Source organism: Bidens hawaiensis, unplaced genomic scaffold (genome assembly GCF_021521415.1).
Source record: "Bidens hawaiensis isolate Kalapana, Puna unplaced genomic scaffold, B.hawaiensis_p1.1 tig00020769_1, whole genome shotgun sequence".
Classification (NCBI taxonomy): domain Eukaryota; kingdom Viridiplantae; phylum Streptophyta; class Magnoliopsida; order Asterales; family Asteraceae; genus Bidens; species Bidens hawaiensis.
Window position 1 is genome coordinate 144,514 of NW_027505018.1, and position 144,179 is coordinate 288,692.

General features: G+C 37.4%; 6 protein-coding genes, 1 long non-coding RNA gene and 2 pseudogenes across 10 annotated transcripts; 7 read left to right on the top strand and 2 right to left on the bottom strand.

Annotated features, from left to right (window-relative positions):
- The first annotated feature begins 17,542 nt into the window (after window positions 1–17,542).
- On the top strand, window positions 17,543–18,908 carry LOC143609914 (U-box domain-containing protein 26 pseudogene; annotated as a pseudogene).
- Window positions 18,909–47,622: 28,714 nt separating this feature from the next.
- On the top strand, window positions 47,623–50,733 carry LOC143609928 (uncharacterized). Of its 3 annotated transcripts, XM_077084546.1 has the most exons (7): window positions 47,623–47,797; window positions 48,319–48,993; window positions 49,072–49,241; window positions 49,374–49,424; window positions 49,861–49,956; window positions 50,054–50,197; window positions 50,298–50,733. In XM_077084546.1, the coding sequence occupies exons 2-7, from the start codon at window positions 48,375–48,377 to the stop codon at window positions 50,427–50,429; spliced, it is 1,212 nt and encodes a 403-aa protein (XP_076940661.1). In that variant the 5' UTR covers window positions 47,623–47,797; window positions 48,319–48,374; the 3' UTR covers window positions 50,430–50,733. The 3 variants fall into 3 exon arrangements, with proteins under 3 accessions (XP_076940661.1, XP_076940660.1, XP_076940659.1); XM_077084545.1 differs by having other exon boundaries at window positions 48,308–49,241; window positions 50,298–50,730; XM_077084544.1 differs by having other exon boundaries at window positions 48,319–49,241; window positions 50,298–50,730.
- A 13,103-nt stretch (window positions 50,734–63,836) lies between these two features.
- Window positions 63,837–65,399, top strand: LOC143609915 (caffeoyl-CoA O-methyltransferase 1). Its single transcript, XM_077084535.1, has 5 exons — window positions 63,837–64,020; window positions 64,118–64,197; window positions 64,497–64,641; window positions 64,744–64,875; window positions 64,956–65,399. The coding sequence occupies exons 1-5, from the start codon at window positions 63,913–63,915 to the stop codon at window positions 65,247–65,249; spliced, it is 759 nt and encodes a 252-aa protein (XP_076940650.1). The 5' UTR covers window positions 63,837–63,912; the 3' UTR covers window positions 65,250–65,399.
- A 3,577-nt stretch (window positions 65,400–68,976) lies between these two features.
- Window positions 68,977–69,586, top strand: LOC143609913 (small ribosomal subunit protein uS9-like). Its single transcript, XM_077084534.1, has one exon. The coding sequence runs from the start codon at window positions 69,030–69,032 to the stop codon at window positions 69,465–69,467; it is 438 nt and encodes a 145-aa protein (XP_076940649.1). The 5' UTR covers window positions 68,977–69,029; the 3' UTR covers window positions 69,468–69,586.
- Window positions 69,587–77,289: 7,703 nt separating this feature from the next.
- LOC143609920 (wax ester synthase/diacylglycerol acyltransferase 11-like) lies at window positions 77,290–80,995 on the top strand. Its single transcript, XM_077084538.1, has 6 exons — window positions 77,290–78,218; window positions 78,971–79,043; window positions 79,128–79,195; window positions 79,508–79,717; window positions 80,162–80,299; window positions 80,593–80,995. The coding sequence occupies exons 1-6, from the start codon at window positions 77,493–77,495 to the stop codon at window positions 80,746–80,748; spliced, it is 1,371 nt and encodes a 456-aa protein (XP_076940653.1). The 5' UTR covers window positions 77,290–77,492; the 3' UTR covers window positions 80,749–80,995.
- A 3,711-nt stretch (window positions 80,996–84,706) lies between these two features.
- On the top strand, window positions 84,707–95,025 carry LOC143609934 (wax ester synthase/diacylglycerol acyltransferase 6-like; annotated as a pseudogene). Its single transcript, XR_013149500.1, has 8 exons — window positions 84,707–84,711; window positions 85,344–85,860; window positions 86,130–86,342; window positions 93,741–93,819; window positions 93,901–93,962; window positions 94,243–94,455; window positions 94,528–94,664; window positions 94,790–95,025. The product of XR_013149500.1 is annotated as a wax ester synthase/diacylglycerol acyltransferase 6-like (transcript).
- Window positions 95,026–97,514: 2,489 nt separating this feature from the next.
- On the bottom strand, window positions 97,515–101,488 carry LOC143609926 (polyadenylate-binding protein 2-like). Its single transcript, XM_077084543.1, has 8 exons — window positions 100,935–101,488; window positions 100,079–100,197; window positions 99,336–99,992; window positions 99,161–99,238; window positions 98,976–99,065; window positions 98,292–98,429; window positions 97,873–98,202; window positions 97,515–97,802 (listed from the first exon to the last, which is right to left on the bottom strand). Exons 1-8 carry the CDS (start codon window positions 101,188–101,190, stop codon window positions 97,566–97,568), a joined length of 1,905 nt encoding a protein of 634 aa, XP_076940658.1. The 5' UTR covers window positions 101,191–101,488; the 3' UTR covers window positions 97,515–97,565.
- A 16,275-nt stretch (window positions 101,489–117,763) lies between these two features.
- Window positions 117,764–119,287, top strand: LOC143609931 (scopoletin glucosyltransferase-like). Its single transcript, XM_077084547.1, has 2 exons — window positions 117,764–118,716; window positions 118,801–119,287. The coding sequence occupies exons 1-2, from the start codon at window positions 117,779–117,781 to the stop codon at window positions 119,285–119,287; spliced, it is 1,425 nt and encodes a 474-aa protein (XP_076940662.1). The 5' UTR covers window positions 117,764–117,778.
- Window positions 119,288–124,815: 5,528 nt separating this feature from the next.
- LOC143609927 (uncharacterized) lies at window positions 124,816–126,733 on the bottom strand. The gene is made up of 3 exons (XR_013149498.1): window positions 126,684–126,733; window positions 126,016–126,339; window positions 124,816–125,270 (listed from the first exon to the last, which is right to left on the bottom strand). It is a non-coding gene; the product is annotated as an uncharacterized LOC143609927 (long non-coding RNA).
- Window positions 126,734–144,179: the final 17,446 nt, after the last annotated feature.

Sequence of the window (144,179 nt, forward strand, 5' to 3'; positions counted from 1 at the left end):
AGTGATGAATCGGGCAGGGGTATTCCCTTAAGAACAAATTCAAATTGGCATGACACATTTTTTTTAAATAAAAGTAATAACGGCTTAGATAATAGATACTAAACAAAAAATTTTGTATTTAGTTAAACTTCATATATTTTTTCTATTTTGTAGAAAGTTAGATAGATTTTTTATAAAATCATTGGGCAATAAAATCATATTTATTTTCAAAAGGCCGAATAGGTTAAAAGTTAAATAAAATTGGGCTTCTCAATAGTGTTGTTTTATATGTTCTACATGTAACACACACATACAAAATAAATAAATAAATGAGGTCAGTTAGGCCCCAACCCTCCCTTCCTCTGACAACGAAAATTGTGGGTTTCTATTGATACAAATGTGATAAATACCATGTGACAATTGTTGGTTTACTAGAAAACTTGTTAACATGTAAAACACTCATTATAACGCTATCATTTACGTACTATTATTACTGGCGGACTTCATCACTCAGTAAACACTGACATATTAACGACATAATTTGTTATCAGTAGTACTCCTTTGTTTAGTAACAATTGTAGGGCTATTCACGAATTAAACCACGCCAACTTAAGGTTCGCTCGCGCTTGGGTTAGTGTATAAACAACCTAGCCGAGATGATTCAATTTGTAAATGAACCTAACCATGCTTGACTTGTTTGTAAAGGGTTGTTTTGTAAATGATCCGAGTTTGAGTATATTTTCCGAATGAGTTTCGAGTAAACTTCAAGCTATATGAACATCCTTAAGTGGTTGCCGTGAGAAGTACTTTCTTTTACACTGCATTCTCGGGTTTAAAATATAAGGAGAAAAAATGATAAGATTGGATAGAGGAAGAAAGGAAAAGAAATTATATACTTAAAAGACATTCTCGAGTTAAAATAAAAGAAAAGAAAAGAAAGTGTTTATTATACTTGAGTTAGATTGGAAGGAAAAGATAGGAAAAAAATTTGTAACCTTACAATTATGTCCTCATAGCAACATGAAAAAGAGAATTAAAATAGGTTAAATTGGTAATATGGTATTGTGATATAAATTTTACTTCACAATTCGACCATATTTGGCAGGACACTTTTGAAGGAAAAAATGCTTAACTTTTCATTTCATTTCTTTCTTTTCTTTTAATGAAAAAACTCAAGAATTAAAAAAAAAACTTTTCTTATATATTTTTTTCTAATCTCTTAAATAAAAAACTAAAAAATTGCAGTGTTAAAGTTGAGATAATTTGAATGTTTGTGATGATATAAGGGTATTGTTTTTAAGAGGCTATGTTGCTACCTAACGTAGGTACTATGGAATGTTGAAAAATTCGCTATGAGATACCGACACGTTTACTTCTTTTCATTATTTGTTTTAAATTAAATTTAAATCGGAACATATATACAAAGTATAATAACCTGTGTATTTAGTTCTTTTTAACAGTATATGTAACATATTATTAGAGAAAAACAAATTATATGCTACATGAAATTTGAATAGTAAAAGAAAATCATATTGATAACTACATTCTTTCGATGCCTGAAGAGGTAGGTCCCAGCAGAGCCCAGTTGGACCCGCAAGACTCACCTCAAACAGGGACGTCTGCGTAGTTGGACCCGCAAGACTCACCTTCAAGAAGGACGTTTGCGCAAAGACTAAACTCGCAAGACTCACCTTGAAGAGGGACGTCTGCGCAAAAACCAACTGGATCCGCAGGACCCACCATGCTCAGAGACGTGACGTCCTTACGCGCAGTACGCAAGCTGTTCCCGTAGGAAAAGCCTCCCAATGGTCGACGTACTCCGCCTGTTCCCGCAGCAACGGATACTAGCCATCAGGGAAGGCTACCCGCGCAGCAAGGCTACACGCACAAGGCACTAACTCTTAAATAATTCAGTAATGTCACCTGAAGAAGGAGTGAGCAAGCCGGGAATACTCCCTCACAAAGCCGGGAAAACTCCCGCCCAAATGATCCAGTCCGTACGATACTGGAGGACCTTTTGTACTGTACCTGCCAAGGTATAGTACAAAAGATCTGACCAAAGCAGCGACAGCTCGCTGACAACAGTACGACGAGCAGCACGCTCTACTACTTTGTCACTATCAGCCGCTGCCTACTCACCAACCCCTGTCGGGGCACGTCCATAGCCTGCAGTTGGTGGAAAAGGAATAGTACACAGCCGGCCTGGTCACTATTAGCCGCTGCCTACCCACCAACCATCAGCATGGCACGTGCGTAGCCCACAGTTGGTAGAACAGGAATACTATTCAGCCGGCTGTAGCTGCTTGGAAACCTACCTTCGGCTATAAATACTCCAACACCTTGGAACGGTATCATTATCTTATATCTTCATATATTATCTGATATCTGCTCTAGCTATTTCTCTTAATATACACTTATATTCAAGAGCAATCTAGTCTGATTCTCACGCCGGAGGGTGGTCACAAGGAGGTACCCCCCCTTCCCAGTGACGAGCTCACGGTGTCTGTTTTGCAGGTCATCAGAAGAACAACCATCTTTGCCGGACCTAACCCTCGTGGGAAACATCTATTTAACCCCCAGATTATCCGTAATCTGCCCGGGGTCACTTAATGTTTCTTCATTGGCGCCATCCGTGCATAAAAGCTAGAACTAATTCTTTTTCAGTTTTTTCAAAACTTCTGGAAAGATGGTTAAGGTTACTCCGGTGCCAAGGCCAGCGAGTGACCAAGAAACCCCGGTAACCACAACCCCAGCTACTGGGGGAACACCGGTGAGTACACACATTTTACGAACACTACCCCGGTTACCCAAGCCGGGGCAAGTGCAGTAAATTTTACGAACACTACCCCGGTTACCCGAGCCGGGGCAAGTGCAGTAAACAATCTTTCACTGGGATTCACCGATACCCAGTTGGAGAGACAACAGACGAGGCTCCCCCGCCAAACACTCGATCAAGTTAAAGCGTGGGCCGAAGCACGTCAGAAGGAATTCCAAGCTGAGTTGGATGAACGCTTGCGTTCACTCCAACAGGCTGACGAATTCGGAAGCACTCAACAGCTCAACATGAGCAGTGAGTGCAAGTACTCGGACGATGATCGGGAAGAATCCGACACCGACGCAAACCCTCGCCATAGGGCGAAAGGGAAGCGTAAGGAAACGAACTTCCAACCGAGAAGGAATTTTGGAGAAATCTTCAAACCAAAAAACGCGGGTGGAAACCTACGTGACTTCTCAAAAACCTTCAGACCAACTGTTGCAAATGCGGGAACGTCCAAGTTTGCAAGGGACATTGCGGAAGCGATCGCCCCGAAAAGTGCCAAGCAGATGCCCAATATCGGCACTTATGATGGCATATCCGACCCAGACGATCATTTGAACAGATTCATAGCGGGGGCAACCGTCAGCAACTGGACGGAACCCACGTGGTGTTATATGTTCCAGATGACACTGGTTGGAGCGGCTAGAGCGTGGTTCGACCGTCTACCGGTCCACCACATCTACGATTGGGCAGACTTTCAGCAGAAGTTCAGCCAACACTTCAGTCAACAAAGAAAGTACACTGAAGAGCAATGGACAATCCTCAACTGCATCCGAGAGGAAGACGAGTCTTTGCTAGACTTCATCACGCGCTTCAATTCAAAGAAGCTAAGTCTGGGCGCTATTAGCGAAGATCTTGTTTGCGCCGCCTTCATCCAGGGCGCGAAAGACCCAGAGCTCATCCGCACCTTGACGGGTAAAGATGGCATGCCATCCACGTGGGATGCCATCATGACAGCAGCTAAACGCTTCGCAGAAACGGAAAAGCAACTGGGTAGAGATCTTCCCCAGAGCACAAACCTCTACACACAGAAAACAAGAGAAAACAACATCCTTACCGCCCGACTAAACAAAAAGAGGAAGCTAGGCATTTGGCAGTCAAGGGTAAACTTTGACACCTCGTCCGGCTCGCACCCTCGGTTAGGCGGAAAGGATAACATGCAGTCGTCGAACCGGAACTCCAGATGGACGCCACTCACCAAAAGCGTCACCGAGATTTTCGACACCGAGAGGCTTCCATGGCCAAAGGCTCCAATTATCCGACAGCGTCCAAACGCTGATCAAAGCAAATTCTGTGACTTCCACAGGACAAAAGGCCACACCACCGACGAATGCATAGACTTGAAGGACATCATCGAGACATTCGTCAGAGATGGAGAATTCGCACACCTCGTGGCGTAAAGGATGCTGAGCAGGCCAACGCGTGTAGAACCCCAGTTGGGGAAAACACGGATAAAACTGCAGCTTCAATGTTGGAGACTACATACTGCGTAAACAACGAGATTCCGAACCAGGTGAATATCGGCTCGAAAGGCTCGATGACACCCCCATCCCAAGAACATGGGAGTTCAATTACACAGGTTGCATGTAGATCAATTCCAAACTTGTAAAGAAAAGGCCCATAGCCACTTCTAATGGAAATGATTCTCCTTATCACATTGACGCTGATGGTCTTACATTTATACTTATGAACTTTCCACGCTGATATGCCGGTATTCACCGCATAAATAAGTGTGAAAAGAAGTCGTTGCGTGTAGAAGGCGGCAAAACCCGCATAAACACAAAAAACGGCAAAAATTTCTAAGAGATGAGGACAACCTTCACGCAGGTCAGTTATAGGTAAAGTTTAGTCATCCCACTAAATGAAAGTGACGGTCCTACCCGCACAATCATGATAGAGGAAACTAAACATTAACTTATTGACAACCGCGCGTCGAAAGGTTTAACTTATTCAAAACACTGATATGCCGGTATTCACCGCATAAATAAGTGTGAAAAGAAGTCGTTGCGTGTGGAAGGCGGCAAAACCCGCATAAACACAAAAAACGGCAAAAATTTCTAAGAGATGAGGACAACCTTCACGGAGGTCAGTTATAGGTAAAGTTTAGTCATCCCACTAAATGAAAGTGACGGTCCTACCCGCACAATCATGAGAGGAAACTGAACATTAACCTATTGACAACCGCGCGTCGAAAGGTTTAACTTATTCAAAACACTTAGAAAATCTCTAAGGAAAAGATGAAGAAAACCTCCACGCAGGTCAGATGTAGGTAAAGTTTAGCCATTCTACTAAGTGAAAGTGATGGTCTTACCCGCACAATCACGAAAGAGGAAGCAAAACTTTAACTTATTATCCGCCACGTTGAAAGGATAACTTATCCAAAATACTCAAGAAATTGCTAAGTTAAACCAAAATATGCGTGAAACAAAACATATAAGGTTTACAACGCAAGGCATTAACAAATGATTTATATTCCATCAAGATTCAAGTATTACAAGAATGGTTGGGCACATACCCGCATACAAGAATATAAATCTATACAAAAAAAATCTATCGTAAAGGTGGGAAGGGATCTCAAGGTTCAAACTTCAGGACCACTCCCTCCAAACCCACTCGTACCCGCACCATCAGTTGGCTGTGGCGGTTCAAGGAAAGTCTTGAGGATAGTTAGCCCATCATCAGCGGCAGCAACTTCGTTCACCTTCTCCACCACTGGATGCGGGAAGGCAGCATACTGGTTCACTGCTTGGTCATAAGCAGCTTCAGTATCTACATCGTACAGAGGGTAGTTGGAAGGCGGAATGCCTTGTTCAACAAACCCTAGACCAAGCAGGAAGCCAGCCTTTTCCCCATCCTCATGAGAAGCGTTGAGGGCTGCGCTCATAGCATCGTCATATGATGTGTCCGTGAAGACCCGATGCACAACCTACAAAACAAAAATACCAAGTATCAAAACCTTTTCTAAGTACAAAGAAAAGCGTAAAGACGTTATGAAGCTAAGCTTACCTGCGACAACGCTTTTCGTAGAAGCCATTCCTTGGTAACCAGAGCCTCCTGGACGGCAGCTTGAGCTTGGTTACGGGCGCGTTCGGCTTCACTTTTGTTAAGGTTGGCAACCAACACTTCCTTAGCAGCAGCCTCTTCAACGCCCTTTAGCTTACGCTCAGTATGGTCAAGCATACCCCTCTGGTCCAAGATCTCTTGAAGCTTCTTGGCGTCTTCCATGGCCAAGGCGTCATGAGCCTGCTGGAGCCTCTCTAGTTTGGCTTTGAGCTCCTCATTCTCGGCGCGCAGAGGCTCCGCAACAGCTTCAGCCTTGGTGGCCCTCTCGGTTGCATTTCGCGCAGTTTCCTTAGCCAACCGAAGCTGTTCGTTAACAGCTTGGGTAGCCTTGGAACGGGCCTCGAGACGGGCCTGAACTTCAACCTCAAGGGCCTTGAAGGCCTTCTCCTTCCCCGCAGCAACGGCGGAGAGTCTCCTTTTCTCCTCCCGGATAGCCCGCGCCTGAGCTACTTCTTGGATACGAGCCGCCTTTAACTTGTCGTTTTCACGACAAAGCAGCTCGACGCGCGGCTGCATCCGGGCAAGGAGAATTCGAAGCTCGTTTATCAGCCTACCCTCCTGGTAGCTTGACATAGCTTCTCCAAATGCACCACTGGGGGCGGCGTGGCGCGCCCACTCGACGCAGTCCACAGCCGTCCGAAGGGTGGTTCCCCGGCGGATGTTCCACCGCGGAACATACACCTCATTCGGATCCGACACTGCAAAAACAAAAAACAGTTAGGAAAAGATGATATAAAAAAAACAAAGAAGCCAAAATAACCCTACGCACCTGTAGGGTCGACAACAGGCCGGTAGCCGCCAAACCCATCACCCGAACCTAACGGATATCCATCCAAGAGGTCAGGCAGATGGGAAGGGGGCAGAGATTGGCTAGAAGCCCCAAACATACCTGCTGAACCGGCCGGGGGTGAGGTAGTCGCCGGTGCCGGAGGCACGGTTGAAGCCGCCGCGGTAGAGATTACCGGTGGTGAACTCACTGGAGGTGAACTCACAACCGTGGCCGCCGCTGCGGAGAAACCCGCAGAAAAACTCACCGCCGGATCAGTGAAGGACGCAGTGAATATGGCACTGACAGCCGGCGGCGACGACGTCACAATTGGAACAGTTGCCTCAACCGGGTGAGCAACTGAACCAACACTTGAAACAGGCGCAGCTGCCTGGGTCATCGCCTCGGGTAGGTTGACCAAACCTACCTTCATGGGTCCAGAAACGCTCCTCCCCGCTACGTTCTGGAATGCGGTAGCATCCACGCCTGCAAGAAGACAAGATATATAAGTATAATAGCGGAAAGATATGCAGTTAAAGTAAATAAAGTTTATACTTACGAGTCCTCTTGAGCTTGAAGGTGCGAACAGGCGGGGACGAACCCGATGGAGCCGGCCTCTTCACGCCGGTCACCGTCGTCGTACGGGGCTGTTCGGAGGTGACAGCTGTCTCAACCTCCGGAACAGTGGTCTCAACACCACCAGGGTTCCCCGACGCCTCCTCGCTCTCGGTCTCCGACTCAGATCGGTTCCCCTGATCGGCGGTGGAGGCAACCTTCGCCTTGCCCTTCCCGCCAGCAGCCTTCTTCTTCCTCACGAAGAAAGGACCATCCGCGGATTCCTCATCAGAAGATGACATAATTAGAGGAATTCCAGCAGAGGTTTGAGCATTGAGAGGGCGAGGGTTAAATACCTCCTTACCTGGCCGCGTTTCGTGGCCTGGCAGGTAGGCCTCCACAAACCGATTCGCCGTTTGCTCGAGGATGGGCAACTCGTTCTCATCAAGAGCACGAGTACCCATCCGAGCGGGACCACCAGCCTCCCGCGGATGCAGGAGTGATTGCAAGTTATTCCCCTCTGAAATAAAAAGAAACAGTTAGAAGAAAAACCCTAAATCAGCAAAGACGGAGCATACCGTAAGGGATAGAGTTCAAACCGTATTCGAGGACGATGGGAATCTGAGGCGCCTCTGCCCCAGCATCCTTCCATACCCGGCCCATCCCGAGCATCACCATCCCAGACTCCGCGAAGCGGTAAACCGGAGTCTGGATCCGGGAAATCTTGGAGAATCATTCCGCCTCCTGGTAGTTGGAGGCGTGAAGGCTGGGGAGTGCTCTCCCGTTCTTGAATGTCATCGCAATAGGGACGACACGGGCAGAGATGTAAAAGAACTCCCGCTTCCAAGACCGAAGACTGCGCTCGGTAGCACAGATCTTCAAACCCTTGATCCGGGTGACCAAGGTGTACCAGCCCTGGATGCACCTCCAGGAGTAGAAGGTCATCAGGCGGTCGACGTGGGGCTCCACACCAAGAATGAGGCACACCCATTCAAAATGACGGATCTTGGCGATCGCCATTGGATGTACCTCCGTCAGGTGCACACCGTGTCTCTCCAAAACACGGTATACAAACTTCGTCAATGGGAACCTGAGATTTCCATAGACGAAGAACGCAGCATATACCCCTATCTTGCCTTTGGGGGCATCGTACACCGTCTGATGAGGCCCAGGAAACTCAGGCTCGAAAGGCTCGAGCATGAACTTCCTGACGATGTACTGATAAGCGTCGACGGAAAGAGCACACTGGCACTCACCAGCAGTACTCTTGTCATCCTTGTCCGACGTGGACGAAGGATTCTCGAGGTATACATCGGACTCCTCGACAGTAACCTCAGGATCATGAGTAGAAGACATGTTTTGGATGTAAAGAACGATTTCAGGAGAATACTCGACAGAAAAGTTAGAGTATTCGCCGGAAATCGTTTAGAAGAAGAGAAGTGAAACTGTGAGTTGAGATGCATCATCTCCTCCCTTTATATACTCATCGCAATGAATGCGATGAATTTAATGCGGAAGAGAGAGGAAAACGCAGGTGCAATGAAACTATGACACGTGGAAAAAGCAAGCTGGCAACAGCTGTTGACAGGACGTGCGCCGTAAACTTCGCACCCACGCGCCCGAAAACTCGCGCCCACGCGCCTGAAAAAGCGTCTGGAATGACCATATACTGTCACGTCGCCATAACTTCCTGCACGTCCTAAAACTGTCAGAAGAAACCGTCGGACGACGTTTCAACAGTTTGGACTGTTCTTATCCTTTCACCAACTCTTCGAATTTCAAAAAGATTTAAAAAGATTCAAAAGTAAGACTACACCCCCTTACCTTGGTAACCAAGTAACCGTAAGACAGGTGCGGGTACAGTGTCAAGGCAAAACCCTTCACATACTTAGCACCTGCAGGGAATTGAAGCCAAGAATACCTCGGCAACCAAGTAACTATAAGACGGGTGCGGGTACAGTGTTAAGGTAAAACCCTTCACATACTTAGCACCAGCAGGGAATTGAAGCCAGGAATACCTTGGAAGTAAAGTAACTATAAGACGAGTGCGGGTACAGTGTCAAGGCGAAACCCTTCACATACGACATTCTCTTCGGGAGAGATGGGATGGCAAGATTTAATGCCGTGGTGTCTTCGGTCCATGGCATGATGGGATGGCCAACAGCTGAGGGTGTCGCGATGATCACGGGTATTGCCCAGGTATGTATCGCATCTGTCTCATCCAAACCTAAACCAAAGATGGCTAAACCAACAAGCTCTGAGCCAGAAGAATGGGCCTTCAATGGCAAATACCCTGACCAGGCCGTTACCATTGGCCCAACAATCACTAATCCCACACGCACCTTACTCAAACGCTTATTGCAAAGAAATGTTGACATCTTCGCGTGGACACAGGCTGACATGACTGGTGTACCCCGAAGTAAGGCGGAGCATAAGCTCAAGTGTGACCCGGCTTTTACGCCGGTCATACAAAAGCGTCGCGTAATGGGTGCGGAACAGGCTAACGCGTGTAGAACCCAAGTCAAGGAACTCCTTGACGCAGGTATCGTACGCGTTAGTAAATATCAAACATGGGTTGCAAATCCCGTCATGGTACCGAAGTCAAACAAACAATGGCGCATGTGCATAGACTTTAAAGACCTAAACAAAGCATGCCCCAAAGATTGTTACCCGCTACTCGAAATTGACCTTAAGGTAGATTCATTAGCACCGTTTCGCCTTAAATGCTTCCTTGATGCGTATAAAGGGTACCATCAAATCCACATGGCTGTTAACGATCAGGACAAAACCGCATTTCGGACGCCCGATGGCACATTCTGTTACCAAATGATGCCATTCGGACTTAAGAATGCCGGGTCCACATACCAACGCCTGATGGACAAAGAGTTTCACGCCCAAATTGGGAGGAACTTGGAAGTTTACATGGATGACTTGGTCATCAAAAGCCTTGGGCCAGAAGCGATGTTGAAAGACATCGAAGAAACTTTCAACACGCTCAGAAATATAAACATGAAACTCAACCCGAGCAAGTGTTCCTTTGGGATGGAAGAAGGGAAGTTCTTAGGAGTCATCGTTACTAAAGATGGCTTCAGAGCGAACCCTGAAAAGGTCGAAGCCATTATGAAAATGGAATCACCTACTACCATCAAACAAGCTCAGACATTGAATGGACGACTAGTCGCACTTAACCGCTTTTTGGCAAACCATGCGGATAGGTCGTTCCCATTCGTGTCAACATTAAGAAATTGTTTGAAGAAAACGCACTTCCGCTGGACACCAGAAGCGGAAGCAGCTTTTCAGGAGATTCGGTCACGCTTGATCGAACTCCCAACGCTCACAGCACCAGAAGCGGGGGAGGAATTAATTCTCTACCTCTCCGCCACAGACAGAGCAACCGGGGCAGTCTTACTAGTAGAACGAAAAGGCATCCAGATGCCTATCTACTATGTTAGCCGCGTCATGACAGACGTAGAAACCCGGTACTCTACCCTGGAAAAATTAGTCTTAGCGCTTGTACAGGATTCACGCAGGCTAAGACGATATTTCCAATGTCACCCAATCACCATTCTCACAAACTTCAAACTTGCAAACGTTCTAGGCAAACCCGAGTTGTCGGGACGCCTAGCCAAATGGGCAATTGAGTTGGGGGAATACGCGATAAAGTACAAGCCAAGACCAGCCATAAAAGGCCAGGTCTTGGCCGATTTTATTGCAGAAGTCCCCGCATCGCGGGAAAAAGAGTGCCAGGAAGAGGCTCAACCCTCTCCAGCACAAGACATTAATGATGTCTGGCGACTCTATACTGATGGAGCAGCCAACAACGAAGGTTCAGGTGCAGGGTTGAAACTAACTAACCCGGCAGGCCAAGAATACACCTACGCCATTCGGCTTGATTTCCCAAGCACGAATAACGAAGCGGAATACGAAGCATTCTTGGCCGGGTTAAGAATTGCGCGTAAGATGGGGATGAAAAACTTGGAAGCCCACGTGGATTCCATGCTAGTAGCCAACCAGATTAACGGAACGTACACGGCCGTAAACGACACAATGGCCCTGTACCTCGCACAAGCAAAAGCCCTTATGCGCGATTTTAACGATTGCAAAGTTATGCACATCAAGCGAAGCGAAAACAAATCCGCGGATGCGTTAAGCAAGCTTGCATCGTTAGCCTTCACCCACTTGGGGAAGGACATCCGCATTGAACTTCTTGGAGCACCATCAGTCCCGCATAAGGAAATTTGTGTCATCCTAACCGGCACGGAAACATGGATGACACCAATCATAAATTACCTTGCAGCGGGTATATTACCAGAATCGAAGACACAGGCAAGAAAGATACGCTGTAAATCACTGAACTATCAACTTGTTGATGACATACTTTACATGCGTAATTTTCTTGGCCCACTCCTCAGATGCGTTGACAACCAAGATGCCGACTACCTCCTAAGGGAAGTACTTGAAGGCATCTGTGGAGTACACGCAGGTCCACGCGCAGTTGTAGCTAAGCTAAACAACGCAGGATACTTTTGGCCGGGGATGCACACGGATGCGCTGGCCTACATCAGAAAATGTAGGTCCTGCCAGCTTTACGCACCCAACACGCATCGCCCGATGAACGAACTTGTTCCAGTCACTTCGTCGTGGCCATTCCAGAAGTGGGCCATCGATGTGACAGGCCCATTTCCCACAGCAGCAGGGAACGTTCAGTTCCTAGTGGTAGCCATCGACTACTTCACCAAGTGGATAGAAGCAAAACCCCTAGCCCAAACAACCGCAAAACATATCAAAAAATTTATTTGGGAATTTATTATTTGTCGTTTTGGACTTCCACAGAATTTGGTGAGCGATAACGGCACCAACTTTGCTGACCAGAAGCTGCAAAAGTGGCTGAAAGAACTTCAAATCATTCACACCTTTACCTCAGTGGCACACCCGCAGGGTAATGGTGAGGTGGAAAGAGCAAACAAGAGGATCGTCGACGGCATAAAGAAAAGACTCTTGGAGCATAGATCCGGCTGGGTGGACGAAGTTCCACATGTCCTTTGGGCGAACAGAACGCTAAAAAGGCAAGCACGGGCGAAACCCCGTTCAGCCTCACCTATGGCACTGAAGCCATGGTCCCGGTCGAAATTGGTCTACCCTCACCAAGAGTCATAACTCAACCAGAAGACAATGATGCGGAAAGACGGTTAGACCTTATGCTAACCGAAGAACGCAGAGACTTAGCCGCAGCGCGTGAAGAGAACTACAAGCGACAAATGCGAAAGTACTACAACACGCGGGTAAAACTCTGCAACTTCAATGTCGGAGACTACATACTGCGTAACAACGAGGCTTCGAACCAAGAGCGCCCAGGAAAGCTGGCCCCGATCTGGGAAGGGCCATACATCATTAAAAAGGTTTTGGGAAAGGGCGCATACCGGCTCGTAAGGCTCGATGGCACTCCCATCCCAAGAATATGGAATGGAGCTCAATTACGCAAATGTTACATGTAAATCAATTCCAAACTTGTAAAGAAAAGGCCTAGAGCCACTTCTAATGGAAATGATTCTCCTTTATCACATTGTGTTGATGGCCTTACCTTTATACTTATGAACTGACCACACTGATATGCCGGTATTCACCGCATAAATAAGTGTGGGAGGAAGTAAGTCGTTGCGTGTGGAAAGCGGCACAACCCGCATAAACACAAAAACAGTAAATATTTCTAAGGATGAGGAAAACCTTCACGCAGGTCAGGTATAGGTAAAGTTTGGTCATCCTACTAAGTGAAAGTGACGGGTGTACCCGCACAATCATGATAGAGGAAACAGAACATTAACCTATTATCCAACACGCGTCGAAAGGTTAACTTATTCAAAACACTTAGAAAATTGCTAAGTTAAACTAAAATATGCATGAGCAAATCATATAAGGTTTACAGGGCAAGGCGTTAACAAAATATTTATATTCACAATAAAAATTCAAACATTACAAGAATGGCTAGGTATCTACCCGCCTACAAAATTACGAATCTATCCTAACGGACCCGCAAGACACACCTTAAAGAGGTACGTCTGAGCAAGGACTAACTGGTTCCGCAGGACCCACCATGCTCAGAGAGAAGACCTTACACGCAGTAAGCCAGCTGTTCCCGCAGGAAAGCCTACCTTGGTACAGTACCCTGCCTGTTCCCGCAGCTATGGGTACAAGCCAAGAAGGAAGGCTACCCGCACTAACAGTAAGGCTACACGCATAAGGCACTAACTCTTATACTTCAGCAGTGTCACCTGAAGAAGGAATGAGCAGGGCGAGAATATTCCCGCCCAAAAGAGCCAGTCTGTACGCTTCTAGAAGATCTTTTGTACTATACCTGCCAAGGTATGGACAAAATAGACAAGATTTGACAAAAGCAGCCCATGAATCAATCACAGGGTGACAGCTCACCGACAATAGTACGAGGAGGAGCACGCTCCAGTACAAAATGTCACTATCAGCCGCTGCCTATCCACCAACTCCCATCGTGGCACGTACATAGCCCGTAGTTGGTGGAAAAGGAATATTATACAGCTGGCCGTACCTGCTTGGAAACCTACCTTCGGCTATAAATACTCCAACACCTTGGAACGGTATCATCATCTTATCTTCTCTAGCTATTTCTCTCTATATACACTTATATTCAGAGCAATCTAGTCTGATTCTCACGCCGGAGGGTGGTCACAAGGAGGAACCCCCCCTTCTCAGTGACGAGCTCACGGTGTCTGTTTTGCAGGTCTAGAAGAATAACCATCTTTGCCGGACCTAACCCTCGTGGGAAACATCTACTTAACCCTAAGATTATCCTTAATCTGCCGGGGTCATTTAGTGTTTCTTCAATTTGACTTGAGAAAATTATGATTTGGTAACGATGCTCTTATGTCTTTGTATATGTGTCGTGGATCTTACTTTGTTGGATTATGATTTATGGACGTATCTATTGACTGGAAGTTAGATACAAAGTGAGTTTGGGTGTTTACTATTAGATACTTCAAAAGATACAAAATGTATTTAGAGTTAACAAAAATAAATATAAAGTAGGGTTGTGGTGTGTACTTACTAAGCATCGTCTGGCCATAAAATCTAAAAGACTATAATTAAAGTTGACATGCTATAGGTTTAGTGGAATATATTATGTGGTACAAGAATTTTCATGTTAACATGTACTAAGGCTATTGTGTGACATGAAAAGCGATCATGTAGATACGTATTGGTAAAGTAGCAGTGCTCGCTTAGCCATAGGCAAACCACGGAGAGGGCTACGTCAGAGTTGACCGTTAACCAAAGAAATTGTGAAATGCATAATATTTGTAACTCATTCACTTAATCAGTGATAGTCGACACCAACTATTAGGTCTTAATTTGGCGCATGTGGGTAACCTCTTTCACGTCATTTAAATATCCAAAATAAAATGAAACAATATGAAATATGCAAAGATAAAGAAAAAGATGAGATGAGTAAAGTCTGAAGACATGGGAAGGGAAAGAATATGATGAAAGTTGCTAAGGTGTTTGCAAGTTTATTGTATATGTTAAATGTATGATATATTGTTTATATCATAAGTATAATAACCATGGTTAAGCTTGACTTTTGTAGCTAACACTTGATGTACTTAGACAACATCAGCTTTTTGCATGTAAAGAGAAATAAAGTGAGATATAATAAGAGAAACTAGTCAAATTACATGGGCCTGTTCACTCCCTCTTTAGTCTTTAGAAAAGATATGTAAAAAAAAGGTATTTTATTGAATAATAGAGAAAGTGGTTCTTGGTACTTTTACATGATTATGTCTTCCCGTAAAAGCAAATCAATTAGTGATTAGATTCCAATAAAAAGCATAAATTTGATTATTCCAAACTGTAATGCCGGAGAAAGAAACACCCATTTGTTGTATACAAAAAGTTTTGACCATACCCACTCTATCACTAGCAAGGGTGCATGTGGTTTCTTTTGATTAGTTTATATATTCACAAATAAATTAATATATTATTTTAACCTTTTTTCTAGATGAAATGTCTGGTTGTAAAATAAATTTTAAGTTTTTTTTTATTTTTCTTGATAAGGGCCACTAATTAAAAGAAAAATTAGTAATCATGAGAATAAGTTAACAGAAAAACTAAAAAAAATACAATACAATGTTGAAGGTTGATTGTAATAAATAGTTGAGTTGTAAAGAACATTTATTTGTTTATTATATTTGAAACTGATAACTAGACTTTTATCATTATAACTCTGTTAGACTGGCTTCTATTTAACTTGCACTACATCCATATGAGGGTTGCGTTGTCCTTTTCACTTTTCAACTTTTTGTATTGATAAGTTTCTTCCCGGACTAGGTCAAAGTTGTTTGGACTTCGCGGACAAATCTTAATACATGACGATTATTTTACATTCTACAAAAAGACGTAGTTGAATTTCCTTAACAAACTATCATACTCTATTTGGCCGTAAAGTTCCCCTAGGAATCAAATTGTTGTTTCAATGGTGCGGTTGATCAACCTACGTGTCTTGATCAATGGACATTCCATAGGTATAGTAACAACTCGTTCAAATTATTTGAAAGTGCCAAAGTGGTCCTTACTCTTCAAATAGTGTATATTATCAAATAAATGTCCAAATTGTAGCCCCCATTTCACAAGACGTGTGTGTTAGAATACATTGAATATTTGAATTGAATGTATGGTTGGTACAGTGTCATTTCACCCCATTTGATCGTGTTCAGATCAATTTCTCCCACTGAATGACATTAGTACGTCCGCCTAATTGACAACTTAACGAGTTGAGGTTTACTAGTGTCTTGAAGTTCAGCCGAACATTGGCCGCACAAAGTTTATATTTTTTCTTTAGAGTTATTTTCTAAAACATAATTTCTAATTTTCTAGTTTTCAAATTTACATTGTATCTGGTTATTTGAACTTTGGAGTAGTACTTGCCTACTTGGATACTTTGAAGTGAATAAAGTATTATTATTATTATTATTATTATTATTATTATTATTATTATTATTTTTGTGTGAAAGGAAAGGAGTGATTATTGTTTGTTTTAAGTACCAAACACATTGACCCACAATCTAGCTGTACGAGTCCAAAGGTGTTGCCGGTTGACCACCGACAAGCTCGGCCGTCTCTTAATTGGATATGTGGCCAGATGAGTCACTGCCCCACGCGTGCTTCTCGTACTAAACGACATCGTACCATTTACACACAAATCCTCACAGGGAATTACAGATTCTTGAATTGCGCGTCCTCAAATCCGGATGCTTTTCACTTCTCACATCTATCTATGTTTATTTTAACCAAATCACATTTCATCCCACTTTTTAATCTCAATTTTCTAACATTATACAAATATGATACAGAATTTGCATGTCTGGATTTAACTTAGATGGATTTGAATAAGTTTTAGATTGAAGTCATTAACATGCTTAGTTAAATTGGCTATGTTCAAGTCAACTTAGCAGGTTTAAGGGCTAACTGATTGATAAAATTTTAAAATAGTAGATTAAATGTGGGTCAAGTTTTAGGTTTTTCTTGTCATAATAACGAAAAAAGAGTTGTTCAAACTGTGTGTTTTTGGGTTTGATTATCGGTGTTTGATTTTCAACATCTCATTTGCTTTTATTAAAAAATAAAATGTTTTATGATAGTAAATCTACTACTCAAGGTATTTTTTTCTTAAAGTTTTAAAATTAATAAATAAACTAGCATGAGATTTTATAGTTTATTATAGTTGTTTCATACCTATTTTTTTCTTGGTAAACTATCGTTTTCAAAGTATTAGCATGCACCAAAAAAAGAGATATTATGTTAAACATGTTGTTTTGGTGCAAATTTAAAAGCTTATGTTTCTTTCGAAATTTACATGTCTTTTATGACTTTCAGGTTCGTGTCATGTTTAACCCGCCAACCCCAAACACGACCCATTTATTTAAACTAAAAGTATAAGATCTACTAATAGTCGAATACCACAATACAAAAGAAGAAGGACTATAATGCAAAGAAAATTCCATCCAGCCCAGCCAACCAACCAACAAGCAAGTGGTCCCCACACAACTATACGAACAGACTAGCACCTTTGACCACACCCCACCACCATTCAACAACTCAGGTTTAATTCAATTCAATAAACACACACACATGCCCTCACACGTGTGTAGATATAGATAGATTGAAACAACTTGTAACATAAAAAGGGCCACACATCTTCTTCTCCCATATCAACAAAACAAAACTCTCTATTCATTTCATCCCTAATTCTGTATGTATAGATTATTATAATATTATATAGATACAGATAACTGAATCCATATTATTATTAACCACCTAACAATAACAATAACAATAACAAACATGCCTGGAACCTTACAGCCATTAGACGTCGGAGTCCAGATCCCGTACCATTTCAGATGCCCGGTCTCTCTCGAGCTCATGACGGATCCAGTCATCATAACCACCGGTCAAACATACGACCGGTCAAGCATCGAGTCATGGATAGCCACCGGAAACACAACCTGTCCAGTCACACGTCTTCCTCTAACCGACTTCACACTCATCCCTAACCACACACTCCGTCGTCTAATCCAGGACTGGTGCGTTGCCAACAGATCCTACGGCGTTGAACGGATTCCAACGCCGAAGCAACCGGCTGATCCGGTCATCGTCCAGTCGTTGCTTAAACAAGCCTCAACGCCGTCAAACTCACGCCAGGTGAAGCTATCAGCGGTTAGAAGGATTAGAGGACTTGTACGTGACTCCGAGAAGAATCGGTTAGTTGTTAAAACGCAAAACGCGTGTGAGATTTTACTCGAGGTCTTGTTTTCCGAAACGAGTCGTAACTCGTCCGAGTTGATTCACGAGTTGCTCGTGATTCTCTCGCTTTTACCGCTTACCGAAACCGAGTGTGTGATAATATCTTCTGTACCAGATCAAATTTCGTATTTAATATTTTTATTATCTCATTCATCAATTGACGTCAGAGTCAACACAGCGGCTTTACTTGAAAACGTCATCGCCGGAACAAGCTCGCCGGAGCTTCGATCGGAAATCAGTTCTCATGACTCAATATTCGACGGAGTAATCGGAATATTAGATTATCCGTTAACATATCCGAGAGCTTTAAAAGTCGGAATCAAAGCTTTATTCGCTTTATGCATCGTGAAGCAACACCGTCACAAAGCCGTTGAAGCCGGAGCGGTGGAGGCGTTAATTGACAGGCTACCGGATTTCGAAAAATGCGACGCCGAGAGAGCGTTGGCCACGGTGGAGTTACTATGCCGGATTCCGTCAGGATGCGCGGCGTTTGCGTCTCACGCGCTCACAGTTCCGTTGCTAGTGAAGGTAATTTTGAAAATCTCCGACCGTGCGACGGAGTACGCTGCCGGAGCGCTGCTGTCGTTGTGTTCCGCCGTTGAACGGTTGCAGGTTGAGGCGGTGGCTGCCGGTGTTTTGACGCAGTTGTTGTTGCTTGTACAGAGCGATTGTACGGAACGCGCTAAGCGGAAAGCACAAATGTTGTTGAAACTTTTGAAAAACTTGTGGCCGGAAAACTCCGGGGTGAATTCAGAGTATTTCCCGTGCAGCGACGTCGTTCCGTTTTGAATATTTTAAATTTTAAATTGTTTATTTTCATGATTTTTGTCTACTCTTTTAGTTAATAGGAAAAAAAAGGAATTTGTCAAAGAACACCAAGGTTCTATAAGGTGTGTGTAGAATACAAGTAGTTTTTTTTTTTTTTTTTTGGTTTTTTGTAAATTTGATTTTGATAGAAGTTGAACATGAATTAAGTGAAAAAAAATTACAAATGTTATTGGTTTCTATTCTATTCCAATATTGTGTTCCATATGTCTTGTTAGAATGCATGTGAATGGTGTGAGAGATTATACAGAATCATTAATTTATTTATTGTTTAATCTATGATGTGATTTTCTAAAAGTTAATTACCTATATGGTTCTTGTGGTTTAGATAAATTAGCAGATTTTGATTGTTAAACTTTTGAAAAGTTGCATGTTTGAGGTTGTTTTGTAACGGGTTTATGGATTAATACGTACCAATAAACTTTTTGGTTAATCTAGATTGGAGGTGGGTAAATAAACCGGTTAACCGAATCGAAACCGAACCCGTTTGAAACCAATTATGTAGAAATCAGTTTGGAACCGATTGAAACCATTGGTTTGTAATTTTCTCCACAAAAACCGGTTAACCGAACCAAAACCGAGCAAAACTCGTTCAAAACCGATTGTATATAGTCAAGAAACCGGTTTCAACTCGAACCAAAACCTGTCATAAACCGGTTTTAACTTTTGTTGACTAAACCGAACCGGTTTCAATCCAAACCAATTTTAAGTATTAAAACGATTTATGCACCTCTCATCGAGATAACGAAATGGCCAAAATGCTTTTGAACATTAAAAACAAAGAAGTTAAAATATCTTACTTACTCATTTATATATATTATAATTATAAATACTATACAAATGTATACAAACACAAAAAAGAATACAAATAAAACTAAATGGGACCCACACACGTCATCGAATTTCGAATTTGTGATTTTTTTATTTGATTTGAATTACGAGTTTTTCGAGCCTAATTTAGATATTGAACACCCCATTAAGAATTTACAAGATAATTCATTAACCAAAAGAAATTGAAGTTTCTAGTCCAACATCTTTAGCTAGACATACAAATTTGCTCATATACTAGATTCAAGCAATAACCTTACTCAAAGATAAAGACTCATGTTGGAGTCTTAATCAGATAACTATTTGCTCAAGTTGAAGATCACCCTTTGTTGCTACACTAAGGAATCTAATATGACAACTTTTGTTGATAGCTATTCAGACTTTATTATGGTTGTGTTCCCATGATATTTAACAAAACCACGTAATAACAAATTTTAAGTTTGAAACTTTGAATCAGAACTATAAACTTTAGTTCACTTCAAAACCTTATATTCTGCATTAACATTTCATATTATCCCAATACAATGAATTCCGGTATTATGATGAATCAAGAAACTAACCTATTACGAACATGTTGAAATATGTTTGTTGTTCGGGCTCATTAGTCGAGCGTGGTTCTTCGTGTTCTTGCAACGACGTTATGTGCTATTGAGCAACGTTTGTCCTTCGTTCTTATGTGCTTAAACTTGAGATCCTATTAAGTATTAAGAATTTAACTAAATGGAGATTAATCACATTAACATATAAAAAAAGCCCTTAATTTAAAGAAAATGAGAGTGGTAAAAGTAAAGCTTGTATATTATCTTTATTCATATAATTTAAAGAAAATTCTGATGTTTTCGTCAATTTCGCACTCCATCTGATCTCTTAAAAGTGGGAAAAGATACAAGGAGTGGATATCCGCTCTCTGTCATCACTAATTCACTATCCACTTCAGATATCTATTCCTTATATTTTTATTTAACTTAAGAAATAGAAAATTAATAATAAAAAGTAAATATTATTTAATTGAATATAGCTAGATATTGAGAACCGTGTGAGGATATCTTTTTGTTAATAAACAATTTTTTTAAAATTTAAACATTTCATCTCACAACTCAAATAAGAACTTGCTGAGTTCATTTATAGAGTAATGTTATCTTACAATCTCATTTATGTTTGAATTATACGATTATCTTCTACCTTTTACCAAAGGACATGACTTGTAGCCTAGCTGCTAGGGTGTGTGAAAAGATATATCTATCTATATGATTCGGGGTTTAATCTCATCATAGATAAAGTGATGATTTAAAAGTATGTTTAAAGAATGTATGAGTAGATGGTCTAAAAATTTGCTTCACTTTTCAATGTTCTATGACATGTGATAAGCTTACTAGGAAAATGAAACTTGTAAAACAAAAATGACAAGCTTTTGTGAAATTTTCGTCACACATATAACTTTATATAGGTTTTATAGAATTTGAATAGGCCGGGGCATTTTTGTAAATTAGGTTAAGATCGCTTTCAAGTTGAAATATCTCAATGATACTTACCAAATGTTCAATCGTATAACTCAAAGAAAAAATAAGAACGGACACATAAGTTATGTTCTAAAAACTTGTATAGAAAATAGACAAAATACTTTCCTTATATAGGGAAAATAACCATCACAACGTTTTAGTTGATTGTAGGGATTGCAAATAAATTGCCCGATCCCGACGGGTATTACCCGAAACCTGAAATAAATGGGCCGGGTTTGGGATTATATGATACCTAGCTCGATGAATTAAAAACGCATACCTGTTTACCCCAACCATATTATAAAATAATTATAAGGATATGTATTTTTGGTTTCGACCTAAAATAAAAATAAGTTAAAAAGAGTGGTTATAAAGTGGAAGTTGGTCTACCAAAAGTGGAAAAGAAGAGTGTGGAAGTGTTGAATGACACGAGCAATTAACAACCTTTGACCAAAATAGTGTTGAAAATTGATGATAGTGGGTGAGTGATGAAGAAGCATGCCCGTCAGAAAAGACAGAAAAAGTATGTGTGGGTTGGGGAATAATGTTGTGGCCACAAAGAATTTTCCATAATACCCATTGTCCCCACTGTCCAACACCCATGAGATCACATGTAATTGCCTTTCATTTATTTTATTGCATTATTAAATCTTTATTAGATTTTTATGCCATTACAATTATAAAATAGTCAAAATGTATGAAAATTAGTTTAGTATAAGAAATTTGATTGATAGTTTTGTTGCAACACAATTTTCTCCTACTATTCGTTTCAATATCATTTCTTTTTCTTGTATGGACTTTGATCTTTTCTACATCTTTTTTAATTGACATGATCACCATCCGTCAATCTCCTTTCCATCAGCTGCAACTTGGTTAACATTTTCACAAGTAGTTAGTCCCATCTTGAGTTGTTTCATTTGATCTTTATTATAAGTGGCTTATCATCCCTTTAAATTAACACACAAAACACACAACATTGATATTATTAATTCAAACATATTTGAATTAACCCAATCCACATTTTATGCCTTAATATATGCATCCATTATTCATATTTATCATACATTTAATTTTCTTATTTTTCTAATAAACCACTGGCGAGCTTCCCACCAACCATTATCGAAACTTTTTCTACGGCCAAAGTGAATATTATGGATGTGTTTTGAGGATGAGAAGAGAGTCAAAGTGAGTGACTTTATTATAATTATCTTTAAAAATGGGAAATTGGTATGTATTCTAAAAGAAGCTTCTGTCGGTATCTGCCGGATTTTAAGTAGCACAGGTTACGTACAATATTTAGTCAAAGTTTTTCTCACTTATAACTTTTTGAAAACAAAAATGGTAACCGAAAAACTCATGTATATGTATAATGCATACACTAGTGGTAGACCTTGAAACCGTTTTCATATGGGTCGGAAATTGTTATGGGTCAACTGCCTCTTGTTAAGTATTGAGTTTTTCGTTTATAGTGTATATTAAAATGTCTTTTCCTCTGTAGCTTCTCCACCTGGCATCTCATGCTTCCACTTCCATGTCTCATGCCTCCAACGCCTTGCGTTTCTATTTTAAGTGAGTCTACGCCTGTTTTTCACGGTCTATGATGAAAAGTTAAGTTAATTATAAATATAAATATAAATGTAAGAGAAACTAAAAAACACTTGGAAATTTCTTTAAATACTATACATACTACAATTTAAGATAGAGAGGTTTCTTCTTGAGAGACCCCAACTCCAAAAAAACGTACAAGAAAATCAGAAAAAAGAACAAGATACACAAAAGAACTAATAACGATCAACATCAAAACATGGTGGATACAATCATGTAAACCTACTAATGCATTAATAAATGTCACATTTCAAATTGACGCCACAACTAATTGAGGATGACTCAAGAATCACGAAGGTTATATGTGATAAGAGACACATCTTCTTAGGACTGTGAGTCATATGTGTAGTCAAGTATTCATTGTATCACATACATCATCTTGTGAACCATGTTCAAAAGCCACGTATAGAGCGTATGTGGTTGTCCACAAATTGTTTGTACTTCTTAAACCTTCACAAAAATACTTGATAAGGGACTAGAAAATATTGCTAAATGCTTAGACCAAAAACACTAATCAGCAGGTCCAATAGTAAACTGAGAATACTGGCAGGAATTGGGCCCATATGCGTAAGGTGTTAACTTTTAGGGCTGGAACACATTTTAATAGGAGCAAATTGAATTAGACGAATAGGGTATCTGGGTATGGATCTATCTAGGGCTGTCAAGCCAAGCCGAACCGAGCGAAACCCTGCTCGTTGCTTGGCTTGTTTACAACCAAACCGAACGGCTGAAATTCGAACCAAGCGAAAACCGAAACGAGCCAAAATCGAATCGAGCATTTTTCGATCAAACATCGAGCGATTTCGAGCATTATTTATTTCTTTTTCATTTGAAAATTTTCAGTAAGAAACAAATTTGAAGGTTGTAAATAATATATTTTAGAAATCAATTAGTAGTTTTTAGACAATGTGTAATATATTGTAAATTTTTATTAAAAATAAGTTTGAAGTGAGATATAATAATTATGTAAACAAACTTCTAGTATTCTAAAAACTTGAAACGAACAAATAAAACTATAAAATTGACGGAATATGAAAAAATTTAAGGGGTAAAAATAATTGTAAGCTTATATTTATGTGTTTTGTCTATATATTTATATATTTGTTCATATATAATTATATATAAAATAAATTAAAAATATTCGAGCCGACCGAAACGAGCATACCTTTGCTCGTTGCTTGGTTCATTTACAAACTGAACCGAGCAGAGCGGATCGTTTTCAATCGAGCGAAAAAAAAACGAGCGAGCATTTTCTGAGAGAGCGGCGGGCAAGTTTGAGCGACGAGTGGTTTGGAGTTTGGACAGCCTTGATCATCTTTGTTTTCGTCGTTGGGCTGTTTCCTTGTCCAATATGAGAAGTTGGTGTGATGATAATAGATGTTTGGTTGGACTGGGCTTTGGCATGCCGAATTTATTGGGCCTGTGAAGTTTGGATTATGTATCTATGTTGAATTCTTGGTATTGGATTGGGGTGAAGAATAAGATGAGAAGTAGGCCTATATTGAACTTTGGTTGGGCCGGTGTGAGGTGTTAACTGTTAAGCACAGGTGCTGTAAGGTGTTCATCGGATCATATAACGGATTATTTGGTTTGGAATTTTCAGATTTGAAAATTTTTGGACCTTGTCCAAAACCAACCTGATATGAATTAGGATATTCATATCCGATCAGAATTCAATTCAGATCAGACTCTAAAAAAATTCGAATAGGAAATAAAGAATAATCCAAAATAAACCGAATAATGGTTTATTGGTTTCTAATATTTGGTTCCTAACATGTTAATAGTTTAGAATCACAATAAAGATAAAAACAAATAACACAAAGTAGTTTGGAACACAAATTCAAAGTTCAAACCTCAAACAATAGTTATATAAAACCGAAAAATATCAATAAAAACATTATATTTAATCAGATTAAACATAAATTCTAATATTCCGAACAATCCAAAATTTTAAAACTCCATATATGAATCCGAATTAGTTATTAGGATATTCATGATCGACCCGATCTGTTATCCAAATAAAAATTCGATTTAGTTTATTACGATTTTAGTTTGGACTCTATTTTTTTTTCAAATTTCGATTTTCCTTAACACCACTAGAGGTGCAAATCTTAACATGTTAAGCTAACATAAACTTAAATTGGTTATTAACTTGTATTGTAGAAACCGGTTTCAAAGTGACATTCACTATAGGTTAGGGACCAGATAAGCATTTTTGAACACGAATCGATTAATCACAACTGATTATTAGTCAAACCCAATCTGTGACACTCGTCAATTTCAGGTTAACTCCGTTAATCCAAACTCCGTCAATTCAAACTTAAGATCACTTGACCTATAACGCACATCTCATTACATTTAAACTAGGGTTTTAAATGACGCTTGACAATTACTACATGTGTAGTCTTTCGGGATTGCACCGAAACGCAAACGAGTTGACGCAACATTGGTCAATAAACGAAAAACATCCAAACAATAATTATTTGATAATTATGTGTTAGGCTTACGTGCTATTTGATAATATTGTATAAAACATTAACTCAAGATGCAAACAAGTTACTTATGCTAGAAAAGTAATAATTAGAAGTTGAGGGGCCTTGGTGTAACATATTATTAATAATAATAATACAAAACCCTAACCTCTTCCCTCTCCCTCACAACCGATCGGCCCCCCCTCCCCTTGCTCCCTTGGCTGCCGTCAACATACACACAAGGATTTTTCAAGTTTGTTGAAGAATTAAGGTGCTAGGAAGGTATAAACAACTATTCTATGCATTCTATATGGTTAATTTTGATTTTGAATGGGTTAATCCAAAACCCTAAGTCACGAAATTGATGAGTAAGATGAACTAGGGTTTGATTTTACGCTTCCGCACTTATTTACACTTAAATGTTTTCGTGGTTTGAAAACTTTACTTATGGTTTGATTATAACTAATGATTCTGATCCTGTTAGTTCACACCCTCTGACGGTAAAACTCCGTTAGTGGATTTTGAGGGTGTGACAGATTGGTGGCAAGGCAAATGATAAATAGTTAGCTTCGGTGTCGAACACTTAGTAATACTTGATTTATAGGCTAGCTACCTATAGATATATAATTGATTTAACACTATCTGGTAATGCAAACGCAAAACGCAAAACGCAAACGCTTTATTTTATATAAACTTGTGAACTCACCAACCTCGTGTTGACACTTTTAGTATGTTATTCTCAGGTAGCCGAGGCGGGCGCGCGGTATAGGATCATGCATCATTGAACTCTATCGTTTTTGCAAACTTATTTTTAAACTGTTATTAATTGGGTTTTAAGTCGTCCTGCGTGACGCAACACTTTGTTTATGATTTTACGCTTCCGCACTTATTTACACTTAAATGTTTTTGTGGTTTGAAAACTTTACTTATGGTTTGATTATAACTAATGATTTCGATCCCGTTAGTTCACACCCTCTGACGGTAAAACTCCGTTAGTGGATTTTGAGGGTGTGACAGATTGGTATCAGAGCCATTGGTTATAGCGAACTAAAAATTGCATGCATACTAGACTATAACCGCAACGACCCATTAGTTATAATTATACGCACTGCATATATATTTTGCTTAGTCTCTCGTTATCTTATCTCTTTACCTCATTCACTCATACGCGCGCATACACGACTTACCTGTAGGGATGTCGACGCCACCATCATCATCATCCGACCAGATGACTCATGCTCATGGAAAGGAACCGCAGCTACCTACCTCATCGCCACCTCGAGTAGTCCCGGAACTAGAAGCCCCTGCACCGAAGAGGTATCGCCTGTCTGGAGGCATGTACGACGACGACGTTAGCTGGGATTGGTACCCGAGTCTGATCAGGCGTATGGTTTATCGCGAACAAGTTCCCCCACTACCTCACTCGAGTCGTCCTGCTTACCCCAACACCCTACCACCCATAACCGAACCTATGGAGCGTGTTCTCGCAGCTGTTGTTTCCTGTTTAGAGCGTGACTTGGGTTTTATGCGCTCGGCGAGAGCGAACGTTTCCGGATTGATAAGAGATGGAACCGAGGCTAGGGAGGAAATTTCCCGCCTGACAACGGCTATGAAGGAAATGCAGGATGCTAATGATCAGCAGATGAAGATTATGAGAAAAATGCAAGCAGAGATGATCGACTTGCAAGAGCAACTTCTTGTGGCGAGAACCCGGACAGAGATAGCTCTAGAGCGTTATGATGTATTACAGACGCAAATTGCTCAGAATGCAGCAGAACCTGAGGAGGAACCCGAGGAAGATCCCGAGGGAGATCCCGAGGAGGAACCCGAAGAGGAACCGGAGGAAGAACCGGCTGAGCCAGAGGCACACTCAGAGGTGTCCTCAGACGATGACATCTAAGGATGATAACACCTAGATGGAGGGGTTGTCTCCATCCAAACTATTATTTTCTATGATTTTAAGGATTGGCTTTGTAGCGGATACAATGGTTTTAATCATGAATTATTATTTGGATTATTATATGGTTGTGATGTGATGTTTACTTCTTTTATATTTCTTTCTTACCTTTCTTTTTATTACTTGTATGGTGTGTTGCATATGAAACCGAGAATTCATGTCTAACATTTTATGCTGTGATTCTAGGAAATGGCTGGAAGAAACCCTGGACACGGTCGCGGTAACATCAACTTAACCGCAGCGGAACTCCAAACCCTATTGAATGACCAATCGGCGGCGGCTCTAGCCGCACATGTTCAGAATCAAGCCGGAGGTCCAGCTGGAACGTGTACTTTCAAGAACTATCTGGATTGCAAGCCCAATTCGTTTAAGGGCACTGAGGGAGCCATAGGTTTCCTGCGTTGGGCTGAGAAGGCCGAATCAGCTTTTGAGATGTGTAACTGTCCACCCGCCAGTAGGGTCAAATTTGCTGCTGGAACACTGGAAGATTCTGCTCTCACTTGGTGGAACTCCAATGAGCAAATTCTTGGATTGGAATTGGCGAACGCTATGAACTGGGAAGAGTTCAAGAATATGATGCGGGAAGATTATTGTCCTAGAGAGGAGATCGCGAAGTTGGAATCTGAATTTTGGCCGTTGAAAATGGTGGGTTCCGAGATTGAAGCTTACACCACCCGTTCTCATGAGCTAGCAGTGATGTGTCCACGGATGGTAGACCCGCCAAGTAAGAGGATCGAGATGTATATCGATGGGTTGATACCACAAATTCAGGGTATGGTGACGTCTTTTAAACCGGCTACAATTCAACAAGCGATCTGGTTAGCTCACAAACTGACGGATCAGGCAGTGACCCAAGGTGCGTTACCACCTAGAGGTTCAACCTCTGAAACCCGTGATAACCCGAGCACTGACAACAACAACAACCCGAGCAATGGAAAGAGGAAATTCGACAACACCAGGTCCTCATCCTCGAACCTCCCACAGCAACAACACTACCGCAAGCCCGAACTCACTCGGAGCTTCAATAATCAGGGTCCCAACAATAACAACAACGGTGGCGGGCAGGGTTCGAGCGGCTATGCTGGGAAACACCCGAAATGCAACAAATGCAACTATCACCATGCTGGGCCATGCGACCGTATCAAATGTCTGAGATGCGGAAAAATGGGTCATCAGGCCAAAGAATGTAGGGGAGACCTAGCGGCAAAGGGTGCTCCTAAACCACCTATGGCGACTAAATGGTGTTTCAAGTTTGGTCAAGAGGGTCATTTCAAGAAGGATTGCCCCAAACTAAAGCAGAATGAGAAAAATGGAGGTAGCAGCGGTGGCGGAAGCAGTGGTAAAGGAAGAGCTTTCGTCATTGGGTCGGGCCAGGCCCGCAGCGATCCATATGTGGTGACCGGTAAGTTTCCTGTGAAAGACTGCTTTGCTTCTGTTTTGTTTGACACTGGATCTGATAGGAGTTTTGTATCGAAAGCCTTTAGTAAACTCTTAGACTTAACTCCAACCCCGTTAGATGCTAAGTTTCCTGTTGAATTAGCTGACGGTAAGTCTATAGAAACAACTCATGTACTAGCGGGATGTAAGTTGAGATTGTCAGGTCATACCTTCGATATCGACCTTATACCCTTTACACTTGGTAGTGTTTCGATGTCGTTGTCGGCATGGACTGGCTATCCGAGAACCGAGCTGAGATTATATGTCACGACAAGATAGTTCACATCACTACCCCTTCCGGCGAGATCATTTCGATCCAGGGCGAGAAGAGCGGCATGACCACCAGCATCATCACCCTCATGAAGGCGCACAAATATTTACGAAAGGGTCATCCAGCAATTTTAGCCCATATTGTCGAGAAACCCGCAGAGGAGAAGCGAATCGAAGGCATACCGATTGTGCGAGATTTTTCGGAAGTCTTCCCGGAGGATTTGCCTGGACTCCCTCCTATTCGACAAGTCGAGTTCCAAATCGAATTGACCCCCGGTGCAGCACCCATAGCACGAGCCCCATATCGGCTTGCACCGGCGGAGCTTCAGGAGTTGTCCACTCAATTGCAAGATTTTTTGGATAAAAGTTTTATCCAACCTAGCTCATCACCATGGGGAGCCCCTGTCTTATTTGTTCGAAAGAAGGACGGGACTTTCCGCATGTGCATCGACTACCGAGAGCTGAACAAGGTGACGATCAAGAACCGTTATCCCTTACCCCGAATTGATGATCTGTTCGACCAGCTGCAAGGATCGAGTTACTACTCGAAGATCGATCTGAGATCTGGTTACCATCAATTAAGAGTGCGCGAAGAAGATATTTCAAAGACGGCTTTCAGAACTTGGTATGGTCACTACGAGTTTTCGGTTATGCCTTTTGGCTTAACCAACGCACCAGCCGCATTTATGGATCTCATGAATCGAGTATGCAAGGCGTACCTCGACAAGTTTGTGATTGTTTTTATTGATGATATCCTCGTCTACTCCAAGAACAAGGCCGGCCACGAAGAACCCCTGAGATTGATTTTAGAACTACTGAAGAAGGAATAACTGTACGCTAAACTCTCGAAATGCGAATTTTGGCTTCGCGAGGTTCACTTCTTAGGACATGTGATCAATGAGAATGGTATCCATGTCGATCCCGGTAAGGTAGAGGCCATCAAAAACTGGGAAGCACCTAAGACTCCGACTGAGGTGCGACAATTCCTAGGACTGGCTGGCTACTACCGACGTTTTATCGAGAGATTTTCAAAGATTTCTCAACCCCTCACCGCTTTGACTCACAAGGGTACTAAGTACAATTGGGGAGACGCATAAGAATCCGCTTTCCAACTGTTGAAAACCAAACTCTGTAGCGCCCCAATCCTAGCCCTTCCCGAGGGAACAGAAAATTTTGAGGTACATTGTGACGCATCGATACAAGGTCTCGGTTGCGTGCTGATGCAACTCGAGAAGGTTATAGCCTATGCCTCTCGACAACTACGGATTCACGAGAAGAACTACACGACCCATGACTTGGAACTCGGAGCTGTGGTGTTTGCTCTTAAGATATGGAGGCATTACTTGTACGGTACCAAGTTTACCATTTACACCGACCACAAGAGTCTCCAACATATCTACGATCAGAAGGAGCTGAACATGCGACAGCGTCGTTGGGTCGAGCTGCTTAAGGATTATGATTGTGCAATCAAGTACCACCCTGGCAAGGCTAATGTAGTGGCCGACGCTCTCAGCAGAAAAGAAACTGATAAACCTGGGCGAGTGCGAGCATTACAACTCACGATTCACACCAACTTACCCGATCAGATTCGCGAGGCAACTCGGAGCCTTGAAAGATGATAATCTCCCATCAGAACTCATGCGGGGCATGAACAAGCAACTTGAAACCAAATCGGACGGGGTCCGATATTCGAGAACCGGATTTGGGTCCCACGATACGGAGAGTTGAGAACTCTAGTGATGGACGAAGCACACAAGTCACGATATTCCATCCACCCTGGCTCAGATAAAATGTACCATGACCTGAAGGCACTTTACAGGTGGCCGAACATGAAAGCCGACATTGCCACCTACGTGAGCAAATGCTTGACTTGTGCAAGAGTCAAAATAGAATATCAGAAACCATCTGGTCTGCTACAGCAACCGGAACTTCCAACGTGGAAATGGGAACACATTTCAATGGATTTCATCACGGGATTACCCAAAACACCGATGGGATGCGACACCATCTGGGTGATCGTTGACCGGTTGACTAAGTCTGCGCACTTCTTAGCAATCAAAGAATCGGGCAAAATGGAAATACTGACTCGCATCTACATGAAAGAAGTAGTGTCTAGACACGGAGTGCCTGTCTCAATCATATCTGATCGAGATTCCCGTTTCACTTCGCACTTCTGGAAGTCACTACAGAGTGCACTAGGCACCCGCCTTGATATGAGCACAGCATACCATCCTCAGACGGATGGGCAAAGTGAGCGCACCATTCAGACCTTGGAGGACATGTTGCGTGCATGCGTGTTGGATTTCGGAAAAAGTTGGGAACCTCACTTACCTTTGGTAGAGTTTTCGTATAATAACAGCTACCACGCAAGCATTAAAGCAGCGCCGTTTGAAGCGTTGTACGGACGAAAGTGTCGATCACCTCTCTGCTGGGCAGAGGTGGGTGATAGCCAAATCACTGGTCCAGAATTAGTACTTGAAACCTCTGAAAAAATTGTTCAAATCCGCAACCGCATGGCAGCAGCACGAGATTGCCAAAAGAGTTACGCCGACAAGCGCCGAAAACCCCTTGAATTTCAAGTGAACGACCAAGTGTTACTCAAAGTCTCACCTTGGAAAGGTGTGGTTCGCTTCGGGAAGCGAAACAAACTCAATCCACGATACGTTGGCCCTTACCGGATAACTGAGCGCATTGGTCTGGTGGCGTACCGACTGGATCTACCAATTGAACTCAGTAGCGTACACAATGTATTCCACGTATCCAATTTGAAGAAATGCCTTTCCGATGAAACCCAAGCAGTCCATTTGGACGAATTGCAAGTTGATGAACAGCTACGCTTCATTGAAGAACCAGTCGAAAATTTTGGATTGGGAAACCAAAACACTCAAGCACAGCAAAATTTCAATCGTAAGGTTCGTTGGAACTCGAGACGTGGACCGGAGTTCACGTGGGAACGCGAGGATCAAATGATGAAAAAGTATCCTCACCTTTTTGAAGGGTTGACCAAACACCGAAAACCGCGAAACCCGTCAAACCATCAGAATCACCAGAGATATGAATTAAATTTCGGGACGAAATTTCTTACTACTAGCGGATGATATGACAAACTGAAAATTTTTCTTGCTTTTTCAGACACCCATCGCGACTTGACTCAAATTTTCGGGACGAAAATTCTTTCAACATGGGAATGATGTGACACTCGTCAATTTAAGGTTAACTCCGTTAATCCAAACTCCGTCAATTCAAACTTAAGATCACTTGACCTATAACGCACATCTCATTACATTTAAACTAGGGTTTTAAATGACGCTTGACAATTACTACATGTATAGTCTTTCGGGATTGCACCGAAACGCAAACGAGTTGACGCAAACCATTGGTGAATAAATGAAAAACATCCAAACAATAATTATTTGATAATTATGTGTTAGGCTTACGTGCTATTTGATAATATTGTATAAAACATTAACTCAAGATGCAAACAAGTTACTTATGCTAGAAAAGTAATAATTAGAAGTTGAGGGGCCTTAGTGTAACATATTATTATTAATAATAATACAAAACCCTAACCTCTTCCCTCTCCCTCACAACCGATCGCCCCTCCCCCCCCCCCCCCTTGCTCCCTTGGCTGCCGTCAACATACACACACATACACACAAGGATTTTTCAAGTTTGTTGAAGAATTAAGGTGCTAGGAAGGTATAAACAACTATTCTATGCATTATATATGGTTAATTTTGATTTTGAATGGGTTAATCCAAAACCCTAAGTCACGAAATTGATGAGTAAGATGAACTAGGGTTTGATTTTATGCTTGATGATGACTGCTAATGAAATTGATAACTAGTTGTGTTATTGTTGTTTGATAATCACTTGTTCTTTGATTTAAACTTTCAAGAAAAACCATAACTATGTATGTAATGTGAGATTGATATACATGATTGGTATATATGTTGTCTAGAGTGTTATATGTATGGATTATGGTTCATAGATTGTTATTATGTTGAGTTTTGATGTAAACTGGTACTGGACAGATTATTAAGTTTATGTTTAGACGACTGTAACTGAATGTTAATATGGTAATTGGTCGAAATTCTTAACACTACAGTGTACTAGGTTGAGTCTAGTTTCTATAAAGTCTAAGTTTGTAATTTTTGGACGTGTAAAAGTTAACTTTTATTATTTTACAAAACTGAAGTGCAAATCTGAATTGTGAGACCTGCTGTTAGGCTATTTTGTAATTATCATATCTCATGAACCACAAGATCAAATGGGTTGGTTCCACTTCTGAAGGTTAACATGTTGAGTTAAGAACCTAACCCAATTGGTCTTGCATTAATTGGATTTTTCATTTAACGGGAATAACAAATAACATTCTGTTGCGCTTGATTTTGACTGCTGTGAGTTTACTGTAATGTTTTGATCATTGTGAGTAAACTATGTGGAATAAAAATACAATAAAAATAGTTCTGGAAACCTAACTCATGTATGCTTTTGTGACTCTTTTTGGTGAATTATTTGATATGTTTTGATCTATTGAATATAGTAATCTTTCAAGTAGGATTCTGTCTTGATAAAACTAGCTGCTGAACTATGTGAAAATACATGAAACGTGCTTGTTGCTAGATAATTGCTATGTTTTTTACTAAATTGCCCTTGTGGGGAATAATTGCTAGTAGTACACTGTTAATACTTGACACGTAAGTAGTTGTTCACACATGTAACGTATCACCAATGTGTTTGTTGAGACACACACAATTCACAAACGAAACACGAAACGTATCTTATGCATAGGTGTTATGTGCCGAGTCTAGAGACTCGATAGTAGTTCCAACACTTAGAAAATCTCATTTGTTGTTTTAGAACGCTAGTGAGGATTTTCTGTGACGCGCATCACTTGGGTGACTTGTTTTTGAATTCTTCGCAAACAGTGAGTTTCACGTTCCCCTTTTAACTCTTTTAAACGCTTTTCACTTGGGGGAGAATACATACTCCAAAACGCTTTAGATTTTGTTATTTAGTTATATATCACTTGTAAAGGCTAAGTGGCAAACGAAACAACAAAAGTCCTTCATAACATCGAACCGTTTAGTATTGGATAATAGCGAGTCACTGTTGAGTAGTACTACTGGGTTTGACAAACCCCACCCAACGCTAAACTCGACTGGAGGTCGAGTGGGTGTAATCTTGGCTAACACATTACCATGGTCGGGATAGACCTGGTGGCAAGGCAAATGATAAACAGTCAGCTTCGGTGTCGAACACTTAGTAATACTTGCTTTATAGGCTAGCTACCTATAGATATATAATTGATTTAACACTATCTGGTAACGCAAACGCAAAACGCAAAACGTAAACGCAAACGCTTTATTTTATATAAACTTGTGAACTCACCAACCTCGTGTTGACACTTTTAGTATGTTATTCTCAGGTAGCCGAGGCGGGCGCGCGGTATAGGATCATGCATCATTGAACTCTATCGTTTTTGCAAACTTATTTTTAAACTGTTATTAATTGGGTTTTAAGTCGTCCTGCGTGACGCAACACTTTGTTTATGATTTTATGCTTCCGCACTTATTTACACTTAAATGTTTTCGTGGTTTGAAAACTTTACTTATGGTTTGATTATAACTAATGATTCCTATCCTGTTAGTTCACACCCTCTGACGGTAAAACTTCGTTAGTGGATTTTGAGGGTGTGACACAATCAAAATAGGTTATTAGTCATAATGGGTTACGGTTAGTAACCAGTTTTTGGGCTTGAAAACACTAACCTGTCTAACCAGTTTCAGTTATTATTTAACCGGTTGACCTATACCGAAACAATGTATTCTTCATCCTCAAGTGCAAAGTAAGCTAGGTAAGTAATTTTGTTTCCCTAAAACTTGTGTGTTGATAGATTTAATTTACGTTCTTGATGAAAAATGAGAATTTGTTTATATGGGCGGTTATAGACTAAAATAAGTGGGAAATGGGGTTAGAACTCACAAAACCCATAGAAGGTTAGGCACTAAAATGTATATTTCGGGTTTTGAGTAAAAATGTGTATGTTGGGTTAAAACTTAAAAGCATCTTCTATGAATAAAGTTAATTGTTGGTTAGGTTATTGATGAACATATATGCCTGCCTAAACATTATGCTTCATTATACTTTCTATTTACGCTCATACACGCATGTAAACAGTGTCGTGATTATAGTTCGATGAGAAAATCAAAGCACTTGTGACATGATGATTTTGTTGAGTATAACACACTAGAGTTGGTAAGGTAACTTAACATACAAACTTTGGTCATGGCTTATGGAATGAGATTATTTGTCATTGTTATTAAGATTCGGTGCATGATAACGCGGTGTCATGTAGCCAAACCACATTACCCAAAAATCCATCAAAATTTTGGTTAGCGTAAGTCGAAAGACTCGATAACCCTAATTTTAAAAGAAGAAACGGGTTACTATCACATACGAAGAAACTTTGGATAGCAATACCAATCAAAATCTAATTCAAAATATCTTCACTCGCTTTTCTTTACCAAAAAATAAGGTGTAACGATATTATGTTCTTACATAACTAATTAGGCTTCATTGCTTTAAAATTTATGATATTCTAATTAAGAGTACCCCATTAAACAGTAAGATTCAATCAATGCACACCTTTGTCGGACGGAATCCACCATTACCTTTTCAAAGACGTAAATTGGAAAGGTTTATTCTTTTCAACACGGTCATAACATACTGGAAAGACTGGTGTAATTTATTATTTACAGTGTTTTGTTCTCTGTTTTGTTCTCTGGCTCTAGCTTGTTACTAGTTTGCTTTGTTAATACAATTTGCAATTCCGGAAATAAAACATTATGGATTTAAGAGAAGACCATAGCTGGCCCAAGAACCTGAATTCAACGATCTTCTTAATGTATAAACCAGGCATTTACAATTTGTGGCACGAATTGATGATAATATTGAAAACAAACAAATAATAAAGTAGATGATCTCTCTAATATCAAGCTCATAAAAATGTCAAATAGATCAAATTACAAGGAATCTAAATCAAAACTAGATCACAAGTTCACAACCACAACATGTAAGTTCATTTTCACCTTTTTACCCAAATGATCCTAAAAACATAATAAGAATATTTGAAAGATAAAAACTAGATTATAACTATGAAAGAGTTGTTAAATCATCTTGATGGGAGTGAACATTGCGATTTAGTTACCATTCCTACCAGATATACAATTACAGAAACTAGGTTGATTTTTTGTAATTAAATGGAATCATAACAAAAAGCGTTGCAATATTAGTTGTCCAAGATTTAATCAACAATGAGATCTTAATTATAACGAGACGCGCTACCTGGTTGCTAAATCAGAATCCACAAGTGTTGTACTTGTTTATGCGTGTACTAAACACTTCAAACTATTTATGTATATCACCTTCGAGTTTTGAGGACTTTGCAAAACCAACTCATGATAACAAACTTAAGAACACAATATATGATCTAAAACAAATTCCTAGAGCAACAGAAAACATAAGGTTCTTTTGATTAAAAAAAAAGACTGCAGGAAATTAAACACAAATATAATCTGAAATAGGAAAGCATTCAAAGCTTAATAAATTATAAGTCACTAAATAAGATACCATAAAATCATCAAGCATGTGAATCCTGTACTTTATGTGATTATTTCTGTCCAAGGCCACCATGATTCACACCTTCATGATCAATTTAATTCATCAATGCAACCAACTGCATCATCTCGGCCACCGCTTCCTTGTACATCTCTTCATACGGAAACCCATTAGCTAGCTCAGGAGGAACATTGGCCTAGTTAACAACATACAAAGAAGCAAAAACTCGAGTTAAAATCATATAAAAGAACGCGACGTGTAAAAGTAACAAAAAATTATAATTTTAGCATTCATAAAAAATTGTAACTAATACTAGAAAAAAGATTTTTTTAACGGCGGATATATAAAACAAAAGAATTCGGCAAGGAGCCGAAACAAGACAAACAAATTACATCAAGAGAATAGGGTTTTTTAATCACGAAGGGTGGAGGTGGATGTAGCTCTCCTTGAGCGTGTCTTCACTCTTCCTATTACGACTGTTAAAAACATTCCTCATAGTTGTCGTATGGCTTTTTCCCAAGCCTTAGTGGGTGCTCTGGGTAAGGTGGCGGCTATGCCAGAGTCTGTTGAGGCGTGGGTGAAACTGTTGTTGTTACCACGTTGCACCTTACGAGTTTTCAGACCTTCTAATCGTCAGCAACGCAGGTCTGGCAATAGAAAGTCTGAGCAATGCCGAATTATTCAACGGTCGCTATCCGCTTGGGGTGACCGTGACGGTTTCTTTGAGCTCCTTATATCGCTTTTTAACCAACCCCTAGGAGATGCCCCGGGTGGTGATGCGTTTGTACCCGAGTCTGACAACGCCGGGTTGGGCGCCAATGTTAAACAATGTTTGCGAAAAGTTGCGGACGGGCATTTCACTGCTGCGGTCAAGGTATTATGCTCTTCAGGGGTTGCACCTTTCGGTAAGGATACTTTGAACGCTTTGTTGTCTAAGCATCCCATCATGGCACCTCCGATTATGCCTGCTTCCTTGCTTTATGAGTCTCCCCTTGTCGTGGACGTTGATAGTGTGCTTGGGTGCATTAAGTCTTTCCCTAAAGGGACTTCGTGTGGGCGGGACGGTTTGCGAGCCCAACACATTTTAGATGCGTTATGCGGAGAGGGGTCTCCGATTGCGGATGGTTTGCTCAAGGCTATCTCTGCGGTGGTTAATTTATTTTTGGGGGGAAGGTGTCCTAAGGTGTTGGCAGAGTTTGTTGCGTCTGCCCCACTTACGCCGTTGCTTAAACCGGACAATGGGATTAGACCTATTGCCGTTGGGGCCATTTGGAGGCGGTTGGTCTCTAAGGTGGCTATGAGGGGTGTCGGGAAGGAGATGGTTAAATACCTCGGTGACTTTCAATTTGGGATGGGAGTCCCCAGTGGGGCAGAGGCCGTGCTTCATAGCGCGAACAGGTTTCTAAATCAGTTTCATTCGGATGGGTCATTGGCTATGCTTACTGTTGATTTCTCCAATGCCTTCAACTTAGTAGATAGGACGACCCTTCTACATGAGGTTCGGAGTCGATGTCCTTCCATTTCTCTTTGGGTGGATTTTTTATATGGGCAGTCGGCTAGGTTATATGTGGGTGATACTTTCATTAAATCCACCACTGGGGTTCAACAGGGGGACCCTCTTGGGCCTCTCCTTTTTGCCTTAGCTTTGCACCCACTTGTTCACCAAATCAGAGATCGGTGCAAGCTTCTCTTTCATGCTTGGTACTTGGATGATGGCACGATTATCGGGGATACTAGAGAGGTAGCCAAAGCATTAGATATTATCAGGTCTGAGGGGCCTCGTTTGGGTCTTGAATTAAACGTTAAGAAAACAGAGTTATTTTGGCCAACATGCAATGGGGTGAAGGCACAGGAGGGGTTGTTCCCTTGCGGGATTGGAAGGCCGGTGCTTGGCGTGAAACTCCTTGGTGGTGCTGTAAGCCAGGATGCGGGGTTTATCAGCAGTTTGGCTATGAAAATGGCATCTAGCGCTGTGGAACTGATGAGCTGTCTCCCAAGACTTCGGGATCCTCAATGCGAGCTTCTTTTGCTTCGCTCATGTATGGGAGTCGCCAAGCTTTTGTTCGGTTTGAGAACATGCCAACCTATGTATGTGGGGGAAGCTGTTTCTATATTTGACAATGGTCTTCGAAGGGCGATTGAGGACATCGTGGTTTGTGTAGGTCCGTTCTTTGGGGATCTCCAATGGAGGTTGGCATCACTTCCGATCCGTTATGGGGGGTTGGGTCTCTGTTCGGCCGAGGATGTATCTACATATGCTTTTGTGGCTTCGAGAGCACAGTCGTGGTGTTTGCAAGACCATATTCTTCGGGGTTGTGATATTTATGGGTTGGACTCTGATTATGGGTGTGCGATGGATCGTTTACGTACTTCACTTCCAGATTTTGATCTTAGCGGGTTCTCTAATAAGGACACCGCCCCCCTAAAGCCCAACATGTTGTGGCGAGTGCCTTATTTAGTGGAATCGTCAAGAGTTTAGAAGTGAAGTTTGATCTATCCCCTCGCCAAAAGGCGGTGTTTGAATGCCTTCGGGCTCCTCGGGCTCAGGATTTTCTAACGGCCATCCCCATTGAAGGATTAGGCCAACGTATGTCGGGTTGGAGTATCGGGCTATCCTTAAGTACCGGTTAATGATCCCTATGTTCCCGACGGATGAACCTTGCCCAATTTGTCGTAAGGTCGGTTTGGATTCTTTTGGTGACCATGCGGTGCATTGCAAAGAATTGTCTGGCTTTAAATACAGACATGATCTGGTTAGGGATGTTCTGTGTGATGTTCTTAAACGGGCAGGGATTTCTGCTAAAAAGGAGGCCCCTGTTAACTTTCTCACGGATCCTATTGAAGGGAGGTCTACTTTACGACCAGCTGATATTCTTGTGTTTGGGTGGGCAGGGGGGAAACACGCCTGTGTGGATCTTACAGGAGGGTCTCCTTTTGTTGGGCTAAGGGACCGTGGGTTTGTTGTGGGTCAGGCTGCGTTGAAGGCTGAATCGGGCAAAGTTGTTAAACACGAGAAAGCTTGTTTAGATAATCAACATGTCTTTCTACCATTTGCCTTTGATACATTTGGTTTTCTGGCTCCAGAGGCTGTGAAATTTTTGAGTAGGGTTCAGCGCGTCGTACACGGAACCTCTTCAGCTTCTAGGTCCCAAAGCTTCGTTTTTAGGAGGATTGGCTTTGCTGTTCAAAGGGGGGTTGCGGCGCAACTTGTTGCCCGTTTGCCTGCCACTTTATTGTAATCGTTTTATAGTAAATTATATAAAACTTCGATAGTAATTAATTAAAATGAGTATATGTAAATTTTTATTTTTTATTTGTAAATTCACACGTTATTTAAAAGATAATAAACTATACTTTACATTTAAAAGAACAAAATTAAATAACTTTTACTGTGTGTGTGTGTGTTTTTTTTTCGGTAAGGATAATCAAGTATCAACCGTAAAAAGAGGTGTAATTATTTTCATGTATCACTGTCACTACAACTTTGGGATTTTTATTTTTTTCATTTCTGGAGTAAATTTATTGTTTGAATTTGAGGATATAACACTATAATAAAATAATATATAAAAATATATTTTTGATGATTAAGAGAAAATCAGTATTAATAAATTTAGGACCAATTAATCACATGAAAATGCATACTTTTTTTTCTTTCTTTTCAGCCATTTTTTGCGAATAAGTTTGTTGTTCTACAAATGATAAAAAACATGTAACTTTTGCAAATCTTGTTCAATCTTAAGACAAATCAGAAACCAAAGATCAACAAAAACTGAAACAAATAAAAGACTTTGATCATATGAATTTAGGTTTGTACCTTAGTTGTGAGATGAGGGAGCAAGGCTAGTAGTTCCTGATATAGTTTTGCTTCAATGTCTCGTCTTTTCTTCTCTACTACTATTCGTTCGGCAGGATCAACTCTTTTTCTTTTTTGAACTTTAATCCCTTTTCCATTTTTTTCCTGAGTAGTGTGATCACCATCGTCAATTTCCATTTCAACAGCGTTAGATGCGACAACTTGGTTAACATTTTCACCAGTTGCTAGTCCCACCTCGAGTTGTTTCGTCGGATCTTCATTGCATGTGTTTGAATCAAGTGGCTTATCATCGCCTATAAGCTTTTCTTCACTTTCATGTCCTAACATTTTGTCACCAAAGATCTCATTTGGTGTAAACCATGGGAGAATATCCAACCAACCATTGTCGAAACTTATTTCTCTGGCCATGGTGAATATTGTAGATGTGCTAGAGGAAGAGAAGAGAGACGAAGTAAGTGAGTTGATTATAAATATTCATGAAATGAAAAATTGGTATGTATTTGAGGAGCTTGAAAAAAAGACAGCTATTGGTATCTTGAGGATTTTAGGTGGCACAAGTCACGTAGAGTATTTAGTCAAAATTTTGTTTTTTTTCTCACTTAGATTTTAAAAAATGTATAATATTGTATACACGAGTATTGTACCTTGGAACTTTTTTCATACGGTTGAAAACATATATATGTATACTATATATAAAGCATGAGTGAGGGACCTCTTAATTTTTAAGAGATACCAAACTTATTGCTTTTAGTACAAGCTACAATGCATACAATTAAGACATTTTAAGGGCAATTTTGTCTTTTGACAATTTTGTCTTTTAGCAAAAGTAAAATCATGTTACGGTTGATTTTTAAGTTATTTGAAATTAACTACAAGTTTGGTCCTTTAACTTTAGACACATTTTGTTAACTTATATAGTAGTTACATTTATAACCCTTATTTTAAACCAACTACCCCGACGACGTTTAAACGTTTATAACTTTTTAATACGCTAATATTTTTTCAAAAACATTACACCATAAAAACGAGTATTTTATTATCTTTAATTTGAGTATGATATTGCTATACTTTTTCTATTTTAAAATTTAACGTGTTACGTGATTACCATTAATGACCGCAAATGAATCGGGCGGGTTCTGGTCATGGGTCTACAAGGTTAGGGTTGGAATGAGTCAATACAAAGAGGTTAATTTGGTTTGGGTCGGGACGGGTTTGGGTTGAAAGGGGTCAAGTCATACGAATTTCGGGTTAGAACAATGTCAAACGGAACTGGTTGCGGGTCAAGACGAGTTCAATGCAGCGTTAAGTGCGCACCGACATCTGATTGCACGCGTACAATCGTTGTGTGACGTGCTTACTAATACCGGTTAAGATTCCAATGCCGCAATACGAACATACTATCTTCGGGTTACGCGCATACAATTGTGAAGTCACACACATACAGAAACGGTAACGTCGGTTATGCATCCGATGACATGTTTGCATGCATACCGCGCCGCATCGCGCGGGCACGTAGCTAGTGTATATATGTATGTCACTTAATAATTAGAAGAACTTGTTTTATTTGTAAGTTCTAGTGTTAATTGCTATCATTGGGTTATTTCATTAGCACACTGGAAATATTTTGTGAACAAATGTCATCTATTTAATTACAGGAATTGAGATATCTTTTTTCCATGTTTTTGTATTTATAACGACTCCAACAATTATTATTATTATTATTTTGTATTTTATAACTCAATATAACACTATATTAAATAATATAACATTGTAATAATACATGTAACATCAAATTGGTAAAATAAAAAAACACAAAATTAGTTGGGCAAAAAAAATATGTGGGGTCACGTAATTTATTAATTCTGCAAGATGTAATAAGACGTATTTACTTAATTTTTGAAAATTAAACATATATTAGTTGTCACTATTTGTTTACTTATAGCCCGTAGTTTAGTACTTTAGTGCATGTAAGACGGGAGTATAGTCAAACTCAAACTTCACTTTTCTAAATTTAGTTCCACAAAAAGATACTTTATAGTTTCTGTAAATGTGTGTTTTGTGATGCTCGTTTACCTAAAGTTCCATCAATTAGTTTTGAAATTGTTTGTGCGCTATGACGGGTTTAGTATTTGTAATATACCCGATTACACGATAATAATGACCCATTTATCTAATTGTATATCCGATGTATCCAACATAGCTTTTTTTATACTGTATATATATATATATATATATGTACGAAAACATAAAAATCCTACGTGTCGCGATGTGATCGCTCTCCCTTTTTTTGGAGTCACCAGATTTGCTTGATTTTAAAATGGAGGTTTCTCATGCATTTGACCCGAATTCACGGGTATGGATCTCACCAAACCCAGATATTTCTTAAACGGGTTATAACATCTCATTAAATTAAAACCTAATCTTACCAAATATTTGACATAAAAATCATATAAAGTAGGGATATACTAAAAATTAATATTTGATTTATTTAAAAAAAGATATATCTTATTTATAATTAAAAAACCAATTTTATTGTAAAAAAAATAAACGGATCTTCGGTCTCATCAAACTCATATAGCTTTTAAACCGGGTTATAACATCTCATTTACTTGTGAAACAGTTTATCATCAAACCATAATTATATTATTAACTTTTATATAATAAAAAATAAAAATTCAAAAAATAAATAAATATTAGAAACAAATAATATAAAACAACCCCGTAATACGGGGGATAAAAACTAGTATATATAAATATATTATTTGCTGGAACCCGAAACCTGTTTATGACAATTATTTTATACATTTTATGTTTATGATAGTCACTGTTACTAATTGATTAATTATATTTTGTCAAACCCTGATAAAAACCTGATGGGTTTGGGCCGGGTATATTCAACAGGTATTTTGTCTGAACCCGATAGGAAACCCTAAACCCGATGGATAATAAACCGATTAAAACACGACGGACTTGGGACGAGTTTCAGACGGACTTTAATAATCGGGTATAAGTTTGAGAATGCCAAAACCCAACCTATTGTTATCCCAATTTTCATTTCATTCATCTTTCACCACATTTTCTCAACAACGTCACTTGACAATTACCACCAGCTGACCACCATCGCTTGACCACCATCATCTAACCGCCATCGTCGTCGCCTCGCCTACCACCATCGGCGCATCGTCACCATCTGACCGTCAGCGCCATCGCCACTACTACAATTGTCACAACCACCTGATCACCACCACACCACTGTAGCCAATGCTCTACCATTTTCGGCGCCAACGCCACCATCACCACCACTATTGTCGCTATTGCAAATTTATTTTGCTAATTTTTTCATTTTGAATTAGAAATATTTTTATTATATCTATTTCATTAAATTTTTCTTTTCTCTTTTTTTTTCCAACCAAACAACACAAAGTAGTGACTCATTTCATTCCATATGTTAACAAAACAAGATAAAGGAATAGTAATGATCCAGTATTTATTGTAAGTTAATTTGGACCAACTCTACGTAACTTAAGTTGTGTTTGTTTTGTTAAAAGGGTTTGCGCAAGCTCTTATGACTGCACCGCGCAGACAACGCACATATATTATCATTTGCAGACTGTTTGTTTTTTCGAACGTTTCATTAAAAAACGTGTGCGCAAACTCTTTTTGGTTCAGACTTCGCTCATCCTCTTCTAAGATCTTTTAAAGCCTAGAGAGGATTAAAACCCGATGGGTTTGGGACGGGTTTGGGATGGACTTTCATAACCGGGTATGGGTTTCGGAATACCTAAACCCGACCCATTGCCATCCCTAGGTTTGCGCAAGCTCTTATGACTGCACCGCGCAGACAACACACAAACATTATCATTTCCAGACTATTTGTTTTTTTCGAACTTTTCATTAAAAAAACTTGTGCACAAACTCTTTTTGGTTCAGACTTGGCTCATCCACTTCTAAGATCTTTTAAGGCCTGGAGAGGGTTAAACACCACCATCCACCACTCACCGTCCACCGCCACCACCCACCACCATCGTCTACCACCACCACCAACCATCCGCCACTACCACCCACCCCGCCGTCACCACCTGTCCGCCACCTACCATCACTGTTTACCACAATCGTCCACCACCACCGTCTACGATCGTCCATCACCAACACCGTCTCGCACCACCGTTCACCACCACCACCACCCACTTCCATCATCCGTACATCGCCACCAAGTTATTTAGCAGTTTACAGACGTTAAAAAACAAACAGTCTTTTGTTACAGACTGCAGAAGTTTGGTCCACCTCTTTATTAACAAATATGATTCACAAACTGCGGAAAATTACCTCTAAAAAAACAAATAGCATCTTACAATTTTGGGTGTTAATAGACTTTATGTCTAATGAGTTGCTATGGGTTACACGAAGCCCGAAGCTATATTATCCTAATAAGTCATTTTTCGCCAACTTTTCAAAATTTTAACTACCTTATACTTCTGGGTCTTAATGGGCGTTGTATGATATAATGGGTTACAACCTACACGAATCAACATCCTAGCAAGTCATTTGGGCCAATTTCACATATTTATAACTAACATACACTTTTAGACATTTTAAAGTGTTACATGACATTCTTAAATATTGCACAAATCAATACCAAGTCATGAAAACAAGTACTTAATTACACTAAGTTTGTACGTCTTACAATTAAACTACATTACGTTTTCAAGTGATACAAAATTACTAATTATATTAGTAGCATGGGCTCCACTACAGACATTGACACCATCGTGTAAGGTTTTTATGTTAAGAGAGACTTAGGGGGTTGTTTGAGATTCTTTATTTTCATCAATATATAATTTATAAACTTTTTAAAAAGTTTATAAGGTGTATAAGGTGTTTGATTAAACATAAGGTCTTATGGATTTTAACTTATGAGGTCAAAATAAAAAGGTTTTGAAAAGTTATGAATATGTAACTTGTTAACTTAATGGATTTTATTTACCTATTACACCCCTCTAATCCTCAAAACCTATTACACCCCTTTTAAAAAAAGGAGTGTCATTTTTAGTTATTTTCGTTTTCCCCAGCACATAAGCTAATCAAAACATTTTTTTAAAAACTTCTTTTAAAATTTATAAGTTAATAAGTCATTTTAACAAAAAGTCATTTTTCACTTAAATAAGCAATTCCAAACACACCCGGAAAAAATCACAAAATACATTCATATTTAATTTCCAAAATAACTACCATGCATTAATAGGGAAACCAAAAATAATTACGGGGATTTTAAAACCATCTGACACGGCATCGCCTAATTTTGTTAATAACTTATAGCATTCTCAGCCCGTACCTTATAAATATGTGAGTGAGAAAAATGGTAAAGCGCCACAATTTATTATCACGCGTTCACACGTGATGGACCAACCAAAGAAGAAAATTCAAATAACACTATTACCGCAGTATAATTCTAAACCACCAATTTCAACATTTTATTTACCAACTTACCACTAAATAAACAAAAATGATATAAATAAGGAGGTTTGGCCGAGACGCTGGAAAGAAATTTTAGTTACTAATATCGAATGAATCTGAACAGCCAATACCGGATTTGGTTTGTTGATCTTAGTTTGCCAATTTTGGTAGGATTTTGATGTTATTTATAGACTTATACTCTTTTGGACATTTTGTCACTAAAATCTTAGTGAGAATTTCAACAAAAATCGTTCGTTTATTTATCAATTAAAAGCGCAAGATAAACTGTCGGGTAAGTATTCCCTAAAAAAGGGAGACGTTATGAGATTTTCGTCTCAGACATCAGTCAATAATCCACTGGTTACTATTGGCATGTCTCTGGTTAATCACAACTAATTCACTTTGAATTATAGTTTAACACTTATATCTTTTGAGCGATTGTTTCGTATCTTTATATTTTATGTCTTAATAAAAAAATATTACAAACAATCAGACATAAGTACAAACATTATATAACATCATTTCTCCTACTTATTATCGAGTTGGTTTCATTGGCACATATGTGTGTGTGTGAATATGTTGCGTGTAAAGTTAAGATATACGAATCAAGGACAATGAGCACGTAAGGCGGCGTTTGAAAAACTCTAGACAAATCACAAATTAATCACGTGCATAAGAGTTGTAACGGTTTATAAGGAATGCTAAACACTAAATGTCATAAACACGTTTTGAACGTGTTGGTTATGCATAGGAGGAAAAGTCCATTGCTAAGTGGTCTCGAGTGATGTAATTCAAGCATGAGCGACCTCTTTATAAGTCTACACTCGAGCAATAGAAACAAAGTCATGAGCTTCTAGTGGATAAAGACAAACAATAATTGTTAATAAGGGAGACTTGTATTATAGAGCAAAAAGAGAGTGTATTTATATATAATTATGTACTAAGCACCTATTTTTAAGGGTTGTTTGTTAATGTACTAAACACCTATTTTTTAGGGGTTGTTTGTTTTCCTCTTAGTGATTCCATTAAGAGACCACATTGATATAAAATGTGTTTGGTTCACTAAAAAGATACATCTTAATGGTTCATGATGTCTTGTTAATTGTAAGTTTTAGAAACATGCTAAATGATTAAGAGAAGACCTCTTAATCAATCAAGAATCTCAAGATTCTTAATGATTCATCACAAATTACCAAACAACCCATTACTCTACTAATACACAATAGCACATAAGTACAGCACACAATAGCACATAAGTACAGCATATATACTATTCTCACACAACCCATGATAATATAAACAAGCTTACAAGTAACTTAATCCGGACAAGTCCAAAAGCAACCATAGTTTAATAACAACTATCGTTTAAGAATTCTCTTTAAACATAAAAAACTACTTTTTAGAACACTAATAATGAGTTATAAAATAATATATGAAGCATAACAGAAAAAAACAATCTAATAAAGAATTAATATAAAGTATCTTCTACAGGAGAAAAGTATTTACTAGTAATCATTAGAATCAAATTTCCTTCACAATTCATGTGAACTACTTATATTAATTTAATTTAATTTAATTAATAGTTAATTCAATACTTATCCATAAATAATACTATATATCAATTAAAAAAATACTCGTATTATGTAACTGAAACTACCCATAAAAAAATATTATATTTTAATGTAAAAAAATGAAACTAATCATTATAATAATATCACATAAAAAGTATTTTAATATAATTTATAGAAATGAAACTAATTAATATAATAATAATAATAATAATAATAATAATAATAATAATAATAATAATAATAATAATAATAATCAGTTTTGAACAGCTAGTTTTATAACACAAGTCCTTCAAACACATATCAACACAAATCTCAATATATCACTTTAACCCCTTAGTTTCTTTCTCCGGCGACATTAGCAAACTCCGTTCACCGGCGACCACCGATTCCATGACGTAAGCTTTCCGATCAACCGCCTCAACTCCGTCATCTCAATCGGTACAATTTCCGATTAAACTTTTGTTCAATTTCACTGCTTTTTTATATGTAATTCGTTGAATTTGCTTCCGATTTATGCTCAATTGGGTTCTTTATGTGGGTGTTGAATGGTTAGTGAGATGGGTCGATCTGGGTTTTTGCTGTGTTTAATTTTGTATAGATTTGTGTTGTATGAAATTAGGTTTAATTGATGATTGTTTTGAAGTCAAAGCTACAGTTTTTGATTGAATTTGGGTATGATTTTATGTGGGTTGTTTGTAACTTTGAAAATCGGTAGCAATTCTGTTAGTTTTCGATGATCGGAAGTCGTCTGATTGTTTATTTTGTTGTTTGATTGAAGTTTAATCGACTTCGATTAAGCGAATTCGATAAATATATGGTCTGTGTAATCTTGTTTGTATAGCAAGCATATAATTAATTAGAATTAACAATTTGTGAAGCTTCTTGATTATTATTATTGTGAAAAGTTTGTGCTTTAATTGTTAATCTATGTGTAATGTATGGCAATAGGTTAATTACAGGAACACATTTTTATCGGCTCGGGTTTTGGTGGTGAGGTGAATTTTGATTGTTTGTGATGGAACGGTCAAGGAATGTGATATTCCCTGAGATCGTTGATCTTAATCAAGGTGTTAATTTTGACGATCTCGATATGACCGGGGATGAATGGAGATTTGCTCCTACCGAAAGGCGTGCATCAAGTAATGAGATTACTGGTGAGAAAAGTTATGGCAGCTGGGATGTGGGTGAATCAAGCTCGAGACCGAGTGAACAAAACAATGCAGCTAATAATAATGGAAATAATAGCAATAACCGGTCTGATGTTATTCCTGTAGATATGGAATTGAGCTTGGATTCTGGGATCACTCGTGCTGTGGCTAGAGGTTTGTTTACTAGTAATCCAGGTCGAATTCCAGTTTATGTTAATGCTCAAGAACCGACAAACCAAAGGTCAACCGATTCAAGTCAACGGTCACCTCAAACACCGGCTTTTAACGAAAATCCTTTTGCAATTTTGTATGGTGCTTCAACACAAACCGCGAGGTCAAACGTGAACCGCGTGAATGTTCCCTCTAGTTTAAGGAATGGGAATAGTGTGTTACCGAATCTTAACGCCACAACTAATGATGAGCAAGTGTCAAATCTTATGATACCGAATCTTAACACCCCAACAGTTGATGAGCTAATGCCAACTGGTATGATGAATAATATGAACCCTGAATCAAATGAGGACCAAGTATTTAATGATCCACCTCGTTGGGATCTGTTCCCAGGCTTAGAGAATGAGTCTGGAGGGCGTAGAAGGCATACTCGTCATTTCTCATCTCGCCCTTCTTCCTCGCGGAACCCTCCGCGCTATCATCAACCTCCTTTAAGGTTGGAAATACCTGATGAAGATGTTCTTGATGATGACATTGATGGAAGATATAGGTGGCTATCTGAGGTTTGTGTCCTTTCATGTAGTTATTGTAGTATATTTTTCTAAAAAAGTTACATTATGTTTTATTTGTGCGTTTCTTGTTAAGCATTACAAATTAGGATATTTGAACTGTTACACGGTAGACTTGTGTTACAGGTGCGCCAGATTTTGAGTGTATTGAGAAGAGGAGAAAACCTTGATGCTGAGGTATGGTGTTATCTTTTCCGACCGCCTCTTTTTTTCACTTTTTATATTTCTTATATTTGCTATTTTCATAAATTTATTCATTTTAAGTTTATCTCTTGTGACTTAACATGAACTATTAGTTATTATACTTTTAATGTCGATTAGTATATATTTGAGTATTTGACCATCATAGTTCTTGGATATTAGCACGATTTGATTGGAATTAAAGAAAATCAAGTGAGAACATGAAATATCTCTCTTAAATACGCGATGGAATTCGATCTAAAGAACGTTCTTTTTTTTAAATAAAAGTCATCTAACCTAATATTTGATTTCTTTCAATCTCTATTTATAAGGTTACGTTTTCATACATTGTTACCTGTTTTAAGTTTTTGATAATTAGCCTTGAATAAATAAAATTAATGGAACTACCTGACAATGATATGTGATATGTCAGGATTACATGCTCATCGATCCGGTTATAAACGGGATTGCGGATCTGCATGATAGGCACCGTGATATGAGGCTGGATGTCGATAACATGTCTTATGAGGTTAACTTCATATATAACCTTTTGCATTTAGTTATATCTTGATTGTATCTATATATTGGGTTATTTGTTATATTTGTAAACTATTTGTCGGTATCAGGAACTGTTAGCACTGGAAGAACGCATCGGGGATGTTAAAACCGGGTTGACTGAGGAAGTCATATCGAACTCACTGAAACCAAGAAAACACTTCTCTTTCATGGCTATAGCCACCCAAAACAATGAGCCATGCTGCATTTGCCAGGTCAGCTTCATCTTTAACTACTGTGACCATTACTGATTTGTTATTAAATGTTTCTTATTTTGTGTATCTGTCATTTAATTTGAGTGATTAATCTTTACAGGAAGAGTATAATAATGGAGATGACATTGGGACATTGGATTGTGGACATGAATTTCACATAGGGTGCATCAAGGAGTGGCTGAAACAGAAGAATCTGTGTCCGATTTGCAAGACGCCCGGTCTTTCTAAATGAAAGTCTTGGGGTATATGTTTCTGTTTCTGTGTTTAAAGAGTCTTTTTTTTTTAGTTTCTGAAAAGAGAAGGTAATAATGGTATGCTATATGATGATTTGGTGGTAATATTAATCGGTGAAAACTCATGGGATGATATAAAGACTGGTTATATGAATATGTTGTTGCCGATGTGGTGGAAATTTAAGTGGCTTGGCTGAAACTAGTTATGAATAGGGGTGCAAGTTCTAACCGGTTAATCGAATTGAAACCGGTTAGCGACCGGCAATCCTAAGCAAACTGAGGGTTAAAACCGGTTTGGCGGTTATTTTTGATAGGTTAGTGACCGGTTAACTGGTTATGATGTGTATGTGTGGCGTAAGTATGATGTGTGTGTGTGTGTGTGTGTGTGTGTGTGTGTGTATATATATATGGTATGTGTGTGTATACGAGTACTGCCCGGGAAACTAGGCTTGCTTAGCTTACAAAGCTAGCTTACTAGCGTGATATGTGTTTATATATATGTATGTATGTGTGTATAGTATGTGTTCATTCATGTATGTATGTGTATCAGTGTGTGGTATGTGTATGTGTATGTGTATGTGTATGTGTATGTGTATGTGTATGTGTATGTGTATGTGTATGTGTATGTGTATGTGTATGTGTATGTGTATGTGTATGTGTATGTGTATGTGTATGTGTATGTGTATGTGTATGTGTATGTGTATGTGTATGTGTATGTGTATGTGTTTATGATATTTGTATGTATATGAATGGTATGTGTGTGTGTTTATGTATATGGTATTTGTTGAAAGTAATTTCAGACTCTTGTCACAATTCGGTGAACTTGAGGGACCAATATTGACAAGTCGGTCATAGTTGGTTATGTTTTATAATTACGTTATGTTTCCTAATTATATTATGTTTCCTAATTGTATTGTAATTAAAATAGGTAATGTCTTGGCTAGCAAGTTAGGTTAGTCTATATAAACCAAGTCATGGTTAGACATTATAGGTGTGGTGTGAGGTGTAACCGAGTTAGCGTTCATCTAGGGACACACACGGGATGTAACCGAGTTAGGGTTCATCAAGAGTCAAACCAAGTTAGGGTTTGAGAGTTGTAATCAGTTTTTGTGTTAGATTTTCTGATTAATAAACAAGAGTTATTTGTTTATATCGTGTTTGATTATTGATCTGGGACTTGAGTATTTGTATGTGTGTGTATGGTATTTGTATGTATATGTATATGTATGTGTATATGGTATTTGTATGTATATATATATGTATATGTGGTATATGGTATGTCCGTATGTGTATGGTATTTGTATGTTTGTGTATATGTATGGTATGTTTATGTGTATGTATATGTGTGTATGGTATTTGTATGTATATATATATATATATGTATGTGGTGTATGGTATGTCCGTATGTGTATGGTATTTGTATGTTTTTATGTGTATGTGTATGTGTATGTGGTACTTATGTATATGTACATGGACGAAGTTTAGTTAGGTGAAATTTGATGCAAAACCCTTTTAATCACTTCTAAAAGATAAGAGTTACTCTAAATGATATATAAAACTTGTTGAAGTTGTTTAAATTCGAATATAACAAGAACAATACACTGTGAAGTGAAAATTTGAGTAACTGAAGTGTAAGACACCAAAATATTGCATTATATATATATGTGTGTGTGTGTGTGTGTTATAACACCACTAAAGGCATTTAAAAATTTCGAATCCTGATTTGGAATGCAAAGTTGAAGAAATATGAAATTCTCAGTTTTATAAGTTAGATAATCTATTCTTGACTGGTTTTATAAGTAATGGAAATTGCGATTGCTAGATTAATAGAGCATTTACATTTGGTTATAAGAAATTTCATTGTGTTGATATGAGGGTAAGTACAAGAGTTGAATATATTTGAAATTTGATTGTAAATTTGTAATAATGTACCTCATAAGCCCAAGAGGAGAACCATAGCCTATAATAGCAAGCACACCCATATGCAAAATAAGAGCAAGCCCAAAGTGAGAAAAATATATAAAAGGATTATAAAATTGATAGAATAAAACAAGACATACTTTTAACAAAAATGGTCCTTTTGAATTTGAGAAATTTCCCTTACTGAAATGATAAGTAATAGGTCAATCCTATATACTAGTGTTTAACGCGGTACGATCTCACTTTGACCATGGTAATGTGAAAAGGTACATATAAACCTCACGTGGTTCAGGGCCATTCATTTCGTTGCCACCTTTGGCGTGTCTTGGGGAGTTGGGGGGCTTTTTCTATTTTCAACCATCTTTCCTAGCACACTCTAGTTATCATTTAATGCAAACGAAAGCGCAAACAAGATGGTGAAAGCGTAATCATACACATGGCTAAGCACAACGTTCCTTAATCAAAAGCTTTGAGAACTGAATGCTTTGATAAAATATCCTTGAAGGAAAAGTAATCAACACCAAAAAATAAAGAAACAATAACCCTAGATATCGTCTTATAGGAAGATAGGTAAACATTAAGAAAGAAAGAAAACAAAATAATGCAAAGAAAGAAACAAAAATATCAATAAATTTTTTATAAGATATCCATTAAAAATAAACAAGCCCGTTGGCTTGACTCCTCCCGTTCTCATCCGTCCCCAACGTCTCTTAAGTCCTCATGATCCACAAACGCTTGGCCTTGACATGCCGAACTCAATACCTTTGCACCACTGAAGAAACACTAATCGACCCCGGGCAGATTACGGATAATCTGGGGGTTAAATAGATGTTTCCCACGAGGGGTTAGATCCGGCGAAGATGGTTCTTCTGATAACCTGCAAAACAGACACCGTGAGCTCGTCACTGAGAAGGGGGGGTGCCTCCTTGTGACCACCCTCCGGCGTGAGAATCAGACTAGATTGCTCTTGAATATAAGTGTATATTAAGAGAATGACTAGAGCAGATATCAGGTAATATATCAAGATATGAGATATGAGATAAGATGATACCATTCCAAGGTGTTGGAGTATTTATAGCCGAAGGTAGGTTTCCAAGCAGGTACAGCCGGCTGAATAATGTTCCTGTTCTGCCAACTGTGGGCTACGCACATGCCATGCTGGTGGTTGGTGGATAGGCAGCGGCTGATAGTGACCAGGCCGGCTGTGTACTATTCCTGTTCCACCAACTGCAGGCTATGCACGTCCTCCGACAGGTTGGTGAGTAGGCAGCGGCTAATAGTGACATACAGTACAAGAGCGTGCTGCTAGTCATACTGTTGTCAGTGAGTTGTCGTATCCTTGGTCAGATCTTTTGTCCATACCTCGTCAGGTACAGTACAAAAGATCTTCCAGTATCGTACGGACTGGCTCATTTGTGCGGGAGTGTTCCCGGCTTTGTGCGGGAGTGTTCCCGGCTTTGCTCACTCCTTCTTCAGGTGACATTACTGAATTATTTAAGAGTTAGGTGCCTTGTGCGTGTAGCCTTGCTGCGCGGGTAGCCTTCCCTGATGGCTTGTATCCGCAGCTGCGGGAACAGGCGGGGTACTTCACCATTGGGAGGCTTTTCCTGCGGGAACAGCTTGCGTACTGCGCGTAAGGACGTCACGTCTCTGAGCATGGTGGGTCCTTCGAATCCAGTTGGTTTCTGCGCAGACGTCCCTCTTCAAGGTGAGTTCTGCGAGTTTAGCCTTTGCGCAGACGTCCCTGTTGAAGGTGAGTCTTGCGGGTTCAACTACGCAGGCTTCCCTCTTTGAGGTGAGTCTTGCGGGTCCAACTGGGCTATGCTGGGACCTACCTCTTAAAGTCCCCCCAGTCCAATGTTCTTCTCATGAATTGTTAATAAGTGAGGTGAACTTTTGGACTTAAGCAAAGGGTTTTGAAAAGGGTTTAGTTTTAAGGTTTTCCATGGGGATTCTTCCCGCGGAAGTCCTAATGTCACGTGCAGAAATTCCTGACTTTCCTGCTTGATCTTTGGGTATGATGCAGGTAGGTCTGTAATCTCCTCGCAAGTCAGGAGCGTTGAGTCCCACTTGTAGATTCTCCATGAGGTTTTGGTAGTTTTGAACATAGTGATCAATTATGTTTAAACAACCAATTCCATCTTGGAGCTTCAAACAATCTAGTTCTCGACGTTCCCGCTATGCGGGGATGTTATTCCCGTTTCCGCAAGCATGGCCCGGAAGATCCTTCTTGGTTTCAATTCCCTGCGGAGTGCTAGGTATGTGAAGGGTTTCGCCTTGACACTGTACCCGCACTCGTCTTATAGTTACTTTACTTCCAAGGTATTCCTGGCTTCAATTCCCTGCGGGTGCTTAGTATGTGAAGGGTTTTGCCTTGACACTGTACTCGCACCCGTCTTATGGTTACTTGGTTGCCTAGGTATTCTTGGCTTCAATTCCCTGCAGGTGCTAAGTATGTGAAGGGTTTTGCCTTAACACTGTACTCGCACCTGTCTTATAGTTACTTGGTTGCCAAGGTAAGGGGTATATTCCCGCTTACTTTTGAATCTTTTTGAATCTTTGAAATTCGAAGAGTTGGTGAAAGGATAAGAACAGTCCAAACTGTTGAAACGTCGTCCGACGGTTTCTTCTGACAGTGTCAGGACGTGCAGGAAGTTATGGCGACGTGACAGTACATGGTCATTCCAGACGCTTTTTCAGGCGCGTGGGCGCGATTTTTTGGGCGCGTGGGTGCGTATTTTACGGCGCGCGTCCCGTCAACAGCTGTTGCCAGCTTGCTTTTTCCACGTGTCATAGTTTCATTGCACCAGCTCTTTTCTCTCTCCTCCGCATTAAATTCATCGCATTCATTGCGATGAGTATATAAAGAGGGAGAGGGTCCTTTGTAATCCACACTTTCACTTCTATCTTCTCCTTCTAAGCGATTTCCGGCGAATATTCTCTGTCGAGCATTCTCCTGAAATCATTCTTTACCTCCAAAACATGTCTTCTACTCACGATTTTGAGGCTGCCACCGAGGAACCTGACGTGTACGTCGAGATCCCGACGTCTACGTCTGATAAAGACGATAAGAGCACTGCTGGCGAATGCCAGTGTGCTCTTCCCACCGAGCTATATCAGTACATCGTCCGGAAGTTCATGCTCGAGCCGTTCGAGCCTGAGTTTCCGGAGCCACACCAGACGGTGTACGATGCCCCCAAGGGCAAAATAGGGGTGTATGCTGCATTCTTCGTTTATGGGAATCTCATGTTCCCATTGACGAAGTTTGTATACCGTGTCTTGGAGAGGCACGGTGTGCATCTGACGGAGGTACACCCGATGACGATCGCCAAGATCCGCCACTTTGAGTGGGTGTGCCTCATTCTGGGTGTGGAGCCCCACGTTGATCGGTTGATGACCTTCTACTCCTGGAGGTGCATCCAGGGGTGGTACACCTTGGTCAATCGGATCGTCCCCCTTGCGATGACGTTTGCGATGACGTTTAAGAGTGGGAGAGCACTCGCCCTTCACGCCTCCAACTACCAGGAGGCGGAATGGTTCTCCAAGGTTTCCCGGATCCAATCTCCGGTTTACCGCTTTGCGGAGTCCGGGATGGTGATGCTCGGGATGAGCCGGGTATGGAAGGAGGCGTCACAGATTCCCATCGTCCTTGAATACGGTTTGAACTCTGTCCCTTACGGTATGCTTCATATTATCCGTTAATTTAGGGTTTTTGTTCTAACCGTTTTTTCTTTTTGTTTACAGAGGGAAACGACTTGCAGTCTCTCCTGCAGCCGCGGGAGAGTGATGGTCCCGCTCGGATGGGTACTCGTGCTCTAGATGAGAACGAGTTGCCCATCCTTGAGCAAACGGCGGATCGGTTCGTGGAGGTCTACCCGCCAGGCCACGAGATCCTGAGCGCCAGGCGGCCAGTAAAGAACTTTTTGACCCTCGCCCTCTCAATGCTCAAACCTCTGCGAGAATTCCTCTAATTTTGTCATCTTCTGATGAGGAATCCGCAGATGGTCCTTTCTTGGCGAGGAAGAAGAAGGCTGCCGGCGGGAAGGGGAAGGCGAAGGTTGCCTCCACTGCCGATCCGGTGAATCGGTCTGACTCGGAGACCGAAAGCGAGGAGGTGGCGGGGAACCCTGGTGGTGATGAGACCATTGCTCAGGAGGTTGAGACGGCTGTCACCTCCGGGCAGACCAGTACAGAGACGGTGACCGGCGTAAAGAGGCCGGTTCCATCGGGTTCGTCCCCGCCTGTTCGTACCTTCAAGCTCAAGAGGACTCGTAAGTACAAACTTCTTTTACTTTTAACTTCATATCTTTCCGCCATTATACTAATATATCTTGTCTTTGTGCAGGCGTGGATGCTACCGCATTCCAGGGCGGAGCGGGGAGGAGCACCTCCGGACCCATGACGGTAGGTTTGGTCAACCTACCTGAGGCGATGACCCAGGCGACTGCGCCTGCTTCAGTTGTTGGTTCAGTTGCTCACCCGGTTGAGCCAACTGTTCCAACTGTGACGACGTCCCCGCCGGCTGTCAGTGCCATATTCACTGATTCTTTCACTGAGCCGGCGGTGAGTGTTTCTGTGGATTCTTCCACAGCCGCGGCCGCGGTTGTGAGTTCACCTCCGGTGAGTTCACCTCCGCTGGTTTCTACCGCGGCGGCCTCCGCTATGCCTCCTCCGGCGCCGGCGACTACGGCTGGTCCTTCAGGTATGTCCGGGGTTGGGGCGTCAAGCCAATCTCTGCCTCCTTCCCATCTGCCTGACCTCTTTGATAGATATCCGTTAGGTTCGGGTGATGGGTTTGGCGGCTACAGGCCTGTCGTCGACCCTACAGGTGCGTAGGGTTATTTTGGCCTTTATTTTATATATATATATATTTTTTTATCATCTTTTCCTAACTGCTTTTTGCTTTTACAGTGTCGGATTCCAATGAAGTGTATGTTCCACGATGGAACATCCGCCGAGGAACAACCCTTCGGACGCCTGTAGAATGCGTCGAATGGGCGCCTCACGCCGCCCCAAGGGGGCGCTGGGGGAAGCAATGTCAAGCTACCAGGAGGGGTAGGTTGACAAATGAGCTCCGGATTCTCCTAGCCCGGATGCAGCCGCGCGTCGAGCTGCTTTGTCGTGAAAACGACAAGTTAAAAGCAGCTCGTATCCAAGAAGTAGCTCAAGCGCGGGCTGTCCGGGAGGAGAACAGGAGGCTCTCCGCCGTTGCTGCGGAGAAGGAGAAGGCCTTCCAGGCCCTTGAAGTTGAAGTTCAGGCCCGTCTCGAGGCCCGTTCCAAGGCTGCCCAAGTTGTTAACGAACAGCTTCGGCTGGCTAAGGAAACTGCACGGAACGCAACTGAGAGGGCCACCAAGGCTGAAGCTGTTGCTGAGCCTCTACGCATTGAGAATGAGGAGCTTAAAGCCAAGCTAGAGAGGCTCCAGCAGGCTCATGATGCCTTGGCTATGGAAGACGCCAAGAAGCTCCAAGAGATCTTGGACCAGAGGGGCGTGCTTGACCACACTGAGCGGAAACTAAAGGGCGTTGAAGAGGCTGTTGCTAAGGAAGTGTTGCTCGCCAACCTTAACAAAAGTGAAGCCGAACGCGCCCGTAACCAAGCTCAAGCTGCCCTCCAGGAGGCTCTGGTTGCCAAGGAATGGCTTCTTCGAGAAGCGTTGTCTCAGGTATGCGTAATTTCATAATATCTTTACGCTTTTCTTTGTACATAGAAAAGGTTTTGATACTTGTATTTTTTCTTGTAGGTTGTGCATCGAGTCTTCACGGACACATCATATAACGATGCCATGAGCGCAGCCCTCAACGCTTCTCATGAGGATGGGGAAAAGGCCGGCTTCCTGCTTGGTCTAGGGTTCGTTGAGAAGGGCATCCCGCCTTCCAACTTCCCTTTATATGATGTGGATACTGAAGCTGTATATGACCAAGAAGTGAACCAGTATGCCGCCTTCCCGCATCCGGTGGTGGAGAAGGTGAACGAAGTTGCTGCTGCTGATGATGGGCTAACCATTCTTAAGACCTTCCTTGAACCGCCACAGCCAACTGATGGTGCGGGTACAAGTGGGTTTGGAGGGAGTGGTCCTGAAGCTTGAACCTTTAGATCCCTTCCCACTGTTAGGATAGGTTTACATTGTATAGATTTATATTCTTGTAGGCGGGTAGATACCCGGCCATTCTTGTAATACTTGAATTATTATGGAATATAAATCTTTGTGCGGGTAGGACCGCTACTCTTGCTTTATAAACGTTGTACGACTTGCTCATGCATATAGTTTAATTTGGCACTTGTTTTGCCGCATAAACAATGTATGATTCGCTTGTGCATACTGTAGTTTAACATAGCAATTTCTTAAGTACTTTGAATAAGTTAACCTATCCACGTGGCAGATAATAGGTTAAAGTTTTGCTTCCTCTTTCGTGATTGTGCGGGTAAGACCGTCACTTGCACTTAGTAGGATGGCTGAACTTTACCTATATCTGACCTGCGTGGAGGTTTTCCTTATTTTTTCCTTGAAGATATTTTCTAAGTGTTCTGAATAAGTTAACCGTTCGACGCGCGGTTGTCAATAGGTTAGTTCGGTTTCCTCTATCATGATTTGTGCCGTTAGGACCGGCACTTTCATTTAGTGGGATCACCAAACTTTACCTATAACTGATCTGCGTGAAGGTTGTCTTCATCTGTTTTTTGTGCTTACGCGGGTTTTGCCGCCGCCCACACGCAACGATTTCTTTACACATTTATGCGGTGAAAACCGGGATCAGTTTTTGAATAAATTAACCGTTCGACGCGCGGTTATCAATAGGTTAGTTCGGTTTCCTCTATCATGATTTGTGCGGCTAAGACCGGCACTTTCATTTAGTGGGATGACCGAACTTTACCTATGACTGACCTGCGTGAAGGTTTGCCGTTTTTTGTGTTTATGCGGGTTTTGCCGCCTTCCACACGCAACGACTTCTTTCCCCACTTATGTATGCGGTGAAGACCGGCATATCAGTGTGGAAAGTTCATAAGTATAAATGTAAGACCATCAGCGTCAATGTGATAAGGAGAATCATTTCCATTAGAAGTGGCTTTGGGCATTTTCTTTTACAAGTTTGGAATTGATCTACATGCAGACTGTGTAATTGAGCTCCCTTCCATGTTCTTGGGAGTGTCATCGAGCCTTTTGAGCCGATATGCACTTGATTCGGCAATCTCGTTGTTTACGCAGTATGTAGTCTCCGACATTGAAGCTGCAGTTTTAATCGTGTTTTCCCCAACTGGGGTTCTACACGCATCAGCCTGCTCAGCGTTCGTTACGCCACGAGGTGCACGAGCGTCCCATCTCTGACAAATGCTTCGACGATGTCCTTCAAGTCTGTGCATTCTTCAGTGTTGTGGCCTTTTGTCCTGTGAAAGTCACAGTATTTGCTCCAATCAGCATTGTGACGATGTCGGATTATTGGAGCCTTTGGCCATGGGAGCTTCTCAGTGACGAATATCTCGGTGACGCTTTTGGTGAGTGGCGTCCATCTGGAGTTCTGGTTCGACTGTACGTTATCCCTTCCGCCTAACCGATGTTGCAAGCCGGATGAGGTGTCAAAGTTTACCCTTGACAGCCAAATGCCTAGCTTCCGCTTTTTGTTTAGTCGGGCGGTAAGGACGTTGTCTTCTCTTGTTTTCTGGGTGTAGAGGTTTGTGCTCTGGGGGAGATCTCTACCCAGTTGCTTCTCCGATTCCGCAAAGCGTTTAGCTGCTGTCATGATGGCATCCCATGTGGACGGCATGCCATCTTTACCCGTTAAGGTGCGGATGAGCTCTGGGTCTTTCGCGCCCTGGATGAAAGCAGCGCGAACAAGATCTTCGCTAATAGTGCCCAGACTTAGCTTCTTTGAATTGAAGCGCGTGATGAAGTCTAGTAAAGACTCATCTTCCTCTCGGATGCAGTTGAGGATTGTCCATTGCTCTTCGGTATACTTTCTTTGTTGGCTGAAGTGTTGGCTGAACTTCTGCTGGAAGTCTGCCCAATCGTAGATGTGGTGGACCGGTAGACGATCGAACCACGCTCTAGCTGCCCCAACAAGCGTCATTTGGAACATGTAACACCACGTAGGTTCCGTCCAACTACTGACGGTTGCCCCCGCTATGAATCTGTTCAAATGATCGTCTGGATCAGATATACCATCGTAAGTGCCGATGTTGGACATCTGTTTGGCACTTTTCGGGGCAATTGCTTCCGCAATGTCCCTTGCAAATTTGGACTTCCGCATTTGCAGCAGTTGGTCTAAATGTTTTGGAGAAGTCACGTGGGTTTCCACCCGCGTTTTTTGGTTTGAAGGTTTCTCCAAAATGCCTTCTCGGTTGGGAGTCCGTTTCCTTACGCTTCCCTTTCGCCCTATGACGAGGGTTTGCGTCACTATCGGATTCCTCCGAATCATCGTCCAAGTACTCTCCGAATTCATCAGCCTGTTGGAGTGAACGTAAGCGTTCATCCAACTCAGCTTGGAATTCTTTTTGACGTGCTTCCGCCCACGCTTTAACTTCATCGAGTGTTTGGCGGGGGAGCCTCGTTCGTTGTCTCTCTAACTGGGTATCGGTGAATCCCAGTGAAAGATTAATTACTGCACTCGCCCCAGCTCGGGTAACTGGGGTAGTGTTCGTAAAATTTACTGCACTTGCCACGGCTTGGGTAACCGGGGTAGTGTTCGTAAAAACTGTGTAGTCGCCAGTATTCCCCCCAGTAGCTGGGGTTGTGGTTACCGGGGTTTCTTGGTCACTCGTTGGTTTTGGGACCGGAGTAACTTTAACCATCTTTCCAGAAGTTTTGAGAAAACTGAAAAAGAATTAAGTTCTAGCTTTTATGCACGGATGGCGCCAATGAAGAAACACTAATCGACCCCGGCAGATTACGGATAATCTGGGGGTTAAATAGATGTTTCCCACGAGGGGTTAGATCCGGCGAAGATGGTTCTTCTGATAACCTGCAAAACAGACACCGTGAGCTCGTCACTGAGAAGGGGGGGTACCTCCTTGTGACCACCCTCCGGCGTGAGAATCAGACTAGATTGCTCTTGAATATAAGTGTATATTAAGAGAATGACTAGAGCAGATATCAGGTAATATATCAAGATATGAGATATGAGATAAGATGATACCATTCCAAGGTGTTGGAGTATTTATAGCCGAAGGTAGGTTTCCAAGCAGGTACAGCCGGCTGAATAGTGTTCCTATTCTGCCAACTGTGGGCTACGCACATGCCATGCTGGTGGTTGGTGGATAGGCAGCGGCTGATAGTAACCAGGCCGGCTGTGTACTATTCCTGTTCCACCAACTGCAGGCAATGCACGTCCTCCGACAGGTTGGTGAGTAGGCAGCGGCTAATAGTGACATACAGTACAAGAGCGTGCTGCTCGTCATACTGTTGTCAGTGAGTTGTCGTATCCTTGGTCAGATCTTTTGTCCATACCTCGTCAGGTACAGTACAAAAGATCTTCCAGTATCGTACGGACTGGCTCATTTGTGCGGGAGTGTTCCCGGCTTTGTGCGGGAGTGTTCCCGGCTTTGCTCACTCCTTCTTCAGGTGACATTACTGAATTATTTAAGAGTTAAGTGCCTTGTGCGTGTAGCCTTGCTGCGCGGGTAGCCTTCCCTGATGGCTTGTATCCGCAGCTGCGGGAACAGGCGGGGTACTTCACCATTGGAAGGCTTTTCCTGCGGGAACAGCTTGCGTACTGCGCGTAAGGACGTCACGTCTCTGAGCATGGTGGGTCCTGCGGATCCAGTTGGTTTCTGCGCAGACGTCCCTCTTCAAGGTGAGTTCTGCGAGTTTAGCCTTTGCGCAGACGTCCCTGTTGAAGGTGAGTCTTGCGGGTTCAACTACGCAGGCTTCCCTCTTTGAGGTGAGTCTTGCGGGTCCAACTGGGCTCTGCTGGGACCTACCTCTTCAACCACCATAGTTGACAAAGCCCAATTTGCTAAAAGCCACAATATACAATACCCGCGATCATGAATTCCAGCATCATTAATTATTACTATGTTACGTATCTTAAGTAACAGGAAAACTCAATAATTGAGATGTTTCATTTTATAGTAGAACCATGAAAGTTTTTTTAATCACTTAGATTAAAATATAACAGAAAAGTTGGTAATGTTGATCCAACTTTTGGTGCGTGATTGGTACTCACCAACTACTATCTTAATCAAGTTGAATTTTGTTTAAAGAAAAACATAATATTTAATTATTTTGTGGTTCATGATATGGTTTACCAACTACTCATTGACCTGTTTCCACCATATTGTCACATTTTGTGTAGGCTTGAGCAGTTGTGCCCTCCATTTATTTGTTTGGGCAGCTACTAAAGTCAAATCCCCACAGCCTTCCTTTTCGATTTATTATTCATTTCTATTCTACGTCATATATTATTTCATTACGTCATAAAAGGGGACACATATAAATAGTACAGACATGTAATAATTAGAAATTAAATAAATAAAATTTTGATGTTTAAATGGATAACTATCATTAATGGTCGAGATACTGTATAATAATGTTTTAACATACGATAGGTACGCAAGACGTTAAAAGACAAAAAAAACAAAGACAAAAGTACTAAAATGCTCAACAAAACACTAAAACGCTCAGCCAAAACGCTTTTTACATGAGAGCTATTGATATTTTACTATTACACCACTTTTTACAAAATTCTTCAATGCTTCCTGGACCGTCACGTGTCGCAAAACGCTCAAGGTGAAGTGTTTTGACTACGCATGGTTTAAATTGTGTTGAAAATTTTACTAATGTGATGAGTAACCTATCACTAGAATATCCCTAGAGATACGACCAAGCAAAACGAAAAGGGTTAATTTGCATTAATTTGGTTTTCTTTCGAGATTATGACGAATTTATAATTATGCATGAATGATGTTGTATGGTTATATTTTGAAGCTATGTTGATTTAGTGAATATCTTAGCACAATATGTTTAAAAACCATGTGTTAAGTATTTGTTTTTGAATTTGTATGTTTAGATCATACTGTTTATTTTATCTTGATTAATGATGTATCACCATTTCATGTTGTCTTCATCATCTACGGATCAGTAATGTGGAATGTATTAATTTATAACATTCAAAAATAATTTTGTGAAGCGTGAAGCAATGAACTTGTGAAATGTGAACCATATCTATATTCCCACGCAAGATACTTTTTCTTTGTTAAAACTTGTAGAGTTTAATGTGTATATTTGTTTGCCAAATTTAGAAATTACTTTATTCAAAATACTAAAATCTGCTTTAAAAAATCCAATGTTCCATAACAGAACACGTGTTCACAAAATTAATAAAAACAAAAACTGAGAAACAACTAAAAATATTCCAACAATAACGAACTGACAGGGTACCACTAAGTGGGGTCTAAGTACCGAAACTCACCAACCCCCGACCAGGTTCATGTTCCTAATCATCATTTGAACCGGATTTCACATCCATATATACCCCTCTTTGTTGCCTAGGAAACTCAAGCAATTAGTTGCTATACACTTTGTTTCACAACTCAAACCGGAGAGAAAACAAGGAACAATTATAGTTATGGCGACCAACGTTGAGACGAAAACCGAGTCAGGTAATGGAGAGCAAGTGAGCCGGCACCAAGAGGTTGGTCACAAGAGTCTTTTGCAGAGTGATGCTCTATATCAGGTATGTAACGTTTTTATTGATTCGGACGCGTTTATATCATGATTTTATGGTTATTACAAAGAAACGGGCGGTTTAAGTTGTTGCATATGTTTTGTAGTATATTCTTGAAACAAGTGTGTATCCAAGGGAGCCTGAACCCATGAAGGAGCTTAGAGAGGCCACTGCGAAACATCCATGGTAAGTCTCGTCAGTTCTTCATCGTCGATCGAACTCAAACTTGTGCACATGATCACTTTAATAAGGATAAACACAAACTATAACAAATTATAATTAGATTTAACAAAATTCTTTATTTACTGAATACATAAAAAAGAAAGAAATTTTTATATTTTATATTGAATTCGAGTGTATTGAATATGATATTCGGGTTATTCAGGTTATTTGAATGGAGTTACTCTCTTTATGTTCCTATATACTATTACTATTAGAATTTGTCATGTATCTCTATATATTTATTATATGTTGAATGTATTCAGGAATATTATGACAACCTCTGCCGATGAAGGACAATTTATAAACATGCTATTGAAATTAGTGAATGCTAAAAACACCATGGAGATTGGTGTTTTCACAGGCTACTCTCTTCTGGCCACCGCTCTTGCTCTTCCTGATGATGGCAAGGTAAAATAACCGCGTGTTTTATATAGATATAGGTCCTTTATTAACGATAACTAGAATCGAAAATTTGTTCGTATAATTTGACTTTTAAGTTTATTATGATAGATTTTAGCGATGGATATAAATAGAGAAAACTATGAAGTGGGACTTCCCATCATAGAGAAAGCCGGAGTTGCCCACAAAATTGACTTCAAGGAAGGCCCTGCCTTACCGGTTCTCGATGAAATGATAGCCGATGTAAGTTAAAAGTTACTAATTTTGTTGTATTTAGACGTTTTTTTATTTGATATTGATATGATACATCTATTGATATTTAGGGAAAATATCACGGGACATTTGATTTTATTTTTGTGGATGCTGATAAGGATAACTATATTAACTACCACAAACGATTGATCGATCTAGTCAAGATAGGTGGGTTGATTGGTTATGATAACACCCTATGGAATGGCTCAGTCGTGGCACCAGCAGATGCACCATTGAGAAAGTATGTCCGATATTACAGAGATTTCGTGTTAGAGCTCAACAAAGCTTTAGCCGCGGATCCAAGGATCGAAATATGCATGCTTCCTGTTGGTGATGGAATTACCTTATGTCGTCGGATCAACTGATAATTGCCACCAAACTTAGTGGAATGTTTTATTGTGGGTTGGGCCCAGTATAAAGAAGTGCAAATGTTATTGTTTTTCTATTGTTCAATTTCTTACCAACTATGTCTTCAATCAAATATTTTATAAAATGAATTACTATGTGGTCCCATATGTTATTAACTTATTATGTTTTCATTGACGATTTCAATTGTGCATCATTTGCTATAAACATATGACATTTGATTTTTCAATTTGTGGATGTTGATAATGACAACTACGCTAAATACTACCAAAGAGTTATTGATCTAGTCAAGGTGGGTGGGTTAATTTATGATAACGTCCAATAAAATAGTCGTCTTGGCACCATTAGACGCACCAATTGGAAAGTATGCATGATGTCAAAGAGATTTAGTGCTCGAGCTTAATAAAGCTTTAACAACATATCCAATGATCAAAATATGTATGATTCCTATTGGTGATAGAATTATCCTATTTCGTCAAATCATGTTATCTTATAATTGCCCACCAAACATGATGGAATGTTTATTGTGGGTTGGACCAGTATAGAGAAATCCAAGTGCTAATTTATGAAATTAGTCATCAATTTCTTACGTATTATGTTGATACTTCTAGTTGGTTCCGTTTTCTATAAACAAAACTTGTATCATCCAACCATATAAAAACTAGAGTTACCTAGTTAAGTCCAATTTTCGTTCACGTGGGTTGATGTAAATAGTCACTTTCATTCAAAGGTTTAGATCTTTCTTGTGACACAGTGTCATTTGCATTATAATTTTGTCATTTATGTCCACTTAATTAACACCATCAATACTTATAAGTTAACTTATTGAAAATTGATTTAATTTCCTTGCTAACAAATACAAAGCTAATAAAATTTATTGGACCCACTTGTAAATATTAAATATATATATATATATATATATATATATATATATATATATATTATTGATAACAATAAATACACTAAAGTTATAATAATAAAAACATATAGACCCACGGGTCACCCCTTTCTCATCCCTTAACACAAACCCTAGCGCTATGTTTTTCGGTTTAATAAACAAAAGAAAAGAATGAAAAGAGAATTAACGAGAGAAAAGAAGAAAAACGGAAAGAAAAGATTTAATTAACTACCATGATTTGAGTCCAAAGGAAGTGAGAAAAAAAGTAAATATTTTGTGTGTTAAAGTTTTTTTTTTCCTTCAAAATTTCTTCAATTTGGAAGGAATCGAAATGAATGAAATAATTATAAATTTTCCTTCAATTTATTTTTCTGACATCCTTTCAAATCATTTTTTCTCTCGTTAAATATGTCTTGGGAACTTGAAGAATGAAGACATTTCCCTTTTCCGGCAAGCCATCGTCTTGAAATTCATGCAAACAAACCTAAATTTTCACCTTGGAGCCACAAACTTCGATTACACCTTTCCAATTTACGGAAACATATTTTCTGACAACAACAAAGTTTAAATTTAAAAATTTGTCTTATTTTTTTATTTCCATCTCTATCTGTATCTCTAACGCTATGTTCCCGAGTTCATTTATTGATGGAAAAGAAATGAAATGATGGAAAGAAAAAATTGTTGTGTTCTAGAGGTTTTTTTAAAGAAATAAAAGAAATGAAATTGAAGAAAATTGTGTTTCTGAGTTTTATTAAATGAAAAAAATAAAACATATTTAAAGAAAATAAGGAAAAATAAAGAATAAGTTAGATGGAAATGTTTTTTTTCCGGTTTGAAAAAAATGGAAAGAAATATAGGAAAGAGAAAAGGGGAAAGAAACTAAAATAAAAATTTACATTTCTTTTCCGTTCTTTTATATAATTGAACTCTGGAACAAAGCCGTAAATATTAGAGATTTTGTTTTAATGATCTTCTAAAGATGTAGACCCACTATTTACCATCTCCATAATTTGAATAATATTTTGTATATTGAACATTTCGGTTTGTACATGAAGATTTGGATTTATGCCTCAAACACGGAAGAAAGGGAAATAATTAAATAAAAGAAAATATAAAGATAGATATAGAGAATAAATGAGAGAGATTAAACAAATTTAGGGATTAAATGGTATTTGGCCTATTGGTATCATGGTTTGTATCATGGTTTGGATAAGATATTGTCTTTCCAAATGATGATTGACCAAAATCCCATTGCTATTAGTAAATAAAATAATCGTTTAAAATAAAAAAACAAAAGTTGGAATATATTTAAAGAAAACTGAGTTTTTAGATATACAAATTTCACCGTAAATGCTCTAAATTTGTTAACATAAATTGACTCGTTATCGGAGGCGGATCCAAAATACACCAATTTTTACATGACAACATAGTACACAGGCCAACCGGCCCACTAGAATACGCCCATTTTTATCTTGACAAAGAATTGACAGCCTCCCTATTACAAGTTTTTCACCTTATTTTAGATCTGGTCTTATTGGTGAAGGATGATTGATTACATAGTGGAGACAGTGGAGAAGAAAATAATTCAAGCAATATTTTCGTAACCATTTGGAGGTGTAGAAAAGGCAAGATTATATATCATAAAAATAAATAAACAAAAGACGACTCTGCTAGGGATCGAACCCAGAATCTCTGGTTTCAGAGACCAGCGCCTTATTCATTGGGCCACAGAATCTTTGGTTTTAACTGGCCACAGAGTACTTTGTAGTAAATAATTTAGAGGCAGTAAATGATAACAAATTAAGGGGTAAATGATAGTTTTGTTGCCATATAAATTTTGAAGTAAATTAAATTCTAGAGAATATGGTTTGGAACAAATTACGGATTAATCCATTGGTATTGGTTTTTAGTTGTTCGACTCTTGTTACTAGTAGAGGTAGGGATTTCATGTTTCTTCATTACTGTTTGCTTTACAAAATAGTGTCAAACTAGTCTATTCATTTCATTGTCATTTTTGTCATTTCGGATTTAAAGAAGATTTTAACAAAATGGTACCGATACCGAAACAAACATATTTATACATGTACCAAGTTTTTAAGAAAACTAGAATTAATGGGTTGCATGTGTTTGTAACTATGCACGCATCTCCTTGCTTCATAATTTGTTCAAAATGAAACGACTAATACGCTACTTAAAACAAAAGTAAGACCAAATTAACAACAATAAACCAATGTTTTTTTTTTTAACTTGCATCGTCCACATAAACTTAACCCAAAAAATCGTCACACAAGGATTAATCCCTACAGGCAATCTTGCAAAAATCTCAATTAGGCACCGATGATCCCCGATTAATCGCTAACCCCAACCCCACTAATTAATTTTGGGTTAGTTGCCAATAAATCGTTCAATGGTCAAATCCGGCCAAAAATCGTGATTAATCGAACTTAGTCAGCGTATTCTGGCGAGGTTCCGGCCAAAATCGGTAGTTTCCTATGAGATTCCGGCCAATTTCGGCCCAAAATGTATACGCATATATATAAAACTAAAAATTACATATAAAAATGTGTGTGTGTGTATATATAAAACTTAAAATTATACATTTAAGTTCGATATAATTAACCCCAATTAATCGTTAGTTCCCACCCACCGTCTGACTAACAACTTACTAACAATTTTTACAACACTGTCTACATATACCAAAAGAGTTTTAGTTTAACCAAATAACATTTGTAATTAACATGGGAAATGGGCTGGGCCTGTAGTTCAAATCTACTTATTCAAACTGGGCTTTACACAACAAGCGGGTATGAAGGTATAAAACCAACATTAAGCTCTATTAGCCTAAGCCGTAATACAACCTAGGGTTTCAGTTTCAGAGAAAATGGCGGCAGCTGCTCCAAACTCCGTTCAATGCTTCGGACGGAAGAAAACCGCCGTCGCCGTCACGCACTGCAAAGCCGGGCGCGGGCTCATCAAGATCAACGGCGTTCCAATTGAGCTCGTACAGCCGGAGATCCTTCGTTACAAGGTGTTCGAGCCGATTCTTCTCCTCGGCCGTCACAAGTTTGCCGGCGTTGATATGAGGATTCGAGTGAAAGGTGGAGGTCACACTTCTCAGGTGTATGCGATCCGTCAGAGTATCTCGAAGGCGTTGGTTGCTTACTACCAGAAGTTTGTGGATGAAGAGCAGAAGAAGGAGATTAAGGATGTGCTTGTGAGGTATGATAGGACTTTGCTTGTGGCTGATCCGAGAAGGTGTGAGCCCAAGAAGTTTGGTGGGCGTGGTGCTCGTGCCAGGTTCCAGAAGTCGTATCGTTGAGTGTTATGGTACGGAGTATGTTTTGCTTTTAAAGGCTTTTGTGTCTTGTTTGGATTATTGATGAAGGTAGTTTAATTGTTTTGTCTTGGATTGCTGATTATGATATGAAAACAGTTTCAGTTTTGTTATGAATGATTTAATTTTAGTTGCACCTCATAACTTAGATATATTCATGTTAGTGTTTACAGTAGTAAAAATTTTGTTAAGATGGGACAAGTTAGGAAGAGAAATAGAATTGTAAATATGTTTAACGCGCGACTCCTTCATAGAGCAAGTGAGGGGAATTGTGTTGTTGTGGAAGAGAGAGATGTTACGATGATGCTGTGAAGATAGGGGAAGTGAAGAACTTTTTTTACGGGCAGGGTCGAAGGTGAGGAATGCTACAGAGATGGGAGAGATGGACTGCATTTTGTGGGGTTTTCCGATGAGGAAAGAGGCTAGAAGATCTAAGATAACATAAATTGCAAATTGTTTATTTATATTTGCGACATCACTAGAGTTTTATTGAGACAAATTTTTGGCTCATCGTGCTCAATGTTAAGAGAGAATCACGTTAGTTGTGGTTTGTAGGGGTCCTAGAGCGGCGGTGTGTATCATGGCAGAGGTTGGGCAGCCGTTGGTAGGTACTGTAATGGGTGGGGTTGAGAGGGATTGCGGAACAAGATGAAGTCTCTTGAGGAATAGGGTTAAATGTTGTTAAGTGACTACCTTAATCTCATTTGCATCTCACATGTTAAATTTTACCAAAATAGATAACAAGGTTGGGAAAATTACAACCTTTGTTAGCTAATGGATTTGCTTCGAACATAAAGAACTTAAATTGCAATTCACTTTATAAAGAGTGAGAAAATAAAAAAGAGTTGACTGCTGGCGACGTGTGGTAAAAGTTTTTACGAACAATCAAACTATAGCTGATTAGCTGGTGACATTTGATATTTGATATTGATGATGCTTGGGTTTGGATCATATGGGATCCAACTCATTGGGCCTCGTCCAATGTTCCTCTAATATAAATGTCTCTCAACTTTGTCTTGAAGGAGATACATTTCAAGACCCAAAATACTTTCTTTTCATAACCAACATTATATTTGATAACTTGTCATTTGGCAATCATAAATTTGAGAACTATTGTTTTGTGAGCTTGATTCTTTAAAGCATTACTAGATCAATACTTCCATTAGGTCTTATCGATAATTACACATGTTTAGTCGTTAATTCACCAGCTTCTTCATATGGTTCGAACTAACGAAATTCTAATTCTTGGCTTTTTACGTAATAACAATATAAGTGAACACTTTAGCTATGCTTGTAACCAACAATGACAAGATAAATGGTTAAAGCCATGAAAGTAAACAATTATATATATGACCTATTTTAGATGTAATTAGTTCTTCTAGCTTTATGTGATACCAATTATATAATAATTCTTTGTATAATCAATTACTTCTGATAAATATTGACATCCTAAATAGTGGATAAAAATGTAATGTTAACATCACTAATTAAGCAGGGTGTGACTGAGGCTATTTTCAATTTTTGGATCATTGACATGATCATCTTTATTTCACCTTTAGATGAGAAAACCCTCTGGCAAGGTCAAGGTAAATTACTTTTGTTAAACTATTATAGCATGTTATATTACTTTTGTGTGTTTCTGGTATGTCCAACCCTATGAATATGAACATATCTTTCCCCCCTACTTTCACTATTTGGATACGATTTTGGTATGTCGGTAGGAAGCTTTTTCGACTCATGTCACATGTTTGGCATTAGGGTTTACCGTAGTTGTGTTGGGTTCGACTTGAATCGCCACAACCATTTAGTTAAATTGGAGATGTTGGATTCTCTTTACACCGCCCACTCCGAGGCTGCCAAAATCTGTTGCTGCTACGTACCTTTTTCTCCCACGCTATCCATCTAATTTTCGTACATGTACTTTTGAACCATCAATGGGAAGGTGAATTCCCCTAACGATCTCCAAAACCATCGTTTTTTTTTCCACCACAGCTACTTCCATTGCGATAAGCGTAAGTTTAGCAAATAGTAAATGTAACACTCTTGTGAAAATGTGAGACTAGCCTACTTGGTAGAGACATTTGCCTCAAAAAGAGGAGGTTCAAACATGGGCAAAGATGTAATTTGAATTTATTGCTATAATAGAGTAAGAGTAATGCTTAATGTCAAAACTAAAAAAAGTGAAAATAACACATTGTAATTCATGAAATTAAATAAGTAAATTTATCATTTAGCATACCAAAATTAACTTGCTGCACTTAAACTTTAAAGTTGTTGTACTTGAGTACTACACCTTGTTATCTTAAAGTTATACTGTGACGAGTAAATTCGACATTAAAATAAGTACAAGAAAACTAATGTGGAAAACTTGTGTAGTACGACCATAAGACACTTGTCCTATGAAACATTTTAGTGTTTTACCTTTATAATCCCACCATCAATTCTACACCAAACCAGAGCAAGAGCAAGTACTCAATATTAAGTTGTCACTCAACAATCTATGTAAGTTGTTATATGTAAGTGTCAATTTTTAAATATTTGACTTACGATTCTCTCTAAAAACTAATATATGTTTACGTTGTTACATGTCATCTTATCCGTGCGAAAGTATGTCGTTTTCTCCGCTCTGAAGTATGTGACCACATTGATCACCCGCATTGTTACATATTGTCATATAAGGGAAGACATGGCTAATGGTAGCATATGCTTGTTGGGTTAAGATTAGAGAATTTAAAAAAAAAAAAAACAAGTTTGTTGCACTATTTTTTTAAATTAGACTTTTGACATTTAGCTTACCACTATCTAAACATTTCTTATTAGACTAATCAGCTTGCGTCACGAGAGACAAGCGGGCTAAGGAGGCTATGCTTTAGCAAACTTCTTTTGGCATTGAAAATCATAGAGTTAGGTGGGTCCTAGTTTCCGACCAACTAGAAGTTGACATACGACACAAATAAGCTAATTTTAGTCTACAAATCAAGTTTTAAGCCGTCTATGCAACACATAATAATATTAATCTGTAGGCCAAAAATATATAGACATGGCATATACGGTTAATAATCAAGTTAGACGGTTTCTTCGTGAACGTACCATCACTCATTATTAGTCGGTCAAGAGTACTCTTCGATATAATAAGGGGACTACATCATTCGGGATCCATTTAACTTGGCCCCACATAAACTCTCTTCTTGGATACCCGTATACTCATTGCGCTTGATCCGTTAAAACTAGACGTTATACTTTTGGCTCTTCTGTCTTTCTTGGTGTCAATCTTATTTCTTGGAGTGCCAGAAAACAACCTATTGTCTCGATATTACGTTGTGAATATAATTGTTTTGTTATGTCAAACACGGCCACAAAAATGATGCGGGTCAATCATCTCCCTTAGAACTTCATTCATTACCACTTAATCATTTGACTCTTCTATGTGATAGCAAGAGCCTTAATTGTGACTCAGAACCACGTTTCACATAAATGAGCTAAACACATCGACTTGTACTCACCTATTAAGGCCGAACACTCTTAACTCACAATCGGTCGCCTAGGGTTCGCTTATTGACTTTTGCAACCTTGGGTAAATGAGGTTGAGAAGGTCCAAATCACTATCGAAGACCAAGTGGTTCCGCATACAACAAAGCTTAAGTATTTAGGATCGTTTATCCAGAGCAATGGAGAGATAGAAGTGACGTGGCTCATCGCGTACAGGTAGGATGATGTAGATAGGGAGCAGCTACAAGAGTTTTGTGCGACAGGAGGTTTCCAACTAAACTAAAGAAAAAATATTACAGGGTTGTTGTTAGACCAACGATATTGTACGAAACAGAGTGTTGGGTCATCAAGAAGGCACAAGCACGTTAGTTGGAGTAGGGATGGCAAAAAAGCCCGAGCCCGACGGGTATACCCGAAACCCGAAAGAAATGGGACGGGTGTACCCGAAACCCGATGATTATGGGCCGGGTATGGGATTAGATGATACCTGACCCGATTACCCGAAAACACAACCCGTTTACCCGCACTATGTACTCGAATTGTATACCCAAAAAATTCTTTGTATTTCATAGGTTGTAAAGCACATATATAAATATATATATATATATATATATATAAGTTATAATGATATTATTTATTTATTGTCACACTTTTATATATGGAGTGCGTTATATTTAAATTTGTAATAATTTTTGTATGAATAAAAGGTATAAAATAAATATAACGATTAAAAAATGTACTTAAAAGCCCCATCGGGTATACCCGATACCCGCGGGTATTCCCGAAACCCGACGGGTATCGGGCCGGGTATGGGACACAGTTTTACAAACGGGTATGGGCATGGGATTACCAATACCCGGCCCGAACCCGGCTCGTTGCCATCCCTAAGCTGGAGGCAATGCTGTAAAATAGGTTTTCAAGGTCGAGTACTCACCGAGTACTCGCTACAAGGTATGTCGCTGAGGCGAATTTCTTTAATTTCGCCTAGTTGCTAAGAACTGATTAAAGGTGGTCAACCTCAGTCAGAATCGTATCTAGTCGAGTAGTCCGTGAACTTAAACCGATTTTAGTTTAAAAAATAAAGCACAACTCGTATTTTTAATATTAAAGAATAAATATCATTTTTTTACTAAATGACTAACAATTTTTATAATAATTTATTATTTAAAAATGTATTTCTCTTATTTATATTGATTTTTACTTATTTTATTATAATTATTAGTAGATTTATTATATTTGACATATATATAATATCCAAAAATTAATTTTCTTTATATTTACCATGTCCGGGTACTCTCGAGTATTCCCCGAGTACTCGAGTACACCCAATTCCCCAGTCAGCCGCCTAAGGTCCGCCTAGCGACTTTACAACCTTGCCTGGAGGTAGCATAGATTAGAACGCTGAGGTGGATGAGTGGGAACACAAAGTTTGACCGAATAAGAAATTACTTGTTTCGGGAAAGATTAGGGGAACCTAGTGTTTAATATAACATAAGAGAGAGGAGATTGAGGTGATTTGTACACGTGAAGAGAAGACAAACAACGGATCCTGTTAAAATCAATAGAAAACTTTACTATAAAGGGGATGAAGGGTAGAGACAGATCCAATTTGTGTTAGGACGAGTTGATTATGCATGATTTGATAGACCTACACGTCTTTCAAGGTATCGTTGATTATAGGAGTTCTTGGAGACGAGTGATTAATTTTAAGAATTTTTAGGTGGATGATATAGTTTTAATTAGTTAGAAATATGACTATGGCCTTAAAGTTTTACCAACTTAGTATTTTATTATTATTATTATTATTATTATCTATATTTATTCATTATTTTATTTCTTTTAATTTATTTCGTTAATACTAAATATTACACTATTTTAATATATTTTTATATTATTTGTTTACTTTTATGTTATTTGTTATGAGTCGGAATTCTTGCCGGAATCATTTTTTTTATGTTCAAAGATACAGTGGCGAAAGTTGGACTCGAGAGTCGGGGGGGGGGGGGTCGAACTCAAAATGTATTAAAATATCATAAACGAGGGGGACGACTCAAATTTTGGACGAAAACGGGTAAATTTAAACTACGTATAAAACTTTCGGGCGAAAAAAACGGATACATTTACACTACTGCGGAAAAAAATAGGGAGTTTTCGGGCAAAACGAGTAAGTTTACACTACGTATTAAATTTTCGGGCGAAAAATGGATAAACTTACACTACTACGAAAAAAATAGGGAGGTCGGGCTCAAATTTTCGGGCGAAAACGAGTAAGTTTACACTACGTATTAAATTTTCGGGCAAAAAACAGATACATTTACACTACTGCGAAAAAAATAGGGAGGTCGGGCTCAAATTTTTGGGCGAAAACGAGTAAGTTTACACTATATATTAAATTTTCGGACGAAAAACGGACACATTTACACTAATGCGTTAAAAAACAGGGGGTGCCGGGGCCACCCCTGACCCTAATGAAACTTCGCCATTGCAAAGATAGATATAAGGTTTGCTTACATTTTACGCTATCTCTCAGCTCTCTAAATTCTACTAGTAGTTTTTGATATTTGTGAGATTTAACAAGTATGATTGTTGTTATAAGTTATAGATAAAACAGAAGTAGAGTTTTATATAACTGTAACGTATAACTACAATCCGTACTTCCGTAGTGTTGAATATATAATTCAGTTTGTGAAATCACGTCAGCGGGACAATCTTATTTACTTTGGGAAGCAGAAGCAGACGCACTTGAACAACCAATGATATACCCGGGCCGCGGTCACCCACAAAATATATGATTTCTTATTTGGTAGCTGTAAAAATAGATTTTTTTAATAATATATTTAATAATATTCAGGACATGAAACTTGTGTAAGCTTGGATGTTAAGAAAACATAATTTATTTCAATTTATTAGTTATTACACATATTTTGAGTAGTAAAAAATGTATTATTTGACCCAATGCATATACAAGGTTTAAATGTATGAGCTCTTTGTATATATATATATATTTTTCTTTTTTTCTTATAAATATCAAATAGTTTCCTTTTGGGGGTCTTGGGTTTGAATCTCGCCTTATGTGCACGTCCTGAAATATGCGCAACGTACAACACAGAAAGTGAGATTCGAACCAGGTAATGGGGCATGACAAATGTTATGACATTATGGGAGAGACACCCCTGCTGTTGTCATAAACATCTTTGAAAAATCAAAATTTCAATTAGCGTAATAATACTTATGCTATTTGTTCTTCAAGTTCTAGTGTAATTAAAAACGACTCCCTCTAGTTGGATGATATTTATTCATGAATGTGTTTTTATACGGGATGTTAAAAATAAGATAGTGGGGCTCAGATCACCTATATATAAACGAAGTGGACATGTAACAAAAGCACCCAACAGTATAACTTTTCACCAATAGAATATTTTCCATTTTTGTGCAGTTAAAACTTAAAAGCCTTTCATAAGGACGTAACTTAGATACTATTTGAAATTTACTACACTACCTTTTTCAACTTAAGGATTAAAATGAGGGCCTTTTTTTATCGAAAGGAAACCCAATATCTTTATATCTTCTACAATTCTATGCAACGTGATGATTTTTTCCTAAAAAATGCTCCATTTTTTGATTTTTAAATACACCAAGAAGCCGGTATAATGATAGCATAGAGAGCTTTCTTCTTCTTGTTATATACAGGGTTAAAGTTGCAGACTTTAAATTATAATATTTTGATAATTGGTCAGTTTTTAACATATACTGGTCTCGAACCTGATAGCAACAATGTTTTAATAACCTTACATGTTATCAAATTGACCGCTTCACAGCCTATTTGTGAGATCCGTTTCAAAAATTGGATGAACTAATGAAGTGGGAACTATATTTTTGCACTTCTTATTTTTTTTTCTTGACAAGTGTACGCTAAGTAAGTATATTTCACATTTATGATTTATGATGATACGGAATTGTGAAATAGATATATAGTTTCATACCAACATACATATAAGATATAAGGGGCTATTCTACTAAAAGACTACATTTGCATCTGACAAATATAGAATGTCTTTGGTTTCATTAAAAAGATATCTTTTAATAGTTGACCCTTCTAATGAGTAAGTTTTATAAATATATTGAATGATTACTACTTCTTATATAGTGAAGTCTTTTAATGATTTAACATCAATTGCCAAACAGATTCTTTCACATACTTTATTTTAGGTTATTTTTTCAAAAATTATACATGTTTGTAAGTTAATTAATTTGTCAAACTGATGAGACAGGTTTCCACTTTCTATGATTATTCCCTTTCTTCTTTAGCAAAAAAGAAGAAACATATATTTAAAGTTAAACCTAAAGGGGACCTTAACATACATATTCTGAACTCACAGGATCTGACTGCAATGAATTGAATCCAAAAGGGTTGGTGGTTGCAATTATTAAACGTGTGTCCATCTTCAAAAACACCAATAAATTCCCTACAACGTTAATTAAAAATCTGAAACACAACAGACTGAAACACACTATACTAAAATGATCTATGAGTTAGAAGAGCCATTAACTCCGGCAGGCCGGTTGTTTATCCAGCCGGAGACAAACATATCCGTCATTGTCTGCTTGGGCACTCATGAACCTCTCCGAATCGATGACATAAAATCGGTTATCGCCAATTCAATGCTAGCTAAGCACCCGCGGTTATCTAGCATTTTGGTGGTTGATAAAGATGGTCATGAGTACTGGAGAAAGACGGAGATCAACATTGACCGGCATATAATCTTTCATAACGATCCGATTGAAGGAGCAAAAGATGATGAAGATGCAGCCAATATACTTATGGCTGATCTGGCTGTGTCGGTTCCATATGAAACCGACAAGCCTATGTGGGAAGTCCATCTGTTGACTTCCCACAAATGTGCCGTCATCAGAGCGCATCATGCACTTGGTGACGGCATATCTTTGTTGTCGTTCTTCTTGGCAATGTGTCGGAAAGCCGACGATCCTGAAAAAATGCCAACCATGAATCCAGTTGTTGTTCCTAGAAGCAAGGAAGCTGTTGGAGGGATATTGTGGAGGTTGTTGAAGTTGGTATGGTTCACTTTGGTGTTTGTGGTGGATTTTGTAGCTAGGGTTTTGTGGGTTCGGGATGAGATGACGGTGGTGAGTGGCGGAGCCGGGGTGGAGCTTTGGCCGAGGAAATTGGTGACGGCAAGATTTTTGATCGATGATATGAAGATTGTCAAGAAATACATCCCTAATACAGTAAGTTTTGCATATTGTACGTGTTTGGATTTTTTAACTAGTCTTAAATACTAAAGTCCCATAGCAGTATTAAGGAGTTGAATAAGATTATTTTCTCTTTTAAAGGTCTCGTGGCCATATAAAATTATGGTAATTTATGAGTTAATAAGTAGTGTGTGAGCTGTCATAAGTAAGCTAGTTTTAAATTATTTGATAAGCAAATGGAAAGATTAAATTAAATGGAATTGCAATAAGATACTTCAACTAAGTAACTAAACATTGTAGGATTCGAACTATTCACTGTTAGGTCATGAGAATACACAGCATGCCCTATGGAGAAACTAAATTAATATTATTTATTAAGAGTTTATTTTCGTGTATTAAATAAGAGTGTACTATTGTTTTTATCTACGCTTATCAAGAGACATGATGAAGTACAACTTTTAAGTATGACATTAAAAATGAAGAAAATGAGTAGCTTTTATGACTTATGACATGTTAATGTTATATAGGAAAAAAAAATCGGTTGGTAAAATAAAAACTATAGATAACTTTTTATAGCATTGGCATATTAAAATTAACATATATTGTCAAATCTATTGTTTAGTTTAAGAAAAGCAACAATATTTAATGGGTACGTAGCTCCATTAAATATCACATGTTTGATTTTTCTTTTGTACTATTATATGATTAAATTCTTGTAAGAGAAAAACATTTTGCTTAAAATCAAAGTTCATAATCTTTTGTATTGTTTTATAAACATTGTCATGCAGACGATAAACGATGTTCTTTTCGGCGTAATATCATATGGGTTATCAAAATATATAGACAAACGATCTTCAAAGTGTAAGGATCTTCAACTCTTTTTTTTGTTTTGTTTTAATCGTCTAAATGACATGTTAACTAATAGTTTTAAACCGTCTCTGTTAGCTTTACGAGAAGGTTTGCGAATGACTGGAGTAGCAATGGTCAATCTACGACCTCAGCAAGGATACCAGGTCAACTCAGTTTTGTCACATATTTCTCCTTTTGATACCATATATGAATATAATTATATAAACATATTAAACCGTCCAATCCAATTTTATAAACGGAGGACTCCCGTTTATATGGGTGACCAAATACATAGCGTTATGCATTAAATGAGTTCGAGTCAAAACAAATCTTTCTAGGGCCGATGTGTTAAAAGGCATTGGCAGTATAACCGTGTGAGAAAGCCTCAACAAGACAACAACCACATTTGATCAGTTTACATATAGATAAGTCATAAGTAAATTATGATCACTAGACTCAACTACTTTTTGTTTCAGGATCTGGAAGAGTTGATGAGAAATCCAACTACAGGATGGGGAAACAAATTTGGTATGTTGGTGTTACCCACATACTACCACAAAAGTGTGTCGGATCCTTTGGAGTATTTGAGGAGGGCAAAGTCCATGATTGACCAAAAAAAGTCTTCTTTAGAGAGCTTTTTTTCCTACAAATTTGGCTACTTGGTCATGTCCATCTTGGGTGCGAAGGTAACGTTAATAACACACCCGTACGCTCATTATGTAGCATAATTATTGTATATTAAGGGGCTGTTTGTTTACATATAAATGGAACCATTCAGATGTAAACATCTAATTCATTCAGACTTCAGACTGTTTGATTTAAAACAGAAAAACATTTTAATGGTTAAAATTAGATCTGAATTATTCAGACTTATTGTTGTTGCTGAATGGGACAAAGACTCATTCAGATCTGACTCATTCTGAATGAACCAAACAGCCCCTTAGACGTATTCAACCATTGTTAAATTATGAAATGTTAGTATATAGTTATTATTGTAAATTGTTAAATACAAGTTTCATAGAGTTAAAACAGGATTTTACTGATAGTAAAGGATATATTAATTGATCAAACCAAAACCAATTTGTTACATTTTCGTGTCGTTTTTTCTAACAAATTTACTTAATTTTCAGTATGCAAGTTTGCTAAATTACAGGATTCTATGCAACACGACGTTTACAATTTCAAACGTTGTTGGTCCAAAAGAGAAACTTACGTTTGCAGGTCATCCCCTGGACTACGTCAAAACAACCTCATCAAGTTTACCACATGTACGTGCTATCCTTAAAACTTTAAGCTACCAGTATTACAAAAGTGACTATAACTGAATAAACACCACCGACGCCTCTGTATTGTCGTTAATTACTGACGGATAGCAAAAATCCAAAATACTAATTAAAGTAAAATATCATAGGTAACCCGTCAGTAACTAACGGATTACCAACTACTACCATTTTCACATAGGGAATAACCTTATATAGACTATAGTTCTATTGTAATATATCCCCAAACCTGTGTGTGAACCTGCTAAATATTTGTTTACACTTTTTTATTTTTTATACAGGCGATTACAATGCACATGATAAGCTATGCAGGAACAGCCTACATGCAAATCCTAGTGGCCAAAGATCTTGTACATGACCCTGAAGTTTTAGCCAAATGTTTGGAAGACGCGTTGCTTGAGATGAAAGAAGCAGCGTTAAGATCAAAAGAAAGTTAGGATTTGATCAATGTAAGAGACAAATAAACCGGACAAATATAAAACTTCAAAGCAAAACAACTGGACCGGTTATAAAATTATTTATAGATTCGTTTATAATTCTTATGTTTATTTAAACATATGTGAACAGTTCGTCTAATTCGGTAGTGATTTGAGGAAGGCATTTTGTTTTGTTTTCTAAATGTTGACAAACTTGTTTTGTTGGAATCTTTACATGGATAACTATCTATTTAGTTTGTTGAGTTGTTTTATAGTTTTATATTTCATTCCAGGGTGATCATATAGTATTTTGCTAAGTAATTTTGGTAATTATGACTAGTGGAACTACTTTAAGCAATTAAACGCATGGAATCGGGTTTTTCAAATACCCGGATTTGGGTATGGAATCGGGTTTGGGTATGTCTGGGTATTGGAAAATCGAGTATTGGTAATAACCGTGTCGGGTCCGGGTCATGGTCCGGGTATTGTCTCTAAAAACCATACCCTATGCATCGAGTTTGGGTCGGGTATAGAACCGGGTATTCAAAAGCCGGGTATTTGAATACCCTATTTTCGGGTTTTTTGAGGCTTTTTTCCGGGTATAGATTGGATTTTTTAAACGTTTGCACTTTTTATGGGTATTTTTCTGGTATACATCGGGTATTTGAAATACCCGGTTTTGGGTATTGAACCAGTTCGGGTTTTCGGGTAATACCGGGTACAAATCGGGTCCGGTTAGGGTTCGGGTTCGGGTTTTAGTAGGGTAGGGTAGGGTACACCCAGGTATTAAAAAAACTGGTTTCGGGTTTTATTTCGGGTCCGGTTCCGAGTTCCGGTTTTTTGTGCAACTCTAATTAAATGGATGAAGTGATATTTGTTTATAACTAGTAGAGGCCGGCCACAGCCCACATGTTATGTTAGGTGCTGTTTGTTTTTCAGAGGTAAAATGTCAAAAGACTGCGAAACCACATCTGTCAACATCTGTAGCAGAAGAGGTGGACCAAAACTCTGTAGTCTGTAACAAGAAGATTGTTTGTTTTTTAACATCTGCAGACTGCTAAAATAAGCTGATAATAATAATTTCTCTTTTGTTAGCAAACTAGCAATGGCATGAGTGAAACATACATATTAATTGATCAACAACATTATTAAACAACTTCAATCTGAATCAAAAGAATAACAAATCAATACATAAACTATAAATCAATTAATAAGCATTCAATCTCCATCAGGTACTGTGTTCCGGTAAGTCAACGAATAAGAAGATGACGTTGACTTCTTCCAATTCAGCACTGGAAGAAACAATTATTATTATTATTATTATTATTATTATTATTATTATTATATGTTTCTATTTGGTCCTTACTGTATGAATACAGTCGGAATGCACCAGAGGAGGTAGAAAGCCGGCGGCAGGGTTGCAGCGGTGGGGCGGCGGCGCTGAAGCAGTGGAGCGACGGGGTTGCAGCGGTGGGGGAGTAGGGCGGCAGTGGAGCGACGGGGTTCGGTGGGGGAGTTGGGCGGCAGAGGAGGGGATTAGGGTTTGGGAGTTCTGATGGAATAAGAAGAATGATGGAAAGAAATTGGGTTAGAAGAGGTGAGAAGTAGCAATACCAACACTTCTGGGAGAAGAGGGCGCGCAGACGTTTTTTAATGAAACGTCTTCGAAAAAACAAACACACTGCAGAGCCCAACGTCTGCACGCCCTCTTCTCAATGCAAACAAAAGAGGTGGAGAAGTGTTTCTGAGAAAAAACAAACAGCACCTTAAATAGGCTTTATGCCCTCAAAAGCCTGACGGCTCTATTTCTAATGTAAATAAATAAATAAATAACCCAAAGTCCATATGATTTGGGCTTTTGTTTATGGTAAATCCATTCTCTACATTCATATTTGTAGCCCACTCCAAGTACATAGATAAATCTAGTCTCCAGAATCCAGATCATTTGGGAGGTCTTAAGGTGTACGCAATCTTTTTCTTTTAAAATAATAATAATAAACTAGTTCCGGTTTTTTCAACACATTGAAGTCAAAACCGGTTTTAGCTGAAACTGGTTTTCAGGTGGACTTACGTTGATCCTGAGTCTCATTTAAGAAAAAAAAGGAAAAGAAAAGAAACAAAATAAAAAAAGAGTTGTGTTCCTGAGCTTTTATTGGAAAGAAAGGAAAGGAAAATCACAGTATGTTGAATTCCAGATATTCATTTAAGAGGAGAAAAGAAAAGAAAACGTGAGAAAGAAAGGAAGAAAAAGAAAAGGTTTCCTTCCAAAATAGAAGGAAATTAGGAAGAAATGAAAGAAAAAGAGAAAGGTGAAATAAAAGAAAAGAAAGGAAAGGAAAATTTTCCATTCCAACTCGGCATAATCAATTCTAGTTCAAGGTTACAAACCGGTTCAAGTTCTGCAACAATTTCTGAGCGGTTGTCTCTTATATGAATTATTGGAATTGTTATATAAGAAAAGACTTTTTTTACCACTGTTTTGATCGAATAGGCAATGGATTGTAGATTCGTAGGTGTGATATGTGAAACCACATTGCTACTAACATGGTATCACTTTTTTTGTTTTGTTTTTAATTTTTTCACATTTCACTCTATCACGAGAGATGATACTAAGGTTAGCGGAATGGTTTACTCCTCTCATTCTTTATCATTCACTACATCAGTGCCACATCAGTGTTTTCTCCGTTACTCATCTTTATCATTCAACTCATGTTATACATCGTTATCCATCATATTTTACCATTCCGTTTGTTTATATTATTTAAAACCAAAAGTAATGAAAAAAAGAAAGAAAAAAGGGATTAGGAAATGACTAGTGATGAAGAGTGGGGAGGGGTGGTGTTTAGTGGTCTCATTTCTATTGTTCTTGTTCATGTACGTAGGACATCATTTCAATAATTTCCTTAACCACACCTCACAGTCTAAGGAACTATGTTAGCTACTTACAAATATAAGGAAAAACGGTATCCGATACTTTCAAATTGGTGTGATTTAGGATATTTTATTAGGTATTAGGAAAAGAATCTAGCCACTTTTTGGTACCCTTACAACGGGCGAGTATTTTATTTTTTACTGTAATTAAATGCGGGAACAAATTTTATCTATTGATAATCTATTATATATTTGTGTATCAAGGAATTTTATCTATCTACAGCTTTTATATTTATTTTTGTTTAACTATTATATTTTGTTTATCTATTTTCGAGTAACAATTTTGTTTTTGTCTATATGTTCCATTACCTTAACGTCATGTTCTTGAGTTTTTTTAAAGAAGAAAAGGTAAAGGAAAAATAAGGATAGTTAAAAAATTGGTGTTTTTGAGTTTTTCTTAAGATGAAAAGGAAATGAGTAGGATGAGTTAGGAGGAATTAAATTAATGTATTTTCCCTATAAGTTATCCTCCAAAAAATAGGATGATTACTAAGGATAACTTTTTTAACATAGTTATCATTTTCATTCCTCTAATTTTCTTCCAACTTAAGAACACACCTACTTAAAAAAAATTTCATTCTCTTCCCTTTCTTATCCTTCCCTCTCCTTTTCTTTTCTTTCATTGGTTAAAAAACTCAAGAACAAGGCGTAAAAGAAAACTGATCCTTATATTTTAAGTAGGGCTGTCAGTTCGTGTCTTAACGTGTTTAACATGTTAGAGACGACGCGATTAACACAAGTATCAAACACGAAAATAACTCGTTTGACAATTGACTTTGGTGATTTGAACATGATAGTTATACATTTTACGTATAAAAAAAAGAAATAAAGTACTATAGTGTCTTAATTTTAATTATTTAAAAGAAAGTATAAAAATCACATAGCGTATTTTTTTTACTAAACAAGTCTTATCATGTCTAATCATGAATGTTATGACTAAAAACTAAGGCTATTTTCGGGAATTTCTTTTCAGAAAATAATTGAACCAGCATATTGAAAAAGATACTATATTAACAGCAACCAAACAAACTGGTTTGGATCGTGACTCATGAGGTGATAAGAGTGTCAAAATTCCAATTGAGTTTCACTTATCTCACGAATATTTATTATTTATTAATTATAATTATTATCAACCCATTATTGAGTTCTTTTATTTAACAACTAATTTCTTTTCTACCTTATTTTATTTCAATATCTTAATTGAGACTAGACGCCCTGCTTGCGGTGCGCGCATATAATGTATATATGTGTAAACCCTCGGGTGGGCAAAAGTAAAATTGCACTAATTTTGACGTTATTTTACTAATCTCGTGAAAATAACGTTAAAAGTGGCGGAAGGTTAATCAGACATCATGTGGTGGCGTTGATAGCCGAAAGACAAGGGCACATGCACCGATCAGCCGGTGTCCCGATGATTGAGTGCTATGTGCCTTATGTCCAAGGCTTGATGCAAAACTACTATCGAGCCGGGGGTCTCACCGGAAGCAGTCTCTCTATCCCTATGGGATAGAGGTAAGGCTGTCTACATCTTACCCTACTCAGACCCTACCATAGCATTGCTATTGGTGGGATATAGTGAGTACGATGATGATGATCTTAATTGAGACTAGAATCCGTCCACCAGTTAAGTACTGAAGACGGAGTTCGTATATATATAAGAACCTTGCCTTTTGAACCACTAACAGTACCACCCCAAAAACGGCCTTAGAGCCAAACGAACCACTCACACCAGCCGGCCGGTTATTCATTCAACCAGCAACCGAACAAATCATCAACTACGCTCTCGGTATCGACCGTCCAGTCGATACCGAAACCGTAACATCCGTCCTCTCCAACTCTCTCTTAACCAAACACCCTAGGTTCACCAGCCTCTTGATCAAAGACAAACACGGCCATGAAAGATGGCAAAAAGTCAACCTAGACATCGCCCGTCACGTCATCCTCGTCCCCGACCCTGTCATGGACAACGTTAACCATGAACTAGCAGTCAACGACTACCTAGCCAACTTGACCGTTTCATGTCCGTTAAACACTGACAAACCGTTATGGGAGATTCACATATTGTCAGCACACAACTGTGTGGTCATGTAGTTTCATCACGCGCTCGGTGACGGGGTTTCGTTACTGTCGTTAATGTTAACGATGTGTAGAAAGGTTAGTGATGGAGAAAAGATGCCGACGATTGACCCAACCTCGATTAGGGTGAGTCTTTCAGATTAATCCTGCGTAAGTACCGAGACCTGGTTGTTGTAATTACAAAAGCTAAGGGTACCTTTTTAAGTTAGTTTATGTATCATAATTATTTTAACTAGTCGTCACGACTAGTTTATAATACATATTTTGAGAATTTCTTGCAAATGATACTTAAAACCAGGAAAACGTTTTCATAAACGTTTATTTTGGAATTTTCTCAAAACAAATAACAAGTTTAAATTCTAGAAATATCTGATAAAATAGTATATTCCATTTAGAGTCAACGGAGACAGAGTGTTTGGGAGGTGTTGAAGATGGTGTGGTTGACTTTGGTTTATATGTTGGAGTTTTGTATGAGGTGTTTGTGGTTAAGGGATAAAGAGACGATGGTCAAAGGCGGAGCTGGGGTGGAGTTGTGGCCGAGGAAACTGGCGACTGCTAAGTTTAGGCTTGAGGATATGAAAACGGTTAAGAGTGCTCTTGTTAATTCGGTTAGTATTAACTTCAGTTGTCTTTTAGTTAGTAGTGTTACTTTTAATCATGGTTATTTTATGGAAATTCTCTAGATATTGTATTTTTTTGGGTGGACACCCATCTATATGGGACGTACAAAGGGTGTTTGTGTTATCTTTTTAATGTTTATACATCACATTATATGATGTATAAACAGGATAACACAAAAACTCTTTATATACCACATATAGTTAGTTCTATATGTGACATATACTCTCTCTATATCACATATAGTTAGTTTTATATGCGACATATTAGGGTTACATCCTAATTTTGGATGGGTATCTCTAACACATCCCTTATTTTAACTTCAAATGATAGAAAAAGCCAACAAACCTTTATGAAAGTAATTACAAATAAACCATAATTACTAATTAAGCATGGGTTGTAATCAAGTTCAATATCATAAAACGACTACGTATTTTAAATATTAAATTATTTAATGAGCAAATTGATCAACACTTTCTATGCCACCAGAGATGAAATCAATCTCAAAATATCATAAAACGACTACGTATTTTAAATATTAAATTATTTAATGAGCAAATTGATCAACACTTTCTATGCCACCAGAGATGAAATCAATCTCAATGTCGTTATTAGTATATTTTGTTATTTTATAAATTTAGGCGTAAAGTTATAGATTTTAGTTACAACTATTAATTTTATATAATTATTGTTTTAGAGAAATCATGATCAAAGGATGGTATTAAATGTTATAGATTTGTTTTAGGGAAAATTCCTAAAATAAGCGTTTATGAGAACATTTTTCAGGTTTTAAGTGTCAATTGCAAGAAATTCCCAAAATAGGTATTATAAACTAGTCGTGACGAGTAATTTATAATTACACACGAGTAGTTTGTAGAAGCAGTTAAAACTTGCCATGTGCCCTTAAACTAACCGTAACGAGCAGGTTCACTAATCATTTGCTTGTCACGACTAAATAAGTTTCATGCTTCGTAATCAACGCCCACGAGTAATTTATAAGTCATTTAGTCGTGGCGACTAGTTTACCTGGTTTACATCCCCTACCTGAGTAGTTTATTAGTAGTTAACTCGCCGCGACTAGTTTAACCTTACAATCTGCTCGTCGCGACAAAAGAACTTATGAATTACTCATGGGCGTTGATTACGAGGCATAAAACTTATTTAGTCGTGACGAGTAAATGGTTAGTAAATCTGCTCATTATGGTTAGTTTAAAGACACGTGTTAAGTTTTAATTGGTTATACAAACTACTCGCCACGACTAGATTATAATACCTATTTTGGGAATTTCTTGCAAATGACATTTAAAACCTGAAAAACGTGTTCATAAACGCCTGTTTTAGGAATTTTCCCTTTATTTTACACTCATGTATATACATTTTTCTTATGTGATTCCATAATTGTGTTTCCATTTGAGTTCACATATCAGACTTAGACTTTAACTAATCCTGTAAAAAAGCCTATGCCGTACGTGACTTAGGTTCTTTATGTTCTACACAATGCCCTTTCGTGTATCAACTTTCGCTTTCATATTCTGCTTTGTCCGTACTAAAATACATAATTCATGCTTATTAATGTTTGTTAATCCTTTTGTTTTATCTAACTTTCATCTTTGAAAAATTTTAACTTACGTACAATTAACAATTAAAAAGAAATTGTTAATCAACTCAAAACGATGCAAAAGATTTTATTAACCACCATGATGTTAAAGGTGATGATATAGACATAAACCAACTATCCACCTATGTATGAAATTGTCTATTTGAACATGGATACAACCAACCGACAACAATAATAATAAAGATACATCGAATAGCTTATACATAGAATATTCACATATTTATTCAATAATAAGTGAAATTACCTGAAGATGATGTATTTTAATGACGATTCTATAAAAATACGTAAGCTGGCTTTTCAGGGAGACATTAACGTTTTACGTTGAACCACGATCAAACATCCTAAGTGGCATGGCCTTGAACTACTTATTAACTTTTAGTAACACTAGCTTTAACAGGTGTGTTTGCACTAGCATTTGTTACAAGTTCTAAACTCCTAGTAAATTGATTAGTTATGATACTTTACAGTTTACACTAGTGCCCCTCTCTATTGAGATTGCATGTATTGCACATGTAGGCCACCAGTGCAATACTATGTTGGTTTTAAGTCAATCGCTACATTATTAAGGTAAAAACAAGTTCTAGACATTATCAATCATGGCCGGTTGGATTTGAGTATTGTTGTCATGACGCACGTTATAGTGTAATTTGAGAAAAAATGTGTGAATAAAAAACCCCATCATCTTCACTCTCTCCATTTGGGTAAGCCAATATCAGTTACAAACACAACCGTTAACAAAGTTATGATGGAATTATTTATCTATTTAAAATGAGGGAAAATGACTACCTTTAGTGTTCATAAAGTTAATAACTTGTATATTAAAAACCCTATATTACTATAGCATTGAAATTGTGTCCACACTATCTTTGATATCTCTAGGAGCAATAGCAAGGCCTCATTTATATCCAACCAACATGTTACATGTCACTGGCACATTGAATTATTTATTCTTATGAATATGATAATTTAAGGGACGATATGATTATGTACAGCACCTCATACCTAAACTCACACGCTACATACCAATATATCATCCACTATAGCCGGCCAATTGTACACTATTTTACATCGATCACACTAAAGTATGTCTTTGCTCATATTTGAACCTTAGACCTCCCATTTAAAAGACCCCTAAAATCAACCTATATTTTATGGGACTTAAACTCAGAACTACTTTGGTAGGAGTACAGGGGGTGTTAGGATTATTTATTTTAGTCAAATTATGACTTATTGTAAAATTTGTGTGAGAGGAAAAGCCGATAAATCGCAAACTTGTGACTTATAACCTATCACAAACTCGAGAATTCCTTTTAAATATATAATTTCTTTTCCTTTCTTCCCCTATCCAATTTTATAATTTTTTTCCTTGTATTTTAAACCCGAGAATGCAGTGTAAGAGTTAGACCCAGTGTTTTAAAAACCGGTTCAAACCGGCCGGTTAAACCGGATTTCGCACCCTAGGCCGGTATTTTGAGTCCGATATTTTTGACCGGTTTATTAGAAACATCATACCGGCGGTTTTTGTCTAAAATACCGGTTTTTACCGTCAACCCGGTTTTAAGCACGAAACATTTTTTATATTTGCGGCCCATATTTTTTCAAAAATACTTTTAACTTAACAATTAGCATTGAAACGTGTAAACTTTAGGACTATTTTTATTAAAATTGTTTCCTTTTGCATTATTTTTCTAATATGGATTAACTTTTGGATTATTTTTTGTTATAAGAATCATTTAGTTTTGGGTTATTTTTGGATTGAAGTTAAATTTATAGAAAATTATAAGGTAAACTATTCAACCGGTTGAACCTCCAGGTATAACTCGGTTCAACCGGTTATACCATTTATTAGCTCAATCCGGTACAAGTAAAATACCGGTTTTTAAAACATTGGTTAGATCCCTCATTACTTGAGAGGACTTTACATTTTTGACACATTTGTACCATTTGGTTAGAACCCTTAAAATTTTATGTTTTCCAAATGGATTATTTTATGGGTTAAATAAAATGTACAAGTTGCTATATTTAGTCTCTTACCCGATTCCTTTGCCCCGTGACCTTTTACCCGGTCAATGGTCTTCGTCCATCTTATTCAATGTGGACCAACCTAGCTACCAACTTGCTATATATCATAAAACAAGACTTACAAATTTGTTTGATCGATGACATCAATGTGATAACCATGCACAAACATGTCTCTAGATCAATACCTGTCAAAACAATAGATATGCCCATTAACTATTGATTCGATAGGTAGATGCACCAAGTAAAATCTGCATTTAATACTATCCTATTAATGCTGTTTACTTTTTTTCCAACAACAAATATTACACATATACCCTATTTTACATCAAACAAATTTAAACCCTCAAAGAGACATGTGTCTCTATTAAGTGAGTTAGCCTCACATTGACGCTAATTTTATTTTATTTATCATGCCAACAGCTGTGGGTATAGTACATCGCAACTTTGTGTTTTAGCATGTTAAGCTGATTTGATATGTATCTTGCCGAGCCAATAATTATATACAGATCAAAATTTGTACATGTTCTTGTTCTTTATTTCTCTTATCTAAGAACTTGTTAGCTCTTGGATCAATAGAAACACTACATTTGCCTCTTATCTTTAACTTAAAATATTTATATTTAATAATATATTTTTGCCTTCAAACATACATAGGTGTATGTATATTAGACTATTAGTAGTAAAAAAGAGTTCATAATTAAAGCATGTGCATGTGGTAACACTCCTTGAGCCTTACATATATTGTGCAATAGAATAGTATTTACAAATGCAATTTTGGAAACTTATATTCCCACATCCATGGATGTTTGTTGTATGCTTTCTTAAACAACTAAATGGCCCCTCATTATATTATATATGTTACAATTTCAAATGACTTTGTGCTTCAGGTGGTTGTACACCATGCTTTACAAGTATTTGTTGCAGAGTGGGCTGGAAAACGTGCTAGCAAGTTCTTCTCGCGACTCAGTAGTGGCCTCAAATTTTCTATTAACCAGCTTTCTGATTTGTTTTCACCTTCGATTACAGCTTCAAATAACGAGCCTACAGGTAAAATCTCACTTTTATTTTGGATTACAAAGTTTACTTTGATGACTGCTATGGAATTAAACTTTGTGAATCACTTGGTTGTTTTGTAGTGATTGTAGATGTTTGTGAACCACTTATTTATTAAAATTTGTGAATTTTTATTTGAGTTAGAGCCCTACTTGCTTCTGTTTATTATGTAAAACTTACAAGTGGTTGTTTACTTAAATTGTCTTTTTCATATTTTTTGTGTTAAGTGATAAGTTTGTTCATCTTCTGCAACCAAAATTCAAGGATTTAGAGTGTTTGGAACAACGCACCAAGTGTGAGATTGTAAGTTGACATCAACTCTATACCTTTAATTGATCCTTTCATTATCACACTTTGAAGTCAAACGTTCTTCTTTTTATTAAGTCAAACGATGTGTATAGATGTATTGATTCATACTATTATGCAGATTCATGACAATTCAGGAAACTGTGAATCCGTCACTTAGAAATGTATTGACTTTCCTTTTCGCTGAGGTAGCAATGATGAATTGAACCCTTTCTTACGAAAGGTATAATGAAAATCACCGAACAATTTCTCGAATAGGTTCCTTTCTACATATGGATTTTGGCATAATTTTACGTGACTTTAACTGACAGAATGTTTAAAAAAAGAAGCGTAAGTCAGCTACAAATCTACAATGCACCATAAAATGATTACATGTAATTAACAAAGTTATATAATTTATGTGTTTTGAGATGCACATTATTGCCATAAAGTTGCTACTTTTACTTTTTTCATGATATCCATTATTTTCAAGTTTTCAGTAGATGTTGAAATTTCATTCAATACTTTGATTTTGTAATCTTTTAATGTGAAACCACAGGAGTAAATTACTTCATTTATGTATTAGTGCAATATGCTTTGAAAGTTTGAATATGCTTTTGAATCAGGGGGCTTCTTTAATTATAATCTAATATTAAGGGTTTTTGTGCAGGTATTTGGAGGAGGAGATCCATGGTTGAAAAGGAACAAAAAAGTTACGATTCCAAACTATGCAGTCACCCTTTCGCCTACAACACCAGCCAAAGACAATAAGAAAAGAAAGTGTAAGGATACCGCTTATAACTATATTCCCCTTTTAAAATTTTGAACCAAATACTTCCTAACTTATTTTTTTAACATATGAATATGACGAGAATTACATTAATCAGACTTCAAAAACGGTCTGGGATTGCAAAATTGGAGGGAAAAACATATGCTGGAGGTGTGGCTGTGTGAAGGTGAGTTCTTCGTGTTTAGTGACTGAGTCATGGTGGTAGTGAGTGAGTCATGGTGCACCAGGTTAATTAAATATAATCTGTTTTTATTTCCTTAGGTAATCCTTCAAATAGAACCATTTGGATTTAATGAGAGGATGTCCTTTCTGTGCATTAGTTTTTTGAGCTATTGTGATTTTATTATTTTTGTAATATAATTTCCATAGGAGGATAGATGGACGGGACTGGTACTCTGGTAATAGGTTGTGTCAAAAAATGTTTGTATTGAAATGGGTCATGTTTTAGTACAGGTCAAAATTAGGTTCCTTGGGTTGGCTTCATTAAGGTGTAAAGTAACCTAGCTGAGATTGAGTTGGACTAGGCTCGAGCTAGAGGTCCTAATAATTGTTTAAAACATCATGTTGTGCTTAGAGTTTATTAGGTTCCTAGCCGAGATTGAGTCGGGCTATGCTTCAGCTAGAGGTCCTAATAATTGGTTAAAACATCATGTTGTGCTTATAGTTTATTAGGTTCCTACATTTGTAAATCTGATTTCATAATTTTTTTGCAGATCCAGGATCAAAGAAACAGAGGCCGTTGTTTTGCAGATCCAGGATCAAAGAAATAGAGGCCGTAGAACCTCATACACAACCGCCCGCTCTTTGACAACACCATAATGCAACTTTCTGGCAAGTATTAGCATGTGTTAAATACCAAACCAACAATCTTTTGTAACACTGTCAATTAACTAGTTATAAATCAAAATTCCATATTTGGTCTTTCATCATTTTAAACAATATTTGCCCATTTAGTCATTTCCCTTTATTTTTATGAAACTTTTAACCTACTTTTGACCCGTTGCTATAATATATGACAGAAATGACTTGGCCACCATACCATAACTTTATGCATGAATGCTTGTTGTATACGTGCATTCTGGCTACAAAGATCTAAGAGGTGTGCATTTTTTTCTATGTAAATGTCTATATATTGTAACATTACTAGGTGAACCTACTTTAAAAGTTCATATCGTTCGCTATGCGCCCACCCCTCACTATCCCGTAACCCAATGGTCCGTTTTAGGGATTGACAACTTACTCATACGGTGTCTTTGGCACTGGACACTGAAAGAAAATTGTATCAAATCATATTATCAACGGGATAGATATAGAAATATAAATCATAATTGTTAATTTCAAAGTTAATATTATGTAACCCAATTGTCCGTTTTAGAGATTGACGACTTACTCATTCGATTTCTTTGGCACTGGACACTGAAAGAAAATTGTATCAAATCATATTATCACCGGGATAAATTTAGAAATACAAATCATAATTGTTAATTTCAAAGTTAATATCAACTTTGTTTTGATAGTTTTCTTATTTTCTATTTTTAATTTTATAGTTGGATTTAATTAACCTTTATTTCTTTACAATATTGATTAACGATTAAACAAATTTCGTGTACCGAAATGCAGACAATCAATGACGTTCTTTTTGGTGTAATATCATCTGGGCTATCAAGATATTTGGAAAATCATTCAACAAAACGTAAATATATGTATAAACTCTTCATTTTAGTCTTTCTTTTTTTTTGAAATTTATATTTGCCAACAAATTTATAAACTCTTGCAGCACCTAAAGGACTTCAAATCACCGGTGCAGCCATGGTTAATCTCAGAAAATCATCAGGACTGCAGGTTATTTCCCATTCTCCATTAGTTTATTTTATGAAAGAATACAAAGGAGAAAAAAATAATACAATATAGGTGTTAGTTTTTTTTTTTTTTTTTTTTTTTGGTATTTTCTGTTTGTTTCTTAACTCATGGATTATATAAAAGATAAAAAGTATAAGATAACCAACAAAATCAAACAAACAAATAAAATAAAAAACAATAAATAGATAAGAGATAAATTCTCTAATTTAACAATATACATATAGTTAATAATTTACTTTAAGATAAATGATAATTTGATCAGGAAATCACAGAATTAATGAAGAAAAATTCAGGATCAAGGTGGGGAAACAAATTTGGTATGATGCTCTTACCAATCTACTACCACGGAAGCGGCTCTGATCCTCTACAGTATTTAAAGAGAGCGAAGACTATGATTGATAATAAAAAGCTTTCTTTAGAGGCTTTTCTTTCATACAAAATTGGCTACTTTGTTATGAGATGCTTGGGAGCAAACGCGTGTTTTCTTGGCAAGATTATTTGATGACTTTTAATATATGTATGGCGTGCTAATGGTTTCGGTTTTCAGTTTGCTAGCTTGCTTAATTACAGGATAATTTGTAACACTAGTTTCACAATTTCAAATCTTGTTGGCCCGAAAGAAGAGTTCATGATTGCAGGTGTCCCGGTTACGTACATCAGGCAACAAGTTCAAGCTTAGCACATGTAAGAACTTAATTATGAACTTTATACTTACAATTAAAGGTTACAGTTATATAGTAGTATTATTATTATTGCTAACGCCTTTAAATTATTTTTATAATGTTAAGGCAAAATGTTTATTTATGCAGGCGATTACTATGCATATGGTGAGTTACGCAGGACAGGCTGGCATGCAAATTCTTGTTGCTAAAGACATCATTCCGCACCCAGAAATATTAGCAAAATACTTTGAAGAAGCACTACTTGAAATGAAAGAAGCCACCTTAGCAGCCAAATTCTCACAAAATTTAGGATAGGAATTTCCGTGTATAACCTAATTTGTATGTTATATCATCTTCCCTCAAAATAGAAGTTGCCTTAGGTGTGTTTACAATTGTTAATTAAAATCTTGAAATTAACCTTAGTCATATGCTTAGCGTAAATGAGTCGGAAATGACAATACGATACTTTGGGGTATCAGAAAGATTTATGTGATACCCGAACATAAGTTGCATATCACAAAAGCATGCATTAACTGTATAAAGACAATGTACATAGATAGAAACTGTAACATCCGTGGCGTTTGTTAGTGAGGACAGTGAACAAAAGATGGAAGCCTTTGAATCAATATCTAAGGGCATTCGTGCGGATCACAAAATCAAATACTGCTTATGGTTGATTTTGCATATCGGAATCGACTGCTAATGTGACTGGTGATAGGTCAGATTTTGGGCAGGTTGCACTTATTGATGGTCATAAATAAATATAAATAATTGATGATGTGGGATCAATTGAACAACTGTCACATATTGTTTTAAGAGATGATCCTATGCCAACCATCTCAAGGGTTGTCACATTTGTTAGTAAATGGGTACATGACATGATACATTTAGGACACCATCAAGTACATTAAATTAAACTGCCAACAGTGCTTGCATAATGTACCCTTTTCCATTCCAAGATTACTTGAAATTTGTTGCAATAGGTGTTTTACATAGGCTGATTGGGTGGTTGAGAAGCCAGCCCTCTTGTCAGATGATTGAGAATCTTGAAGAGAGAGGTTCTAGAGGAACTGCTATAAAATTATGTTTCAAGCAATTACTACAAAGTTGTGGTCCTTCAATCTTTCAAGTGTAGATTTAAGACACGTACATGTACATTCGATGAAAAGACGTTTCACAGATTGATATGACAACTGGATGTGTTCAAAAACTAAGATATCGATTAAGAACATCGTGTTTAATAAATGATGTGAAACAAGGCACTCGCTACAAACTATGACCGGCTTCAAGTATTCATATTTGTGAAGTCATTAATGCATCCAGGTATGACTTGATTTTCGTTGAAACTCGAAAAAGATGATCAAGACTCATAAATATAATCAGATTTCGAAATTGTTATATCTAAACTAGTTTGATAAATGAATCGAAATCGAGTGACATGTTTATTTATACGGGTGGTGTTCATGTTGAAATTTTAAACTGTGTAATTAAACAAGTCGACCGTCAGCATGTTTAACTTAACCACGCACCAACCCGTTTATAACCAGTTTATCCGTTTCAATACTTAATTATTTCCCATCAACTTGAGGCCTTATTTGGATTAAACAATTTTAAGCATGTATGCATTGGGGTTATTGTTATTGGAAAAACAACGTTAGTCGTTTGTTGAAAACCCACCAAAGAGCTACCTAGCTATACAATTGACACCCCCGTTTGATGTGCTACATTTTAGAACTCTGATTAGGAGAGTTTGATATGTTTCCTCTAGACATCTATCAAAAAAATTTAGACGCGTGTCATTAAAATTTGATTTGCATCAGGAACTCAAAATATAAATTTGAGAGACTGATCTTAGGACTTAGGATAACCAAATCATTATTTTAACATGTAAAAAATAGTAAAACGTTAATATGAAAAGAAAAGAGCATTCTATCGAAAAGTACATTTTCAAGTTAGTGAAACTGTGGTAAAATTGTCAAATAGACTACTTTTAACTTAATCATATTTAGGCTTGCTAAAAATACCAATATTGATAAAAATGAGGTAACAAAACCCGCCGCACTACAGTGATGCAGCGGCGTGAGTTTAATCAGTATTGGTTAAATTTGTTATGGTAACGACATCAAACCCAAAAAATAAATTAGTACTCAAAATAGCATTGGCACAGGTTGAAAAATTCAACATGTATTGATTAGACCAATATCAAATCAAATAAAAATAAAACCAAAAACTACCTACAAAAATATTTCTACAAAATTTATCAGAAAAAAAAGAAAATTAAAAAAAAAATTACCGAAAAAAGAAAACTTTGTAGCACCAACCATACCTTTTAGCATAAAAGTTATTGCAAATTTGGATCTGGGTCACAAAAATTAAAAGGCAATCACGTTTTACCTTGCTACAAAACTAGCTGATATAACACATTGTGACACGGCAACAATCTTACAGTTAGGTTCGCTTTACGGCTTGGATCTTTGAATCACTCACGTAAACCAAACCAACCATTTAACATTTCATGTTTATATTTTTCTCATCTCAGTAAAATGAAGTTCATTAACCATACTTCTATTCAAAATTAACTCCAAATCTGTTCAAAACCGCAAAGCTTGCCAACATGATTGGTTGTTTTTTTTTCTCAAACCTATAGGCGATTCAGCTCAAAATTTTCACAAAACTTTCTTAATAACCAATCAAACTAGAATACCAGATTCTGGACACCCTTACCCAACAAGAAAGCCCATTCCCCAATAACCAACACAACAAACAAGCAAAAATAACCACAACAAAGTCACACATTAAACAAACAAGCAACAGTCTCAAACGCAACATGCCAGTAAACAGCAGTCAACAATCTTAAAAACAAAACAATTCATACTCAACCAAAAAAGAACCATAATCTGAGCACTCACGAACCTCGATTGATTTAAGAAACAATGCCATCATTCAAAGACAATGCAGCAAGCTGATCAGCAGGGCTACCCTGCTGCTGAACACTCTTCAAAACCTCCATTGCCTCTGCAACTTTAGCCTTCAATGCGTCAGGGGACTCCAACAAATGAAGCACCTCAGTTTGATCCATCTCCAATAACATCCCAGTCACCTTTGCTGCTGACTCAGCTTCCAGCTGTTCCACTAGCGGGTACAGATTCTCACCCAACATCTACAATATTTAAACGTCACAGATATCCAAAACATAACAGTAATATTAAACTAGGATTTAAAGTACGTACAGTTCTTTGCTCTGATGGAGAAGCATTTGCCAGTGCAGAAGCTAAAGCACCAATTGGAATCGGCTGTGAAGGAATAACACCGACACCCATTGACACATCACCCATGTTGCGCCCAGGTGGGTACCGGTACATTCGTCCACGAGGCATCATCGGTGGCTGCATAAGAGGAACTGGTTGTTGCTGATTCTGCTGCCCTGGAACACCAACACGCCTACCACCTGGACGCTGTCCCTGCTGACCTGGCGGAACCATTGGCATGTAGAAGTTTGGGAGTGGGCCGCCACCTGGCCTCATACCTGGAACAAGTTGCTGCTGGTACCCAAAACCAGGCTATCCAAGTATCATAAAAAAATATAAGAATGATTTTCATAATAATTTTTTTATAAGGGTGTTTAAAAAAGATGGAATTGAGATATTACTTGGGGAGGAATGAAGGTAGGTTGACCTTGGCCATAAAACATTTGTTGACCAAGACCAGGGCCACCGGGAGGGAACATTGGCATGCGAGGGGCTCCTGCAGGTGCCATTGCAATTGGGCGCATTTGTGCAAATTGTGCCTACATTAATATAATATAAAAAATCATTATCTTTTCTTTAATAACATAAAAAGTAAATCGCACAGATGGTTCATGTGGTTTGATCCAGATGGTTAACTTCATCCTTGTGCTTTCAAAATTACAAAACTAGCGCCCAAACATGTCTTCTTACCACAGTTCAAAAAGTTAATTGAGTTAGATTTTTATAATAATTGAGGCACGTTCTCGGCACAGAAAGGGTAAAACCATACTTTTCCTTTTTCTCCCACCTTAGAAACCCATGTGGAAATAAAAGTAAAAGACGATTTTACCCCTGTTATGCCTGGCTCATACTTCAATTAACGTTATTATCAAACAAAGTTAACTTTTGGACCACGAATACATAAAATAGGTAGTTGGGGACTAAATCCGCAATTTGAAACTACAGGGAAGAAATCCAAAATTTGGACCAAACCACACAAACTAGCTGTGTATTTTAACTCTTTTAACATGATTGCCGTTATGCCCCTGTAAAACTCACTAATAAACAAAATTAGAAAAACAAAAAAAACAAGATTATCAACAAACCTGCAACCGTGCCCTTCGATCTTCTTTACGTTGAGCAAGTGCTACATAAAGAGGCTTGCTAACAACCATCTTTCCATTCATCTCAGAAAGCTATACAAAAACAAAAAACATGTTAACCAATTCTTTATGAAACAAAATATATGAACCAAATTGTTATCATGGAAAGTGAAAACATGTTAGCTTACCGCTCTAGAAGCTTCCTCAGAAGTCGAGAATGAAACAAAGCCTGATCCTTTGCTAGCTCCATTAGGGTCCCTCATGACCTGTTCATAAAAAAGATAATAATAAAATAAACACACAGTTCATGAGCCTACACTGGGTATAAATGCATAGATATCTGACGCTTTTTTATCAACAAACCTTGCAAGAAGTGATAGTGCCAAAAGGTGCAAACAACTCCTTAAGAATATCATCAGTCACAGTATCATCTAGATTCTTGATATACAGATTCAGCCCCTGCGATTTGTCAACAGCCTCTTTCATACTTTGCTCAAACCTTTGCTTCAGTTCCTGTTCACGTTCAGTCTTCTTTTGAGCTTTACCAACATACCATTCTTTCTCGTCAAACTTCTTTCCATTAAGACCTTCAACAGCCTTTGCAGCATCATCAGCATTCTCAAAATTAACAAATCCAAAACACTTGGACTTCCCATCTGCTTCCTTCATCACAACAGCGCTAGTGATCGTTCCATATTCACTAAACGCCTTGTTTAGATCCTCATCAGTTGTTGACTCAGACAAGTTTTTAACAAAAACATTAGTGAACTTTGACTTGTCAACAGCCAATTCTCTTTCTTGCTTGCGCAAAAAGGGCCCCACATAAACTTGCTTGTCGTTCAGAAGCATGCCATTGAGCTTTTCAATAGCTTGTTGTGCAGACTCCTCACTGTCATATTGCACAAAGCCATAGCCTTTTGACTGACCGTTTGAGTCAGCAGCAATCTTGCAAGAGAGAATGTTGCCAAAAGTTGAGAAGGTGTCATGCAAGGCCTTCTGATCAATTGCTTTGTCAAGATTCTGTATTGTTTAATAATAAAAAGAAGCTTCATTAGTAAAACAAACACAGTTAAAGACTATTAAGATGACTGTTAATGTTCAGGTACCTTGATGAAAATGTTTCCAGAACCACTTTTGCGCACGCTAGGATCACGAACAGAATTCGAGATCCTAATTGACTTTCCATTGAGTGGTGTGAAGTTAAGCACCTCAATAGCTCTAGCAGCTGTCATTAGCATAACACAAAAGGTCAGAAACACCAAATAATTTTACAAAATAACAGTACCCACAAACTAATATACCACTCAATTACAACATTCAAAATTATATAATGCAGTCTTTTAACCAAACAGATGTAAGTCAAATGCAAGGTTGTGTCACTAAAAAAAGATGTAATAGGCCCTTGTTTTACTTTACAAACAAGCTTAAAATAAAACAAAACTTTTTAAACCTTATCTTTTAAAATATTTACATAAGAAATGAAATACAGTTGCAATTTCATATATAATACTGCTATAATAGTCTACACTCTTTACACAACATTTTAATGTATTCCTCTCACAAAAAGTGATACATAATTGCTAGCTACTGTCTATGCTAACAAATCAGCACATTTCAACATAAACAACAAAAAAATGATAACAGAATTACAGGACCACCCATAAAAAATAAAACAAACTTTCTAAAACTCTTCTTTAAAAACAGTTACATAATAAAAGATATACAGATGCAAAATCAAACATAACCATTCACCAAAACACAACCATGTGTCTGTGTAATTGTGTAACACTACATGACTACCAACAATTCCATATATAATACTCTACACTCTATACACAACAATTTAATGTCTTCTTAGCCCAAAAACAATAAAACAACAATCTACTCGCATACAAACAGTTATTTACTAATCTACCAACAATAAACACATTTCAGAATAAAAAAATAATTAACAGAACTCACCATCCTGAGCATTGACATAATTAACATAACCATAACCAAGCGACCGTCGAGTAGACAAATCCCTACAAACCCTAACCGACACCACCTGTCCTATCTGGTTAAACAACTCATACAACTGCGAATCGGTAACACTAAACTCCAAATCCCCAACGTACAACGACGTCGGCACAAACTGCGGCGCACCACCCGCGCCAGGAACACCACCGGCGCCGTTGACCGATTGAGGCTGCTGCTGTTGAACCACCTGCGCCGCCATCTCAAAACCCTAACAGATACTTCTTTTTTCCGGATTTTTCAATTTTTTTTTTGGTTTTGTAGCTTCCCTCTCCCCTTCTTATTAATATTAATAAAGAAGGGAACCCAGATGATAATAATATTAATAATATTTGACTCTTTGGTTTTTTTATAATGATATTTGTTTTGTTTTTGGAATTGATAAGGGGATAGAGGAGAGGGAAGGGTGATAATAAGATAGATATGGATAGATTAGTCGGAGCTCCGACCGGCAGATCGCCGCTAGGTTACGGCGTCTGAACGAACGAAAGTGGTTAGGTGAATGGAGGAAGTGAAGAAGATAAGAGGGTTTCCAGGGCATATAATAACGTGCGCTGAATCAAGGGTGGAGTTGTACGGTTGTTAAAAGTGTGAGGACTGGAATGGTAAAGATTGGATTTTGTTGCTGACATGTGAAGCGTGTGTGTGAATCTCTGAATCTGCTTTTGATTTTTGGAGCATGGGTGAAAATGTGAAATGATATGGTACTATACACTAGGATGAGGTGTGTTAAAGGAAAAAGTTTGTAAAATACGGGTACAATATTGTATCGATTTTGAAAGGGATGTGATCCTCATATACCACCCTCGCATGTTTATACGGCTCGTATAGGTCTATACGCTCGTATAGGGTATGAATGGCTGATAGGGGGACAAAAAAACAGTTTTTTGCAGCCTATACGACTGTATAGACCTATACGAGCGAGCCGTATAGGCATTAAATGACTCGTATATCTCCCTGACAAACCATAAAACATATACAGTGGTATAGCGATATACGACCGTATAGAAAACATTTGCATAAAAATACATATTGCCTTTTGACCACTATTAATCGCTGCCGAAAAATGATTATACGAGCCGTATAGTGCTATACGACCCATATAGACAGATTTTCAGTGGTGTTATACAACACATGAAAGGGTCGAAAAAAAGAACGTTTAAAATTACTATAAAAATATGATGCAAGTAAGATAATATATAAAAAAAATTCAATAAAAATGTTTATACGACCCGTATAGGGCTATAAGAGGCACTATAAACGATGACCGACAACATCAGACACAAACTGACACGATTCATGTGTTATACGACCGTATAGCCCCATACGAGCCGTATAGAAAAAAAAATTGGTGTGTGAGGATCATAGGTGGTGTGAGGGGATTCTAAGCCTTTTGAAATCTTAAAAAGTGAGTATCGAATTGAAATTGGAAGTAGCCGGTTTGGTATCGATACCGGCATATCATTATCTGATTTGGTATCGTTACCTTTTGGCTTTTGCTGATCTTTAGTACACACGGTAAGTCACCTTTGCCAAAAATCACTTTGACCCACAAAAAGTCAAAATTGAACAAAAAGTCTAAGTTACTCAAGTCACAAACGAGTTTTAATATTTCAGTTTTTCAATAATAACCAAAATAAAATACCCATAATGACATGTGAATAAAAGAAGGAGAGAAGAGAAAAAAGTAAGTTGTATTCAGAATGTCCATCATCGCATGTTATTAGACCAACATTAAATCAAGTCAACTCATTTTGTTTAAACAAATTTTGTATTGGATTTTGGAATGTATATATAAAGCTTCTTAACATTATAGTCATTTCTCTATAAGCTATTTAGGGTAACTTTTGTCTCACAAATGCATAATCAAACTTCATTAGATTACAGCTTCTCAACTTGTTAAAACGAAGAAAAAGAGAGAGAGAAAGAGAGAGAGAGAGAGAATAACAAAATCGAGGCTAAAAAATATTACGAGCAACAAGTGGCAACAGATCTCCTTTCAACTTATTCGCGCAATTCTTTCATTTACGGTTCTTACATTAACATCAAATCAAAGGATAATTGTTGTGAGTGACCGGTTTTGGCGGAACCGGGGGACCTTCAATTGGGCTTGGGATTGGTCAAGGAATCCTAACTCAGAGCAAGAAATAGAGGAATGGGAGAAATGTTTTCAATTATTATGTGCTGCAAATTGGAACGGGGGGGTGCAGATGGTTGGGGTGGATGGGGAATCAGGAGGAAGATTTTTTTAGTGGGTTCAGTCAAGAAGTTGCTAAGAAAAAACAAAGATTTTAGCCTCAATTACATCATGAGATGGAGCAAGTGGGTTCCGGCTAAGTGTAATATACATGCTTGGAGAGCGAAGATGAATAGAATTTCGACGAAGACGGCGCTCGAAAGAAGAAACATTATAGTGGAAGATAACCGATGCCCTCTATGCGATTCAAGACACGAGTCGGCTGATCATACCACTACGAGTTGTATCGTGGCGGTGGTGGTGTGGGAGCACATAAGTCGCTGGTGCAAAGTTCCTCCAATATTCGGGTTCTCGGTTAAAGATTTGTTAGACCTTCATAAGTCTATTGATTTGGGCAAAATTGAGAAGGAAGTTTTTCATGGGATCGTTATTATTACTTGTTGGAATATTTGTAAGGCGAGAAATGAAAAGGTCTTTGAAGGCAAACATGTCAAAATCGAAGAGATTATAGAGGAAATAAAGTCGAAGGGGTTTCTTTGGTACAAGTATAGAACAAAAAATAGACATATAGATTGGACAAATTGGTGTGAATTTTCTTTGATGTAATTTTCCTATTGTTGGTAGCTTCTCTCCGAGTGTGGAGGAAGTGGTTTTCGGTGTTTGTTGGTTGTTTATAAAAGTTTACCGTTTGAAAAAAAGGATAGTTGTGGTGGTTTTGAATTTGCGAAAAACGGGCTGCGAACCCCCGAATGAGAAATCGGGAAAAAGGTCACTAGTTGTATAGGCGTAAGAGATTTTGACTTTTTACCGTTTATTTAGCGAATACATATATTATGAGAACAACTAGCGAGGATTTCGCAAAAGATCGCACACAGGGGTGGCTCGTGGGGCAGCAAAACAAGTTAGGGCTTTAGGCCCACACTTAATTAAGGCCTCCAAGTAAAAAATATATATATAGATATATTATAATGGGTAAAATAAACTCAAAATAATGTATTGGTGTAGTGGTATGAGTTCAAGACTTGTAATAAGTATATTTTATTTTCTAAACAATTGTCATGAAAATGCCACAAAATCATCTTTCAATTTAGGTCTCCACATTCGTTGAGCCGCTCTTGATCGCACACACAACGAAACATACGCCAAAGAAAAATCAAAGAACACTTTTTAAAAAAATAAATCTCACCAACTAATCCAATCTAGACGATTCATTCTCTCTCTGTGTTTGTTTCAAAGGAAATATGATGACTTTATGAACTCCAACATGAAGATTTTGTGATTTGCCATTGAAGATTTTATCGTTTCTCGTCTTTTAAATGAGCCATATATAAAGATGTCATTTAAATGGAGCGTATAACTTCCCTGTTTTGCAACAAGCTATTGTGGAGGTCAAGAATCCCTTAGAGTGTGGTTACTTGTATACCGGGGAGGGGGGGGGGGTGCACCAAGAGTTTATCAACTTCCAAAACGTGATTAGCCAACTCGACATGAAAGTTGCAGAAGGAACAAGGTGGAGACACAAATGCGCCTCTTTTGGAAAAGTTTCTTTAAAGGGGATTCTATCTAGAGCTGTTGTTCAAGCATTGCATGAGTTCACCGATTTCAATGGTATTTAATGGATATTTATTCCATTTCTAGTTTTTTGCCAAAGCATTTCAATGGTATTTAATGGATATTTATTCCTTTTGTTTGACTCGTGATTGAACAGTGAAGGCAGGTTGTAAGTGTCTTTAGCCACCAACTTTAAGCATTTTAAACACACACAACACATACCCTTACGTGACTACTTGCTTATATATGTTGACATTTGACATATGCGTCTGTTAGTCTGTTACATACGTTGACATGTGTCTGTATATGTATATGTATGTGTGTGTAATTGTATGTATAATATACTAGGGAAGAAGCCAAGAAGGGTGTGCTACTTGATAAATGATAACTTGCTTGGGATTGACTGAGTTTAGGCCTAACTACATTAGGACCGTCCAAACTGCTCGTCGCTCGCTCGGAAAATGCTCGTTCGTTTTTTCGCTCGATTGAAAACGAGCCGCTCTGCTCGGTTCGGTTTGTAAACGAGCCAAGCAACGAGCAAAGGTCTGCTCGGTTCGGCTAGAATATTTTTAGTTTTTTTATATATAAATTCTATATGAACAAATATATAAATATATAAACAAAACACATAAATATAAGCTTACAATATTTCTACCCTTTAAAATTTTCGTATTCCGTCAGTTTTATAGTTTTATTTGTTCGCTTCAAGTTTTAGAATATTAGAAGTTTGTTTACATGATTATTACATTTCATATCAAACTTATTTTTATAAAAATTTACAATCTATTACACGTTTGTCTAAAAACTACTAATTTATTTATAAAATATATTATTTACAACCTTCAAATTTGTTTCTTATTGAAAATTTTAAAGTGAAAAAGAAATAAATAATGCTCGAAATCGCTCGATGTTCGATTGAAAAATGCTCGATTCGATTTTGGCTCGTTTCGGATTACACTCTATTCGGATTTCAACCGTTCGGTTTGGTTCGGTTTTAAACGAGCCAAGCAACGAGCAAGCCTTTGCTCGGTTTGGCTCGGCTCGTGAACAATGCTAAACTACATTATATGAGGCCAAGCAAAAGGCACTACAGGCCCAATATAATGAAATGGCCAAACATAAGCATAGGGTTCTAAGCCCAATGTGATGAACAATGTCCACGGTCCAAACATTTAAGTATTATGTTTCGGCGCAACAACAACCATTGTGTTATGACCCATTTACCGTAAGTGAACCATTAAGCCTGCCCCCAAACCTTTCCTTTATTGATAATCGGCCTATGATTAGCCCATTTTAACTAGGCTTGTCACTTGTGTGGCCCATTTAGTCGAGCCACGGTTGAAACATAAGGATGCTTTTCTTTTTCCTCTTTTAACGGCGTTTTGACTCCGCAGTCAGCCATTAGGCTTATCAATCACCAACCCGAATTTGAGGCCTGAGACCGAATTTCAACCAACCACTATTTGTTTGATGCTCCATTGATTCGAACCCACGAGACCTTTCCAAAAGGAAACCTCCTAAAGGAAAACCCACTGACTAGGCTAGAGGCATAATGTCGAACACATAAGAATGCTAAACTCGAGTACAAGGCATTATGTAGTCAATAACGCCTGTTATTTGCTTGTTTAGTTAACTAAACCTCCCTATCTAGGATGCTACCAGGTTAAGTGGACCTAGAAACCGATAACTACACTTATAAATAAACCAACCATTAGTCATCCTTGTCCAATCTTTGCAAGATCTTCTCATTCGTCTCATAGTAGTTTGTACTTCCATCTCCTTCACAAGTTTTCCACGCAACCAAGGCACCAATACTATAAATATTATAATATGGTAGAGGGTGTGGGCGACATGTACCCAAGGGCTACTATCCTCCGCGGGGAACGCCGCCGCCACCCTCTTAATTTCCGTCATTAGGTTGTATCCCCGAAGCTTAAAACAAATAAATCCGTTCAACAGCTATAATTCCTCCACTCTCCAATAAATTTCAAATTAAATACCTCCATTTTCCTATTTAAAATCCCCTTTCTTCCAAAAAAACATACGTTTCCTGCTCAGTTTTCACTCACTTTGTACCACGCACACTTAACCAATTCATATAAACTATTTTTCAACCATTTTATTAACCAAATCTTTATATATGGAGAAACCAAATCCCCAACGGATTACGTCACAAAGATGCAGCCATGAAGAAGAAGTAACATTAGTTAAGGTCTGAGTCTATGTTTCCGAAGACATGGACCCCGTGAAGTAATGAACATTGGGTTTTTGGCCACGAATTTGGAATTATTTTGTTTCGAATGGAGGATCAAAGGACCGTATAGTGCACTAAGTGTGTTCAAAATGGCGATATATGGTCGGACAAATTAATGCCCGCGATAACGAAAGGTTTGAAGTCATAACAAAAGTAAACAACCAATGGAATTGGGAATAATATTTTTATTTAATTTTTATTGAATAAAGTGTTGTTTAATTATTATGTATTTTTTTAATTTATAATGCATGTATTTTATTTATTTTTTATTTTTTAAATTTATAGCGTACTTATGAGTTATTTTTAATTAAATTAAACTTTTTGAGGGTAGTTCGGGTACACCATCATCAGCCTTTTAGGGTATTCCAGGATAGTTTAGTGTCATTGAGTTAACCCTTAGACTCGCGTGCGGCTTTTAGATACCTTCTAAGATCAACCTTGATCACCAAAACGCATCTACAATTCAACGACTTGAAAAGGGAACACAAGATTGACAAGATTGCTTAAGGGAACTTAGATTACGCAAGAGCGTTTTACAAAGGAATTTTGTATTGCAACTTTGAAATGTGATTTACAAATGTGCTGAATACATCTATTTATACCACTCCCCTACTTTTAGGACCTTTCATTTATTAAAATATTATAAAATATCTAAGATATATACATGGAGATTTTTAGGGATTTTTATCCAGATTTTTATAAGTAAATAATATAGGGTTTTCCTTAGAAAAAATCCAAGATATTTTCTAAGTCTTGAAGGCCTTGAACTTGCTGGAAATCTCTGGAAAAACGAGCCACTGCGATAAGAATTTAGGCAAGTCGTGACATTAGGATAAAAATAGAATTACAGTGTAGGATTGGTCGAAACTTATGATACTTTAGGTACCCTTAGGGTACCACACCCTCCACCCTTAGGCTATATGTAGTGGAGGGGCACAAAATGGGGCGTTTTGCCCCATGTGACGCCCAATCAGCAAATGGTGGATTTTTATTTTAGGGGTGTAATGGTGTTGTAGCCCAATATATATATATATATATATATATACTAGTTTGAGGCCCGTGTATTACACGGGTAATTGTTGAAAATATTAAACTTTGACCATTAAGTGAAATACAGTTAACAAATTGATCATATACTGTTAATACAATTACAATTAAATTAAAATTACAGAAGTTACATATCTAAGATTATACAAATATGTTACAAATGGGTAAAAACTTTCTTTTACACTACATTTGTGATTGTATTAGCAGGTATACATTGTTTATCAAAAATAAAAATTTTTAGTCCATGTCTGCTTGTAACTCTAATAAAGTAACATATATGTCTGCTTATAAATTATTATATAGCGATATATAGTTGTCCGTGTGACAAAAAAGGTTCTCAAAGTACATACCAACTTTAGATAAATGATAATACATATCCATAATGCTAATAAAAAAAATATTCATACACATAAAATATCATAGCTTTAATTAATTAATATGATGTCCTTTGAAAACATCTCCTCATGTTTATCCAAAAAAACCATGATTATCCCAAAAACTATGTACCTGAACTTTGATGATATAATTATTCTTATAATCTTTACAATTTGAAATTGATTGATCATGTTAAATTTGTTGTCATTAATATTCCGTGTATGAAAAATTTTTAATTGACTTTATATTTTACAATTAAGGGGGTGTTTGGGATTACTTCTTTAAAATGATTTTTGCTTTTTAGAGATGCAAAATGTCCAAAATGCCCCTCTAAAAGCACTAATTTGGTGCTTTTTGAGGGGCATTTTGGACATTTTGCATCTCCAAAAAGCAAAAAGCATTTTAAAGAGCAATCCCAAACATGCACTAAAAATTGTATAATCAAGCAACATAAAAATCAAAAATTTAAACATGACAAAATGATTTGTTTATTTCATATGAATGTAATTGCCAGGAAAATGAAAAATGCATACTACCATTAAAACCATGTTCAAATAATAGTGATTATTCTGAGTTAAAAGAATATAGAAGATTTAAAGTTGCACAAAATGAATGCAGTGATTCTTATTTATAATTGTTGAAAGTAGAGTTGCCACTTTTACCCGTAACATGAAACCCAACCCAAGAAAACCCGTACCTGAACCCAAACTAACCTGACCCGAGAAACTCGAACCCAAGAAAATACTAACCCGAACTTGAACCGAAGTAATTCGGGTTGGTTCTTGTTTCCGAATTCTAGGTTTCGGGTCAACCCGAAATCTTTAAGTTTTAAAAATCATATGTATTTTTAGGTATTAAAGGCTAAGCCTTAGCCGCTGACGTTATCATAATTTAGTCCAAGTCGATTTTTCTCATTCCACATATTATGAATCGAATGTTTATTATTTATTATTTTGAATATAAACCATAATAAACATTTTAATTAACAATTCAAAATTCACTAATCGCCTCTTGTCAATCCATATGAATAATACTTATTATATGTAGTAATGGATTTAGTTGAAATAAACTATAATTTTAATGTTATATATTGAAATGACTTAAAAGTTAAGGACTATATATGAAAATTGGTTGAAAAAAAAGTGAGGAGGGTTGTGATATTGACAAGTGGTAAAAATGGTAGGGTTTTATTAGAGTAGATAGATGTATATATGTCACCCACACACATACTAGTATAATAAAATTAAACACAAAACACAATCAGACGAGAAATACTCCTTGTCCCAAAAGTCGCTCAGGGGGCGGAGTTCGCGCCCATTATCGCTCCCGTCGCTCCATATTTGCCGCCTACCACATATAGCCTTACTATTTAACGTTCTCATTCTCAAGTTGTCATGTTGTAATTGCATTCTTCCTATTACGGTGTTACTTTATGGGGTATATGGTTTTAAATGTAAAACGATATTTGAACAAATCAATAGCTAAAGTTATAAGTTCAATATTTATTTATATTATTTGAATAAACCATATGGGTTAAAAATGTTATATAAAAAATAAGAAAAGAACATTTATTTTTATTTTTTAAAATAACAATACTAAAAGATAAAAAGTTATAAGTTCAATATTTATTTATATTATTTGAATAAACCATATGGGTTAAAAATGTTATATAAAAAATAAGAAAAGAACATATATTTTTATTTTTTAAAATAACAATACTAAAAGATAACAAAATGACAAAACAATAATAGGCCTCAAACACATATTCGATTATTAAAGTTCGTCCAAATTAACCCATCAATAAAGAGCTCGTCAGGTATCGGGTTATGCCCACAGCCCACATGTTTCAGATTTACCCGTTATTTTAAAAAATTATACATCGGGTACACCAGCCCAAAACCTATTTGATATCTTTCCAGTTATGATAAAACAGAACCATTTCAAATATACTAAAATTGAAATCAAATGAATTTTAAAATGCAAAAATCTCATAAAACATGTCTGGACATGTGTTAGTGCCCAATTATATACATATTATAATTTTGTAATAACCTATCAGACTCAGATTCACTATTCCTTTATTTTTGAGTTGAGTTTGAGCCTATTGTATTTGATGCAACCTATGTTGTATATTTTACATTGTCATAGGAGCATCCACAACAAGCTCCATCTTTCTAGGTTTGGATATACGTGGCGGACGACAAACTAGAGAAAAGGCAAGTCCACCATTGTATATAACTTTAATAATTTTTTAATAGGTTTGTAGAAGTTTGTTGTTGTGGAAAAAAAGTAACGTTTTTGAAAAAAGTTTGAAATCTGATGTTGCGATTTGTGAAGGTGTGTTGTTGTGGATGCTCTAAGAGAGTACCACATGTTATCCTGCTTTACACGTATCTTTTTCTCCTTCTTTGTTTGTCTGGGATAATATCAGACATTCAGACGTGTGTGCTTTCTCTCTCTTCATGACCATCGGTCCCTGTCTCTCTCTTCACCACCGCCTGAATAAAGCTTTCATTTGAGTTTCTGGCGTAGTCGTTACAGTCTCGATTGCTTGATTGGAGGTTTCCATCCATGTAGTTACAGACGGACGGTGGTTGCCCTGCTGTTGTCGGCGGCTTTGTGGCCGTCAACGCCGCCGTAGATGAAGCCTCGAATACCGTCGCACCACCGCCTTCATCCTCCTGGTAACCGATGTGTTATGAATGAATGTTTTCTGATATTTGCTTATGATGGTACCTGAGAGCATCTGAACATAAAGTGGTTGTGGTTCTTTCCCAGGGCGATGGTAATCATGGTTTTGCTTGCATTAAAGAAGGCTTCATACCCGGACGGCATCTGCTTCTATGTTTTGATTTCTGATTTTCAAGTTATTGCATTTTTGGGAGTCGTTCTTTGGTTTGGTTGTATCAATTGTCTGTGTAAAAATTCTAGAAAATTCAATTCATTATTTAAATACATCTAGAACATAGAGAATAATTGCGATTAGTTCTACCATATTCACTATTCTTTGTACTATACCAATTTCAAACCAACATCAAGCCCGAACCTTGGGTCATGTGGAAACAATAATTAATAATGTTAATGTGTAGTGAAAAGTGGTGCAAACGATAATTTACGCGAGTACTGGAACTGGAGAGTGCAAACGTGAAGGCTTTGTTCCGAAGGGATCAAGCATACATAAACTCGATGTATCTGGATCTTGCCGAACGGATTTAAGAAAGCACAAGAGATCGACCGAATAACAAGTAAGAATACAAACATGTCAAAGGCTTTGCACAATGTTAGATAGACTCATGTTTTTTTCATAGAATAAATAATATTAACGCATAGTGCTAACAAGTGATGGAAACGGTAATTCACACAGGTCTTGGAACTCGAGGGTAAGAACGTGAATGTTGAGCAGTAAAGGGCTCAAGCGTACATAAACGTGACAGCTCTGGATCTTGCAGAATTTGATATTAAAACTAGGAATGTTTTTATACAACATTGATTAGTTATTCAACTGATTCGGTCTGCAAATTGTTAATATATATGTTTTTTTAGTAATGTGTAACTTGAATGCAAAGTATCAAAGGTAAGGTAAAAGTATATAATAAAACGATTCTTAAGCTTTTATATATATATATATATATATATATATATATATATATATATATATATATATATATTATTGTTTGAGGCTTTGAGCTTTAATATGTTTGCAGGTTCTGTTCAGTGCACTAGCAAGTGTAGAATTGGCCTCTAAACCTCTCCAAAGTAGGTAATTATCATGAACATATTACTAAGTGAAATATGGCCGTAAATAGCAAAATGTTTAGATGATCAAAGAAGCAAAATGTAGAAGACTCATCGTTATTGTATAGTGTTTGATTACCTAACAGTTTTGGTGCTATAATTATCTATGTATTTCTTTTAGGCTCTACCCACAGTAACATGCGGGTCCAATGGGGGATGTTACTGTTCCATTTCACACACGTAGGAGACGGTGCTCTATTCTCAAGCGGCTGTGTGGTTTCATAAGATCTGATTTTCTATGGCGGTTGGCGAGCTATGATGGGAGGGAGAATATGTTTCCTTGGAATGTTGTTTAATTTCGTTTTTGTTTTATTTGAGTTTCGTCTTAGTTGTTTCGTTTGATTTTTGTCTTAAGAATAAGGTTTATGATACAGTTTCACACACCCGCGGCGGGTTGAAATTCTAGTTTTAAATATAATTTAAAATGCAAGCAAAATGTCAACTTCTAAATTGAAACCAAATAAACATGTCTTTTTTTCTTCTTTTTTTTTTTACCAAATTGCAAATATCATTAAAAATTCAGTTCAACTTCAATGTAAATTTTACATATCTCAACTTCTAAATTAATTTAAATTCATCAGGTAACTCAGACATATAATAAGGTAAACTGGACTATATTAACAGGTATTCTTGACGGGTCATTGAGAATATTGCAAATCTAATACCCATCTTAAACCCGTAGAAAAAATTAACAGCATTCTTAAACCCGTCCCATACCTTAGTATCTCGAGTATTACCCGTCCCATATGTCTCGGATTTCAGATTGTTTTTTTTAGAATAACTTATCAGCCATGTCTATTTACAGTGTTTTAAAAATCACTTTTTTTAGAATAACTTATCAGCCATGTCTATTTACAGTGTTTTAAAAATCACTCTCGTATTTTTTTTTTATTTTTTTTTTAAATATAGGTTTTTCTAGACAAGCATTTGTGATATAAATATTTTATTTTCAACTTAAATAATATTATTTGTATATGCTTTTAGGGGTGTTCTTCGGGGGGGTTTTCGGGTCGGGTTCTTCGGGTTTCAAAGTTTTAAATCTTGACCCGAAACCCAATTCGAATCTCTTACGGATTTTTCGGGTTCAGGTAATTCGGGTTGGGTTAATCGGGTTTCGAGTATTCTATAAAACAAAACAAAAAAAAATTAAAAAACTACAATGCTAAAATTAAAACAACATATTATTCTTTGCTCGTAAACAAATAATTAAATAATAAACCAACATAACTTGATAAAATAATTCAAAAGAAGAGTAAAACTAACTCGAACCCTAATCATCTTCAATCGGATGTGATTTGGTTGTTCGATCACGGTTGTTATTAGTAATAAATGGAAAACATAAATTAACAATAAATAATTGATCTATAATAGTTGCAATGACAACAACTGGTTAGGACCAAATTTTGAAAACGTTGGTGGCTAACACTAAGCCAATTATACCTAAAAGTATATTTAATTTCAAACTAAAAGTTTATTCGGGTTGATCCACAACTTATAAATCAAACCCGAGAACCAACCCGAATTAATTTAGTTCGAGTTCGGGTTTTTCGGGTCGGGTTAGTTCGGGTTCAGGTACGTGTTTTCTCAGGTTGGGTTTCGGGTTTCGGGTAAAAGTGATAGCCCTATATGCTTTAGTTATTATAATATGACTATAATGAAAAGAATGTGGTTTCAGTGTTAAGAAGTTGACCATCGTGCAGAAATAGTAGGTCAACAAATGCTTGCTGCCTCGTACACTCTTTTCACTTTTCACCTTTAGTTTTGTCCGTAATAAAAATTTATCATATACGCGCTTCTTCACCAACATCTTCTCGATCCTAGCTAGCTAAAAAGAAAATCTCATTGTCAATACTATCGTCTTCATAGTTAACGTATCTTCCTCGTGTCAAAACTATGGCCACATGTCAGGTTGTGATGTTATCGTTCATGGCTTACATATTCATGATACTGATGGGAGACATGATCTGATGACCGTGCCCTTGAATACCGATTGAGCAACAACTTGTTTATTTTTTGTAAGGCTCTAAATGAGACTAGGTTTAAGTACTTAGTGACGGAGTTGTTTTGAAGGAAAGATTGAAGGTAAAACAATCATCGGTATAAATACTTAGTAAGAAGTATATTTGGTTTGTAAATAACTAAATATACAAATTTTTGAGAGAAAATAAATATGTGAGTCTCATCAATAAAGTTGATGGAGTGCCTTAAATCAATTTTGCAATATTCAAACATCAGCTTTTTAATTTATACAAAAATATTTTAAGTTTTTTTTTTAGTTAAAAGTTGAAAATGAAAACTCCAAAAATATATTGTTTTGTTGAGTCTTTTGGTTTTTAATTATCACGAGTCACGACATTTTAAAGTTTACATAATTTTCACACTTATCGAGGCGGATTCATAGGTTTAGAAATTAAGCCTCATAGTGCGATCTTAATTTGAAGTGTAAATGTGTAATGGAATAGCTTATTTTTATTTTCTTGTATTACTCTAAATACTAATTAAAATATGATAATTCTAACCGGTTAATTTTGATTTTTGATCGCGCCACTGTGAATCAAATTATGGCACCCAAACACCACTATTCGCTCGACATCACCACACTATCGCCACTACTTGTTGAGCTGCTAGTCGTCGTATTGTGCTCGTCTCTACATACCTCAAGTATTGATTTATCATAAAGGTTCAACTAGCATAAATCTCTTCTTTTGTTTTTACTCTCAAACGCAATTTTGAAGAAACAACAACGGGTGAAGACATTTTTTTTTTCAAACGACAACTTTCATTAAAAGAAAGCAAAACTGGCAAAGAGCTAGCACCAACAAAAAACGAACAACTAAAAAGTGAAGTTACACTAATCAATCCAACTTAAAGATTTAAAGGACTACCTATTTTTAATCTAACGAAAAGCCAAAGACTTGAATATCCTCCTTCAAAATGGAGACCCAGATCACCTTGTTGTTAAAGATGGCCTCGTTTCCTTCCTTCCAAATTCTCTAACAAGCCGTCATGACAATACATGAAACACCTTGTTCTTTCTAAGCCTTAGCTGGACCGAGTTATGAATCGAAAGATCCCGGGCCAAAAACCCACAAATATGAGGGACCTTGGAGGCTTGGACCATGCACTAATAAAGGGCCTAATACAATTGGGGACCGGACAAGAAGTAAACAAGTGCATGGCATTTTCAGTAGCCGCGCCACAAAGACGACAGCTAACCGAGTCGATAGGTATATGCTAAAAAGCAAGACCCTCCTTGATAGCCAACCGATCCTACTCCGGTTTCTAAACTAAAATGTTGACTTTTTTTAGAGACCTAATTAGACTCCACTTCATAACGAAAGGAACATTTCGGCCAAAGGCATTGAACAACGCCTTTTTCCTCTAGGCGACCGAGAAGGTCCGGGGGTGGTCTTCTAAGCAAACCCATTTATCTTTATGATCCGTGACACTCACCTGTTGGAAAAGATTGGACAAGTTATTCACTTCCGAGTCTTCAATTGGCGTTAACCTTCTTCCTTCTTCTTTTCCATCACCAAGACCAACATGTAACTTACACCTGATCAACAAACATGTGATTGCTTGAAGTCTTAAGTAGTTCAAGAATGTGATGATCAGAAGAATACTCAAAGAAAAGATTGGAATGGACAGAACATCTCTAAAAACATAATTCGAATAATTTACCAACAAATTATCCAGATGTTTAACCTGACCCTATCATCAGGTCCTTAAATTAGTGTCTCGACCACATTACACAATTCAGGTACAAATAATATAAATAAGAATTTTAGGACTGAATATCAGTATGTCCACAAGACATTAATTCATACGATAAGATTTTAGTAGCACACATACGAAATTGTGACTTCATCATTACGTTGATCACTTTGTTATCAGATTTTTTTGCTGATTTAGGTGGGTTGGAGAAAAAAAAAAGTGATTTTAGGTAGTGGACTAGAATTTAATTGCTTTTAGGTAATCCTCCATCTGAGATGGTGGATTACATGTACACGCAAGCATGCTTTCCATGTGTGTCTCCAAGTCGGATGACATGTCTACGGGTAATACACGTGGAATCCTCTATCTGAGATAGAGGATTACATAAACTTAGTTTACCAACATTTACCGTATGGAATCTCCTTTTTTTACCTCCTAGACACGTGTCACAACCCCTGAAATCCTCTATCTCAAATAGAGGATTGTCACACAAGGAATATATGCTAATAACTCTCGTGAATGAATTGTATTCAACCCTCATAATCAGTAAATGTCATATTTGTACCATAAAAATGTATTCAGCTTTCTCGTGAATAAAACCCTTTTTTATGAGTGAATTATCTGCATTGGACTTTTAAAATGTAACCCTAGAAATACTCCATCTTTACATTTAAAGATAGGATTATAACTATTTTTCACACACTCTTAATACAATATTAATTAACTTTTAACGTCAACGAATATGTTACATTTACGTGGGGCTAAGATAAGATAAAAATAGATTTTATAAATCCTTCACTTCATTAAAAACAATAAAATGTAAATTATCGTTTTTAATGTAATGTATTATATTAAAAATGAAGTGAAGGATTTAACTATAAAATCTATTGTTATTTTATCTCAGCCCCTAACTAACTATACGTAAATGTAACATTTTCGTTGACATTAAAAGTTAATTAATATTGTATTAAGAGTGTGTGAAGAATTGTTATAATCCTATCTTTAAATGTAAAGATGAAGGATTCCTAGGGTTATATTTTAAAAGTCCAATGCAGATAATTCACTCATAAAAATGGGGTTTATTCACGAGAAAGCTGAATACGTTTTTATGGTACAAATACGACATTTACTGATTATGAAGGTTGAATACAATTCATTCACGAGAGTTATTAACATATATTCTTTGTGTGACAATCCTCTATTTGAGATAGAGGATTTCAGGGTTGTGACACGTGTCCAGGAGGTAAAAAAAGGAGATTTCATAAAGTAAATGTTGGTAAAATGAGTTTTTGTAATCCTCTATCTCAGATAGAGGATTCCATGTGTATTATTCTTTGACATGGCATCCGACTTGGAGACACACGTGGAAAGTATGCTTGCGTTTACATGTAATCCGCCATTTCAGATGAAGGATTACCTAAAAGCAATTAAATTTTAGTCCACTACCTAAAAACACTTTTTTTTCTCAAACCCACCAAAATTAGCAAAAAAGTTCTTGTTATCAAGTCTATTATTATAGCGATAGGTTTAGATGCGCTTGGAAAATAAATCAATCTATTGACGATCCAGTTTAAACTTAACTATCTCATTCGATTTGATTTCGACATTTACATTAGATTTTGATATTCACGTCTCTTTAACATTATTTTATGATATATAAGTCAATCAAGTCATAATTTATTTAAACAAAAATGAATTTACCATGTTAATATTAGAAAATAGATGTATCATTTTGTCCTCTAAATCAGGCTTTATATATTGTTATATGAACATAGGCATACACTCACTACTTGTCTACTTGGTCAATAAAGGCCTGCTTCATCTTCATCTTTGATTTCTCTTGTTCTTGCTGTAACTATGACCACATGCCATGTTGTGTTCCTCCCTTTCATAGGTTACGGCCACATGATTCCGATGGCCGACATGGCCGTACTTTTTGCCTCTCATGGCGTAAAAACCACCATCATCACCACCCCATCAACCGCTCACCGGCTCACCAAATCAATCCAGAAAACCATTAACTACACGCACCAAATCGAACTTCATATCATCGAATTCAACACAGGAGAAGCCGGTTTACCTCCGGTATCCGATAACCCTGATCAAATTGATTCTGATGAACTCTTATCCACATTAATCCAAGCCCTCCCAACACTTCAAGAGCCATTTGAGCAATTCATTGCAAAATCCCAACCAAATTGTATTATTGCCGACATGTTCTTTCCATGGACAACCGAAACCGCAGCCAAATTTAACATCCCGAGAATCGTGTTTAATGGAACCGGATTCTTCGCCCTGTGTGCATCTCATGAGACAATGACGCTTCACAAGCCGAATGCTTCTTCTGATTCGGAACCGTTTATTGTCCCTAATATTCCTCACGAGATCAAGTTAACTCGAAAACAATTACCGCGACTTGAATCAGAAGGATTTAAAGTCTTCTTGAAGGTGTTTATACAATCTGTAGAAGCTGAAGCCAAGAGTTATGGAGTTATTGTTAACAGCTTTTACGAGCTCGAGCCAGAGTATGTTCGCCATTATCGTGAAGTTATTAAGAGAAAAGCATGGCACATAGGACCGGTATCTATATGTAACAAGAATGTAGAGGGTAAGCTCGAAAGAGGGAAAAAATCGACAATCGATGAGCACGAATGTTTGAAATGGTTGAAATCAAAGCCATCCGGTTCCGTTATTTACATAAGTTTTGGTTCCATAGTGAAAGTTTCAAGATCTCAACTTTATGAGATCGCTACGGCACTAGAAGCATGCAATGAAAACTTTATCTGGGTCATAAGGTGTTATGACTGACTGATTGTATCCCTATATATAGTTGATTAATAATACATTATAATTTACGGAATTTTTTTATACAATATTAGGAACGATGAAGAGACGTTGATTCCAGAAGGTTTCGAGGCGAGGATAGCAGCAAAAGAAAAGGGGTTGATCATAAAGGGATGGGCGCCACAAATGCTGATTCTAGATCATGAATCGGTTGGAGGGTTTATGACGCATTGCGGGTGGAACTCAGTGTTGGAAGGTGTTTTAGGTGGGGTGGTGATGGTGGCTTGGCCGGTCATGGCGGAGCAGTTTTATAATGCAAAACTGGTGACTGATGTTTTACGAATTGGAGTTTCGATTGGTGATGTGGAATGGAATCCAGCTTCCTTGTGTGATGGTGTGAAGAGGGCGTCGATTGAGAGGGCGGTGGCGACAGTTATGGGTGCACAAGAAGGTGATGCTATGAGATTGCGAGCTCAAGGTTTGAAGGAGAAAGCAAAAGGAGCTGTTGAAGAAGGTGGATCATCGTATTTGGATTTGAATGCGTTTGTAGAAAACGTAAAATCTTTCAAATCTAAGGCATGAGAAAAGAAAACGTATTTTTATTTTTATGGCCTAATAGATTATTGATTATGAAACAAAACTATTTCCATGTTGTATCAAGTATTTGGTTGAAATATATAAGTATCAAAAAAATGTATTGGTTTTAAACTTATTCATTTCATCATTTAAGTTATGAAAAATATAACGTCCAAAAACATTATACATTGACTTGGCAAACATTATTCGCTAGCGTATATGGATAAAACTTTTATTGGCCAATTTATTATAAGCAGAAATCATTTTGAGCATGTACTTATCTCATAAATCATAACAAATAACCTTATTTTTTACACCAAAAAAACATATATATGTAATATGTATAAAAAAGTTTGTGCCCCAAACCATATGTGTCCCGCCCGATGGTACGGCTCACACACCCTCCGAGCATCCCTACAAAAAAATCAGCCATAGTAGGTAAAACGTGTGGTGGAAAATTTGTATATAAATACCTATAATCTCACTTATTAAAGCATGTACAAATGTAATATACAATACAAATAAAAGAAAATAGAACACTTTATTTCTTTATTTGACTACAACCTTGTTTTCAGCTGGAATATTAATTTGAACTAGCTTTTAAACCCGTGTATTATACGGGATTTTTTCAAATGATAAAAATATACGGTTCGTTATTTGAAATACAAAAAAAGTTAACCATGTAAAAGAAATGAAATACATAGTAAAAACAATAATAAGTTTAGAATCTTAAATTTACAAATTTGAGAAAATCTTTTTATATACAACATTCATAGTTTTATCATAAGTATTCTCTTCATTATCCAATATCACAAATTTAAGACCACATTTGCAATTACGCAACATATAGTTGTCTATAGGAAAAAAATATGACACCTAGGTACAAACCAACCCGGGAAAGAGATTGTCATCGGCTCTTGTTACTCGTCATAACAAAGCATACATAAAGCAAAATTTGTCTTCTATAAAATTTTGATTGGAAACTTATTATCAAACGGAGTTAAAGTAACTCTATGTATAGCATGACATTTGCCAATGTCATTGCCTGATATTTACCTCTATAACCCGATTACCAAAAGACTTACTATAAACCTTATTCCGTTACATAATCCATTCTTCTTATCAATATTTAGTAGTAACATAACCGGGACACCAACCTTCGATATATGTTTTTATATGTTATTTTCAACTTGGCTAAGATGATATGTTAGCCAAGTAAACTATCCAAGTCAATGAAATATAATACAGTTAACCATTTTAAATATTGAAAAAAAAATCAGATTATATAATGTTATTTATTTTGTAAAATTGCTTTGGTTCGGAGCTTCAACCCTATATAATTATATTATATTATTTATAAAAATAAAAAAGTATAAATTCAGAAATTATATTTATTTTTTCGAATTGAATATGTGATCAATTATTAATTAAACCTTTTAAACAGAATGATAGGTTTCCAAATAAAGTGGATAATAACCCGATTATAACTCATGGACGTCAAACCATTTGACCCATAATCTATTTATAGTATGGATTAAGGAGAAGAGGTAATAGAAATTAGGAGGAATGTAGTTAAGACACATCATCCTCATTATTTTTGTTTATTAGTATAGTAAGATGTTGAGAAAAAGAAACTAAACGTCATTAGAGCTGACCAACGTAACGCGTCAGGAATTTTATACATGCGAATCTACAATCTGACATATCAAAGCGTGTGCAAAATTGGTTTTCATAGCAAAATATATTTACCTTAATACAACTTCGTTTTCAATAAAATTTATATTGAAGAGTTAAAAAAAATTTAAATAGCTGTATATTTGGAATTTTTAAAAATATTAACGAATGAAAATATTATTTGAGAAACATATTAAAAAGAAGTAAATAAAAATTAAACATCATAGAAGTTAACATGCATGTACAATGCAATAAAAAAATTTGTACATGTATATCTAGCATCTGACCTATGAAAGTACGTGTAAAATTCGTTTACGATACCTAAAATAAAATAAAATACTTCATTTTAAATACAACTCTGTTTTCAATAAAAAAAAATCTATGTCAGAATGTTGAGAAAAGATAAATATAGTTGCGTATTTAAATTTTAAAAGAAAAATTATTATATAAAAATAAGGGGAAGGTTCATGTGTATTTTAATCTTAACATGAGAATGTAGAAAATAATACCAATTCTTAAGAAAATGAGAATGTAAGAAACAATATCAACTACAATACCAATATACATAAACAATGATTTGTAATAACAAAGAAAGAAACCTAAAAATTACAACAAAATAATCAAAATCAAGAACGAAATAATAACAGCAAATACCAACAAATACTTATAACTACAAAAGAAAAAATATAATAATAACAACAAAATATAAATCAGCAAATACTTATAACGTCTCATAATCGATAATTAGCAAATACGAACAAAAAATAACAACAGACACCTATAAAAATAGACCTAATAATAACAACAAATTAGTTCTCACTGTTTACATGTTAAAAATAAAATATATTTGATCATGTTTCATAAAAATAAAACTATCTGAAGATAAATGAGTTAAAAATATGTATTATTTATGGCGTAAGACACTCCGTCATCTCATCATATCAACCATTCTCTAATGCAATAACATCAAGAATAACATTTTTTTATGTGATAATAAATAGCAAAGTTATAACTTTTAAGTAAATAAAATTGTATCATCCTCTCATGATGTCGTAATCGTCTTCGCCACCATCATTATTCGTTAATATTGTCATTATCATTGTTATTAAAATTATAAGTATAACAAGAAAACACTCCATCATCTCATCATGTCAACTGTTCTTACTTTGATGGAATAGTAAGGTTGTTAGGACATAAAATATGAGTTCAATGTTTCAATTCATATAGAATGTAGCATGTAGTATTTTGTTCTAAAAAAAATCATCATGTTAACATAACTACAATATTGACCTGATGGGTTCCACGAAATATTTTTTCCTCGGTGATGGGTTCTCGTATTCTGTCTTTATACAAACACGTTCGCCAGTCATAATCAATCAAACGTTCAAACCTATATTAATTCAATTCTATTATTGATTTCATAACCAATAACTTAAACGAAATCTATGGACAAGGGTTGTCAAGGTTTTAAAACCCTAACGTTTATTTGTTTGTGAATATAGTTTCATGCCTATTTTGAAATAGATGTTACTCACCAACTCATAAACACAAACACAATGATGAACGATGGTAATAAATGACGGAAAAGAAGAGGAAATGTCAAGAGCAAAGAGAATAAGGGAATAGAGGAGTCATCCTTGACGAGATGGTGGTGTAATGACGAGGAGAGAACGGAGTGGAGAGTTGATGGTGAGATTTAACGGGTTTGTTGAAGATTTATTATATATCACATTTATTATTATTATTATTATTATTATTATTATTACATAGTAATTATAAACAATAAACTTATTATGACTATACTTATATTTTAGTGGATGCTACTTATAATGAAAAAGTTTAGAAAATTATTAAATTACCCATTAAATTATCTACCATGAGATCTAGTGAAAACTGAAAAGTATTCAATAATATTAAAATATTATATTATTTTAGCGGGTGCTACCTATGATGATGCATAAAGTTTAAATCATCAGTAAACGTTTGTTTAGTAGTAGCATTTTATAGTATTAAAACTAGTTTTTAGCCCGTGTGTTACGTGGGTTTATTTAGGTTTTTTTACATATTATTTTGAATATACAATGATTAATTAATTACTTAATTATAAACTACGAACCATTTTACTGAACAATTTAAACCACGTAATATTGATTTTTTTTTGTTATATTTCAAAGTAAATACTTCCCAACCACTAAGCAAAAAATTCTACTCATATAATGGCTCTTTTTTCATACCCAGCTTACCATATTCCAAGCAAATAGTTCATGGTATATATTAAGGGTGGCAAACCCAATCCAAATGGATTGTTTTCGGTTAAGATGGATAAACTTTAAAAGTAAAATGGGTTAGGATAGATCATAAAAATTCTTCAAGTGGGTCAGGATGGGTTGGAAATATACAAATGAGTTTCATTCATAAGTTAAAATGGGTCCAAACAAAATATCCAAGTATCCAAAATTTATCTAATTCAAAATACCCAAACTATCACGTGCGAAACAAAACTCATCCGAAACCCAAAAAACGATCAAAACGAAACAAAAACCCCGAACTGACTAAAACGAAACAAAAACGAAACTGAAACGAAATAGAAAAACGACCAAAACGAAACAAAAAAAAAACGAGAATGAAACCGAAAAACTGGCCAAAACGAAACAAAAAAAACGAAATGCAACCGAAAAGCTAACCAAAACTAAACAAAAACACCGAATCGACCAAACCGAAACAAAATTGAATCGAAATAGAAAAAGACCAAAACGAAACAAAAAAAAACGATATGAAACCGAAAAGTTAACCAAAACGAGACAAAAAAAATCGAAATGCAACTGAAAAGTGGACCAAAATAAAACAAAAACACCGAACCGACCGAAACGAAACAAACACACCGAATCGACCGAAACAAAACAAAAAAACCAAAACGAAACTGAACCAAAATAGGAAAACGACCAAAACGAAACAAAAAAAAGCGAAATGCAACTGAAACCTGACAAAAAAAAACAAAAACACTGAACCGACCAAAGCGAAACAAAAAAACCGAAACGAAACTAAACCGAAATAGAAAAACGACCGAAACGAAACAAAAAAAACGAATTAAAACTGAAAAAATGACCAAAAGGAAACATAAAAAAACTAAATGAAATTTAAAAACTGGACCAAAACGAATCAAAAACACCAAACCGACCAAACGAAACAAAAACCGAAATAGAAAAACGACCAAAACAATACGAAAAACCGATATGAAACCGAAAAACTGACCAAAACGAAACAAAAAAAAAGCGAAATGCAATCAAAAAGCTTACCAAAACGAAACAAAAAAACTGAAACGAAGCCGACCAAAATAAAACAAATGAATCAAAACGAAACAAAAAAAAAACGAAATGAAACCGTAAAAACTAACTAAAAAAACAACATTGAAACCGAAAAAACCGAGAAATCAAAACCGAAATCATTGAAACCGAGCATTTACCGAAACCGACCGAAATGAAAAAAAAAACAAAACCGAACCGAAAAAAACCAGCGAAAAACTCGAACCTGAACCGGTACAAAAAGTTTTTTTTTTATGAACGAGGATGATGGGGGAAACATTTTAGTTATTTTACATTTTGCGTTTTTTATTTATATTTTGAGTTATTATTTTTTTAATAGTTTTTTTGAATATTTTTTTGAGAGGTTTTTAAAACCCTTTGTATGTCAACCTTCACTTGAGTCAAGATGAGTTAGTTTTACCCATCTTGACTCATATCCATCCTAACCCTCTATTTTCAAAATCCATCCTGACCCTATATCCATCATGACCCATACCCATTCTGACCCATCACCCAAATCCAACCCAACCCACTCTCATTGCCACCTCTAGTATATATGCATTATTTTATATTTCAAATAACAAAACAAAGTACAACAAAGATAGTAATTGCTAAGTTTAGTCGACTCCCAAGTTCACGCCATAAGTTAATTGACCAATTTGATCAAATAAGTTCTTCATCTTATTGCACATTTAAAAAATACATCTTGAGAATCATACACAACAATATTTCTTGATTTCTATCAAGATTGTCATCACCTACTGAATGATTTTCAGCAATAAGGAATGCATCAGAAAATGTTTCAGTCCAAACAGGGTTCTAATCAGGTGTACTCCCGGCTATTGACTTCTTTAATTGTTTTAGAGGCGGTGAGAAAATTGTGTGAATTTGTGGTTTGATTTTTCTTTTCAGATAGTTTAGAACTCCCACTGCATCCAATTTCTCATTCTTTACCAATTTCATTCTTGCTCTCATCACACCTAGGTTTGCATCCACCATGTTGGATGAACTTCCTATAAACAAAAGAACACACATGTAATATAATCATTGCGATTATTAAAATTTAAGGGGGAACTTTTAAATTAATCAAATAACATAAGTCTTTGGTAAATACTGAGCGCTAGGGTACCAACAAATCATCGGGTTTTTTTAAGTTTTCTACAATTCATTACGTGTACTGAACTTCGGGCTTGCTCATTTGACCCGTTAAATTTATAAACATTTATAAAAAACCTATTAAACTTATAAAACACTTACAGAAAACCCCTTAATAAAAACTTCTTTTGACCTATTTGTTATAATAATTATTTAGACCCATTAATAAAAATGTATTTTGACCCGTTAATTAAAATCTTTAGTTAAGACCTAAAAATGAGAAATCTTAATTTAAAACCCCCCCCCCCCCCCTCCCAAAAAAAAATATAATAATAACTGATTGACTCGTTTACTAATATTGATTCACAAAAAATGTTGTATTTGACTTGTTTATTAAAAATGACAAGTTTGTGACCTTTTTACTCATAGTGATAAGTTTAACATGCTTAATAAAAAACGACAATTTTAACCTGTTTACTAAAGTATAATTTTGACATGCTCAGACATAAAATGCTAAATTCGACTCGTTTACCAATGCAAATTGACTATGAAACCCGTAACTTTCCTCCCAAATAAAATAAACGTGGTCTGTAAATTGATGAAATCACCTAAAAAAACCTAATATCTGAAAACACGAAAAATATAGACAAAAAGAGAGCTTACAGTGTTATCTTTGCTACCTCTTACAATTAATATTCATCTAGAGCTTGTTGTACACGTATCTAAAGATAACACAACATCAGTGTGGCCAGAAAAAAAATAAGAACATGACATCCAGCAAAGAACATACACTCGGACCTATAAAAACACACACATTAGAATACAATTAAGCAATCAAATCTTATGTTAAGAAAAGAAGCATCTAATAACAGTTAGTAAATCAACAGATGGATCTAAATCCTTAAGTCCAGCTTGACATATCGATTTTAACGTCACGAAGAACCCGCCAGGCCCGATTGTGTCACTCCATGGTGAATTCACCCTTCCCTGAATAATACGAACACATATTATTAATTTCAGAAATCAAGCTGCAATAAATGAGCATCTATAAAATCAAACGGAACAACAAATATAAAACTTCGTTAAAATGGAAATGGGTCAATCTGGTCTAAAAGAGCCTAGACTGTACTTTCAACGCATAGAACCCTACTTTATGCAATAAATAAACAAATATTAATAACGGAACTATACACAGTCTGTAATCAGCATGTTACAATAGTTTTTATGATATCAAGTCAACTAATTAATAACCAAAAGGCCATGTTTTACATCAATGATTATTGTTTATTTTGTTTATAGAACTTGTTAACATATATACATAATGAACACACCCGGGAAGACGATAGCAAATCCATCAGCTTGTATCAATCAAAGAAAGATAGACTTAGAAACTGGGATAGAAAAAATATTTAAATTAAAAGAGCCCAATGGAGTGATTATCTAATGCATTTGCTAACACAAAAATCAATAAGTTACTATAATACTTGTTACATTATCATGTACTTTAATAACTCTAAAGAATCTCAAAATACTCCAATTTCTCTTCCGATTCCAATGCTTTGTGCATCCATACTTGTAGACAAAAAAATTGGTTTAAGATTTTAATCTATCTTCCGATTCTCACTGAATGTCAAATCCTCATATCACTATCATAGAACCCCCAATTCAAACTAACAATCATCACCAAGCAGATATATGGTTCTTAATCAAATTAGAACGGAAATTGAGAGAGATGCGTACCGGAAATGGGTTGGATTTGAGAATAGAATCGTCGTGGACCTTGCTGGAGACGCAATCAAGGTTGTTGTAAAATAGAAGAGATCTTAATAGAGTTGAATAACAATTGAGGAACGTCTCTTAACAAATCGATTTATTTTATGATGAATTAGAAGACTTATATGGTTTGTAGTCAGATGAGAAGGGAGCAGGGGTTGATAAGGGTTTGGTGGAGTTCGTTTTTGCAGGGGCGATTAGGGTTTAGAGCATCGATGACGATAGGCTATGTGATATAATCCATTTGACCCAATCCAAACCCATCAAAAACCCGTACCCGCCCTCTATTCATAAATCTGGTGGCTTTAGATGGAGTGGGGAGCGACGTGAGAACGACATGTAGGATTTTATAGTAAGTAATTATATAGATAGTTAGATATCGACAATTCCTAAAGTAGGCTATTTGAGTAGAGATAGTTTTAAAATAGGTCAATTGAGGAGGAGTATCAAAATAGACCAAAAGTTTTAAAACTTTTTAAAATAGGCTATTGAAATCGCTCCCCGTCGTGACATTTGGCTTTCCGTTGATGATTTTCATTCCCCAATGGAATAGTGACACGTGTAAAGATGTTGACCCCCACCGGTGAAATTTCAAATGAAATCCGTCTGACCCGTGAGATTTCAAAGAAAATCTGCCTGACCTGTGAGATTTCAAACCAAAACAGTCTTTTCCGTGAATTAAAAAAAATAAAATCCACCTCATTCTACCATGGATTCACCGCCACCACCACCGCCACTTTCCAGAAAACGAAGAAGACGACAGAACCATTGATTCACCACCACCACCGCCAATTACCGGAAACCGCAGAAGACGACGGAACAATTGATTCACCACCACCGTCACTTGCCAGAAACCGGAGAAGACGACGGATGCATATATGTTGATGTTGGAAGACAACAAAGTTGATTCACCAAGAAATGGAGGCTAGCACGAAGACAACGGTGGCCGGATATGTTGATGTTGGATGGTGAAGGCGATGGTGGCCGAATATGGTGATATTGGATGCTGAATATGACGGAGGCCGGAGATGGTGAATGCGACGGTGGTTGGAGATAGTGTAAATATTCTAAAGAAAATGGTGGTGGCGGTGAATAAAAGAAATGAGGTGGTGTTGATGGTGGTGAATCAATGTTGGATGGAGGTGAATTCAAACTTTTTCCAAATCTCACAGAGAAAATGGTTTTCAAGGAAACGGTTTTGGTATCAAAATTCACGAGTCCGAAGGATTTTGCCTGAAATCTTACGGGTTAGATGGATTTGGCTTGAAAATCTCACCTGTTAGACGGATTTTGGTTTAAAATCTCACAGATTTTGCACGAACCCAAATGCCACGGCGGAGATGGATTTAGCTTGAAATCTCATGGATCAATAGATCATTATAGAAATTTTCATAATTTTTGACCTAACCAAATTAGGAATCTCCCAACTCCTTTAGTCTATTTTAAAAAATTTCCCATTAAAATATATAATTCAGCTTGTACTCTTTTCAATTACAGAAATCTAATTGTTTTTTTTGGTTAAAAAATGTATTTTCTAGTTTTCACTTTTCAGTATATACCCATTTATACAAAGTATACCCCTTTTCAAAAGGGAAAATTCCTAAAATAAGCGTTTATAAAAACGTTTTTCAGGTTTTAGGTGTCATTTGCAAGAAATTTCCAAAATAGGTATTATAAACTTGTCGTGACGACTAGCTTATGATTACACACGAGTAGTTTGTAGAACCAATTAAAACTTGCCACGTGCCCTTAAACTAACCGTAACGAGCAGATTCACTAATCATTTACTCGTCATGACTAAATAAGTTTCATGTCTCGTAATCAACGCCCACGAGTAATTCATACGTCATTTAGTTGCGGCGACTAGTTTACCTGGTTTACATTCCATACACGAGCAGTTTATTAGTAGTTAACTCGCCGCGACTAGTTTAACCTTACAATCTACTCGTCGCGACTAAAGAACTTATAAATTACTCGTGGACGTTGATTACGAGGTATAAAACTTATTTAGTCGTGACGAGTAAATAGTTAGTAAATCTACTTGTCATGGTTAGTTTAAAGACATGTGCGAAGTTTTAATTGGTTATACAAACTACTCATCACGACTAGATTATAATAAATATTTTGGGAATTTTTTGCAAATGACACATAAAACCTTAAAAACGTTTTTATAAACGCTTATTTTGGTAATTTTTCCTTTTCAAAACCGTCCAAAAAATTGCTTTTCAAATATCACATCAACGTTATATCAAATAAATAATAGATACTCAATTACGCCGACACAAGTTAGATACAACGCCATAATTGTCCTAACCTAAGTACGGAAAGATGGAATCCAAGAGAAAATTGACCCGCTATCGTTTATATACACACGGGGAAATTTTGATCAATGGGGTGGTGATTTATTGCTAAAGGCAAAGTCTAATCATAGTTTTAAGATGGAGAAGTCTTAGGTTCAAGTTCCACAAACGACAAGAATTAAAAAGAAACTAACAAATATGGGGAAAGTAATTTGACATGCTACTCTCCGGTTCTCCATCAATATCTATTTGCTCTTCCAAACGGCGATGGCAATTCAGGCTTAGCGACACGCCTTTTTTCATTGTCAAGGTGTATTCATACTTCATACTTTAGAAAGATTTCAACTGTCCATCATCAGTTTGATGCTCGAGGATGATGTTAAGCTGCTAACCCATTAAAGGTGGAAACCGACAATTCATAAAACTCATTTACTTGCCTATGACCTAAAGTGCGTATGGAAATAAACCCACCAATTTTTGTTCAATAAATTTTGTAAAGAAAAGGCAAAACGAGATATACATGGTTCGTTTGTAGATGCATGAATATGCACTTCAAGTGGTTAAAGATATATTGACCTTACTTTTTCTATGAATTAGAGAACATGAACATTGGTCACCATTTGTTTTGGAGAACATAGATCGGTAGGTCGAAATTGATGAAAAAAACTAGCTGGTCGATTTTTTTTCCCAACTAAAGAAAGGACGAAGAGGTATTAGAAACGTATATATATGGGACTAAAAGAAAGAATTTATTGATATTTTAATAAAAATTACGTTGTTTTGATAAGTTTTACATCTAAGTTAGATGTGTATCAGGACTTATTGATTATTTTCTTTAACAAATTAATTAATTTAAACCTTATCATTATGTGAATTCTATTCTTTTCTTTCTTTCTTTCAATTTCTTTTTCAATAAAATCCCTTTTAAATGTCTAAACTTGAATAAACTTTATATTATTTATTATTTTTAAAATTACACTTTAAAATCAATAATTATTTTCTTAATACCGGTATTATATTTATATATGTTCTTTTAATTGGTATTTCTTTTATAAAAGCTTGATACACTAGAGGAAAATTAAATGTTTATCATATAAGTGTGTTGTTTTATCATTACAGTTGTGTAGTTATACAATTAAAACAACACATTAATATGATATAAAACATCATTATAAATGCTACAACAACATAACTAAATGATACAATTTATATATATACAATTACATTACAAGTTTCATTGTGCATAAATATTGTACTTTGGTCTTTGTATTCTCTTTGTTAGTTTGTTGTGTATTGTGATGAGGTTTGCGGCAAGCGGTATCGTGGACCCATCCTTTTCATTTTAATCTTTATTCTTTATCCACTAGATTACAATTTTTGCTATTTTTTAACATGGCTAATTTACATATCATATTATGTAAACAGCTCACATGAATTCTTTGTTCTTTAAATAATAAAGTGTTTCGCTTTTAGTTATGAGAAAATTCTCAAAATAGCCCATTTATAGTTAGTGTTTTCAAGTTTATCCCTCATAATTCAAGTTTCCAATTTTAGCTCTTTGCTATCTCGTCGCCGACGACATGATAGCGAACACCGACGATTAGACTTTGCTATCACGTCGCCGACGACATGATAGCGGGTTCATCAAAAAAATCGCCCCAAATCGCCTTTTTTGTCGCCTCATTACACATAGCCTTATAATGGTCAGCCAACATAGTTTTTACACAGTATAATAGGAACCAACGACCAACAAAGTCTTCTCATAGTGAAATATATTTGTTTTAAAACATCATAAAGCAATGAAAGAGAACAAATTTTGATTTTGTTGTATATTTTTTCAAATGTAATAAAGTTCATAAAACTTAAAAAAAATAGCGAATTAAAATTTTAATTAAGAAAAGCGTAAAAAAAGCAAATTCACTATGTTTTTTCAAACATTTTCTTTATTTTTAATTTAAGTACATTCTTTCTGTACTTAAAAAATGATTTTATTAGGGTCAAAATTTGTTATCGTACGCATAAAGGTTGAGTGATTATGTAAATAAGTTTGCATAGTTATGTAAACAGGTTGCGTTATTCTACACATAGTTGTGACTTGATATACTAGTCATCTTCTTAATTTGTAATCATCAAATGAATGGACAGGTGGGCTAAAAGCCTAGAACTTAACAATTTAACTGATGGATTCATGAAAGGAGAAGGTGGCCCTGGTGGGCTGCTTCTGGTCCAAACACAAAATGAGGCCCAACCGATAAGGACATAAAAAGACCACAGAATGAAGATTGAGCTGAATTGGAATTGGGACACAAGAAGAATAAATGAAAAGCAGCAGGTCCTAGTGCCCTATTCCTACGCTCGGGACGTCAGCCCTTAGGCTGCATGGACTCGACGCATGAGGCCTGGGTGGATGTTGTACACTGGTTACTGATTCATGCGAAAGAGTTTATTATTTACTTGTTGAACTTTAGTTCACTAAGTTTTATGAAGAATTCGTTAGTGATAGTGCTACATTCCTTTATAATTATGACTGGCTAAATTTTCTTGTGATCATTATCAGGTCTAGCATTAGTGGAAGCCATTAATTGTGTTTCAATCTATTGTTCTGCTTGTTCTTGTCACAGTTCTTGTAATAATTCGATTTCTAGGATTCGTGAGTTTAGTTTGGTTGATTAAACAATTTTCTATCACATTAAATTACCAGTCGATTAGTTTTGGTTTTCTTGCATCACTGGCACTTGGTGTATGATTGAATTGTTTTAGTGAATTGTGATTGCTATGATTTAATTTTGATTGTGTTCTTAGTTGGTTTACATCAAGTAGGCCAACATAGCTTGATTCAATATTTTTGCCATTTTTATCATTCAAGATAGTCATTCATGTCCATGTGAATTCCGAATTGTTATTAAATTACACAGAGTGTTTCATAAAACTGAACTCTGGGTGTGATCATCCTTTCTATTTATTGGAAATCACTAATATGCTTTCAAGTTTATTAACTTTTAATTAAACCAAGTTAAAGATCAAGGTTAGTTAAGTTTGTTATATTTGATTAAAATAAACAAGCGTAACATGTCTAATACTCAAGGTGCTTCTTATGGACGTGTACCGTGCTTACCCTAGGATGGTTGGATATGTTGACTAGTGGTTCAGTTTATCATTTTTTTACAGTATTTCACTTGTTATTTAATTTAATTTTTCACAAATTATTTTGTTAATTAACATTTATAAAAACTCTAAGTACACAATTATGTTTGGTTTTTTCGGTAGTGTTCTTATGTAAACTTAATTAAGAACAAGATGGTATAGCTTTCACGTATACTTGCATTATAACTTTGGTAGAATAGTATTGCGCACTAACCACCCGACGACTATAACTTTATGCTTTGAAATTATTAATACACTTGCAGTTATTCTTTTGATTCATATGATAAATATCAACTTAATTAGAAATTCTAACAAGTATGAAAAAACTGATGGTAGTTCAACCACGATAATCTTGGTTGGTATCAAACCCGATAGTGATTATTTTGATTCGTATTAGAGTGATGGCCCTATTTCACTAATAGCTAAGAACGGAATACATTTTTAAATCGGTATGTGTTAAGCTGTATATTTCATAATAGATGAAATTGCTAGATCAATTAAGACGGATTTGAAGAGCGTCTTACAATGAAGAACTAATTTTAAATAACAAAAAAATGGAATGATAGTGATAATACACTATAGTCTATTGGATTAAATGCTCCTTCCAAAAGTTGCACCAATGAGAATCGCATGATTATTTATTTGTTGATTCTAAACAATTGGATGATTGGACCTAAACTTTCTTTTAAACATTAGACTAAAGAGCAACTTCAATCGATTGTTCCGCTCTAATGTGGCAATATTCTTTTTTCTGAATTGGACAAATGGATATTGGAGGTGATGTTTAGTTTAAAACATATCTACAAAACTGGATGTAAGAGCACTTTTAGAAATTAAAATATTATACGGTATGAACAGTGAAACCTCAAATTAACTTTCTCATATAACATTTTCCCTCACCTCTACTCACAACCACTCATAACCATACCATATAATTTACAAAACTCCCTCACACAAATATAGAAAATAGGCTAAGAATGCTCCAAGTAAACATGATAAGTAGGTCAAATGTAAATAACTTTCATTTAAATCTGAAACCAATTTCAACCCCTACTTTAATTATCTTTCTTATTGAAATAAAAAAATACGTAATATCTTTTTGTTTGTTTTTACATTTGACAATAAATTTTTTTAATAAAATATTTTTGTTTATGTATTTTATAGGTGTGTTTGTGTGTGGTTGTTTCATTTACTGTTCATGTAATTTAAAATTATTATTTATATGACTTTTATTATTTTTATTTTAAATTTATTTATTAGAACTTATTTTATTTTTAAATAATAAAAAATAAGATACCTATAAATGTATTTTAGTTTTTAGAAGACATAGTTACAGAAATTGTCATTTATATTTGCACCCGATTTCATTGGTTGTCCTTTATATTTCAATGTAACATATTTTGTACTTTACGTTTTCAAATCAAACACCGTTTATCCTTTTGTCCTAACCCAGTTACTTTTTCTTGTTAAGTCAGCTCATGTGCCTTGCACATGAGGGTGGTCTTTTAATTTTACACACATAAATATATTAAAAATATATCACTTCTCACACACTCACTATCTCCCTCTCTCATTCCAAAGAGAACCTCCACCATCGATCAACCACCACCTGCCGTCTCCACCATACTAGCACCCACCCCACCCCAAACCACCACGGACCACCTTCTCACAACCTTAAAAACTCGATTTGTTTATCCCTCATCAATCAAGCCTCAACAAAAAATTGTCTTATCACACCATCCCCTGTACACTCTCATCGCATATTTATCTATCCAATATCAATTTCGAAACCCTAATATCAACGACCATCGCTTGTAAGCCTCTAGGGTACAGAACCTCGACGACGGTGCTGCATAGTCGGTACCGTCGGAGATCAGAAAGAGATCTGTGGTGGCGGGTTTTTGTTGTTGCCGTGGGAGATCGGAAAGAGTAGATCGAGATAGATAGATAGATAGATAGATAGAGAGAGAGAGAGGCTGAGAAAGATGGCGACGAGGATGCATCGGCTACAGTTGGAGGGTTTTTTCAGCTTGTAAGGCTTGGATTTGGAGGTGGGGAGGCTGGTGGGTGTGGTGGGGAACGCCAGTGAAGGTGTAGTGGTGATCGGTGGAGCCTGGTGATGGCGGCAAGTGGGTGCTGTGGTGGCTGGTGGTAGAGAGAGTGTGTGTGGATATATATATATATATATATATATATATATATATATATATATATATATATATATATATATATATATATATTAAGTTTTTTAAATTTTAAATTGATTTTAAAATAAAAAGGACAGAATTACAAATTTTGTTCTTTAAACAAAGCCAAATTACGGTTCGTGTCCTTTTTTTAGTTTCCTTGCAGGCGGTGTCCTTTAAATATTTTTTTTCCTACACGTTACGTCCTTTACGCTAACTGGGTTAGAAAAACTCAGTTAAGTATGACATGTGCCAGACATGTGATGGGCATAATTGTAATTTTAATGTATCCTTAAATTTAAAAAAAGAAAAGAAAATATATATAATATCTTCCCCTCATTTCTCTTTTCTCTCTCTAAGCCACCACCATCACCATAAATTCCGGCCACCTCGTTGCAGATTCCATTCAACCCATCACCACTTCATATTATTAAAGCCAGTTTTTGATTTTATCAAGTTTTGATAAGTGGGTCGATGATGGTGATAATATATATTAAAGTGATTCTCTCTCTTCTCTCTCTCTAATCCCTTCCCTCCTTGGCTCCACACCAACATCACAACTTCTTAGCCACCAAAACCAACTCCCTTTCTTCTTAAATCCGACACCATCTCCGATCATCTTCTCCGGTGTAACATCCTAAATTTTATAATATTAAATAAGAAAGATTTCGTTGAATGGTCCGGCATTTAATAGCTAATATTAAACAAGAACGGATCATGGACTTAGATTAATTAAGATGGATTAAGGGTAATGGGCCTTAGGTCCATGGGCTTTAAGGGATATAAATATTCCCTTAAACCATCCTAAAACCCTAAATATCATTTCCATCTTTCATAAATCTCTACACACTCAAAAACACACACATACACTACACCTCTTACGGCCGAGAGAGAAGGAGCGGATTCGAGTCCAAAAATCAAGCCGACCACTATTAGATCTTCAATATACGAGATAACCAAGCAAACCGCGACCACACCGAACGTATAAAAGGTATGTTTTGATCCTAAAGATTTCGTTTTTATAAACGTTTAGTCTTGAAACTTAGAACGAGAGTAGATCGGGTATAAACGAAACATAAAGTTGTAAACTTGATGATAAATACGAGTGTAATGAACCCGAAAATGGAAACGGCTCGGTTAATGAACCCTTAACATTAGTATTGAACGTTTTTACCATAAAGGTCCAAACTTTGCGTCATTCTGGGCTAAGTTTTATCCAAAAACAACCATAGGAATGATCGCGGGTTAGTCAAATACCATACCCATGGATTTCTCGGTAAAACGATGATGATTTTGGGGATTTAGGATGAACAGTGGCGGCTGCTGCACAACTTCGCCTGCAAGCAAGTTCGCCTAACTGATAACTTCGCCTAAGGCTAAGTTCGCTTAACTGATAACTTCGCCTAAGGCTAAGTTCGCCTAACTGATAACTTCGCCTAAGGCTAAGTTCGCCTAACTGATAACTTCGCCTGGCATAAGTTCGCCCTTGACAACTTCGTCTGGCATAAGTTCGCTTAAGGTGTAACTTCGCCAAGTTAACTTCGCCTGATGATAAGTTCGCTTAACACTAAGTTCGCTTAATTTTAAGTTCGCTTATTGTTAAGTTCGCTTAATGATAAGTTCGCTAGAATTAGCAAATTAGAAAATAAATGAAAAACCTAATAAAAAATGTGTTAAGACAGTTAATGGAAATAAAAATTTTCCATTATTAATTGTGAAAATAATTTTAATTTGTAGCCAGGGGCTCTGCCCCTTGGACCCTGCTAGGGGCTGCCGCCCCTAGACCCCGCTGCCAGGGGCGCTGCCCCCGGACCCCCGTTCGTTGTGAGTTATATAAAGATAGAAATACAACATGAGTAGTAGTAGTTAATTGATACATGTAAATATTATACATTTAGCCGTGCACAGCTCAAGAAGGGAATAACGATTAACAAAGAGCGTAACAGGATTCAGGTGAATTTCTAGCCCCACTTCTGTGTTATGTTTTCGGGGCTGTGTGCATACTCAATATGTTTGTTAATACGCTTATCCTAAGAGATAAGTGTATGCCTTATGTGGATAATGTGAAATGTATGAATGATTGCTTGATGGTACGTGAACGATCTTCGGATATTGCACGTACTGTCAGGTTGTAACGCTATGTATAAGGTAAGTATGATATGTATGCTTATGTGTATGAACGTGATAAAGTTAATAAAAGAAGGAAATGATGGTTGTATGGTTACGAAAAGGGTACCGAGCCCTGATAATACTCGAGGTATGATGTATGGTTGTATGGTAATGAAGAGGGAATCGAACCCTACTAATATTCGAGAACTAGGGAACCGAACCCTACTAATATTCGAGGAAAGAGGGTACCGAGCCCTAATAATACTCGAAGAAAGAGGGTACCGAGCCCTAATAATACTCGAGGAAGAAGGCTACCGAGCCCTAATAATACTCGAGGAATGTAGGGCGTAATGCTCTTTATAACGTAAGTGTAACATCCTAAAATTTTAATGATGAATAAAGGAAGTTATGTTTAGTGATTTCGCGTAATTAATTAATATCGGGTAAGGAGCGGGTCTTGGACTTGGATTAATTGAGATGGGTTAAATGAGAATGGGATTTCAGGGATATAAATACCCCCAAAATCCCAAAATATCTTCATTTTTACCATACTCTCTAACACTTCCAAAACACGCACACCACACACCTCAACCGCCGGTGGCCGGAAGAGAGAGGCGAGATCCGAGAGTGTGAGAGAGAGAGACTAGTTGTGATTAAGCAAATAAACAAGACCCAAACAAGCTCAAAAAGGTATGATTCTTGATCTTTGAAGTTTAAAGATCCGAGCTTTTAGTGTATAAACGACCGAAAATGGTCGGGAAGCGTAGTGGGTGATGTTGAACCGTAACAAGGGTGTTAAAATCGCTCGAAATGTTGGACATAAACCGAAACTGCGGTTATCTGGGCAACTTCGCCTTCATCTGGGCAACTTCGCCTTCAAAGCGATGAACTTCGCCTGCAAGCCAAGTTCGCCTGATGAACTTCGCCTGCAAGCTAAGTTCGCCTGATGGCAACTTCGCCTAGAGCTAAGTTCGCCTGATGACAACTTCGCCTAGAGCTAAGTTCGCCTGAGGCTTAACTTCGCCTAAAGCTAAGTTCGGCTGATGACAACTTCGCATAAAGCTAAGTTCGCCTAAGGTTTAACTTCGCCTAAAGCTAAGTTCGCCTAAGGTTTAACTTCGCCTAAAGCCAAGTTCGATTAGAAAATAAATTAAAAACCTAATGAAAAATGTGTTAAGACAGTTAATGGAAATAAAATTTTTCCAAGCTGACCTGGCAGCTCGACCCCAGCCAGGGGCTCTGCCCCTTGGACCCTGCTAGAGGCTGCCGCCCCTAGACCCCGCTGCCAGAGGCGCTGCCCCCGGACCCCCGTTCGTTGTGGGTCATATAAAGATAGAAATACATTATGAGAAGTGATAGTTAATTGATACGTATACTTGTTATACAGTCAGCCGTGCACAACTGAAGAAAGGGATTACGATTAACGGTGAACGTAACCGTGTTCAGGTGAGTTTCTAGCCCCATTTATGTGTTACGTTTTCGGGGCTGTGTGCATACTCAATATGTTTGTTAATACACTTATCCTAAGAGATAAGTGTATGCCTTATGTGGATAATGTGAAATGTATGAATGATTGCTTGATGGTACGTGAACGATCTTCGGATATTGCACGTACTGTCAGGTTGTAACGCTATGTATAAGGTAAGTATGTTATGTATGTTTATGTGTATGAACATGATAGAGATAATAGAAGAAAGAAATGATAATGTATGGTTGTATGGTAACGAAGAGGGAATCGAACCCTACTAATATTCGAGAACTAGGGAACCGAACCCTACTAATATTCGAGGAAAGAGGGAAACCGAGCCCTAATAATACTCGTGGAAAGAGGGAAACCGAGCCCTAATAATACTCGTGGAAAGAGGGTACCGAGCCCTAATAATACTCGAGGAAGGAGGGTACCGAGCCCTAATAATACTCGAGGAAGGAGGGTACCGAGCCCTAATAATACTCGAGGAAGGAGGGTACCGAGCCCTAATAATACTCGAGGAATGTAGGGCGTAATGCTCTTTATAACGTAAGATATGAAGGTAAGTTAATACAAAAGAAAGAATGAAAGTATGAAAGAATATAAGTTTATGTGTATTGTATAGTTTATGATTAACTAGAACTCACTCAGCGTAGCTGACTTTTAGTATGCACGCAGGTGAGTAGGATGAGGCAGCTCGCTTGAGGAGACACGTGGCATTGAACAAGAGTCTGGCGTCTGAAGACTTATGATGTTTTGATTTTAATGCTTTAATGTTGAAAGACAAAGGATGTTTTGAGACAAGTTATGAATTATGTAATGTTTTATGAAAGTTTTATATTCCGCGTAAATGTTTTAATTAACTCTGATATTTAGAACTGTGTTTATGAGTAAATCCAACACGAAAGTAGGGCTACCGGTAACGGGGCCTTACAGTAAGATATGAAAGCAAGTTAATACAAAAAGAAAGTATGAAAGTATGAAAGTATGAATGAAAGAATATAAGTTTATGTGTATTGTATAATGTATGATTAACTAGAACTCACTCAGCGTAGCTGACTTTTAGTATGCACGCATGTGAGTAGGATGAGGCAACTCGCTTGAGTAGACGCGTGGCACTGAATAAGAGGCTGGCATCGGAAGACTCAAGACGTTTAAGTCTAATGTTTGTTTATTTTGAAAGACAAAATGATGTTTTAAGACAAGATGTGTTTTGTTATGAAATGTTTTATGAAAGCTTTTATATTCCGCGAATGTTTTAATTAACTCTGATATTTAGAACTGCGTTTATGAGTAAATCCAACACGAAAGTAGGGCTACCGGTAACGGGGCCTTACATCCGACGAGGAAGACGAAACCCTAATTAGCCGCACAAATCGAAACCCTAATTAACAACAACCATCCTTCTTGTTCGCTAGATTTGGGACGTTTCATCTCTTCGCTAGATCTGGGACAAACCGAAATCCTAATACCTACTGCTTGTTCTTCTTGTAATATGTTTGTGGGCTTTTCAAAACAGTGGTGGTAGATGGGTGGGAGGTGGCCGGATCGGGTGGTGGTGGAAGTAGTTTGCGTTTGGGATACGGATTTTGGAAGAGGATAGGAGTGATGATGATTGGTGGTGGAGGGTGGTGGTTGACGGCGGCGGTGATGATTATTATTTAGAGGTTGAAGACTTTTAGATTCCAACAACGTGTAAGTTTTTTAAGTTAGCCGGAATTGAAAAGTGAAGGTGGCCGGAATCGAAGAGACGGCGGAGAACCATGGTGGCTCCGGCTGGGTTAAGGTGTGGTGATGGTGATGGTGGCTCTGGCGGAGAAGGGTATGGTGGCCGGAGTGGTTGTGGTATGGTGATGGTGTGGTGATGGTGGTGGCATAGAGAGAGAAAGAAGAGAGTTTGGTGGTGGTTGCTGGAGGTTGAAGGTGGGTGTTGGTGTGTGTTGGTGGTGGGTTTGGTGGTGGTGGATAAGTTCTGGAAGAAAGAGAGTGTTGTAGAAACTTTTTGCAGGTGTAGACGAAAAGACAAAAATGCCCTCACATGCGACTCACGTGAGGGTACTTAATTGAGTTTTTTTAACCCAGTTAGCGTAAAGGACGTAACGTGTAGGAAAAAAAATGTTTAAAGGACACCGCCTGCAAGGAAACTAAAAACAGGACACGAACCGTAATTTGGCTTTTTTTAAAGGACAAAATTTGTAATTCTGTCAAAAAAGTAAAAAAGACCAATATGACCTCATGTGTAATGCACATGATCTAACTTAACGAGAAAAAATAACTGGGTTAGGGCAAAAGGACTAACGGTGTCGGATTTGAAAATGTAAAGTACAAAATATGTTACTTTGAAAGATAAATGAAAACCAATGAAATCGGGTGCAAATATAAAGGACAATTTCTGTAATTCTGTCTTTATAGAAAGAACATATAGAAATATAGAAGTAGATTATGTGGAATATAGGGGCGTTTAAAAGTGGATGTGGTGTTGGAGAAGAAATATGAATTTTTGGTGTTTGAAAGTGGATGAGTGGAAATCTGATGTGGCAGCGCATGTGGCGCGTTTAGTTTATTTTTACTCATCCACCGTTGTGATTAGGGATGAGCTCAGTACCGTGCTGACAAGTGCCGATCCCGAAAATTGCAAATTCTTGGTACCGGTACCGAAATATTCAGTTCGGTACCGGTACTAATATTAAATGTAAAAATTTGGGAAATACCGGTAACGGTATATACCAATTCCAAAACTCAACTTTGATATTAATTCGATAACGGTACCAATTAGTGTCGATAATGAATTTGCTCATCTCTAGTTGTGGATGCTCTTATGATTTCCACTTAATTCGTTGTCTGAAAAAGTGGACCAAACGCTTTAGTTCGGAGACAGCCATCACTACTCACTAGACTTTTAAGCGTATTATATGGATTCTGAAGAGGTAGGTCCCAGCAGAGCCCAGTTGGACCCGCAAGACTCACCTTGAAGAGAGACGTCTGCGCAGAAACTAACTGGATCCGCAGGACCCACCATGCTCAGAGACGTGACGTCCTTACGCGCAGTAAGCAAGTTGTTCCCGCAGGAAATGCCTCCCAATGGTGAAGTACTCTGCCTGTTCCCGCAGCTGCGGATACAAGCCATCAGGGAAGGCCACCCGCGCAGCAAGGCTACACGCACAAGGCACTTAGCTCTCAATAATTCAGTTGTCACCTGAAGGAATGAGCAAAGCCGGGAACAATCCCGCACAAAGGCGGGAGGGGGGATACTCCCGCCCAAATAAGCCAGTCCGTACGATACGGGAAGATCTTCTGTACTGTACCTGACGAGGTATGGGCAAAAGATCTGACCAAAGATACGACAGCTCATTGACAACAGTATGGCGAGCAGCATGCTCTTGTACTGTATGTCACTATTAGCCGCTGCCTACTCACCAACTCCTGTCATACCACGTGCATAGCCGGCAGTTGGTGGAAAAGGAATAGTACACAGCAGGCCTGGTCACTGTCAGCCGCTGCCTACCCACCAACTACCAGCATGGCACGTGCGTAGGCCACAGTTGGTAGAACAGGAATACTATTCAGCCGGCTACACCTCCTTGGAAACCTACCTTCGGCTATAAATACCCCAAATGGTATGATCATCTCATCTCATCACATTATCATCATATACTATCTCGTATTACATATTATACCTGATATCTGCTCTAGCAATCTCTTAATATACATTTATATTCAAGAGCAATCTAGTCTGATTCTCACGCCGGAGGGTGGTCACAAGGAGGAACCCCCCCTTCTCAGTGACGAGCTCACGGTGTCTGTTTTGCAGGTTATCAGAAGAACCATCTTTGCCGGGTCCAACCCCTCGTGGGAAACATCTATCTAACCCCCAGGTTATCCGTAATCTGCCCGGGGTCCAATTAGTGTTTCTTCATTGGCGCCATCCGTGCATAAAAGCTAGAACTTCATTTTCTCAGTTTTTTCAAACTTCTGGAAAGATGGTTAAAGAAACTCCGGTAACCCCAACCCCAGCTACTGGGGGGAATACCGGCTACACAGTCTTTACAAACACTACCCCGGTTACCCAAGCCGGGGCAAGTGAAGTAAATTTTACGAACACTACCCCAGTTACCCAAGCTGGGGCAAGTGCAGTAAATAATCGCTCACTGGGATTCACCGATACCCAGTTAGAGAAACGAACAAGGCTCCCCCGCCAAACACTCGATGAAGTTAAGGCATGGGCGGAGGCACGTCGGAAGGAATTCCAAGCTGAGTTGGACGAACGCTTGCGTTCCGTCCAACAGACTGACGAATTCGAAGAATACTTGGACGATGATTCGGAGGAATCCGATAGAGACGCAAACCCTCGTCATAAGGTGAAAGGGAAGCGTAAAGAAACGGACTCCCAACCGAGAAGGCGTTTTGGGGAAGCCTTCAAACCAAAAAACCCAGGTGGAAGCCCACGTGACTTCTCCAAAACATTTAGACCAACTGTTGCAAATGCGGAAACGTCCAAATTTGCAAGGGACATTGCGGAAGCAATTGCCCCAAAAAGTGCCAAACAAATGTCCAACATAGGCACATATGATGGTATATCTGACCCAGACGATCATTTGAACAGATTTATAGCGGGGGCAACCGTCAGCAATTGGACGGAACCTACGTGGTGTTACATGTTCCAAATGACGCTTGTTGGGCCAGCTAGGGCGTGGTTCGATCGTCTACCGGTCAACCACATCTACGACTGGGCAGACTTCCAACAGAAGTTTAGCCAACACTTCAGCCAACAACGAAAGTATACCGAAGAGCAATGGACAATCCTCAAATGCATTCGAGAGGAAGATGAATCTTTGCCAGACTTCATCACTCGCTTCAACTCAAAGAAGCTAAGTCTGGGTAACATTAGCGAAGATCTTGTTCGCGCTGCTTTTATTCAGGGCGCGAACGACCCAGAGCTCATCCGCACCTTAACGGGTAAAGATGGCATGCCATCCACATGGGATGCCATCATGACAGCAGCTAAACGCTTTGCGGAAACTGAGAGGCAACTGGGTAGAGATCTCCCACAGAGCACAAACCTCTACACCCAGAAAACAAGGGAAAACAACGTCCTTACCGCCCGACTAAACAAAAAGCGGAAGCTAGGCATTTGGCAGTCAAGGGTAAACTTTGACACCTCATCCGTCTTGCAACATCGGTTAGGCGGAAGGGATAACGTACAGTCAAATCAGAACTCCAGATGGACGCCACTCACCAAAAGCGTCACCGAGATATTCGCCACTGAAGAGCTCCCATGGCCAAAGGCTCCAATAATCCGACATCATCACAATGCTGATCGGAGCAAATACTGTGACTTTCACAGGACAAAAGGCCACAACACTGAAGAATGCATAGACGTAAAGGACATGGTCGAAGCATTTGTCAGAGATGGGACGCTCGCGCACCTCGTGGCGCAATGAACGCTGAGTAGGCTGATGCGTGTAGAACCCCAGTTGGGGAAAACACGAATAAAATTGCAGCTTCAATGTTGGAGACTACATACTGCGCAAACAACGAGATCCCGAACCAGGTGCATATCGGCTCGATGGCACTCCCATCCCAACAACAGGGAAGGGAGCTCAATTACACAGTTTGCATGTAGATCAATTCCAAATTTGTAAAGAAAAGGCCCAGAGCCACTTCTAATGGAAATGATTCTCCTTAGAACATCGACGCTGATGATTTTACATTTATACTTTTATGAACTTTCAACACTAATGCCGGTTTTCACCGCATACATAAGTGTGAAAGTCGTTGCGTGGGGAAGGCGGCAAAACCCGCATAAACCCAAAAAATGGCAAACCTTCACGCAGGTCAGTTAAAGGT

Bases quoted from the DNA above. Each gene is read 5' to 3' on its own strand.
- LOC143609928 (XM_077084545.1), top strand. From the start codon at position 48,375: ATGGAACGGTCAAGGAATGTGATATTCCCTGAGATCGTTGATCTTAAT. The intron at 49,242-49,373 runs GTTTGTGTCCTT...CTTGTGTTACAG, and splicing joins GATATAGGTGGCTATCTGAG to GTGCGCCAGATTTTGAGTGT. The intron at 50,198-50,297 runs GTCAGCTTCATC...TAATCTTTACAG, and splicing joins AGCCATGCTGCATTTGCCAG to GAAGAGTATAATAATGGAGA.
- LOC143609926 (XM_077084543.1), bottom strand. From the start codon at position 101,190: ATGGCGGCGCAGGTGGTTCAACAGCAGCAGCCTCAATCGGTCAACGGC. The intron at 99,066-99,160 runs GTAAGCTAACAT...GTTTTTGTATAG, and splicing joins CTGAGGAAGCTTCTAGAGCG to CTTTCTGAGATGAATGGAAA. The intron at 98,430-98,975 runs GTTTGTTGATAA...ATATTAATGTAG, and splicing joins ATCGAAGGGCACGGTTGCAG to GCACAATTTGCACAAATGCG.
- LOC143609920 (XM_077084538.1), top strand. From the start codon at position 77,493: ATGATCTATGAGTTAGAAGAGCCATTAACTCCGGCAGGCCGGTTGTTT. The intron at 79,044-79,127 runs GTAAGGATCTTC...CGTCTCTGTTAG, and splicing joins AGACAAACGATCTTCAAAGT to CTTTACGAGAAGGTTTGCGA. The intron at 79,718-80,161 runs GTAACGTTAATA...CTTAATTTTCAG, and splicing joins TGTCCATCTTGGGTGCGAAG to TATGCAAGTTTGCTAAATTA.
- LOC143609931 (XM_077084547.1), top strand. From the start codon at position 117,779: ATGACCACATGCCATGTTGTGTTCCTCCCTTTCATAGGTTACGGCCAC. The intron at 118,717-118,800 runs GTGTTATGACTG...ATACAATATTAG, and splicing joins AACTTTATCTGGGTCATAAG to GAACGATGAAGAGACGTTGA.
- LOC143609915 (XM_077084535.1), top strand. From the start codon at position 63,913: ATGGCGACCAACGTTGAGACGAAAACCGAGTCAGGTAATGGAGAGCAA. The intron at 64,642-64,743 runs GTAAAATAACCG...TTATTATGATAG, and splicing joins CTCTTCCTGATGATGGCAAG to ATTTTAGCGATGGATATAAA. The intron at 64,876-64,955 runs GTAAGTTAAAAG...ATTGATATTTAG, and splicing joins TCGATGAAATGATAGCCGAT to GGAAAATATCACGGGACATT.
- LOC143609913 (XM_077084534.1), top strand. From the start codon at position 69,030: ATGGCGGCAGCTGCTCCAAACTCCGTTCAATGCTTCGGACGGAAGAAA.